Raw genomic sequence first — 144,179 nt, forward strand, 5'->3', positions numbered from 1 at the left:
AGTAAATAATTTAATGATTAAAATACCATTTAAAATAAATATATTCACTATTTTAATTTTTTTTTTTATACTAAAAAGTATTTTAAAGTTTTTTTTTACTATTATAAAATAAAAAGTTCAATTTTTTTTTTTAATCTTCTTCCTTCCTTATTTTAATAACTTTTTGAACATGACTTTTAGTAATAAGTTATATGAAATGCTACAAATTTGTTTATTAAGGATTTTTTTTAATGATTTGAATTAATTGAAAATTTATTAAAATAAGAAAAAGAAAAATAAAGAAAGTGGATGGATTGAGAGTTTTTATTTTAAGTACTCGATTAAAATAATAATGGATGGAGAGTTTTTATTTTAAGTACTCAATTAAAATGTTTTCATATGACCTAATTTTAGAAGTGGATTATATCAATACATAGTAGAGATTTATTTATTTATTTTTATATAAAAAGGGTTGAAAAGTATATTTACTTGTTTTAGATGAAAACAAATAACTAAAAATTATATAAATTATATTTGAGTTTAGTTTTAAAATATTTTTCTAGTTTTTATTTTTATTTATTTTTATTTTCTATATTGTCTCTTTTTGAAAATACGTTTAAGTTATGACAAATATAAAATTTGTGTCATTGTACAAAAGTATATTATACTAATTGTACAAGGGAAATGTGCTAAGTGTACAAGAGTGTATAAGGTTCCTAATAGGTTTTGTACGATTTTTAAACAACTTGAATTTGATATTAAGAGGATTATTAATAGTTTTTTTTTTCTTTTTTTTACCAAACTATTTCATTAAGACATTCCCTACAAAAATTAACATATAAGAAATAAAATTTTGAGTTATTTGAGTTATTGTACAAAGGTATTACACTAACTGAATAAGACAAATTTATTAATTGTACAAGGGTGTACAAGATTACTTTTTGTTATGGATTTCAAGTGATTTTGAAAAACTTTCCTATTTTTTTCCACTCAAAGATTTTTCCCCCACTCAAGAATTGTTTTGAATTTTATTTTTAAATTTCATCATCAAAATTTTGTAATTGCATATTTTGTTTTTATAGTTTTAACAATGTTCTTTCTTTTCACTATATATATATATATATATATATATTTTGTGACATTTTATCCAAATGAATCTATATTTAAAATTATAATCATATTTATCAAAATTTTTACTTAGATTATCTTTAATTCTTTTAATATATTTATACTCATTTATTTAAAAAATGAAAAACTAATTTTTTTTTTTGTAAACATGTTCTATTACCTTTCAAGTAAATAATTAGATAAGTTTGAAAGTCAATAAATAAAAAAATTAAATACCACTTTCAATAATTTTTAGATAAAATTTTATATAATATATTTTATTTGAAACTTAATTTTTAAAGTTTAACTAAAAAATTGTATTGACAATTTTTTTTGTTGTGGGTCAAAATACTTTACATTAATCTATTTAGATAAGAAAAATTATTAATATAATATTAGAACTTCATATCTTAGTTATTTCTTTTCAACAAATTTATCTTTTTAAAAATTTTAAAATAAAAACATTAAAAATTAAAAGGCTATATATATAATAAAGTGAAGTGATAGTTAATTTTAAAATTTTTTTAAATATGGTTAATGTAGAAAATATAAAAAATAATTAAAAATAAGAGAAAAATATAGATGAAAGGGTAATATAAATTTAAAATAAAAAATTAAAATTAAACTAAAAGATAAATACAAAAAGATAAAAAATATTTGAATGAAAAATCCCAAAATTTTTATCATTGCTTTTAATAAGAGCAAAAAGATTCAATATCTTTAAAAATGAAAAATAAAAAAATATTATTGCTTTTTATTTGACATAAAATAGAAATATATATTGGAATAAAAAGAAAAAAAAAGTTAGAAATGAGTAATATTTAATAGGGAATAGAAAAGGAAAAAAAACAAAAAAAATAAAAAATAAAATTCACACTCACTTGTAGGCATATAAGGGATAAGGGTATTTTAGGAATTAATGAAAGACAATATCCTTCATCTTAATTTTCATACTTTGTTTGAGTCTTGGGCTTAAATATGGGTGATTGGAGGACCAAATGTTAATTTTTGGACCCAGCTGGGCCAAAACACAATTCTCCCTATTTTTTTTTTCTTTTTTTCTTAACAAAAGAAATGAAAGGGATCTATTATTTTGCCTCATGAGCAAGCATTTCATTCTACAAGCATCATTGGAAAGAAATTGCAATGAATATTAGAAACTACTTAATTGATTTGTTTGGTAGAAAAGAAATTAAGAGGAAAAAGAAGAAACAAATTGAATTGAAAATAAAAAAATGATAAATATTTAAATTAAGGGTACATATTAAGTATGTTAATATGAAGGGACTATACCAACCCATGTAGTACACGTGTTGCAAGACTGTTACTCATTCACCAAACCTACATCTGGCGCGTACACTGGATTCCGAATTCCCTGGTGAAAGCCACCCTATAAATGGACGCTGACAAAGTCCCAGCCCCTACAGATCACAGCCTCCCCAAATCTGCTCACGAATGTGAGTTTCTTTGATTCTTTCCAGAGCTTTGATGTTCTTCATATGTTTATTTATCTACTTGTTTTTAGGATTTTTTGATTTGTGATTGGTCATTTCTTGAATTCATCAATTCCAGGTTTTCTCCTTCATTCCTGCACAGTTTGTTTCGGTTTCATCGCTTGATTTAGATTTTCCATTTTTGTTTTCTTTTGGTGATTTGATTGTGGGATTAGTGATCTGTTTTGTTGCTTGGAAAATGGTGGACAAGGAATAGAAAGGTGATGAATTTTTGGGATTTTTTTTTTTTTTTTGTTTGGGGTCTGCGAAAACTGGGGCCTGCACACTTGGCTGACCACCCAAATTTAATTTATTTGAATTGGCTGAATTGAGTTTTAATGTCATAAAGTATAAAGCAATGGAATCAAAGTATAAAGCTATAAAGCAAGGGGATCTAAATACACACGTGAATCAACCCCATTGATTGCACTTTTCGATAGATACCTCTTCAGTGCTGTAGTAGGAGCCTTATATATATATATTGGAAACGTGCTTTCCTTCCTTAAAAATGTGTAAAAACTGATATTTGATACTGCTGTCTGGATTTTAATGCTGGTGTGGTATGGGAGCTCAAGTGGTGTGGTAGTGGTTGTGGGTGGAACAGCTGGGCATTTTGTTGTATGCAATGATGATTTTGGCTATCATCCCACCATCCATGCTTCACAATTTGGCTGCAAATACAGTCTTGTATGTGCATTGCTAGGCTATACAATAATGATTTCGGGTATCATCTCGCTATCTATGCTTCACAATCTGGCTGCAAATACTGTCTTGTATGTCTATTGCATGGCAATTCAACAAATGTGGTTGGGAATATGCTACCTCTCCCTCCCATGATGGGAAGGTTCCTCATGTTCCATACTAGATTGCTAGCAAGGTCAGTGGCTATGGGGTTACCACATGTTGTCTTAATGTTTTTGTCGAGCCAATATTGTTTGTTTCTGTTATGTGTAGAGCCAAACATGAATTCATATTCCCCTTTTTTTATTTTTTTCGAAAGAAATTCCCCAATATTACTCTATTTTTAAATGGGGTGTGAAAGGATCACGGTGATGTTTTTGTTTAGTGGAAATTTATTTAATTCTAGAAAGAATTTTTTTAGATATGTGGACTTGCTTTGCTTGGACTAAGGTCCATTTGTTAGCTAGCTTTGTTGAACCTATGCTTCTGAACTCAAAGTCTTTTACCATGGAACTTCCATACCAACAAAGCAACATATCCTTTGTTGGAACCAGTGCTTGTGCATTCTTAGCTAAGTCACATTTTTGCGGTCTTCTTCTGCTCTTCCATATCTTTTCTTTTACTTTTTAAAAATTATTTCATAGCTGAAGCTGGTCTGATCAATTGTTCAGTTTTCCATTTGTTATAACTCCTCTGTTATTTAGTCTTTATTATGCAAGTGCAAAGAGTATAACTTCACAACCCTGCTAATTTGTTGTTATTTTGTCCTAGCTTGGACCATTAATCTGGATTATTCTTGGGTTGAATTAAGGCTTGGGTTTTCTTGCTTGAAATATATTTTCTCCTTCCCTATGTTGAGCTTTTATTCTTAATAAATTGCTTTGTTTCTTATTAAAAAAATGGATCAACATTTTGGCACACATTTATTTTTCATTGCCTATATTTCCTTTAGTGTCACAGTTTTAACATGGCTTCCAAGTACATCATTGGCTCTGTTGCTGCATCCTTTGCAATCGCATATATATGCGACCATTCTGTTTCTGATGGCAAGCTATTTGGAGGTGAGTTTTGGTAATTTTCTTGAAGTTTTTATTTGCAACTTAAAATGTTTTTGTGGTCTGATTGTGTGATTGATTTTTTAACCAGGTACAACTACCAAAACTGTTTCAGAGGAATGGTGGGAAGAAACTGATAAGAGGTCCAATGCTTGGCCTCGAACTGCAGGGCCTCCTGTTGCGTTGAACCCTATCAGACGCCAGAATTTCATTATCAAGGACCATTCTCGATCTTGAAGGTGCATGCTCAGCACATTAGTTGTTCATTTTGTTTTTGATCTTTGGACTTGTGAAGCCTCATCTTCCTAGGAGGAACCAACCTGCAAGCAATGCCCATAATTTTCCCACAATCCCAATTTCACCTCATCAGGGATGAATAACCATTGCTGTAGCAATTCTTTGGAAAATGCTCATTTTGTTTTTGGTCTGTTATTTGATGCATGGATTCAAATTTTCCTATTAGGAATTTTGACTAGATGAATTCATTTCTGAAATAAAACATGGGCGTTTCTAACTGAATAATACATTATTATTGAGTTGATCCCAGGGGCTAAGTTTCAATACCAAATGGGTTGGTCAATTAGGGGGAAGTCTGAACTTGAAGCCAACCCCAAGATGGTGAAGGTTTTAGCTTTCTTTACTTTCATTTTCAACTTTTGACTCCTCCAAGCAAAGCATCAAACCGAGAACAGAAAAACCAGAAAACTTCTTTCCCTTATTTCTTATTCTTCTTTTATTATTTACTCTTTTCTGAGGAATCAAATCTATTCTTTTTCTTTAGTAGGGTATTACATTATTGGTCAAGGAATCAATTTCTCCTTTTGCTTTTTTCTTTTGCTGGTGGGGAATGGGAATGAAGTTTTGCTCATTAATATCATTTGAACAAGATGGAGTAGTACACATCAGTAATCACCCCAGAACAAAATATAGATAGGTCACATTAGTTTGGTGCATGGTTTTAGCTTAAATGGTTAAAGCCACTTAGTCTGGTATGATACCATCAAAAGCAAAGTGATTTATTCATTGAACTCGCTCAAGTAAACGTTTCTTTACTTTAACTTTAGAACATCAAATTTTCATCTAAATATTAATAAAAAGAATTCATAGGGATGATTTGATGTATGACTAACACCTTTGCACCTTAATCTCAGTGAGGTCTAGAGCCTTGGAGTGAAGATATCAAAGGGGAATATGTGAAACTGGCAGGATAGGATAGGTAAAAGTTCTTGTATCAGGGCCCGTGTCCTAGGATCATAGTGAAAGCAGGTGGCCTTGGATGCTCTTTAAATAGTCCCAAATTGGGGTTCATTTTTACTCACAACCCACCAATCTCTCTCTCTGGCTACCCTTCTTTGATCTTGTATATCAAAGAGGAAACGCCAGAGTAATACTCAATTGCTGCAGAAGTTCTTCCTTCCCTTTTTCCTCTTCAACACATTGGAAGGACCTTTTGATTCAAAATTGATCCAACATACTCGAGAAAACATCTCTAGGTTCAAAATAGCTCAACAAGAATCATGCTTTTAGATGCAGTAGAAAGGCTAGGCTCAATCCATCCAAGAGGTTGGCACTCTTCAAGTTGTAGATCTGGTTTTGAGTAACAAAATCAGGTATGCAGCTTCTTTCCGCCTTTAGATCTCACTTGGCTTTTCATTTTAAGCTGGGTAAGAGGATGGAAGAGATCATGAAGACGCTAGACCAAGATATGTCCAAGGAGAGGTTCGAAGAAGCGGATTGGATCCTATTTCACCATTGGAATGGGGGGTTTTGGGAATCAATTCTTAGCTGAACTGGCAGACTAAGAAAGTGGGTAATGCAGATTTTCCAATCTCAAGTGTCTTTAAGCATGACTGTGCCCCATTCTGGGGTGTCCCAAGGCTGGTGAAAGTGTGGCATCAATTATGGGTACTATACCATGTGCCTGGTTATGCATACTGGAAAGAAGCCCCGCTATTAGCAAAGACACTCGGATACAGGAATGTATTTCTGACTTGCCATAAGACAGTCATAATCAATTACCATAACATGAGGATTATCCATTCCGTGTACCTCATTGATTAGTAGATTGTAAGTGTTGAGACACTCTGAATTATTTTTATTTTTTATTTTCTATTCGTGTGTGGGGTTTAGTTAATAGTGCAGTGAGAGAGAGTAACAGGTGAGATGAGGTGATCACCTCATAAAAGCTAAATTATTATTTATTCAATTTTTAAATAAAATCATACTCTTAATTAATTTTTTTTCATAATCAATTTGTATATTTTTATCATTAATTTTTTTTTTTTAGTTTATCTTTAGGTACAATTATTAATAATTAAATTATTTCTAATTTACAAATTGAAGTAGGGTTAAAGAAATAAAACAAATCATTTCTTTTCCATCACTGTTACACTAGCAAGCAAAAGAATTGGTTTTAGTTCAATTCTTTATCATACGAAACATGATGAAATAATTGAAATTCAATTTATTTCATTTTAAATTATATTAATTATTTTTTTCTAGAATTTGTTTTCAAACACAAAGGGAAAAAAAAAAAAACCCGTTACAAAAACCATCTAATTACTCCTATTGAACAAAAAAAAAGAAGCTAATATTATGTAATTATTTTATAATTAAGATTATAAGAGTAATAAAGGTGATTAAGGGTCTATTTGGTAACTATTTTTTTTGAACAATTTTCTATTCTCTAGAATATATATATATATATATATATATATAAACAACCAGAAGCTATTTTCTATTCTTTCTAATGATTGTTTTATAAAATAATATGTACAAGCATGTAAAATGATTAAAAATAAAATATTTGATATAAAAATTATTTTTAAAACATATTTAAAAAGATTAAAAACATTTCAAGTTTCAAAGTAAATTTTTATTCTACAAAACATTATAGAACAGTTTTAAAAAACTATTATCAAAAACTATTTTTTTAAAAATAGTTCACAAATAGGGTCTAAGTTTTTTGAAATATAAATGTATTATTATAAAAATATTTTATATATAGACAAAGAGAATAATAAAGATGTTGAAATGAAGGTATCGGTTTTGTAAATAAAATAATGTAAATTTGATACAATATTAATCAAATCATTTTGAGGTATAATTAATTAAGTAATTAATTTAAAATTTTAATATATTATTTAATATAAGTATATAAATTTAAAAAATAAATTATTTAACAAATATAGAAACTCGAAACCGACTTAAACCTGATTAAATTGATCATGGATTGAAAATTAAGTAATTTCTTAAAATTTATGAAATCCGAAACCAACTTAAAACTTGCTTGAATTGATCATAGACTGAAAATATTTAAAACCAGTTAATCTTAGGTTTAACTTGAGTTTGCTTTCATGGAGACCAAATTATCCAAGTTGCAAAATTAGATACTGAGACTTATGACGTATTAGAAATCAGCCCACTTACAGCCCAATAGTTTAAAAATTGGGCCGGCCTAGGCCCACCCCATCATCACTTTTATGGATTGCTTTTGCACCTGATCCAAATCTACGCAAATTCATTCATTCATTTTCCTCCAAACGCTGCGTTTCGATCGTCTCTGAATTCAATCAAGGTACTGCTCCAATCTCTATTCCCAGTTCAATCAATCGACTTCTAGGTTGAATACAATTGTTTGGATTGTGAGAAAATACTTCCAGGTTAGATGCAAAACGTGGTTTTATTTTATTTATTTATTTATTTATTTTTACATTTTTTTTTTGGTAACCAAGCAGAGGTCGGATATCACTCCTAGGGCTTTATAACATAGGAATGCTATTGCTGGAAGTTTTATGGTCTATGGGTTTGTGGTTTACTTTATATTATGATGTAAAGTGATAGGGGTTTGTGATTTTAATTTTGGGGTTCGAATTTGAATAATATATTAGGGTTTTCGGAAGTAACTTGATGCTACTTCAATGCCCACTGGATTTAACAGCACTATATGTTTAGAACTATGTAGTTTCAGTGTAATTTAACATTGAAAATTTCATTATTTATTTGGATTAAAAAAAAAAATGCAATTTACAGTTCAAGTGAAATAAGCTTTCTTTTTGTAGTGATAAGTGATATCAAGGGAAAAAATTTATGCTGAGATGTTGAACTGATGAGTTTGAATTTATTTGCATTATATTATAATGTAAAGGGATTGGAATTTGTGATTTTAATTTGGCTTCTGGATATTTGTATATATATTTTTTTTAATTAGAATGATTATTATTTTAGAAGGTAACTCTTTGTTGAGTATGAGTTTGATGCACTTATATTCAGTAGAACTCTTTGTCATAATGTTGTGTAGGTTAACTGAAATGAAATCCAAATTTTCATTATTTGTCCATGAAAAAAAGCAATTTACAGTTTCATGGAAATAAATTGTGGGGAGGGTTATCCTGAGAAGTTGAATTCATTGGTTTGGATATACTTGTATTATATTATAAGGTGATTGGAATTGGTAATTCAAAGTAAAGATTTTGGACTCTAGATATGCAGAGTGAACTAATTCTTTAACATACGATGTTGGTTTAAATTTTTTCTCCTTTAAGGAATTGCAAGTTGATTCCATGATGCCTATCTTGTTGAATCTTTCAAATAAGTGAACAATGAATTATAAAATCCTAAAATTTCGTCATTTATTTGGAAGACAAAGCAATTTATGGTCATAATGAAATAAATTCCTTTATGCGGAGGTAGTGAAATTGGGAAGAAAGGTTATGCTGAGATGTTCTATTTGGAAGTTTGGATTTACTTATATTATGATGCAAAAGGATTGGAATTTGTGTCTTAAAATACAGTTTTAAATGCTATAATGTATGTATGTTTCTCTTAAATTACAGTCGATGGATATTTTAGTAGATATTACAGTTTTCATTTCTTTAATTAAATGTAGGTTGATCCCAGATTCCTATCTAGTTGAATCTTGCAAATAAAACTTATTTTTTTCTCAAGGAGTGCAAAATCCCCTAAGAGCAGGCAAAATGTCTCGAAGAGGGTTGATGGAGCAGGATTTGAGCAAGCTGGATGTGACAACACTACATCCGCTCTTGCCCGAAGTTATTTCTCGTCAGGCTACTATAAATATTGGTAATTAGCTTGCAGAATGCGTGAACTACCTTAACACAGATTAGTCATCACTCATCATACTTACTTTAAGGATATATATTTCCAATATCTAGGTGGTGGTGAGCTGGCAATCCTAATCATTGATTGAAGCTAATAATTTCAGTTGATTTTATCTTTTCAGGCACAATTGGGCATGTGGCACATGGGAAGTCCACAGTTGTAAAAGCTATATCTGGTGTTCAGGTTATATTTTTCTTCTTGTTTGCATTTGAATATTTAATACTGCTTGTTATTAGTTTTCATTTCTTTAGAAGCCTTGAGTATAAATTTGTACTATCACATTCTTTTGCTAGTTTTCTTAGTTGAATGTTGAGTCTAACATGGTTGTCTACCAATGTAGAAGCAACCCAAAGGAGGGGTGTAAGCTCCTTTTGTCATCATTGCTCTTGTTGGATTAGACTTGATAAACAAATGAGAAAAAATAAAAATAAAATAAAATAAAAAAAGTCAATTTGATACCAACAGATTGAATTGGATCAGTAGAAGGAAGTGTATAGAAAATATTGATACAATAGGGAGGTAAATATGCTTGCAATATACATTTCGGATGACCAGTACATTGGATGGCCTCTGAGTCTGACAAGAGGAATGCCTCCTCTCAAATAAGGTGTTTGAAAATGGGGCCTACCCTTTATTTTGGATAAAAAAAAAAAATCATGTTTTAATGAGGTCCTTTTAACTTATAAAGTTCTGTTTGGGTTGAAAGTGAAGTGTGTGGGGATTTTGGATGAGTGGTTGATTGTTGGTGGAAAGCATTGCCTTCTCTCCCTGCTTTGGCGAGCTAAACTTCCTAGGATATGGAAATTTATTCCTTACTGCTGGGTTTTCATAGGGGAAGAAAGCATTGACTTAGGAGACAGTGGACCATAGTAATCCTCCAATTATTTTGTTAAGAATATCTATATGCTTAGATCTGAAAGGTGGCCCTTTATGATTTGTTTATCTACAGACTGTTCGTTTTAAAAACGAGCTGGAGCGAAATATTACTATCAAACTTGGATATGCAAATGCAAAGATATACAAATGCGAAGATGAACGGTGCCCTCGTCCCATGTGCTACAAGTAGGTTGATATTTAGTTGATACATCTATTTTTTACATTAATTTCAGTCATTTCGTTGTTATATTCAAAATGTTGTTGCAGGGCCTATGGAAGTGGAAAGGAAGATAGTCCACTCTGTGATGTACCTGGTTTTGAAAACTGCAGGATGAAGTTGCTGCGACACGTATCTTTTGTAGATTGCCCGGTAAGGTTTTAAAATGCTAATATCTAGAAAATGTTATCTTTTGTAAAATATGTATTATGCACTAGGATGTGTACCAAATCACACCAATAATTTTGTCGTAGTTGTACTTGGTTTTCAGTTGTGCAAGTTTTTCCTCCTCTAATAAAGCCCCTGAGGCCTCACTCTGGTGGCAAGGGTTGGGGCAGGAACTGGGGAAGTTCTAGCTTTGAGTCCATATACCAAAGGCAGAAAATTCACTTATCAGAAAAGGTTTTTTGTCCTTTAAAAAATAATTATCCTAACTTTTTTCATCCTTTAACAAAGATTCGCATTCCATGTGCAAGTATTATGTATATTGCATTCTGTAGTCTTAACCAGTGTCAAATTTGTGGCTTGAAGGCTGTTTCTTTACTGAACAGATTCAAACCCATCAGATTATTTGCATAGCTGGTAGGCTTAACATATTCTCTCTGTAGGCAATTCTAAAGAAAAAGGGTTGTGGACCTAAATTGTTCCTTTAGGTGGATATTTCAAATTTGAAGTTTTGTTCTATACAGATACTTAAATTAAGAATCAGTTGCCACATTTTGAGAGTTGAAAAAGATATTAAGAAAGTTATGGAAGCTTCTGATGATAGTATGATACCAAGCTCATTGATGTTGGTTGGATCTCTGTCATTTTGTATTTTAGAAGAACAAAAAATACAAAGATTCAATTTGTGAAGCATACACAGCAATAAATCACTACATCGTTTATTGGAGATTTGTTCAGTGATTGCATGACGTTGAAAGTACCATATATGCCTGGTAAATTTTGGAGCTTACTTGTTCCTGGATCACATGGTATTGGTTTTATGTAGTAGTTGCAGTTTTTATTAAGTCCACCTTGGTTGATGGTCTTTTATTTCCCTGTTTGCTATTTTTGTAGGCTGTTATGCAGTGTTATTGCATCATTGGACTAAAGACTTGACTTTAAGGTTCTGGATGTCCAGGCTTATATGCCTGGTTGAGAGTCCAGTAAAGTTTTTTTATGTTTTTCTTTTTCATTTTCCAATCTAGGGTCATGATATTCTGATGGCTACAATGCTTAATGGAGCAGCAATTATGGATGGGGCATTACTTCTTATAGCTGCCAATGAAAGCTGTCCACAGCCGCAAACTGCTGAGCATCTGGCTGCTGTTGAATTAATGCGTCTTCAGCATATTATAATCCTTCAAAATAAAGTTGATCTCATTCAGGAAAATGTAGCCATCAACCAGCATGAAGCAATTCAGAAATTTATTGAGGTGATTCTCTTAGATCACATTAAATGAAAGCATATGTTATGGCTTACCAATTTACACAGATGAATTGTATTGCTGAACTTATTCTCTACCAGGGAACTATTGCAGATGGTGCACCTGTAGTACCAATTTCTGCGCAGCTGAAGTATAATATTGATGTTGTGTGTGAGTATATCGTGAAAAAGATCCCCATTCCAGAGAGGGACTTTACTTCACCACCAAATATGATTGTTATTCGGTCATTTGATGTCAACAAGCCTGGGTTTGAGGTTGATGAGATAAGAGGTGGTGTTGCTGGTGGAAGCATTCTCAGGGTATGTTTCTCATTTATTACTTCAGAGGTTTGGTAGTAAGAACTATGTAAATGCTTCACATTGATGCTGTTGGTGCAAAATGCTTGATCTGCTTCCACATAAGAGATCTGGGATGCTTGTTGCATTCATTATAAGGTTGTAATCCTTTATTTTGTTTTGTTTTGAACTGAAATGAGCCAGAAGAAGTTTTTTCTTTCTAAGAGAATGCCTTGAGCCATCCAATCTGGTTTCTTTGTGCATTTCGGGTGGAAGAATGGGCACCTGAATGATGTTCAGAGGTGTATTTGTCTCAATTCTAAACTGTAAACTGGAAGAGTGCATTCCAGCTGAGAGCAAAAAAAAAAAGAAGAAATTCTTAGAAAGGAACTCTTTATTAGACATGTTTTGCAAGCCCTTTATTGTGCTTGTGATTTCTGTTCTTCTCACTGTAATCTATGAAAAATCAAATTCATGTAGTTGGAGATGGATTTCAAATAGCCTGGATAGTGATAATAAGCTACCTTCAATAAAAGCAGCTGTTACTTTCTGGAAATATCAGACTTCAGGAGTTAGGCATCTCAAATATCTTTTATTTGCAAATACCACATTTGACATTTTGTTCTTGGCAGGGTGTTTTGAAAGTAAATCAGTTTATTGAGGTTCGTCCTGGAATTGTTGTTAAAGATGAGAACGGAAACATCAAATGCACACCAATATATTCTAGGATAGTCTCATTGTATGCCGAACAAAACGAGCTGCAATTTGCTGTTCCAGGAGGTCTCATTGGAGTTGGTACAACCATGGACCCCACTTTAACACGTGCTGATCGACTGGTGGGGCAAGTTCTTGGGGAGGTTGGGTCACTCCCTGATGTTTTTGTTGAACTAGAGGTAACCAACTAAACCTGCAAGACTGATTAAACTCGGTATCTATTCCTATACGCACAGATAATGTCATACATAAAAGCAATTTTGTTTCTTCTATATAGTTGAGGTGGTATTTTTGGAAGTTTTCCTTATTTGTTCTTGCTTTCTTGCTTTTATGTGCTTGTATCAATTTTAGTCACTAGCTACCAAGAAATATACCTTGCAAATGCTAACCAAAGACCTCATTTTGCTTCTTCAAATGCTGTGGAAAAGAAAATAGAATACTTACATCCTCGCAAGCACCCATTCAATATTGAACATTCTGTTCTCCTATTCCACAGGTAAATTTCTTCCTTCTGAGACGGCTTATTGGTGTAAGGACTAAGGGCACAGAAAAGCAGGGAAAGGTTTCAAAACTAACTAAAGGGGAGATCCTCATGTTGAATATTGGGTCCATGTCCACTGGTGCTCGTGTCCTTGCTGTTAGGAATGATTTGGCAAAGTTGCAACTAACATCTCCTGTGTGCACCAGCAGAGGGGAGAAGATTGCACTGAGTCGGAGAGTTGAGAAGCATTGGCGTCTGATTGGATGGGCCCAAATTCAAGCTGGAACCACTCTTGATATCCCAGCCAACCCCATTTGAGTGAACTCAACCAAGAAGTAAACAGAAGCAGCAGAAAAGACAAGCAATACAGCCCTTTCGTCACCTTTTTTCCATTTTAAAGGTTTGTACCGGGGTATTTGTTTTCCTTCCCGTGGTATATTGATGGGTACTGCAGAAAATATTTCCAGAATATTTCTAGTAAGAAGAAATGTGGTCTTTTACAATAGAATGATTCAAGAGTTTTCTTGAAATTTGGACTATATGCAAGTTTTGTTGGTTTGTCAGTGCACTTGGCTACCTGTTCTCTTTTAACAATGGAAAATTATGATTTTCGGAGGAACTCGTACATATGTTGTACTTGAGAGAATTGGAATTCAGAGGCCAGTGTGACTAATTTTATCCTAATAGTTGGAATAGTTGTGGCATGAGAGGACGCCTGGGCTTGAATCTCATCTACATGGTGCATCGCTTGATTGCATGACAAGTTTGGTGTTTCTCAGGTATCTGTTGTACATGACAAAGTGACAAAGATAACACTTGAAAAAACAGAAATCTCAGGATTGGATTTAGGTAATTGCTTCCAAGGATGAAGACAGAACATCTGCCTACTATGGTGGAATCATCTCAGGTTATTGCTTTTCGCTATGGCTGCTTTTGTTCTTCATGGAACTTGACTTGTTTGAATTTTATGTTTAGGTAATTTTAAGGTTTTTTTAACAAAATGATTAAAATTATTGAAAATTTTTAGTAATTTTTCTTTCTATATTTTTATTTGTTTGAAAAGTTTTCTTTAAAAGTTTTTGATAATTTTTTTTTTATTTTTATAAAATCTAAACCTTTTTTAAAATGTTCTTAGTACTATGATTGCTTAATTTGATACATTTTCATTATTAATATTTAAAATTATTTAATTTTTAATAATAATAAATATCATAAATTACCTTAACTATAATATAATATTTTTCTCATTCCCGGCCAAAAAGTCTCTTGGGGCCGGTGCAAGGAAAGGAAATGAGGTATTAATTATCTGGCACAAAAATGCCTCTAATATTAAATGAATTGTTAAAATAAAATATCAAAATATCTTGATTTATCAAATTTTATTTAAATTATTTAATTAAAATGAACAAAATAATAATGATATAGAAAATAACCTCCACTTCTATAGAAACACGAAATTTACCTTTCTTTTATGGCAAAAAAAAAAAAAAAAAAACCCCTCCAACATTGATAAGCGTGAGCCACGGATCCAACAGGTTGTGCCTGGCCATCATCCAAGTCTATAACCATCGACCAAATTCACAAGAATTCTTGACCCATCAAGGCAAGGAAAAATTGAACTCCGGAAAGTGAAATATGAAAGTGATGCTGATAGAACCCCCCAATCATCAGGCAACCATCAACCCAAGGAAGTGGGAGATAGAAAAAAGCTTCAAGAAACGCATAAATGTGCGCGTTGGTGGGCTGTAGTAATCTCGAATCAATTCCAAGATGGATTTTGCTTTCATTATAAGTAGAGATGGTGCTCCAATCCATACAATCTCATATTCCCATTCTCATGTTAACTTGGTTTGGTCTGCTGCATGACATCAACTTTCATATGCTTTGATGCTATGTGTTGATTTAAAATTTGGTGCTACATGCATTGATATTTATATGTGAAGCCTGCTAGGGGCACTACCAATGACTAAAAGGAGAAAATAATTAAATAAACCTCAAAAATCAGTCATACAATTTGGCAATTTGGCAATTTGGCAATTAACATATAATAGAGAACAATTTATTGATTTGAACTAAAATCTGTACACAAACTAGGCCTACACTGAGATGAATGGGGAAATGAAGAAGAAGCTAGGCTTACAAGATAATGTATTAGAGTTACATAGGATATAATAGAGCTTTGTTTCTCAGTCTTCATCAATTGTCTAAACTAATCTCAGATAAACCCGCTATTAATTGTCTGCTCTGCCTGTGCAAACGGTCCTCATACCCACCCTCATATGATGGCTATAGACCACTTTAATGATCGCTCTATTATGTTTCATTCCATTCAGAGATTGAATCTCTCTTTGAATCTCCTCTCCAACAAAATTTTTTAAATCTATACCCCATTTGATTCCCTCCCTTTGGAAAGATCCTCAACTGAATATAATGACAACCTAAAACCCCAGAAAGGTTTCATCAAGATTCAAAATAACCGTCAAAAATTGAAAGACGATCAAATGCATCAAAGTTAGCCTTCAGACCCACAAACTGGCTTCCAAACTGTGCACAACCAGCATCTGGCCACCTGCATCCTCCCTCTCGGGTGTGCAATGGGCATAGAGTTTCACACACCCGACTAAGTGGATTGCTACAAATAGCATCCTCAGCTGCAACTGATATAGAAACAGAAAGATCTGATTTCTCATCATGTTGCACACTACCATCCGCTTCTCTTCTTGATGGGGAATGCATAGACTTCTGTGGATTCCTTTCAATGTCGACCAAATATCCACTGTCTGAAAAGTGAACCTTGCATCCCAATGACTCAACTGCTCGCTTTATGGCTACACTTTCCTTGCTGGCCCTCTTGGCCAAGTTCATGGCTGAGCTACTGAGTTGCTTCTCCTTTCTTAACTCTGCTGATAGTGACTCAATGGTAGTAGTGATTTCTTTAGCTTTCCTTTCTGCCACCTCTTTTTCCTGTAAGAAACAGTTAAAATCCAGAAACGCATTAAGCAACAATGTTCTAAAACATTCATAATACAAAAACTATCATTTTTTTTAATAGAGGAACAACAACTATCACTAACACTCCATCACTGCAATGCAACATATATAGATGGATAGATATAAGTATAACACATGATCTTCTAAGCCAAGCACATTCACCTTAAAAATTTTGCCTTAAATTTCACTAGTTTTTACAATCATGACTGAGCAGCTCATTTGGATGCAATATTGCATGATCGTGATGTTTGTTAAATGAGAAACCTCTCTACACCGTCAATGAGACAAGACTAAGAGGGCATTTGGTAAAATTTAATGCTTATTACAAAATGACTTAAATCGACTTTAAGTCAAATTATTATGAATTTGTCAACTTAAAACTTATTCTTTGATTTTTATTTTAATTACTAAAATTGTTTGCTTAAATTAATTTTAAATTTATTCTAAATCATTAAATTCATATATTTACCCTCATTATTTTTAACTAATATTTATCCTATTTTAACTTATATTTATTTTCATTAGTTTTAAGCAATAAATTTGTTTGTTAAACATCCATATTTAAAGTATTGTTATATAAGAAACCATGGAAAAATGTAATTAGGAAACATTATAGTTGTGTATTTTTGTAATTAAGGAGAGAATCAAGACAATATCGTAATCTAAGGGATTTGATAGAATCAGATTAGGAAAGTTTCTGTTTTTTGGTCTAGGAATATTTGTATAAATATGTGGAGATGTATAGATTGAAATCAAGGAAGAAATTTATTCTATTTACCTTCCAATTCTTCTTTTTCTTCTACATGGTACTAAAGCCCTAGGCTCGTGAATCTAGGAGAAGGAATTTTCTTTGGCCTTCATTTCTGAGTTTAGTGTTGACCTTCATTGTCGACCTTTAAAGGCTTCTTTTTGTTTGAATTGTGCCCTTTCTACAATAGCAAGTGTGTCGTAGCGAACGCGAGTCCTTTTCAGTGTCGCTACCCTCATCTCTACCTCGCCCCATCGTCGCCCCACTAAGGTTGCCCCACTAAGGTCGCCCCATCGCTCTCAATCTCCTTACACCAGCAAAGATCCACCATTGTCATCACTGATCAAGAAACAGAGCCCTCACCCTCGCTACAAACCAAGATTGTTAACACCTTACGTGTGCAACAGAAGACCTAGTGACTACAGGTCATTCCCATGTTGTTGATATCATTGAAAATCGTGGTTTGATGTCACTACTATATGATCGCCGAGAGAGCCAAACCTTCGTTACGCTGTTGTGGCTGCTTTCCCACGTTGTCGCCAGCATAAGCCTCTACGGGTGGCCTTCGCAAACCTAGATCGTGTCGTAATTGTCTTCAGGCCATCTTCGACACAGCTTGCATAACCTATAAAGATTGCAAAAAGGACCCTCACCATCGCGCCGTCGCTGCTATCCTCGTGCCTCGTCATCATCTCAACATCATTCTCCTCCACTGTGCGTCATCCTTTGCTTTTGCCTTTCTCAGTTATGTCGTCCCCATTGCCATCACCTCTCATCGTTGCTGTTGACTTTGCCTCACCTCGCAACAACACCTCTTATTGCCAACAACAGCTCCAACACAAGTGTTTAGGTTTGACTATTTAAAGCCTTATAGTAAAGTAAGAAGTAAAAACCTTTTTTTTTTGTCCAAATCAAAAACCACTTCTCAATTTGAAAGAATGACAACCAATTACAGTGGAGGGCAGCAGAAGAATATTGGACAAGCTCACTTGTCTCCTGTTCAACCAATTAAGGAAAGATCCTTGAAATCAAGCGGATTCAATTGGGAGGAGATTGAAAACTAAGAATTTTATTGGGAAATCTTGAGAAATCTTCAAGTACCTACTCATTGGCACTTTCAAGTAAGTCTCCTATTCCCATTGGATAAAAAGTCTCAGATGAAACCTTTGTCAACTCATAGGTTATAGATTCAGGTGCCACAGATCACATGACTCATTCATCATACCAATTTAACAACTATAACCCTTGTCCAAGCAATAAGAAAATAGCCACAACTGATAGTTCATTAACCACCGTTACTGGTGTAGGAGATATCCAAATTAGTCCTACACTCATACTTAGAAATGCACTTCACGTTCTTAAGTTGTCTACTAATCTTATCTCTATATAAAAACTTACAAAAGATTTAGGTTGCAATGTGATTTTTTACCCTACTCATTGTGTATTTTAGGACCAACATTTAGGGAAGATGATTGGACTTGCTAAGAAACGGAACAAGCTATACTACCTTGAGACACCAAACAAATCATTTGTATCTCTTCTTTCTAAGCACCATCTTTTTAAAGAAAAAATTTAGCGTCATCATTGTAGGCTTGGACATCCATTGTTTAGAGCTTTTAAGATCTTGTTTCCTTCTTTGTTTGGGCAATTAGATGTTGAGAGCTTTTATTGTGAAGCATGTGAACTAGCCAAACATAAGCGGTCAACCTTTTCAACTAGTAATAAAAGAAGTTCAAAGCCTTTCCATTTAATTCATAGTGATATTTGGGGTCCTCCCCTATCCCAAATATATCTAGGGCATGCTAGTTTGTGTCTTTCATTGATGATTGTTCTAGGGTCTCTTGGATCTTTTTACTTAAACACAAATCTGATGTGAGTATTGTTCTCCCAAATTCCCATAACATGATAAAAAACTAGTTTGGTGTCACGCTTAAGAGTTTTGATCTAACAATACCAAAGATTGTTTCAATTAAGTCCTAACTCCATACTTTCATTATGAAAGGTATAATTCATGAGTCATTGTGTGTAAATACCCTACAATAAAATGGAGTTGCTGAGAGGAAAAATGGTCACCTCGTTGATACAACACAAGCTTTTTTGTTCCAAAAACATGTGCCTAAATCTTATTAGGGGGAAGTTGTCCTAACTATCACACATCATAAGAGTTTTCTTACAAGTTTAAACAATATTCATATTCCTACCACTCTATCCGAGAGTTTATCTAACGAAAATTGGAAACAAGCCATGAATGCAAAAATGGAGGCCCTAGAAAAAAAATAACATTTGAGAGTTGGTAGATTTGCCTGTAGGAAAAAGACCAATGAGATGTAAGTGGGTCTATATTGTTAAGTATAGAGTAGATGGGACATTAGAGAGGTACAAGGCGAGATTGGTGGCTAAAGGATATACTCAGATATATGGCGTGGATTATCTAGAGACATTTGCCTCAGTTGCCAAGATGAACACAGTCGGAGTTTTGTTATCATTGAAAACAAACTATAACTAGGATCTACAACAGTTCATCGTTAAAAATGCATTTCTTCATGGAGACTTGGAAGAAGAAATTTATATGAAAGTTTCTCCTGGATTTGGAAGTGACCTAGCAGCTAAAAAAGTATGTAAACTTAAGAAAACTCTATATGGGCTAAAAAATCTCTAAGGGCGTGATTTGGAATGTTTGCCAAAGTGATGAAAAACATGGGATACAAACAAAGTCAGAGAGATCATACGTTGTTCATCAAACATTCAAATTTAGGGAGAGTTACAACTCTTCTGGTATATGTAGACGACATCATTGTGACGGGAAATGATGAAAAGAAGATACAAACTTTGAGGCAATGCTTAACCAAGGAGTTTGAGATTAAAGAGTTAAAGTTGTTCATTCTAAACAGGGAATTTTTATTTCTCAGTAAAAATGTGTAACGAACCTTCTCAAAGAAATAGGAAAGTTAGCGTATAAACCAACAAACACACCAATAGATCCTAATCATAAACTTGAAGGAGTTGAGGAAGATGTTGCAGTAGATAGAGAGATGTATCAATGTTTGGTAGAAAGGCTTATTTATCTCTCTCACACAAGACCGGATATAACATATATTGTGAGTATGATTAGCCAATTCATACACAATCCAAAAGAGGTTCATCTACAAGCTGCTAACCGAGTGCTACAATACCTTAAGGGGTCTCCAGGAAAGGGCATATTATTTAAACAAAACTCACTACTAGTACTTGAAGCATACACAGATGCAAATTATGTTGGATTTATGGTTGATAGAAAATCAACCACTAGGTATTGCACCTTTCTTGGTGGGAATTCCGAAACATGGAGAAGTAAGAAATTACCTATAAAAAAAAAAGGAGAAGTAAGAAACAAAGTTTGGTGCTGAGGTCTAGTGCAGAAGTAGAATTTCTCACAATGGCTCAAGGAGTGTGAACTACTATGGTTGAAGATCATTTTGGAAGATTTGAAGATTCAATGGAATGGCCCAATAAGATTTTACTACAACAAAAAATCTGCAATCAATATTGCACACAATCCAATACAACATGATCGAACGAAGCACATATAGATAGACAGACATTTTATTGAGGAGAAACTAGATAGTAGGTTGATCTATACTCCTTATGTATCTACTGACCGCCAACTTGCAGATTCACTCACCAAAGGTTTAAGTAGTACAACGTTTCAAGCAAGTGTATCCAAGCTGGCAATGAAAAACATATATTCACTAGCTTGAGGGGAAGTGTGGAAGAATGTAATTAGGAAATATTATAGCTGTGTATTTTTGTAATTAAGGAGAGAATCAAGACAATCTCGTAATCTAGGGGATTTGATAAAATTAGGTTAGGAAAGTTTCCATTTTTTGGTCTAGGAATAGTTGTATGTGGAGATGTACAGATTGAAATCAAGGAAGAAATGTATTCTATTTACCTTCCGATTCTTCTTCTTTTATAGAGACCCACAAAATATTTATTATAAAAAATTAGTAGGCATGGAATTACGGTTATAAAATACACTCTTACTAGATATGGGCAAATAAGGCAAAAAAATAAATTGAGATTAAGAATAAGTTAACTACTTTGACTTATTAAATTATTTTACCAAACATAATTAATCTATTTAATGACTTAAATTAAGTTTTTAAGTTATATCAAGAGTTGATTTACTAAACACGTCTTAAAATTATTTGAGCATTTTAATTAATCTAAAGCAAGTTTTTCCTTTTTAGTTATTTTTTTCAGTTGTGAGTTTTAAATGCAATCTACTGAACATGTCATTTGATGATCAACCCCTTTTAGATAATTCAAAGCGTAGATGATGTTAGTAATGTATTAACAAACACACTATGACACATTATTGGTTTATATATTAGTGAGGAAGGAATTAGAGATGGCTCTGGATCACATATCAAGATTTGGGGTGGCATCAGACATACCTAGTTTGATAATGCACAAATCAGGACCTGACAACAAGGTGAACAACCAAGATGTACCATATGTCTATGTTTACCAATATTTCAACCATGATTATAGATATTATAAAAATGTTAAATTGAATTTCATAGTAGGCTCATTAATTTCACACTCTAATGTCAAATACAGCCAAATGTCAGTGCATCCTATATTGGCTCAGGAAGTAAAATTTCAGTGCATCCTGAGAACAAGGTGAACAACCAAGATCCCTGATGATGAAGTTGAGGCAGAACATAGTTCACAAACAGAAAGGGCAAAACCACTCAGTTTTAAATTCAAATTTTCCAGCATATCATCAAGTCCAGAATACAAAGAGTGACTTCCTTTCCCTTTTAATGGTTTTGGGTTGATTGGGTTAGGCCCCCCACGAAGGGGTAGGTGTGGTTTATGATTTGAGATGAAGTTTGGTAAACAGAAAACAGACTAAAGATCTGTTACCTTTTTCAGTTCAGAGAACTTCTCGGCCATTTTCCTGCACTCAGCTTCAAGTTCCCCAGCTTGATCCTCAGAAGGACAAGCCCACCGAAGATGAAATTGGGGCCAGAGAGTTGGTGCTAGAGCTGCCGCAGGAGGTAATATTGCACTTTCATGTCTATTTGGATCAAAAAAGAGGTTATAGTGAACATGATACTTTCCCTCAGAAGCACGCAAATCAGCCAAATACTTCCACATGCATCCACAAGCGTCGGAAACACCACATTGCAGCCTTTCCTTTTCACTGACCATATAAAATATGGAATCAGAACAAAATTACCCCAAACAGTTTCATGATAAATCATTATTCATTGGTAAAGAGTTCAACTCTATTCTTGCATTTTTCATAATCTTTTTACTTACTGCCTGGAAGACGCAATAAATTTGGTTAATCATTCATTCATCCAAATGGTTCATAATCTAAATTTCGAATTTTGATTGAACAGAAAAAAAATTAAAATAAAAATAAAAATTAAAACAGAAATTTTACGTTGTTTTGCTGGGACATAGGAAGGATTGATTAATTACTTAAAAGTTTAAACTTTAAGTGCTTGATTTTTACATGTTATAAAAAAAATAATTAATTATTGCAAGAGATCTTTCAAAATTGAAAATGAAAGTGCCTTCTCTTATTACATCATCATCCAGTATATTATATATTTTTTTTGATAAATAACATGAAGTATATTATCAAAAGGCAAACAGCCACAAAGCATACAGAATGTATACAAGGAAGTCTAAACCTCTAAGAGCAAGATTTGAAACAAAAAACCTCACCAGCCCTTTAGTGGATGCCAACCACTCCAAAAAACCTATAAGTGAAGAGGACTCCTCTCTAATATACAATCTAGCCCAACTCCACAAGTTACATAAAAAAGAATTTTTGAGTTTCTGTACTGCTAAAGAACCCCCACCTAAAAGTTAATCTATTCATTTCCTTCCTAACCGTCCAAAAAATACACAACGGAATGGATTTCCAAATCCTTTTCCTTTTTTTGCCCACAAAAGGGTCCCTCTAGCTAATTAACACCTTTTTTACTGTTTATGGGAAAACCCATTGAATGCCAAACAAGACAAAGACAATCTCCCAAAGAACTCTGACCACTCTACAGTGTAAAAGCATATGATTTACAGTTTCTTCTTCACAGCCACACAAATAGCAACGATTTGGGAGCTGCCACCCTCTTTTTTGGAGTCTATTTAGGGTAAGAACCTTCCCCCAAGTAGCCTCCCAAGCAAAAAAAGCAACTTTGGTTGGGACTCTATCCACCCAAATGCAATTCTTCGGGAAAGAAATGTCATTAGGTGTAATCAGCAATCTGTACGCTTCCTTAACACCAAACTTTCCATTTCTCCCACCCTTCCAAGTAACTGAATCCTCCTCTAAAGTTAGCTTGTAGCCCCTCAAAACGGTTAACAAGTCTCCTACCAAATCCAACTCCCAATCATTAAATGCTCTAATGAATCTTAGATTTCATCCTCCTTATCCAAAATTCGGATCCCAAACTTCATCCACCGTTGCATTCCTATGGACAACCAAAGCATATAATTGGGGAAAACTTTGGGACAACGCTGCAAGGCCATACCATTGATCAATCCAAAATCTAATTTTAGTACCATTACCAACTGTGAACTCTATATTTTCCCAACACCAATTTGTTTCCTTCAAAATCTCCTTCCAAACCCCCACTCGAAACATCCCATTAGCCTCATTTGTCCTCCAACCAAAGCCCTCTTGCCCATACTTCACCGAAATCACCTTCTTCCAAGGTTTTCCTTTTCAAAGGCAAATCTCCATATTCATCTGCCAAGCAAGGCCTTATTCAAAAGTGCTAGCTTCCTTATGCCTAGCCCACCCTTCTCCTTATCTGCACACACCACCTCCCATTTAACTAAGTGGGCTTTCCTCTCCAAGTTTCCCCCTCCCCATAGAAAATTTCTTTGTAATTTTTCTAGTTTTCTTGCTACTACCTTGGGCATTCGAAATAGAGACATCTAGTAGATGGGCATACTAACCATCGTGCTCTTTATGAGAGTGATTCTTCCACCTTTGGAAATATATTGTCTTTTCCAAAGTGCTAGTCTCCTGTGCACTCTCTCTTCCACCCCATCCCACACAGAAAGTGATTTATGAGGAGCCCCTAAAGGCAGTCCCAAGTAAGTTGAGGGCAAAGACCCCACCCTACACCCTAACTCCATTGCTAGTTCCTCAACCTCTTCCACCTCACCAACTGGAAGGATTTCACTTTTAGCCAAGTTGATTCTTAAGCCTGACGCAGCTTCAAACCAAAACAATGTCCAGCTCAAATAAGTTAAATGCTCTTTCTTTGCCTCACAGAAAACAACTGTATCGTTAGCAAATAACAAATGAGATATATTCATTTCCGTCCTTCCTCTCCCCCGTATTCTGCACCTTGAGAGAAAGCCCCCATCAACAACCCTCTTTATGAGAACACTCAGCACTTCCATTCCCATAACAAAGAGGTAAGAAGATAAAGGGTCTCCTTGTCGTAGGCCCTTGGAGCTAGAAAAAAACCCTGTCGGCACCCCATTTGCCAAGACGGAAAACTTAGCTGTTGATATGCATCTCTACATCTATCCCATCCACTTTGACCCAAAACCCATCTTTTGCATAACCTTCATTAAGAAATCTCAATTGATACTGTCATAAGCTTTTTCAATATCCAGTTTACAGATTAGCCCTTTTTTTTTTCTTTTTTGCCAGGAATCAATCACCTTGTTTGCTATTAGTGCTGCATCCAAGATCTATCTACCCATCACAAAAGCATTTTGATCCAAGGAAACCACTTTTCCTATCACTTTCTTAATCCTGTTTGCCAACACCTTAGCCAACAATTTATACCATCCCCCTAACAAGCTTATAGGTCTAAAATCCCTAAGATCCTCAGCCCCTCCTTTCTTTGGGATTAGCACCAAAAAAGTGGTATTTAGGCTTTTGATAAAGGAACTTTGTTCATAAAATTCCTTAAGCATTTCCATGACCTCCTCCTTCACAAAGTCCCAACATGATTGCCAAAATGCCACTGTGAAGCCATCTGGGCCTGAGGCTTTATTTCCATTCATTTCCATCAAAGCAGATCGGACTTCTTCCTCAGAGAAAGGTAGTTCCAAACTCTCAGCTTCTTGGAGACTTAGGTGATCGAGTTGCAGCCCATCAATATCAGCTTTCCATTCTAAACTTTCTGATAACAACTGATGAAAGGCGTTAGCTATCCCTTCCCTCACATCTTGCTCCTCTGTCAACCACACCCCATTTATCTTAATTTTATCCAAAGAGTTATTTCTACGGTGGGCATTTGCCATACAATAAAAAAAATCTTGTGTTCCTATCCCCTTCCTTTAACCATATTTCCCTTGAAAGTTGTCTCCAATGAGTTTCTTCCAATAATATCCACTTCTTATAATTTTCCTTTGCTTCCTTTTTTGTCTATGTTTCCTTTTCTGCCAGACTCCTCTCACTTTCCACCAAATCCCAAAACTCTACATGTTAAGAGTTGATTTTTTATTAAATTCCAACCTCCCAAAAACATCCCTATTCCAAGATCTGATTTTTTGTTTTACCTCCGTCAGCTTTGCAACCAGTTTAAAACTAGCACTACCTCTTACAACAGTCCCCTGCCACCAGCTCCGTAGGAGATCCTTGAATCCTTCTACTTTAAGCCACATATTTTCAAATATGAAAGGAGAAGGTCTTCTTCTTAAACCACCACCCTCTAGCAAAATAGGGAAATGATCTGAGGTAGGTCTAGGCAGCCTGCTCTGAAGGACTCCGTTAAACTCATCAAGCCAATTTTGAGTCACTAAAAATCTGTCCAATCTAGCCCAAGACTGATTATTTTGTCACCCGTTCCAAGTGAACAATCCCCCTTGCATAGGTAAATCTACTAGCCCTAACTCATCAACTATCTAAGCAAATCTTCTCATCACTGTTGTTAACCTCCCTTGCCTACTCCTTTCCCTTTGAAATAAAATGATATTGAAATCACCCCCTAAACACCAGGGGTCTTCCCAAATTCCTTTGATCGCCCCTAGCACTTCCCACAAACATTCCTTTTCCTCTCTAATGAACGGTCCATATACCCCCGTGAATATCCAGACAAACCCATCTTCCACATTCCTAAACCTACAAGAGACTGAATATCGACCCACCTCCAAATATAGTACTTCCAATGTCCTTTTATCCCAACAAATCAAAATTCCTCCCACTGAGCCAGAAGCATCCAAAGTCCCCCATTCTAAAAATCTCCCAGTGCCCAAACTCCTCACCACACCATCAGTCATTGCATGAATTTTCGTCTCCTAAAGACAAAATAAATCCACCTTTTGATTTCTTATGAGAGCCTTTATTAATTTCCTTTTGGAGCTGTCATTTGCTCCACGCACATTTCAACTCAACAATCTGATCTTCATGGGACTTCCGAGAGCTGACAATCTAGTCTCTTTAACTCCCTTTCAAATTTTGATTTCTCTAATAAACCTTTACACTTGAATTCTCTCCCTTCTTTTTCTAATTTTGATAAAAAAAGCTAGAATATCCTTCTCCAACCCCTCTGTCAAAAAACCCAGAAAGTTGCTGAACCTTGTCAAGTTGTTTTCCTCCCAACGCCTGTCTTCCTGTGACTCAGATTGAACTGAACACAACTCTACTCTTCTTTCCTTATTGCTACCATTATTCGCCTCTATCAAATCCCAATAAGCAGTGGTTACACCCTCCGTAATCCCAAATGCAGTGACCATACGCAACGGAATCCCCCTTGAACTGCCTCACTTCCTGCCCCAGAAAAGTTGTAATACTCCCCCATCATTGGAGTCCGACCAAAAGAAAAAGAATGAGATGGAGAGGACCCAGAATCCCTTCATCCCTAAGAAACAAAATCATCCACATACCTCAAAGCATCTTCAACTAAAGCTTGATCGGTCTTCGACCTCTCCACTATCTGTTGCTCTTCTACCAACTGCTTCCTCATTCCTTCTGTCACCCAGAGTTTAATAAACTCTGGTTTTGAGTTGCCCCAATTTCTTAGGCCAGACCAGGCCGGAGAATGGGCCATAACATTTTGGGCTCTGTCCACTAGAGGAAGCTGAGAAGGGCCAGGGCTTGATTCCCCATCCAAGTCGTCTATCCCAATAGTCGTATTATTCTCCTCTTCACCAGCCCACCAAAAACCCTTTGAAGATGGCGGCCCATCTTCAGCCACTGCAACCCCTTTTAATTTTAAATCCGCTAATGGGCCTGACTTAGAAAGCCCACTTGCCAACTTAAAATCTTTTAAATCCACTAATGGGCCTGACTTAGAAAGCCCACTCACCAACTTAAGTCCTTCAAAGGGTCGGGCCACCGACCCATTTTGGCTCCGTCTTGAGTCCACTTTACACCCCGGCCCGCTCGCCTACCCACACGTCCCTTCGACTGGCCGCTGCAGAACCTTGAGCCTCACGTCACCCTCCTCTTCCACCATGCACGGGCCAACGCGTGCATTAACATCACCCCCGACCTCATCTCTTAAGTTGTTTGTCTTCCCTCGACTGTCGAACGATGCTTTTCTCAGTGACGGCCTAATCTACCACCATAGAATCAGGGAGTAATAGACCTGTGCGATCCAAATCTCCAACACGTTAGGTAGGTCTTCACCGTTCGTCTTCACCAAAATATGACCCCACTGTAACTCCTCCATTTTCTCCGTCTGGGAATCAACTGCTAAAAATCCACTGCACTCCTCCCCCACCCTTCTCAATATGATTGGATCCCATAAGAAGACTGGTAACCCCACGATTTTTACCCAAGCCATCTCCTCCAACCAAGCACCTAGTCTTAAGGCTCCAACTCTCCAAACGCAAATGAATCCCTCCAAACGATCTCTTCCCAGAATTGAGCACTCGCTTAGCTTTGACCAACGATTCAAATTCCAATAGCACCTTACCCTTTTCCATCTTTGCCAACCCTAGTTTACCTTTCAGCCCCCAAGCTTTTGCCATTAGAATCCCCAATTTTTCCAAATCTTCTCCTCTCGCTGAACTAGGGTTCCAACATCCGACGAGGCAATGCTCCAATTTTCTCAAATTTCTATTAATTTCCTTCTCTCTTACCTCCACCCTGACTAAATCTCTGCCTCTGCTTCTCGGCATCTTAACCACCTCCGCATAAGACTTTTCCAAAATAAGTTTCAACGGTAGCGTCTCTACCTGCTTTCTTTCCCTCCTTCCAATGACTACTCCCATACTCCGTAACATCTCCACCATAGTAAACCAACCTTCCCTTTCTCCTCTACCTTTCGGGATGAAGATACTGTAACTCTTCATCTCCTGATCCACAACACCTAACCGGAGAAAGCAACCCCCTTATTCTCATCTCGCACCAAGGAGTAAGATCTCCCATTTTCCTTCCATCCCCTTTCCCATCTTCCAACTTTCACTTCTTTAATGCACTGATTCAAGCTTTCCAGGAAGATCCCTAGACTTGTCAGTCCCAACCTAACCCAAGAAGAGATTTCTCTCTTTCTCTCCACTAAAGTAGCTTGCGGTTTTCCTTTCTTTTCCTCTACTTCGATCTCACACACCTTCGATTCCACTACAAATCTACGCCCCTTCAGTCTCCTCCGAATCTCCAATCGATTTTCTCTCTCTTCACGCTCACTCTCTCGCCCCATCTTTTCAAAGTCACTCTCAATATTGAAGATCGTAACTTCTCAAGTGTAATGCTGTTTTGGCCACCCAAGAACAAAAACCTTAACAAAGCCAAATATCACATTAAGCCTAGATAAGAACACCTTTTCTTTTCTCAGGTCCCAAGCATTCAAATCCTTTACTACTTCTCCATTTCATGTATTTTCTTGTCCCCCAAAAGAAAACCACAAAAAAATCCGAAAATAAAGCCAAGTCTTATCATCCAAATAGCTCAGGCTCACTGACCACAAGAAACTATAATCTGCACTCAACCAACCCTAATTCAATCATTTGTCTCAGTTCAGTGGATCTCTTCACCTTCTAAAGGTACACGTTCTAAAAGTTATCATCATCCAATATTTTTTGGCCCAAGCTAATTCACCTTTTGCTGCATTATCCACCCTAATGCCAGAGCAGGGCTTGTAGCAGAATGGGCCAGGTCCTCGAAAACCCTGAGAGATATCAAGTTGGCTTAATCTAATAACTACACCTCTGCTGGTTATAAAAGTGAAAATGGACTTGTGAATTTCAGCTTTTACTTCCAAAATACCATTGAAAAATTACAAAAATACCTAAATAACTTTCTGTTAATTTAATTTCCAAAATTAGAATACAAGTTATTGCTAAGATGTGTACCAAGCCCACTAAGCCAATACATTCCTGTGTGCTTGTATTAAAAATATGTTCTGTGGATTCAAGACACATGTCATTTGGAAATATGTCTATATGGCAGATGTGTTGAATTCCCACATCTTTAGGACATGAGACATACTTTATTTGTCTTAATGTATACATGGTCTTTTTCGTTTATCATCATGTAAACTGATGTGCACTTTGAGGTTCTACATTCATGTTAATATTTTAGCATATTTTTCTGCCATTCAAAAACATATATAATAGTGAACCTCTCCATATGACCTGCCATAATCCTGCTCGTTCTCATATAAACATCACCATTAGAGATTAAGCAAAGAGTTGGGTTGAGATTAGCCTAGGCTGAATTGGAAGCAGGCTTCAGTTACACTAGTAACATTTCCTTTCCTTTTACAGAACTCCACTAAGTGAACAACTCCATCTTCTTTACGTTCATAAATTTTCAGTGGAGTTTCCCAACCTTCAGTCATAATGCACTTGAAAGAATTGAAGCCTCTATTCCTTTCCTTTTTCCTTTCTCTTAATCATTTTTTAACAACTAGAATTTGTAATTAAAATTGTGGAGGATGTAAAAAAAGGGACTCTCAAGATTTTCGCCCAAGAAGAGCCTAGATTCTTGGCCTTACAGAAGTTCCCCTCTCCTGATCTATGCAGAACTTTAAATTTCCTATCGAACAAAGGTAGCCCAATGACATATCACCACACTTTGACCTTAAAGCCCATGATTAAGGGGGAGTGTTGTTGATAGATTGTAGCACTTGGCAATTGTTCATAACCAAGCAAACAGAAGGAATGAACATTCTGTTTTTGCTAGTTTGGTTGGGGAAGCCTGCTTGTTCTAGAGCCCATCTGGACTTGTCTTAGCCTTATTTCTCACCTTCAGTATCTCTCTTTTTTGGAGAGAAGTTTTTATTACCCATAGAAAAAATGACTTAGAGCTAAACCTTATTGATGAACACGATAAATGAAATGAGATAAACTAATTCAATCACATTTGAGCACCAGAAGTTAAAGTTCCAAGAAAGGCTATGTGCACACCCACAAGCATTACGACCCAACTCATAATAAGGTACACAATGCCTATAAGTTTAGCCTTGCTTACTTTTTTCATAAATTCCCTGTTAGTATCTTGGCATATTTTACTCTCAAACTTCCACCATCTCTGATCCTTTTCAAGGTTTTGTTATCTTCAACTTCCAATGCATTTCCAACATTTTATTTATTTGTTTTTAAACTTTTACAGCATTTCCATATGTAGGTATACTATAAGTTTACTTCCTTTCTAAGGTCAGAGTAGATTTTAAAATTTTCTACTCCTACAACCTATATTTTTGCTCTCTCTTTACCAAACTCTTGTAAGTCATTGCAAAACAGATAACCAAGCAAAGTAGTTGCACTCTAAAAACATAACTAGGAAGATCTCTCCAAGAACATAGTTTTTTACAAGCAATAGTATTACTTAACCAGCTCTAATTCAAGTATTAAGAGCAAATAAACATAAAATGCATTTCAAAGACCACAGATCTTGAACTTTTGTATCTAGTCCAGGGCTCAAAGAGAAAATACCTATTACACAAAAAATTCCCAAAGCGGCAGGAAAGCACACAGTCCAAGAAATCCACTAGGAAAGCCTGAATCATCAAACAATAAACCAGTCAGGAAGCAATTTCATGTTGAATATACAATGATAATCTGTTCTGTGAAATCAAAGAACAAGTTTTACTTGTACATACCGAGGAGAACTCAAAAGCAAAAGGATACATCCGCAACAGTTGTGATACACAATCGACCCACTGCAGAAAACATGATAAAAAAGAAAGAAAAAAAAAAAAACCTAGTTATCCCATTGTTAAAAACTTGCAATACATAATATGATACAATGATTCGATACAATTTTTTTTTTTTTATATGAAAATCAACATGTATTACAAGTCATATTTTTTCTTAAAAGTTATCTTACGATACACATTAACATGGTACAAGACGCATACACTTTAAGCTATTTTTCATAATTTTTAAGAAAATTCAAATTCAAATTTTCTTTTTTGGTTAAAATGAATTAAAATATTAATTGTTCAAATATAAAGAAAGGTTAAAAATTGATCATAAAAATGAAAGAGGTAAAATAATCCTATGGGAAGAGCTACATTCTTGTTGTCAAAGACCATACTAGAAGTTAAGCAAATTTATTTTTAAAATAAATATTAGAGAATTTTCATTTGAATGGTTTGACTATTGACATTAAAAATGATAGTAATTGGTAAATAAAAACTTATTATATTAGTTTTTTATTTTTCATTTTTTTTGGTGGGGAAGGAAGGGTGATGATCATGAAAAATTGGAACTTGGGAGATGACAAATAAATTCTTTTTTTTTTTTTTTTTTTTTTTTTTTTTTGAATAGAAACAAGCAACGTCATTTATCCTAAAACATGAATATAGGAAGGACAAGTTATCTTTCAAAGATGTAAAAAAGAGTTTCAAAGTAACAAGTGTGAAGCCTCACAAGGACTAACCAAACCTTACAAATAAAAACCAAAGTATAAAGAATAAAAACATAGCACACTCAAGGGGGGACGAAAGTCTCCAACAAAGAAAGCTAGATGTTTATCTCTTTGTTTGGCTAATTGATCTGCAACTTGGTTGGTTGAACGGGGAACCTAAGCGAGGAAGCAACCAAGCTCACTAACAACATCTATGATTTTGTGTATCCGATTATCAAATTTCCATGAGCTGCTTTCCTTATTAATCACCTAAGGTATAACATTAGCTGAATCACCCTCAACATTTAGTGAGAAAAGGCCTAAAGCTTTAGCCTGCAGTGAACACTCCAGCAAAGCCAACATCTCTGGCTCAATAGCTAACCCCACTCCTGCTCGCTTAGAGAAGACTCTCAACACTATACCAAAGTTTTTTTTTTTTTTTTTTTTGATAAACAAACCCACAGAAAATATATTAGATAAAGGGTGCTTGAAAGGCGACCCGAAGCATACAGGGAGTATACAAGAGCCACCTAAAGACAACGAACAAAAGAGACAAGCACTCACCGACCCTCAACAAGAACCCAACCAATCCACAAAGTTAATTAAAGAAAAGGGACCTACATCTAGACAAGACTTAGCCCAATAGAGGAGATTATAAATAAGGGAATTTTTCATTCTTTGAATCGACAAAACCTCATTATCAAAAACTATCATGTTTCCTTTCCTTCCAAACCGTCCAAAATAAACAGAGAGGAGCTGCCCGCCAAACCTTTCTATGCTTCTTGTCCTTAAAGGAAGCAAACCAACCTAAGAGAGTGTCTCTAACCGTAAGCGGAAGGACCCAATTAACACCAAACAAAGAAAACACGAGATCCCACAAAACCCTCGCCTTGTAACAATGAACAAGGATGTGATTTATCGTCTCCTCTTTAGCACAACACAAGAAGCACCATACCAAAGTGATCTCGAATTACGCCTCCAATAGCCATATAACAAGGTTACCCATGGAATGTCCATCAAAGTTTAACTTCACTGAACCCACTGGATATGGAGCCCAACCAATCAACACTCACTTCATCAAACTATTTGAGAAACAAACAATCTTTTAGTACAACATCAAGAGTAACAAATGGATATCTACAAAAGGCTTGGTGAATAAGGCCTAAAGGGAAAAGAAAGTAAATCAAGTCTTAAATGGCATCTATGGATCCTCATTTGTCCTTGAAAATCCTTACATTCCTTTCCAACCAAATAAACCATATCAAGGATAAAACATTCAACTGCCAAAGAATCTTTCCTTTTGGAAGGCTTCCAAAGTCCTTAAAGGAGATTCTCATCATTTCTACTATACCTGTAGAAGGGACCCATTCAAGATTGGCTAAACAAAATAATCTTTGCCACAAAACTATTGCAATGTGACAGTGAAGAAAGAGATGATCGGTTGATCCACTACTCTTCATACACATAATGCAATGACTTGGACTAAGAGCTTTATAAGGCCTCCTTAATTGAAGGATGCCGTTGATTTTTTTTTTTTTTTTTATAGGAAACGACAAAGGAATATATTGATAAAAAGAAGGTACAAATAGAAGGATGAGGAATCCTCCCAACAAAGAGAAACAAGACTACAAGTAATCAAATATAAGAAAGTACAAAAAGAGAAAAGTAGACACTCTAGTTACAGATGCCGTTGATTTTAATCCTCTTATTAGCCACAAGCCAAGTAAAGGCCTGACCTTTGGCAGAACTTTTGTGTTCTAGATTAAATTAGTAAGAGCAAAAGAGGTCAAGATAAGAGAGGGGGGAGCAGCTAAGAGAGCTTTGTAAAAAGAATTGACAATGAAAAGTCCTGAGAATGTCAATGACCAAACCCTCTCATCTATAAAGGAAAAAGATATGTACAAACTCAAGGAAGAGAAGAGGCTAATCATGACTAGAAGAGGATTGATCTGCAAGAGAGAATATAAGCATACTTCTTATCCTTATGGCATGGAACAAATTTGGAAATTGAAGCTTGAGAGGATTCTCACCCAACCAAGTATCCTCCTTGCGGTGAATTTTTTTATTGTCTCCCACCAAGTACTATTTGGAAAATCATATAAAGCTAAGAAATGGCATTCTAAGGGTAACAATGCAAGCACCTAACAATTGTATTGGCGTCCCAACCATTGGAGTAGAAACCATAAAAATTTAGAATGACCTTGTACAAAAAGGCATTGCTTTCTGTAGGAAGTCTCCACAACCACTTTCCACGAAGGGCTTTATTCCTCCAAGAGATTCTCCTGAACCCAATGCTCCATTCCTCGTTGGTTAATGCATGATGACACATAAACCCAATGCTCCAAGAAGGGCTTTATTTTTATTTTTTTTTATTTTTTTTATCAGAAACAAACAAATGTATTAATAGAAAAACAAAAGAAGGATGCGAGGTCCTCCTCATAAAAACAAACCTGATCAAAAGTAACTAAGCAAACAAAGAAGCAAACCTCCAAGAAGGGCTTTATTCCTCCAAGAGATTCTCCTAAACCCAATGCTCCATTCCTCGTTGGTTAACGCATGATGACACATAAACATATCCTATCTATCTATCTATCTATCTATCTAAGAAGGGCTTTATTTCCTCTAAGAGATTCGCCTAAACCCAATGCTCCATTCCTCATTGGTGTTAGCATGATGACACATAAACAAAAGATTCTCTTATGACACAAACATATCTATCTATCTATCTATCTATATATAAAAAACACATAGAAGTATATATGTATGGTTAGAATTTGGAACTAAAAATCAAATAAAAGTTCAAATGTTTATTTTTATGGATTTTGTGATGAACCAATACAAACTGATGTTTATTTTAGTGGATTTTGAGATGAACCAATATATTAAACTCATATATTTTAAATTAAACTTTTCAAAACTCTAGTATTCAATATTTTCATACGGTATGATGCAATTTAACTTTTTAAATATTTTCACATATTATTTTATATTTCCTGCTTCCAATAAACGTGGACATGTAAGTATATTTTTTCTATTTATTTTTTACCATCTAAAATACACCTACAATAAACGATTCATTTTACGAGTTAAAAACTATGAATAAACACCAGCTTTGCCTGTATATAGTAGACATACATGCTATCAAAGACTAACAATAACATTTGAGAATATTTTAGCTGTCTCAGCATCCAATAGGATCAAAATAAACAAAATATTTTTTAGTGAACCAAAGTTCTGGAAGGGTGTGATTTTCAAAAAACTCTCAAAAAGTAAAGACAATTGATGAAAACCTGCCACTTCAATGATTTCTAAAAATCATTTTAATACACACCTGCAAGAATATGGGAGAGTAGTTGTTAGAAGTTTGTGCATGTGAAGGAGGAGCTTGAGATGCAAGTGATCCAGATGGCTGGCGCATGGGTGATGATGAGAAACTCCCACTTGATGGCTGCCTGGATAATTCAAAGGGCATGTTAACACTTCCAGATACAGTTGGCATCCCCATGCGATCTGAAAATGGATGACCAAATGCAAGCCAGTCTTTTTCAACAAGTGCCTACATGAAAAATAAAACACTTTAAAATATAAAGGTGATATCCAAATAAGTGCCTGTGAAGTAATCATATGCAGTAAGGACACTTCATGTCAGCTTAGATGACATGTTTGATACAGGAACCTCCAAAGAAAATGAATTTTGAAGTTGCACACTAAGGTGTCAATGCCCAAAATTCATGTTTATGAGTTAAAAATGTTAAGGGAAAGGTAAAAAGGAAAGACAAAAGGAAAAAGAAAAAGCAGATCTAAAATGGTCAGTTGTATAAAAACATGGATATTATTAACAGAATTGTCATATTTGAATCTTAATTATACATCATATTCCAAGGCTTATTGCTGGAAACAGCCAAAAAAGAATATTCTTTTTTATTGTCTAAAGTTTAAAGCTTTAGTAACAGCTGAAGCTTAATCATAAATAATATAAGTAATAATAATGAAAGATTGACAAATAGTCCAATGAAGTTTCATCAATACCTGGAACCCTTTAAATGTCCGATAGTATGGATCAAGCATCAAATTGGCAAGTGAGACTAACTGAGTTGTTCTATCCCATCCATCACTACAGCAAACAATTTTGAATGCGGATATTAAATACCAAAGTAGCTGTTAATTATAATTAAAAGGGAGAAGATTTTCAGTTTTAAAAAAAGAACATGGTGAGAGGCAAACAAAAAAAACAGCACATACTGCAAGTTATATTAAACTGAAGGTTATAATGGAGGCAACAAAGAAAAAAAATACTAGACATGGATGGTAAAATATAATAAGAAATGGAACGTCTAACCAATCAAAGTGGATATACAGATAATCATTGTTATTTGATAGGATAATTGAACAATATGCTTCATCAATGTAGAAAATACAGTTTTTTTTTTTTGTTTCAGTTTGATCATATTAGTTAAAGACATAATTGGAAGGAAATTTGGATTCTTTGGTTTGTCTTGGCCTTCTCTGGAGTTAATTTTTTATTCCACCAATTTTAGATTGTCTTACTGAAAATTTATCTGTTTATGGATAATGAAAACAACTTTTGTCCTTTTAGATTGTTATTGGGAAAGGAAGAGCATGACTTTAGCCACAAAGCCATGTACGGTATTTTTAATTTATTTGTAACTTCAACTCCTGTTTATAAACTTATTGTTTTCCTAACTTAAATTTATATTCTAGTTAGGCAAATCTAAAATTTTCTATACTTTCTATTTCTTAATCTTAACCCCAACTTCAGAAGATTTTACTTTTAACTCTAGGCATGCTGCTCATCATGAACAAGATAAATATACTACCCAGAAATGAAAACTTAGCAAAAATGGAAAGGGAATCGAAACAGGAATCCAGCGTTTGACCATGACTTCCAATTGGGAAAAAGAAAATGCAATAAAGATTTTCAAAAAGAAAATTCAGAAAAAAAATAAATAAATACATAATCAAATAATTCACATTCATAATAACTTCAATTTTTATCACCAAGGCAACAAACTGTACAATTTTGTCTAGTTTTGTTAGACAGGGTAACTACACAAATGCAAGGCATCAAAGACAAGTAACCTGCAATGGACAAGCACTGAAGCTGATTCCAATTCAACACGTGCAGCAATCCAAGCAGAACCAGCCAAGACACTTTGAACATGTATTAACCAACCACTGTCTCCAAGCGTTGATACCGAAGCGGACATACTGCTGAGGTTGCCTCCGCCCCAACTCCATCCACCATGTCTCTGTCAATAACCAATGTATAAACACATGTTTGATCCCCGTACATACTTGATATTCATGCTAAAGTTCGGCAAAAAGGCCTCAAAAAATTTTCATCACTTTGTTCTCAGTCACATTTCCACCCCCAACCAGCAAAGGGGGGGAGGGGGGAGAGAGAGAGAGAGAGAGAGAGAGAAGGATTTTTTCATTTTAATGAAACAGAGGAGCAATCTGATGTGTCAACCACGGCACTAGCATAGCTAATATACATGAAAATACAAGCAAGCTATGCAGAACAGATATCATATATTCATCAGTTTGAGAGTAGCACTGTCAGGAGCACAGTGATCTTTTGAATCTTTGTATCATTAGTAATTGTCTGCTTAATGTTCTTTTGTTGAGCCTTGTTTATTAAAAGGATATAATAGGAAATACAATACATTATGATATGATTTAGTTTTATTTATAAATGATTATCAAGATGATGGGGAACATGATCAGAAATATCCTTTGAAGACTTCCTTTTTTTTTTGATAAACAAGAAGGGATTATATGTATATGCAAGAAGGCGAAACAAAGTACACACAATGTATACATTGTTGCCAAAAGAAACAGGCAAGCAAAAGAAAGAGACAAGAAACAAAAAACAAACCTCCTCTGCTTACTTTGAGCTAATCCAATCTACAAAGCCTATCAAGTTAAAAATTAAAATAAATTGTCCTAAACTGAAGGTGGTATGGCAATGTTAAAGCAGTCAAATCTTTAAAGAAATTGAAAAACTAACCAAGAATGAAGACATTCCATCAGATGAAGCAGTGCCATAAGTGTCTAAGTAGTCCCTGAGCCGAGCAAAACTCTCCCTCATTGCATGTATATTGTCTATCCCAAAGAAAACTATCTGATGAATGACCAAAAAACGAAAATCTTATCAAAAATAAATCACACATAAAAGAACAGATCATTAGCAAGTAAGGAATGTCACATTTTATGATCAAGAGAGGAGAATAGCTCAAACCATAGACAGACCTCAGACTGAAAATAATGAGAAGAGGACTCTGAGCCACCTCCCATTGCTCCGTTTGCTAAAGCATTTTTTCTAGGTCTTGCATCAGCGATATATAGCTTCCTAAAAAAGTGACACTTCATTAAATTAATCCCACAATATACATAGTACAAGTGCGCACACACATACATTTATATCATTTAAAAGACCATTTCATTCAGCCCACACTAACATAAGAAAAACAATCCAAAGGCAAATGAAAACAAGAAGAATAATAAAAAATAACAAGGCATGCTACAAAAAGAAGTAACCATGTAAAGGAAGAATTCCTAAATCTTGCTGAAGTTTATGTTAATTAGGTTAATACATAATTGTTTGAAGATATTTTGTTAAGGTAATTAAATATGTAATTAGTAGAAGATATTTTGTTACTAAGAATGAAATTCAATGATACAAGATTCAGAAGATGATAGAAAAACAAGTGCATTCGATTAAATTCTTTGGGAGCTATTATACAACGTAGAAACTAGCAACATGGGAAGATAATTATAATTCAAAGTAAAAATCACCAAAGAAAAGGCAGGAAAAAACTATAAAAATATATAAAATAACAACAGAAATGCCACTGCATAATCCAAGTATTGAACTAAAAGTGGGAGCAAAAGAACAGGTCTACCTCCGTGTCTCCCTTGCACCTGCAAGTTGAGTGCAAAGTGCTGCAACAATCTTTTCATCTGTATTGCTGCACACAATTGCATAGAGGTGGATCAAGATAGTTCAAACTAGATGCAATGAATAAAAATTTTTACAGGCTTCAGTTCCAAGCTAAGCAGGTAAGCTCAATTATACTTTTATCAAAGTGAGCGTTTACAATCTGCCGAGAAAGACAAGGAGGGGAGGAAGAAGAAAAAAAAACAGTAACTTTGCACTTAAAAACATGGTATTACCTCCTCATATTCATCATGAGACCAACTAGGGGCTGAGATGAGCGTGCAAGAACTGCTCCAGATACTATAAGCCATCACATGTTGAAGAGATTAGAAAACAAAGTGATGACAAAAAAACATATAAGAAAATAAAAATTAACTGCATACCTGGATGACACCATGAAACTACAGGCAATCGGCATTTTGCACGAAAGCTGGAAGCCTGGAGAATTTCTTCATCACTAGCATCAACAACCCTCAAAGTTATTAGGTACATAACTCCAAAGTAAAAAATGAAGTATTTCTTATAAAAACTTGAGATGATTCTAGAGCATAAAAAGAAAAATATGGAACACAACTTGCCTAATGGATCTTGGAACAATCAAGGCGAAGGGGTAAGTTGGGCACAATGTATAGTTGGAATTTATTCCACTTATTCTCCACAAATCATTAGACAACGTGAATGACCCATCTTCAATCGTATCCATTGATGCATGACAGGAGCCTTTTCCAAGAAGCCGAAAATACTCATCTAGTAACCGTACCATTGGATTGGTGTTCGTGAATTTGAAAGGTCCAGAAGCAAAAGCATAAAGATCCCATAATCTTGTAGGCCTTGTACACCTCAATAATGCATCAAATATTGTCCGTCTCTGTACAATTTATAGTTAACCACCTTAGTCGTACCAAACAAAAGAATCAAGTGGTAGCATCCATGTCAAAGAATATATACAACATTGTGTGAAATGCTAGCATAACTAGTTATCCTTTCAATCAAAAAATAAATACCACTGAAAACAAATAGCAACATAAAAGTATTGATGGAATCAGAAAACTCATTTTTACACCAAGAACCAATTTTTAACTTGATAATGGTATGTTTTGAAAATAAAAAATAAAAATCATAAAAGATGATTGGTAAAAATAATCATTTTGAAAATAAATCAATTTGAATTTTGTGTTGTAACTCCGAGTTGCATAGTGAGTTAGCCATGTGATTTGTATTTGAGCTAAAACTCAATTATTGTTTAAATGCTTGATACCAACTTGAGTATTGGACTCATCACGGCCATGACTGAGATGGATATGACTATGCCAATATGTACCAATATCGGCCGATACTTTGAACCATGCCATGGATTGAAGCATGATGCATCAAAGTTAGAGATTTGTATCACAACTGACCCTCAACATCAATCTCTATAAATTATATGAAATTCTATACTTGTACAATAAACTTCTGGTCAATGAGAATGTTTGAATATATATATATATATATATATTTTGATAGGAAACGACAAAGAGATATATTGATAAAAAGGAAGTACAAGAGAAGGATGAGGAATCCTTCCACCAAAGAAAAACAAAAGTACAAAGAATCAAATACAAGAAAATACTAAGTAAAAACAAGCAAACTCTCTAGGTTAGTCCAACCCATTGGAATTACACACCGCTAACCAATCAAGTTGTAACATGTTAAGGGGAATCCCCTTAAAAACCATGGAACAAACAGCCCAAAGAGAAGCAAGGAAATGAATAGAATCCCAAAGGTTCTCTGCATTCCTTGCTTTATCCTCAAAAATCCTTGCATTTCTTTCCCGCCACACTACCCAAATTAAAGCGACGCACGCAGCTTGCCATAAATGTTTGAATATATGGCATCACTTTTTTTCATGCTTGGATTGAAAGATACGGAAATAAAGGATTTCAAAAGCCATTGAAAACCCAATTGTATCAGTTAAAACAATTCTCAAGGAAACCAAATTCAATTTACTTGTTCAAATATTAGCAAAATAAGAGTTCAAAATTTTCTAAGGCTTCAAGACTGGCAAGTCTTGGATAGATAGATCATAATCCCATACTAGATATTTCTCTTTTTCCTCTATTATTGAGGAAAACTTTTCCCTATTCTTCATATATATATATATATATATATATATTTTTATATATTATATATATATATATATATATATGTGTGTGTGTGTGTGTGTGTGCACACGTGCGCATGTGCCTGCGTGTGTGTGTGCATGTGTGCTACACTTCACATATGAAAAAACAAATGTAAAGAATGCAAATCATAAAAGCATAAAAAATAAATGAAAAAATTAAGTATTTCAAGAGTTGAAATGACCTGCTTTGTTCGAGGGCGAAACCCAAAGACAATAATTCTCATATCTTTGCCTGCAAAATATTGGAGAAATCATTATACATATTTTTATGTTCCCACAAAAAAAAAAAAATAACCAATTAAATTATTATTTTAAAAATGTAAGCTTTATAATATGGGCTACTAGATCAACTAGGCAAAAGAATTCCATGATGAACTAGCCATTCTCAAAGTACCATTCCATAATTATGAGTAACAATGAAAGGTCACTCATACAACAAATAAGATGGGAGTCACTCCTATGCACAAAAGACATTCAAAATTTCTTTTGTGCATTTGATTTTTTTCAAGATTCTAAAGAAATAAAGAGCAAGGAGTGCTTATGTCTAGATTCTTAATCGGAAAAGGCCAAAACATGTGAGACAGTGAAGTGTTTGAATTGATGGGAAAGCAAGGTGGAGTAAAAGATGAGTAGGTGTTATGGAGAATGGCAATGGTCTATATGGGCAACTTACAGGCAGGAGTTTTCTTAGATTCAAAATGAATATCAAAGAATTCAGGAGAATAATATTTGATTTTGTCCTTATTTGTTGTAATATGAAGGCCCTTCTAAAGAATTTCAAGGAAGTAACTTCCAATAACCACCATATGAGGAAACGCTTTAAAATACAAAAGACAATCTTCCAAACATAACTTAAGTATCCCAAAGAAATTCAACCAATGTAAAAGAGGTGTAGCTGGAATGTTTATCTAATTGGAATGAGATGTCAAATAAGTTGAGAAACATATCCATTCAGAAAGTGATAATGCTATTTCAAATATGAGATCATACAGCAAAAAGTCATTTTAAGATGAGAAATTACAAATTATTCTTATATATATGCTAAGTTGAACCTTTTGTTAAAAATTGTATTAATACGTTAAATCAGGTTGGCAATTTTGTTCCATTTATGCACTAATTCTGGCACTACTCCCTTGGGTTTCTACCGTCGTGATTGAGTTCAAGCTACTCAAAGTTTGATTTCAGTTCAGGTAAGTACGTGTTTGGAGCATTACGACATTGTGCAATGATAACTAAAATTGGAATGAAATTGAAATTTTGAATGAAAATGTGTGAGAAAATAGAAAAAGGAGGGAAAACATAGAACATTCGAAAAACACCACCCAAGGGGCGTTCAAACGCTTCACCTGCGTTTAAATGCTGCTCTACCCATGGTTCAAATGCTTGGGCAGAAATTTGCAAGTTTAAATTTTTTTTGTAATTTTTTACTTTTTTTTTGGTAATTTTCATATTGTTTTTGAATTAATAATTTGGATCTCAAATTGATTGAAATACAAAAGAATCAAAATAAATTTTTAATCGGCACATAAAAAGCTTGAATTACCTTTTTTTTTATAGGTGAATAAGCTGGATATATTAAGGCGCTTACAAATAGGCACAATACAGTACACACAAAGTATACAGAAAAGGCCTAAAGGCAAGCAAGAGATGGGAACGAGAAAAACAAATACCCACCACCCTAACAACAACCAACCCTTAAGAAAGAAGGAACGACCGTAACTGGAAGTCCTAAACAACATAAAAAACTGCCCACTTAACCCCACCAAGGAGACCCCTTCTGAACACAGAAACCTGCTAAGCCCAACTGCAACCTCTTCCCTCAATCCGCAACACCCCTTCCTTTTCCGCTAACAGTGAATAAAGAGCTAGTGTAGTTAACCAAATACTCTAGCTTTCAAATTTCCCTCTCAAAACAAGACGAATTTTAATATACTTTTATTAAAACATGTTTTATTACATTTTAAATGAAAAATTAAATTAATTTATATAAAATATTTTATTTGAGATTTAATTTCTAAAATTTTATTAAAAATATGTGATAACAACTTCTTCTATTAACATTAATTTATTTTATCAAATTAATTTTAATTTATAAAATATTAGAACTTCCTTAATTTTTTATATTGTAGCAATTTTTTGGGGTAAAATTATATTTTTAATATTTTAAAATAAAAACATTTAAAATTAAATAAAATTGAAAGGATAAATATAAAAAAAAAAATTAAGAGTGAAGTGATAATAATTTTTAAAAATAGGATTAATGAGATAAATATGAAAAGTAAGAAATAGAAGAATAATATAAAATAAAATGATAATATAAATTTAAAATGAAAGATAAATTAAAAATGGATAATAAAAAATTTTTAAAAAACATCGGGAAAAAAAATGGCATCACCAAAAAATCAATGCTTTTTCTAAAAAATCGCCGATAAATCGTGAAAAAATTGGCAATTTTTAAAAAAATCAACAATAAAATTGCAAAAGATCAGCAATTTTTTAAAAAAATCGCCGATTTTTTTGGGGAAATTTTCGTTCATGCGCATGTGCTCCCCAATTCTGATTTTTCGATGAAATTTCGGTAAAAAACCGAAATATTGGCTATATATCGCCAATATTTCCAATTTTTTGCCAAAAAATCCCTCGATATATAATTGGTGGCCAATTTCGTTTCAGCCATCTCTGATATCCCAAATATCAACAATGTTTCAACGATATTTTCCAATTTTTTCATCATTGATTATACTATGAGTTCGTTTGGCAGTGATTTTAGGAAGCGTTTTTTGCCTAAAAAGTGTTTTTGAAAAAAAATTAGGTGTTTGCTGAAATTTAAGAAACACTTAAAAATATGAAAAAATCACTTGTAATATTGAAAAATCACTTATAGTGTTTTTCGAAGAAACACTTGATAGGTAATTCTCCTAAAAACACTTTTAGAAAAAAACACTTTCATTAAAAACACTTGTAAAAACACTGTCAAGCGCACTCTATTTATTGTAAGCTTTGCAACATTTTGGAGGTAAAGCAAGCACTTATCCTATCTCATCATGAGGTAGACTTCCAAGCATGGAGGTAAAGCAAGAATGCTTAACTGATTATTCTTATTTTTTATCAAAAAGGCTGCAACTTAGGAAAGTTCCACCCAACCCAACCCGATTTTTTTATGGGCTTGGGCAACTTAATTTATAATTTGGGTTAGGTTTGAGCAAAAAAAAAATGTCAACCAAAATTAAATTTAGGTTTGTCTTGAGTTAAGGGCTAGAACAACCCAAACCTAGCCCAAACCCGATTATATATTCATATAAAATTTATATTATAAACATATATGTATGTAAATATATATTTATTCAATATTATTGTACTAATATCCATTTCATTTATATTAAGATATATGCATTGTTGTGAATGTTAAGGAATGATATAAAGTTGAGGATTGATGCACTCTAAAGATTTTGATGATTTTGGTGTCATGAACAATTAATTTATCTTTCTTGGTATTACTTTTAGATGTACTCTTATTATTATGTGAAAAATCAGTTATGAACTTTTTAACTTACTTTGAGAAAAATATTAGAAAAATCACTCCTAATTGGGATGAGTTATTTAAATGATTGATTATGAATTGAAATTTCATCTTGAAATATCTAGGAAGTATAACTTTTGCTTTCAATTAATTCTTGACTTAGAAATTGCTTTAAAATATCACACAATCTTATTTGATGGTGTGTTTTTTTTCTTGTTTTTTTCCTTTTAAAGAGTTTTTGATTCATTTTGTTTGTCATAGCATAGGGTTGTATCTATTGGATTGATTAGGTAGATGAATGTTTACATATTGACTATTGATTTGCACAATTCTAGAATTTTAATTAGATGAATGCTACTAATAGTTCTGTTTTAAAATATAGATTGACTGATAAAATATTTAGGGAAATGGATGTTAAGCTTATTTAATATTTATTAACCTAACTAACTAAACATATATTTACTAACCCAAGCCTGACCCAATCTGAATCCAAGTTTAGAAAAATAAGTTTTGGTTGGGCTTGAGTTGAACTACTTGGTTTGCACCTCGGATTGTGCTAGGCTTAGGCAAATCAGTTTCATGTATAGGTCGAGTTTAGATTAACTGTCAACCTGACCCCTCCAAGTTGCACTCCTATTTGGAGTCGTATAGTCGTTATGTTTAGGAAAAGGATTTGTCATTCTTTGAATTTACTTAATTCATCGCAATAAAATGTGTTTCTAATTAAAAAAATTAACAATACAAACTAGGTAACCTACTTAATAATCAAGTTATGTTGTGCCAACAAGGCTAACTAGTTTCCCATAATAAATTTTGAATAACCTTGGCTGTAGCTCCTACCACCACCATTGGCATGATGTTGTCGTCATCAAGGTCCTGCCTTTCATCATCTTAATCATGTACCTCAGCAACTGCTCATTATGAAGGTCATAAGTTAGAAATCTCCCTTGACCTCCTATTCTCATCAGAAGGACTGAAAGCCTCTTCAAAGGACTGGTTCTCTGCGGTTCAGGAGAGACCATTGACACATTATTAATCAAATCCCTACCGATGCCATGGGATCAAAAACCCTAAACATAAAGGACAAGGAAATATGGGGAAGGGGGAGGCTAAGAGAGACGAAAGTCTGGAATGGTGGGAGACATAAATGACAAGCTGTGGGTTTGAGAGAAAAAGAGTTGTAGGCCGGTGAGAGTGGGAGATACAGCATGTGGTGGGTTTGAAAGAGACAAGGACTGATGGAGGTGACAGAAGCACTCAGGCAGCAATAGCCATGGTTTGTGTTTCTGAGAGGAGGCAGACAAGATTAACATACGTTTCAAACTTCCAAGTTTTTAATGTTTATTTAATTGATTAAATGCTTTCTTAATAGAAAAATCTTTTTATTATTTAAAATTTTAAAAATTATAAAATTATTTATGCTAAACAGGTCGTATACAAGGCAAAAAAGGTACCTAGATTGAACACCCTAATGCAAACATAACCCATTAAATAAACAGATTCTAGAAGTCAACTTGATTATAAGACCAACCTGATTATCCTAGTCACTAATAAGCAAAACAATACTTAAGAGTAACATAAAACAAACTCCAACAATATTCACTAATCAAATTACCCCTCAGAGTCATGATTTCAAATGTACGTATATTTCCGAAAAGAGGATAAACTTAAGTTTTGTTATAAACAAGCAAAATGTGAATAAACCGCAAAACAAGTAAAGCTTGCTGTTTTTTTTACATTAATAAATTTAGAAGTGGAAAAGAAATTGGCCCCCACAACCTCCAATTCTTTCCTTTTTTTCATTTTTATTTTTTAATGTAAAACAAAAGGTCTTTCTTATTTTTTAATATAATGAATTAGGATCATCGCTAACTTTAAGAAACCATATAGGGGAAGACGTAGGAAAAAAATACTGGACAACACACAGCCACTGACACTATTACATGCACCAGATAACACCACACCATAATTCAGCTGCCACTGCCACCTGTACAGACCAGCACCAACACCACAAACACGTGGACCATCACTTCTACCACAAAAATCGCTGGGAACATCACCATTGACACCACCGACAGCACCATTATCCATACCGTACCACTTAACACAACCACTTGCCACCACTATCACTGGCATCTTCTTAAGCAAAACTAGATCCCACACCATTAATTCCACAACAAAATACCATCACCTCCATTGAAGCAAACGCCTAAAAGTATTACAGCCACAACACAATTTTTTTTTTTAAAGCAGCAAAATATATTATTAATAAATGAAAATGTTATATGAAGGATGAGAAATCCTTCCCTAATAAGAAAAAGTTAAAACAAACTAAATGATCAGCACCAATCACCCTCCCAATTACCCCCACAAAAAAAAAAAAAAGAAAAAAAAAGAAACACACACACAGGAGATCTAGCCCTCCCCTTCCAAGCCAAGCCATCAGCCTCTTTTTTTTTTTTTTGAAGTAGCAAAATATATCATTAATAAATGAAAATGCTGTACGAAAATCCTTCCCTAATAAGAAAAAGTTCAAACAAGCTAAATGATCAGCACCAAACCCCCTCCCAATAACCCCCACAAAAAAAAACACAGACACACAGGAGATCTAGCCCTCTGCCTCCTAGCCAAGCCATCAGCCTCTGATTGGCTAACCTAATTCTAAATTTACCACCAACCACAACCTCAATATTTCTTTCTTGTCTTTGTTTCCTTTTTTGGCCTACCTCTATGCATTCCATGTTTGTACCCAAGTGAAGGTTCATCCATGCTAGTGCTTCCTTTATATATATAATTTAACTCATTATAATTCAAATCCCCAGATCAAACACATTTCCTATCATTCAGACACAATATTGATGATTACAAAAATCAAATGTTACACCCAGCTTAACAAAGAAATTAAATTAAAAACAAATACAGATTCACTTGAAAACATACCAATGACCTGGAGAAGTCTTTGTGATGGAGCCTTATCAAATTGACGAGGGGCTGAAGGTGGTTTCACAACCTATTTCCCACAGAGATATAATTATAATATGTAATACTCCAAGTTCAAAGAAACATATGCTGGAAGGTGAGCAGCAATTTTCAAATACCAAACAACTGAAAGATCTTAATAATTAACCACTGATCCAATCAAAAGAATAAGATTTAAATCGCTGAGATTACTTGTGGCCAGTAATAACTTGGTATCAATGTGAAACTGATGAAATGTAAATTCTATGTAAATCAGAAAGTTAAAAGGACCTTATATATTGCCTAGAAGACCATAATGACAGCAAGAGGCCAGAGTTAAGAAAAGCTGGAACATCCAAATAAAATAGGAAGTGGCTAATGACATAATTGTGTATGAATGGCAACATAGGACTAAGCTCACCTTTGGGAGAAAGTGCTTATGAAGTAAAAAAGTGCATTGGAGGTCAGTAAAAATGTGCATTGGAGGTCAGACATAGCTTTATTGGTCTTTGGTTGGAACTTAAAGAAAGACTCTGTGTTGAAAGCATATTTGGCAAGAAGCAGGTCAAAAGATGCGTGTACCAAAATGCAATGTCGGAACCCATTCTAGTCTTCTAAAAATTTTCAAAATCCCCACAATGCTTCTCATATTTTAGAAAAATTCCACCCTTTTTGGAACTTAATATCCCTAATCAGAGAGGTTTTGATTTTGTTGAATTGCAAGACATGGGTTTGCTAGGTTTATTTGCATACAGTCATTTGTTGAACTATGAAACATAGTTGTATAGGTTTAGTAGGATACAAACATATAGTAGGGGGGTTGTCTTTCTAACTTGGTTGCAAGCAAGGATAAAAATATTGGTAATCACAGATATATCGATACTTCGATTTTACGGATATATTGGAGATATATTGACGAATATTTTGACACAAAATATCGGTGGGCCTAAATTGATCAAAATTTATAAAAATGTAAATATATATATATATATATATATATATATATATATATATATATATATGATATAATTTATCATATTTGATAATAATTGTATCTGTCAATAAAAAATATAAATTTGATAAGTGTACATTGATTATTAAATTACATCAAATACCATTCGATAATAATATTGTGATATTCGATTATAATATGTTTAATTTTAAAATATATTTAATTCAATTGTATTAAATGATATAAAATAAATGATGATAAATGTATAATTTTTTAATATTTAATTAATATATCAATGATATTAAAAACACTATGAAGAAAATTATCATGATAATTTTTATATTTTTGCTAATCAATTAAATGAAATATTTTCATTTAATTATAAAATAATTATAATTAATTTGTTCTTTAAAGTATTATTTTAATATTTTGTTTATATGAATCTATGATAACGTTTAATATATATATATATATATATTTGGTGCACAATATTTATCAAGGGGCAAACTTGCCCCAGTGGTGTTGCTAGTGTTGGCGGAACCTTTTGTTAGGGGTTTGAATCCCCTCAACAGCAGCAGAAAAATAGCTCATTTTTTATCTTTGACCACGTTGACCTGTGTTGACCACCCCGTTGACCTACTGGATATATCGTTTCGAAGCCCGCCGATACATGATATTTTGGCGATATATTGCCAAAATATTTCGATATTTTAATCCTTGGTTGCAAGATGCTATTTGATAAGGATAATTAGCATACTTATTAAACACTTACATTATGTAGTACACATAAAATACATATCAATTCATGACATTTTTCATGAAATTATATGTTTATATGTATTACTGGAATGTATTGCATCTTAAGTGTGTGTGTGTTGTGTGTATGTAGACGCACATGATGCATAATACAACAGATACAAGAACAACAAATTTGAAACACGCACATTTGATAATTAGAAAATTTAAATTTGAACTTTTTTTTCTTTGAAAAATCACTATATTATTGTTTAAAAGTACTTTAAGATTAGAAATGGATGATTAAAAGGAAAGCATGACAAATAATTATCCTACCTGGAAACATTGTACACATATTACCAAAACATGCATAAAAATTGAAAATTATGTATAATGAATGTCCCAAAAATATTAAGGAGATGTTATTAAATGGAACATATGTTACTTGAATTAGTTCCACTATTTACCTTGAGGAGGAGGATGAATGAATACTGAAAACTTTTCATTATTATATTATTTCTCTTTTTTTTTTTTTTGTCTTTTTTGAATTCTCCCCCTTTGGAGAGATGATGAAAATCAAAATTCAAAAATATTTTGAATTTTACAAGTATATACATTACAATATTTCATACAAGTGTATAGTTATAAGTGAATATGATCATAGTTTCTTTTATAATATTTGGATGGGGACCTACAAAAAGTTCGAATTTTTTATATAATAATATTCTTTAGTGGATTAGTTGGTATTTGAAACTAAGAACTATGGTTGAAAAGTTCTTAAAGTTTGTTTTGCTGATTTTCTAACAATTTTTTTTTTTTATGTATTAATTATGAATAAAAAGTACATGAGAAGGATGAGGGTTCCTCCCATAGATTATAAAAAATTGATCAAAGTATGACTAAACTCCTCCACTATATAAGGAGACCTATACAAAAAGGTTTAGCCTACACAAGGATATGCATAGGTGTCATCTCCTCAATCCCGAACTAAGCTCCTCTCATTGCTATTCAAACCATTTTGATATACACACCCGATGCTAAATGAGCTGAATAATATGTAGAGGAGTGTCTTTAAAGGCATTGGTACAAGAGGCCCAGAAAAAGGAATAGAAGTGAAGTAGATCCCATGACATCTCCTTCATCCTTTACTTATCCTCAAAGATCTTGGCATTTCTCTGTCACCACACAATCCAAAGCAAAGTGAGACAAGCAATTTGCCAAAGGGTCTTGTCCCTTGTGGAACTCCCCAACCCCTTACATGAAATGATCATCATGTCGTATATGCTCTTAGGCGAAATCCAATCCATCCTAGCTTATTTGAATAGATTGTGCCATAGCCCTAAGATGCACCAATTAGAACAAAGGGAGTTGAAAGGTCTTCTCAACTATAGTATATCATAGGTGTTTACCTTCTTGTGCTCCACAAACCATGTAAAGGCCTTGACTTTGAATGGATCTATATATATATATAAAAAAAAATGGCCTTGACCTTACATGGAACTTTAGATTTCCATAAAAATCTCATTAGAGAGAAAGGAATTGGATCTGATATATTGAACAAAGTTGTAAAGAATGATTTTACTAAGAATAAGCATAAAAAGGATAAAGATCAAGCTCTCGCATCTGGGACAAATGAAGACAAGTGAATGGGGACAAGAGTGTTTCAAAGTTCTCAATTTCCAAATTAGTGAGGTTGTGATGAAATTTAAGATTCAAAGAAAAAGAACAACAATGAACAAGGATAGCAAATATAGTGATATTTTCAACTGTGACAACTCTATAAAGACCTAAAAATTGTGAGCACGATGGTCAATTTCCCCACCACAAAACTTCCAAAAAAGAAATTCTCACCCCGTCGCCCACCAAAAGCAAGTGTGTAGAAAAATCCTAGGACACTTGTCCAATGGTTCCAAGGACACGTGACCATCTAACCAAAATGTCAACGTCCCATCCATTAGGATGCATCCTATAAAAGCTCAAAACAACTTGATGCCAAAGGGTAAAAACATGGTTTAAAAGGAGCAAGGTGCAATTAAGGCACAAAGTCATCCTAGGGGCTAGGTGTTAGGCGCAACTAAGACATGTGTCATAATGAAGTGAGATGCACCCTAAGTAACACACATAATTTTATATAACACAATAAATTATAAAATGCAAAAATTTGTACTAAACACTTGTATCATCTATCCAAAATTTCAATTTAATCAAACAAAAATCATTAAAAAAACTCCAATTATGTAAACTTAGAATTCATAATCTATATCCAAATTACTAATTTTCAAAAAAAATAACACAAATATAAGAAATTGCTTTTTTTTTTTTTTTTTGATAAATAAAGCAATAGAGTATTTTAAACAAAGAGTGCCAAAACAACACTCCGAAGTACACAAAAAGTATACAACGAACACTTAAAAGCGCTAACAAAATAAGAAGGACCAACAAAAACTACGTCCCCGGTCCCCCTCAAAAGGAACCTAACCAAATCTACAAACTCTACAATAATAGGACCAAAATTTAAAAACAACCTAAACCAATCTCATAGATTACAAAGGAAAGAGTATTTTAGTCCTTGAACGGATTGTTCTGCATTCTCAAAAGCTCTTATATTTCTCTCCTTCCAAATGGTCCAAAATAAGCATAGAAGAGTTATCTGCACACCTTTTTTCACTTTTTACCCATAAAAGAACTATGTCATTCTAAGAGAGTGTCCCTAATCGAAGACGAAGCACCCAAAGCACGCCAAACAGGGAGAACAAAAAATTCCATAACACCCTTGTCTTGATTCAGTGAATCAGAATGTGATCAATGGTCTCTTCCTCTTCAAGACAAAGGAAACATCTATTTGCCAAAGACCACCCTTTCCTCTTTAAACAATCCAAAGTTAACGTCTTTGCCCAAGAAGCCTCCCAAGTAAAAAAGCCCACCTTCAGGGGAACCCAAGAGTTCCAAATCACACTAGCAAAAAAAGACACTATACTTTTTGTCTCCAAAGCCAAGTACAATGCCTTAACAAAGAACTTCCCATTTTTCAACCCTATTCAAATCACTTTATCTTTTTCTTCCTTGCACACACTTCACCCTTGTAAACTCAAAAGAAACCACTCACCCAATTCCACCTCCCAAATGTTTAGGGACCTAGAAAAACGAGGGGCCTAGCATCCCTCTTCAACCATCGAGTGTCAAACATCCGCCACCTTCAGTCAAAACAGGCATTTCAAGACCAAGACTTGAGGAAGATGATCGAACTTGCCAAGAAACAAAACGGGCTATTCTACCTTGAGACACCAACCAAGTCATCCGTATTCTTTCTTTCTAAGCACCACTTTTTCAATAAAGAAATGATCTGACTTCATCATCATAGACTTGGGCTTCCGTCATTTAGAACTCTTAAGATCTTGTTTCATTCCCTATTTAGGAAATTAAACATTGAGAGCTTTCATTGCGATGTATGTGAACTCGCCAAAGCCTTTTCATCTAATTCATAGTGATATTTAGGGTCCTTCCCCTGTCCCTAATATATCTAGGGCATGTTGGTTTGTGTCTTTCATCAATGACTATACAAGAGTCTCTTGGATCTTCCTACTTCAACACAAATATGATGTGAGTTTTGTTCTCCTAAATTTCCATAACATGATAAAAAACCAGTTTGGTGTCATTATCAAGAGGTTTTGGTCCGACAATGTCAGAGATTATTTCAATCAAGTCCTAACTCCATACTTTCAGCATGAGCAAATAATTCATGAGTCATCATGTGTAAACACCTCACAATAAAAAGTAGTTGCTGAGAGGGAAACTAGTCACCTCCTTGATATAACATAAGTTATTTTGTTCCAAAAACATGTGCCTAAATCTTATTGGGAAGGAGTCGTCCTAACTACTACACATCTCATAAATCGATTGCCTTTCAGAGTCTTAGGTTTCAAAAGTCCCATGAAAATACTCTCATTATTTCATTTTAATATGACAACCACAAATCATCTCATTTTTAAGATATTTGGGTATGTGTCCTTTGTGCATGTTCACAATCTAAATAGGGGAAAATCAAACCCAGCAACAGTCAAATATATTTTTATGGGATATTCTTCAACTCAAAAGGGATATAAGTGCGACCATCCACCATCCAAAAAAAATTTCTCTCAACTGATGTTACTTTCGATGAAAATGTCTTATTTTCCCACTCCTTATCTTCATGGAGAAAATTCCATTGAGGAAGAAAAGGATCAGGATTCTTGTTTCATTAATCCTTTTTTCATTGACTTTCCTAAGGTGTCTGATCTGATATTTGTACCCTCCATCTCTGAACCTAAATTGTCATCCATTAAGCCTGCTCCTAAGAATCAAATGACTGGCAAAGTGTACTCAAGGAAGAAAGTTGCAATCCTTAGACTTATACAAGTCCAATAATTTGAATTGGCTTCTGGAAATGAGGTAACAGTCCCTCATCCTCCCTTAGAAACCAAGTCAAAACTTCAGTCTAAAAAACTCATAAATCAAAACCTCCCCATTGCCATCAAGAAGGGAACTAGAAAATGCACTAAACGTCCTTTGTATCCACTTTCCTATCTTGTGTCATTCGAAAAGTTGTCTCCATCCCATAAGAATTTTTTTTGAAACCATAGGATTGATTTTTAGGAGTTTGAATTTAAAAATAAAACCAGAAGATAAGGCTTGATCAAGTCCTATTATTTAGGATTATTTAGTTTAGATAAGTCCTAGATTTTTAGGAGTTTGAATTTAAAATAAAACCAGAAGATAAGGCTTGATTGAATCCTATTATTCTGGACTATTTAGTTTAGATAAGTCCTAGTGTGTTTAAATTTGCTTTTATCTCTAGTTTGAATTAGAGAGAATATCGGATGATATTCTGTAGGATGGGATTGCTTCAACTATTTAAGTTCTCGATGTAAACCAAAAAAATTTTTAATAGAGTATCGTTCAATTTCTCTTCCAAATTCAATCATTTTCTTACAAATTTGAACAATATTCACATTCCTACCACTATATCTGAGGCTTTATCATGAATATGGGAGACAAGCCATAAATGCATAAATAGAGGCCCTGGAGAAGAATAAAACTTGGGAGTTGGTAAATTTGCTTGCAAGAAAAAGGCCAATGAGATGTAAATGGGTTTATATTGTTAAGTATAAAGTAGATGGGACATTAGAGAGGTACAAGGCAAAATTGGTGGCTAAAGGACACTCAAACATATAGTGTGGGTCATCTAGAGACATTGTTCCAATTGCCAAGATGAACACAATCAAAATTTTGTTATCATTGGTAACAAATTATAACTAGGATCTACAACAGTTCAACATCAAAAATGCATTTTTAAAAGAAGAGATTTATATGGAAGTCCTTCTTGGATTTGGAAGTAAACTAGCTCCTAAAAAGATGTGTAAACTGAAAAAAGCTCTATACACATTAAAACAGTCTTTAAGGGCGTGGTTTGGAAGGTTTGCTAAAGTGATGAAAAAAATGGTAAACAAACAAAGTCAAGGAGATCATACACTATTCATCAAGCATTCAAATTCAGGGGGAGTTACATCCCTTCTAATATATGTAGACGATATCATCATAACAGGAAATGATGAAAATGAGAGACAAACTTTAAGGCAATGCTTGAGCAAGGAATTTGAGGTTAAAGAGTTAGAAAGGTTGAAATACTTCCTACAAATTGAGGTTGCACATTCTAAGAAGGGAATTTTTTTTTTCTTAGTAGAAATATATAACAAACCTTCTCAAGGAAACAAGTTAGCATGCAAAATAGCAAGCACACCAATACATCCTAATCATAAGCTTAGAGAGGTTGAGAAAGATTTTGCGGTAGATAGAGAGTTGTATCAAAGTCTGGTAGGAAAATTCATTTTACATAAGACCAAATATAGCATATGTTGTGAGTGTAATTAATCAATTCATGCACAGTCTAAAAGAGATTCATCTACAAGTTGCTAACCGAGTGCTACAGTACCCTTAAGGGGTCTCCAAGAAAGAGTATTCCATTTAAACGAAGCTCAAGACTAGTACTTGAAGCATACACAAATGCAAGTTATGCTAAATCCGTGGTTAACAAAAGATCAACCACCAGGTATTACACCTTTCTTGGTGAGAATCTGGTGACATAGAGAAGTAAGAAACAAAGTTTGGTGGCAAGGTCTAATGCAGAAGCAGAATTACATGCAATGGCCCAAGGAGTTTGTGAACTAGTATGGTTGAAGATCATTTTGAAAAATTTGAAGATTAAATCGAATGACCCAATCAAACTTTACTGCGACAAAAAATCTGCAATCAGTATTGCATATAATCCAATGCAACATGATCTAACGAAACACATAAAGATAGCCAGACATTTTATTAAGAAGAATCTAGATAGTGGATTGATCTATACTCCTTATGTATCTACTGACCACCAACTTGCAAATATTACTCACAAAAGGTTTAAGCAGTAAAACATTTCAAGCAAGTATATCCAAGTTAGGAATGGAAAACATCTATTCACCAGCTTCAGAGAGTGTGGAAGAATGAAATTAGGAAAAACCATGATTTTGTAATTGAGAAGAGAATTAGGCAATCCTGTAATTAAAGGGATCTGGTGTAATTAGGTTAGGAAAGTTCCTAATTTTGGATACTCCCTTATAAAACCTTAACTATGATCTTGTACAAACTAGTGACCAAATTGATTGGGCCAATATTTGAGATTTTGAACTTCTTTTTTTTTTTTTTTTTTTTTTTTGGACAAGAGTAATAAACAGAGCATTGGTAATTTGGCTTATTACCCCATTATTATCAAACTTTGAAAACACCCCCAGTAGATCCTCCTTAATCACATCCTAACACTCCTAAAAACATTGCTATAGTGAATCCATTAAGCCAGAGGACCTTTTCCTTGCCTAACTGAAAAGGGGCATTTTTAACCTCCTCTTTTGAAAAGGGGTGCTCCAGAAAACTACTCACTGCAAGGGAAATAATGTCATTTCAAGGTAATAGTGGCCCCAACAAATAATTTTAGTTAAACATGCAAAATAATGCTTCAGCACCAACGGCACTTAAACACAGTCTTGAGACAGGAACTCAGCAGCTGGTATACAGCAGTAGATTCTGCTTCTCTACATCAACTGCCTAACCACATAAGCTAAAGCTATCCCAAATGATCCCTAAACTCTCTTTCTCATATGGTTCCATTAATGGTTCACAAAGAAAGGTGTTGTATGCAGTGTCATCAAAGGCGATTGCCTGGGCGCCTAGGCCATCAATCCAGGTGAGTCAGATAAAAGTCGCCTCTTGAAGACCCAAACAAGCCTTTGATTGTAATTTCATTCAATCTAACATAAAAGGAAATATTATATTATCAATCATAGTGACAATGAAATGGAGGGCTATCAATCTAATCTTGATGGAAGTGATAACAATTTTAATTTCAATGATGACTATGATAATGATGCCCAAAGCATCTCAAGGATGTTCGTTCCCTAATTTTGTTTTTTATTCTGATTTTTAAATGTCTAAAAAAGTAGAATATGCATGTAGATAGTATAGATACCTCTAAACAATACAATGTTTATCATGATATGGGGTATAATATTTAACACTTTGAATAATTATTACTATTTTATTAATTTTATAAGACATCATGAGGGATGAAAAATTAAAAGCATTGATTCTATTGTCTTACTATAGTCATGTTATCGTCTTGTTTTTCACCTTTTGCCTTAAGCTAAAAAGAGTCTTATCGTCTTGACATCGCCTTTTGCTTTTAACAACACTGGTTGTATGCAATAAGCTGGAATGTATGAGTGTCTTTCCCGCTTTTGGATGTTTAGGCATTTAGGGAAGCATGACATTGAAAAAGAATAATAAAAACAATGAGGATCATTTTTCACAGTTGCTTAGAATTTCTTTTCCCTATTGTACATCCTCTAAGGTGAGCAGAGTCATAAGAGGCAGATTTACGCCTCAAAGACAAACAAACCAGAGACCAGAGTGACAAAGCTGTACCAGCAGACTGTTAACAAAAGAATCTGAAGCCAAGGAGGATTTGAGGTTCAATTCTTAAAGCCAAGTATGGAGAGGGAGGGGGGGAGAGAGAGAGAGAGAGAGAACAGGATGACATGAGAAAGAGTTGAGTGATCAGGAGAGGAGCAGCAGCGAAGTCGCAATGACATGGTGGGGCAGGAATTCATGCATTTATTTGGATGCAAAAAAGGGCAGACAGGAAGGAAAGAGATGTAAAGAAGGTGAAGAATAGAATGAAAAAAGGGGCTCTGTTAGCAGACTTGATCTAAAATAAAATTGCATTTTCATTCTAATTTACTTTCAAACAAAAGAGAGGTGCTAAAAGGGATTTCAAACAGTATTCTAGAATTTCATGAAGACGCCACTATATATCCAAGATGTCAACCTCATAGTAAGGTGCAGATACATGTTTTTTGATGAGAAACAACAAATTGATATATTGAATTAGGAATTAAAAAGTACAATAGAAGGATGAGGAATTCTCCTACAAACAAAAACTAAGCATTAGGAATACCAAAAACCATAAATCATAAGGTAATTACAAAAGCAACCTCTCCTTACTAACCCACACCCTTGGAACTACACACCGCTAACCAATCAAGTTGAATCACATTAAGGGAGATGCCCTTAAAAGTTGTGATGCAAGAAGCCCAAAAAAAAGCAAGGAAATGAGTAGTATCCTAAAGACCTTATGAGGACCTTGCCTTGTCCTCAAAAATCCTAACGTTTCTTTCCCACCACACAACCCAAATTAAAGTAATACAAGCGGTTTGCGACAACACTAGGCCACTCTTGGAGCAATACAAGCAGTTTGCCACAAGGTGCAGATACATGAATAACTTCCACACTAGAGTAACAAATCAAATTAACTGGTAAAGGAAACTGCACATAAGCTTAAAATATAGAAAGTGATTAAAAACAAATTAAAAGCAAAACTTACTATTTTGCTGAACTTCTCAATTGTTGCCAGTGGTATCGTGCCAAGTGGAATGATATCTCTAGTTCCCTCGCGCTTGAAAAGGAAAATAAAAAACATAAATAAAGGTACATCATGGACAAATAAGGACATAAATAAACAGAAGTGGATACACTATATGAAGTACATTTAATGGGTCAGGTTATTAAACTATAATTTTTTTTGTAGGTAAGTATTTTTCTCTTTTTTTTCTAACCCCCACTGGGACTCGAACCTAGTGCCTCCCACAATTCCACCCAATCCCTTACCACTTGAGCCAGGACTCAAGGGCCAGATTGTCAAACTATAATAGAATGCCCTATATAATAAATTCTTAAATTGATGACATACATTTGGCAATAAAGAAATTAATTTATCCAAATCAAAATAGTACATGAAGCCATTAAGGAGAATTCTCAAGAAAAATAATTCAACTGTTTCTATCATGGATGATTAGCCATCTGAACTGGAAACAGGCCCACTACAAAGAAGCCATAAAAGTAGGATTGCTCTCATATCCAAAACTCAGCAGGTAGCCACCAGACATGGTTGAATTTCAATTAACAATGAATGCTCAAGCAGGGATCTAATGAGCTCACCTCGTTCAAGCTCTTAGGCTCAACTTCCTAAGTCCCATAACATTCAAAATGAAGCTTTGATGAAGCTTAACACAGCACAAACCCCTCCAAGGGTAAAACATATTTGTAGGCTTTTTGGCCATTTTCATTTATTTTTATATAACAAACTAACTTGTAGAAGAAACAGTTGAGACCAATCAACTTCCTATCTTTCTCAACATCCTTGCCCTAGTTGTCTTTGTCTTCTACAAGTCCTAACATCTCTAAAAATTAAATTCACATCAAGCCCACCTCCCTCTCCTGATTCAGTACCATTTAAATACTTGAAAACAAATCTTTGTTTGAAACCTATTAATTCTTCCTAAACTCATTCTAAAATCCTAGCACCTAAGGGCCATTTTTGGTCTGCAGGATAAGAACATGAAATAGGGTGCAAAAATCCTATTTCCATGTTTAGTTGAGAATTGAATAGGATAGGTAGTGAAATAACATATCATAAACCTTATTATCTTCTCTGCTCTGCTCTCCCCCATTGCTTCAAACATTTTCTTTCTCACAATAATCACTTTGTTACACATAAAATATTGATCCCAAAAAAAAAAAAAATTGAAGATGTTACATGTACAATATAATCTAAGTTAATATTATATATAATACATCTTAATATATAAAACAATTTTATATATTTATTATATATTATTTACCAATATTATGTAGTATATCTTTTATTTATCAAATTAAATTTAATATTATCTATAGAACTTTAAATATTTAATCATGCATAAAGAAATAAAAATAATTATTAAAAATAAATGAGGCAATGATATCCAAATGATGTTCAACATGAGATAGGTTTCATATTTTTTTCTAAATACCACATTACTAGAATGAGATATACTTCCTTTACAATATTAAACTCAAATCCAATCTATATCCTAAGACAAACCAAACACTAGCATAGAATATCATATTCAAATATGTATATCTTATCCTATCAAAAACTACTTATCCAGTGTAACAAACATAGCAAAAACACTATAAAAACCTATAAAAGAAACTAAAAGGAAAGAGAAGGGTTAGCATGTTTTCCAAGTTCTTTAGAATTTTTTTTTTTTTTCTTTTTTTGATAGGTAAAATATGGGTATATATTAACAGCACCTAAGTGAAGGGAACATTAAAGCACACAAAATGCATACAAAAGGCACCACTAGGAGAGCAAAAAGAAGAGAGAAGAACAAAAAATACAAGCTTGCTCTCCTTACATAGATCTAAGCCTATCACAGTTAAAAAATTATCAGCTATGTACGCTATAACCCATTCCAAAAAAGTACTCATAAAAGCAAATTTGATTGCTTGATCAAAATGTTCAACAACTCCTATTCCATTTTTTCTATAGAGTCCAAAACAAGCACAATAGGGTGACCCTTCAAGCCTCTTTTAGCGTCTCTTCCACGAAAGATCCATACCAATTAAGCAAAGTTCCTCTTACCGTAGAATGCAACACCCAAGCCACTCCAAAAAATTTAATTAATTAACTGCCACAAGATACTTCCTTTAAGGAAATGAAAAAGCATGTGGTTAGTCACATGTAGGAAAGGGCAGTGTATACACATAGCATACAAAATGCACCATGGCAGAAAAGCAAAGAAAACAAGAAAAACCATCCAAACCCACCACCTAACACCCAAAAAAAAACACTTACCCAGCCATATCTCAAGCCCACCCCCCCAACTTACCACCCCAATTAATGACTCATCTTGAAGTCCTAACTGAACAATAGCTTGATCCCCATTGCCTCCTCCACCTAGCTGATATAAATATAAAATTGTTTTGTTGAAAAGTTTTGGTTGTTTTAGCATGTTTGAACTCAAAAGTTTTTATAAAAAAAAAAATATACATTGTATCTCATATTTTTAATCTTAATTGAAAATGTTTGATCTATGAAACTACATTAATATTCCTTATTAGACTATGAATCTATTCCCTTCCATTGACAATTTTTCAGGTACTCTCAGTTCAAGCGAGAAGTAACGGATAAGCCGAGAAATTGTCTTTATTAGGATTTTGGTTTAAACTTTATTTTGGACTGTTGGAATTTGGCATTCAAAGTTAGGGTTTTTTAATTTAGGAAAGTATTTTAGGAATAAAGAAGGAGAGATCATTTAGGATGATTCAGTTTCCTAATTTTAGGAGAGAATCAAGCTAGATTGATTTTTTCTTATTCAATCAGTTGTGTATATATATGTGTATGGTGTGTACCTAAAGTATCAATAAAGGAATTCAGAAATTCTTCATGGTATCAGAGCCAGGTTTCTGAAACCCTAATCCCTTCTGGCCACCTCGTATTCAGGCCATCATTCATTCCGGCCAAATCTCTCTGGCCATCTCTCAATCCGACCATCTCTCATTCCGGTCATCAGTCCCTGTTCTCAGAGCCAAGGGAGAAAACGCTTTCCGATCGGTAATCGTCGTCAGAAAAACATTCACCGCCGGCAAACTTTTCCGGCGAACTTTTCCGGCGAACTTTTCCGGCGACGGTTTTTTTCACACCGCAAGGAGCGTCTGGAGGAGATCTACAACTTTTCCAAAAACACCGGAGCCAGAAAACCATCCACGCGCCGCCGCCCACGCGCGTTTTTCCGGCCGGCGACTGCATCTCACGCGCCGGCGCGTGAGGGCGCGTGAGCCACTTTCCGGCGACGCGCTTCCTACTCCAAGCTCGCCTGACGCCGACCAGCCACCCTACGTACCTGTTTCTTCCATCCAAGCCCTGCACGTGCCTCTTTTGGGGTCCTTTTGCCTCCGCGAGCCCTCCGATCAGCTTTTCCGACGTCCTCCGGCTATTTTTCCTCAACTCCAATCCCTGCACGTGCCTTGGGAAGTGTTCTTCTACCTTTCCGGTCCATGACGAAATACGGAATGGCATCATCACAAGTATCCAGCGTCACGTCACCAGAATTAGGAGGCAGATATGAAATTCCAAACCTTGGTGGTAGTGATTCCTCTCCTATTCTCATCACAGGACACAAATTAAATGGCCATAACTACTTACAGTGGTCACAATCTGTGTTGTTGTTCATTTGCGGTAAAGGAAAGGATGAGTACCTCACTGGAGAAGCAGTCATGCCAGAAACTACAGAACCGGGTTTCAGGAAGTGGAAGATTGAAAACAGCATGATCATGTCATGGCTTATCAATTCCATGAATAATGACATAGGTGAAAATTTCTTGCTGTTTAGGACTGCAAAGGACATATGGGATGCAGCCAAAGAAACTTACTCAAGTTCTGAAAATATTTCAGAACTTTTTCAGGTTGAATCAGCCCTACATGACTTCCGCCAAGGAGAGCAGACAGTTACTCAGTATTACAACACACTCACAAGGTATTGGCAGCACCTTGACTTATTCGAGACTCACTCATGGAAATGTCCTGATGATGCAGCAACATACAGGAAAATTGTGGAACAAAAGAGACTGTTCAAGTTTTTCCTAGGACTAAACAGGGAATTGGATGATGTTAGAGGCCGAATCATGGGCATTAAACCCCTGCCAAGTCTCAGGGAGGCTTTTTCAGAAGTTAGGCGTGAAGAAAGTAGAAAGAAAGTGATGATGGGATCCAAAGAACAACCTGCCCCAACATTGGATGCCTCTGCCCTTGCGACTCGGTCATTTAATAGTAGTGGTGGAGATCGTCAGAAACGGGATAGGCCTTGGTGTGATTATTGTAAGAAACCAGGCCATTATAAGGAGACTTGCTGGAAGCTTCATGGCAAACCAGCTGATTGGAAACCAAAGCCACGGTCTGACAGAGATGGCAGAGCACACGTGGCTGCCAACTCTGAGAGCACCTCTGTTCCCGAGCTGAGTCCATTCAACAAAGAGCAGATGGAGATGCTACAGAAACTATTAAGCCAGGTTGGCAGTGGCAGTACTACCGGTGTAGCCTTCACTGCTAATCGAGGAGGAATGAAGTCGTGGATAGTGGACACAGGTGCTTCTGATCACATGACAGGAGATGCTACCATTCTTCAAAATTACAAGCCAAGTAATGGTCATTCATCCGTCCATATTGCTGATGGTTCAAAGTCAAAAATTGCCGGGACAGGTTCTATAAAACTTACTAAAGACTTGTATCTTGACTCTGTTCTCCATGTTCCAAACTTGGATTGTAATCTTTTGTCCATTAGCAAATTGGCCCGTGATCTCCAATGTGTTACTAAATTTTATCCAAACTTGTGTGTTTTTCAGGACTTGAAATCGGGGAAGATGATTGGCAGTGCTGAACTGTGTTCCGGGCTCTACCTCCTCTCATGTGGTCAATTCTCAAACCAAGTTTCTCAAGCAAGTTGCGTACAGTCTCAGAGTATGTTAGAGTCTTTCAATTCTGTGTCAAATTCTAAGGTCAATAAAGATAGTGAGATTATAATGTTACACTATCGCCTTGGTCATCCTAGCTTTGTTTACCTTGCAAAATTGTTTCCCAAATTATTTATCAATAAAAATCCAGCATCTTATCACTGTGAAATTTGTCAGTTTGCAAAGCATACTCGAACAGTCTATCCTCAAATCCCATACAAACCTTCGACTGTTTTCTCTCTAGTACATAGTGATGTGTGGGGTCCCTCCCGGATAAAAAATATTTCTGGCACTCGATGGTTTGTGACATTCGTTGATGATCATACACGGGTAACATGGGTTTTCCTTATGAAAGAAAAGTCAGAGGTCGGGCACATTTTTCAAACCTTCCATCTTATGGTTCAAAATCAATTCAATTCCAAAATTCAAGTCCTCAAGTCAGATAATGCAAAGGAATACTTTACTAGTAGTCTCAGTACTTATCTTCAAAATCACGGCATTATCCACATAAGTTCTTGCGTTGACACCCCACAACAAAATGGGGTGGCTGAACGCAAGAATAGACATCTCTTGGAGGTTGCCCGGTGCCTTATGTTTTCCTCTAATGTTCCAAACTATTTCTGGGGGGAAGCTATTCTCACAGCTACTTATTTGATTAACCGTATGCCATCCAGAGTGCTTACCTTTCAATCCCCACGTCAACTTTTCTTAAAACAATTTCCTCACACCCGTGTAGCCTCTTCTGATTTACCACTCAAAGTATTTGGTTGCACGGCATTCATTCATGTGTATCCTCAAAATCGTAGCAAATTTGCTCCTCGAGCGAATAAGTGCATTTTCCTAGGGTATTCTCCAACCCAAAAAGGGTACAAATGCTATTCTCCAACCAACAAAAGATTTTACACCACCATGGACGTCTCTTTCTTTGAACATGTATTCTTCTATCCCAAATCTCATGTTCAGGGGGAGAGCATGAATGAACATCAAGTTTGGGAGTCTCTTCTTGAGGGTGTACCTTCTTTTCACTCAGAGTCACCAAATCCTTTTCAATTCGCGCCCACTGAGTTGTCCACACCCATACCGTCATCAGTCCAGCCATCTCCTATGACCATCCAGTCTCCCATGCCTATTCAACCTATAGCCCCACAACTTGCTAATGAGAACTTACAAGTTTACATCAGGAGGAGGAAAAGACAGGAATTAGAGCACGGATCACAGTCAACATGTGGTCAATATATTGACTCCAATTCAAGTCTTCCTGAGGAGAACATAGGTGAGGATAGGGCTGGAGAGGTGTTAATTCCCAGCATTGATGATTCTACTCTGCCGATTGCATTGAGGAAGGGTGTTAGGAGATGTACAGATCACCCAATTGGGAATTATGTTACATATGAAGGGCTATCACCATCTTACAGAGCATTTGCTACTTCTCTTGATGATACTCAGGTTCCCAACACAATACAAGAGGCATTAAAAATTTCAGAATGGAAGAAGGCAGTACAAGATGAGATTGATGCACTTGAGAAGAATGGGACGTGGACTATCACAGATTTGCCGGTTGGGAAGAGGCCCGTGGGGTGCAAGTGGATTTTCACCATAAAATACAAAGCAGATGGATCAGTCGAGAGATTCAAGGCTCGTTTGGTAGCTAGAGGGTTTACGCAATCCTATGGGATAGACTATCAGGAGACTTTTGCTCCTGTTGCAAAACTGAACACTATCAGGATTCTTCTCTCATTGGCTGTCAATCAAGATTGGTGCTTGCAACAACTGGACATAAAAAATGCGTTTCTAAATGGTGACCTAGAAGAGGAAGTCTACATGGAAATACCACCTGGTTTCGAAGGAAGTATGGCAAAGAATCAGGTTTGCAAACTCCAAAAATCCTTGTACGGCCTTAAACAATCTCCCCGAGCCTGGTTTGATAGATTCACAAAAGCAGTCCTGAAGCTGGGCTACAAACAAGGTCAGGCTGATCATACTCTATTTGTCAAGAAGTCTCATGCCGGGAAAATGGCCATATTGATAGTCTATGTTGATGATATTATTCTATCTGGGAATGATATGGAGGAATTACAGAATTTGAAGAAGTATTTGTCAGAGGAGTTTGAAGTTAAAGACCTTGGAAATTTGAAATATTTCCTTGGTATGGAAGTGGCTAGATCAAGGAAGGGAATTGTAGTCTCTCAAAGAAAATACATACTCGATCTTCTTAAGGAGACCGGTATGCTTGGATGCAAACCAATTGATACTCCTATGGATAGTCAGAAGAAACTTGGTATCGAGAAAGAAAGTACACCGGTAGATAGGGGGAGATATCAGCGGCTCGTCGGGCGCTTGATTTATCTCTCACACACTCGGCCAGATATTGGCTTTACAGTGAGTGCTGTAAGTCAATTCATGCACAGCCCCACTGAGGAACACATGGAAGCAGTCTACAGGATTCTTAGATATTTAAAAATGACACCAGGGAAAGGTCTATTCTTCAGAAAGACAGAGAACCGTGACACTGAAGTATACTCAGATGCGGATTGGGCAGGAAACATCATTGGCAGGCGGTCCACTTCTGGATATTGTTCTTTTGTTTGGGGAAATCTTGTTACCTGGAGGAGTAAGAAGCAATCCGTTGTAGCCAGAAGTAGTGCAGAAGCTGAGTACAGAGCTCTTGCACAGGGAATCTGTGAAGGGATTTGGATAAAAAGGGTTCTTAGTGAACTGGGGCAAACGAGTTCATCTCCAATTCTGATGATGTGTGATAATCAGGCAGCTATAAGCATAGCAAAGAACCCCGTGCATCATGACAGGACCAAGCACGTTGAGATTGACAGACACTTCATCACAGAGAAGGTGACTAGTGAGACGGTTAGATTGAACTATGTTCCTACCAAGCACCAAACCGCAGACATCCTCACCAAAGCTTTACCTAGGCCTAACTTTGAAGACTTAACTTGCAAGCTGGGATTATATGATATATATTCTCCAGCTTGAGGGGGAGTGTTGAAATTTGGCATTCAAAGTTAGGGTTTTTTAATTTAGGAAAGTATTTTAGGAATAAAGAAGGAGAGATCATTTAGGATGATTCAGTTTCCTAATTTTAGGAGAGAATCAAGCTAGATTGATTTTTTCTTATTCAATCAGTTGTGTATATATATGTGTATGGTGTGTACCTAAAGTATCAATAAAGGAATTCAGAAATTCTTCATGGACATTCTTTAGACATTAGAATTTAATTATTATTTGAGTTTAGAGTTATTTGAACAGTAGCACTTTAGTTGATGTATTAGTTTTAAAGTTGAGATTTAAGGATTATAGAATTTATTCATTTTACTACTCTAAACAGGAATTTAGTCATCGGCAACCATCCAATTACAAGAGAATTGTTTGAGTCAATTTACACTTTGAGTCTTCCGGATTGAGATGTGAAATGACCGTCACGCCCTTGGAGTAGGTCTTAGGACATGACAAACTAGCACTTGAACAATCATCTAACGAACCCTTGTCTCTTGTAAACAAACAAGGACCGACCTCTAGGATCTAATAAGAGACTTAATTATCTTTTGTTTCTCCTCGTCATTGGCCCCTCTACCATTACAAGAGAGAATCATTTACTTAATTGACAAACAAGAGCAAGCTCCCAACCGCTCTTCACACATGTCCACTCTTTTCCATTGGAGCAACCATAATTAAACGAGCATTCTAACTTACGAAGCTCCCCCTCAAAGAAAAAAGCACAGGAAGGCTTCCTCTTCTTACCCAAAGCTGAAATGTTTCTCGCTCTTTTAGCCTCCATCTTCCTCAAAAGAGAAACAATTTCCTTTTCGAAACACTCCATACACATAACTTTCAAGTATGATCTATAAAATTAAATTAAAAAAATAAAATAAAATGAAAAAATAAACACTTCCTCACTCTTTATGTTCCCCTATTTCTATCTAAAGATTTTTTTATTTTTTATGAGAAATTATTAACACGCATAACTTACTTTTATGTTCCTAGACTTTTGTCTTTTTTCTTTTGCTTTTTGTTGTTGTTGTTGTTGTTGTTTAGATGTGTATATATAAGTGAATTATTAATATATAGACACCTTATAACTTTGGGATTCAAAGTTTAGAATGATTCCAATAGTAGGGGGCATTGAACCCCATGCTTTCTAAGACAATTTTCTGATTGGAGTTGGATAGTGTAGAGTTACTCCTCATTCAAAAAGTGGTATGCACAAGGATGGTAAGGATGATGTCCTATTGTGCCAAGGATGGGATGCTTTCAATCAAATATTTCTATTAATCCTTAGAGACTAATAGGGTGGTTCTTTTCCTGCCAAGGTAGTTTGGGTTCAAGTAATCCTACCAAAGTCAATTTCTTTGCTTGGAAAAAAATTCTAACCATTGATTAGCTTTTGGAGGAGAGGATGGACATTAGCAAGTCAGTGTTAATTGTATCAAGATGAGAAACTAATTATATTCTCATCCATTATGGTAAGCTAAGGTCTTATGGCATCTGACCAGATTCTATAATTGAGAGGGTATTTTCAAAATAATTTCCAATGGAAATGATATGTGTGTGTGTGTGTGTGTGTGTGTGTGTGTGTGTGTGTGTGTAGATATCTAGCGCACTTGAGAAGTCAGCATCTAGAAAGTACTTGAACCCCCCTATAAACATTATAGTTGGGCTTGAACTTTTGCAAGAAAGATGGCTTGAACTTGACTTGTTATAAGATCAAAATTCATGTATGCAGCAGAACCTAACCTATATAGGATTCTCAACTCCAATATTTAAATTCCTTCCTTTTCCAGCTCAACAGCAGTTTCTAGTTTTCAGAACAACTTCCAATACAGTTATGCAATGTTCCATCTCTTCTTCTCCTCTAGCATGTTTTGTTGAGACATGCAATAGCAAAGATATAATTGGAATGCTGAAATTTAAACGCCAGCCTCAGAATGCAACGCACATTAAACATGTGATACACCCTAAATGTCAGGAAAATGAATTCAAGACACTAGAAAACTTACCAGAAAAAAAAGACGAAAATTGGTCACCAACAGGGTACCTGCCTCATCAGTATTAACCAGAACAACCCCTTGTCCCTGGAAGCAAAACCAAAAACAATCAATGAACTTCATCCATGACATAAGCATAACCAAATAATCAAATAAAAGGAATAAAGTAACTTTAAAATGGTACCCTAAATCATTAAATATTATACATGATGGGAAGTTACCCTCATTCTAGTAATTCCTCAATGTGATCAGAGGATGTATATTTTTGGGAAGGATTTCACATCCTTCTCATGTAACTCTAACACGGTATTAATGAATTTTTGTTTCAGATCAAAAAAAAAAAAAAAAAAAAATCTGATGGAAGATCCATCACTAGAAATTTTATAAAGAGAACTTCTCTTTCAGCTGCACATTTGTGCCAAGGAAACAGTTTTGCGTGGTTTCTCAATCCACCAGATAAACATTTTCTGATTCAGACCCAAATCTAAATATCCTCATCTCATATATTCTAGTAACTTCTCTTGCACTATTTGAAGCGAAAATTGTCTTATCTTTTTTTATAGGATAAAATTCCCTGGTGTTACCCTATCGGGAAAGTATTAGGCTCTACACTCACAATGCCCTTAGTATTTCTCATTGTCCATTGGAGGCTTTCTTACTGCATTTACTCCACTATGCACATGCATTTGGTGCCTCTAGTCTGTCAATCAGCCAGTTTTTGACAACATAAATGATGGGAGAAAAAAATGAAAAAAAAAAAAAAATCAAATAGAACAAAAGGATGGATCAAGGTTGTAAACCATAAGTTAAAATTTCTTTCATCTGGTTAATCAAAACTGTCAACCTTTCCATTAGCAAAGATGGAACATGAAGGAGTGATGAACTTGGTGTGTACCCTCATCAAATTCAATGTGTAGATTTGGTACCATAAGCTGGTGAATGAAGACTGATAAAGATTCTTATCCAAAAAAAGGGGGCAGGGACAAAATAAAGATTTAAAACAAAACAAGATCACAAACCTCGTTGATAGAAAGTATAGATGCACAGAGACAATTTCAGTACATAATTGTTTTGTGACAATTAAAGATGGCATCCTATTTTTTTATTTTTTTTATTTTTATCAGAAACAAACAAATGTATTAATAGAAAAACAAAAGAAGGATGAGAGGTCCTCCTCATGAAAAACAAACCTGATCAAAAGTAACTAAGCAACCTCCGCAAAACAAAGAAGGCTATACAAAAAGAACAAAAAGGCCTATACAAGTAAACCAACAGGAGCCCTTACAACCCAACCCTAACGTGTACAAATCGAGAGCCAACTAAGTTGAATTACACTCAAAGGGTAGGGTTTAAAAATGTATGTACAGTAAGCCCAAAAAGAAACAAAAAAAATGAAGCGAATCCCACAATGAATCCAACGTCCTTCAAGTGTTCTCGAAAATCCTAACATTCCTCTCTTTCCACACAATCCACAACAAAGAGAGACAAGTTATCCTCCAAAGAGCCCTTCCTCTAAATGAATTCCCAAAACACTTGCAGGATCTCACCATCATATCACAAATAGTGCCCGACAAAACCCACTCCATAGCTTGTGAAAAAATCCCTTGCCACAATCCCAAAGCACTCGAACAATGCAAGAAAAGATGATCAATTGTCCCACTACTACTCCTACATAGGATGCCCCAATCAAGACTAAGGGCTTTGAAAGGTCTTCCCAACTGGAGCAAGTCGTTAGTATTTACCTTCTTAAGTGCCACTAACCATGCAAAGGCCTTAGATGGAACTTTTGAATTTCATAGAAAATTAACTTGGTAAAAGGGGACTAAATCTGGAAAACAGGATAAAACTGGAAAAAACAACTTAACTGAGAAAACTCCTGATAAGGACAGTACCCAAGATCTTGTATCTGAAATATAAGGAGATAGATGAAAATTGGACGGTAAGGACATTAATCTTTCAAGATCCTCAATCTTTGTATCTGTTAAATTACGCCGAAAGGTAAGATCTCAAGACAACAAAGTGTTATTACCAAGGATAGTTGAAATAAGATAGTTTTTTGTAGTGGTAACTCTGAAAAGACTTGGAAATTGTACACACAAAGGTTGATCCCCCCACCACAAATCTTCCCAAAAACGAATTCTAAACCCATCACCTGCCACAAAATGAGTGTGTGTAGATAAACTTGAAGCAATTGTGCAATGGCCTTCCAAGGGCAACGATGTGACCACCTGACTCTATTGTTGGCGTCCCATCCATTAGGGTGTGTCCCATAGATATTCAAGATGACCTTATGCCAAAGGGTAGTACTTTCCTTAAGGTACCTCCAAAGTCATTTCCCTAATAAAGCTTGATTCCCCAAAGAAATTTTCCCCAACCCTAAACCACCAACTTCCTTTGGCTTACAAACTAAGTCCCAACTCACTAGATGATCCTTTTTCCCTTCCCCACAACTTGACCAAAGAAAATCTCTTTGAAGTTTCTCAATCCTTAAAGCTATAGAAACCAGGATCTTAAAAAGAGAAAGAAAGTAACTCAGGATATACGACAAAGAAGATTGAATGAGAGTGATTCGACCACCAAAGGATTAAAAAGTTTTTCTCCACCCATCCAACCTTCTAGAGACTCTATCTATCACGGGGTCTCAAAAGGAACTTGAATTTGGATTTCCCCCTAAAGGGAGACCCAAATATGATAAAGGCCACTTAGAAACTGCGCAATCAAGCAAAGAAGTCAACCTGATTGTTTGATCAAGTGTAATGTTGATTCCAAATAGAGTGCTCATATTTAGATTCATCCTTCTTTTTTTATTTTTTCTTTTTTGATAGGTAAACAAAAATATATTAAAAGCGCTTGCAAAACGACGCATTGGAGTACACACGAAGTATACAAGGACAGGCCACAAGGCAAGCAAGAGAGGAGAGAAGAAGTAGAAAACTTATCATCCTACACAATAAAGCCAACCCCCTTAAACCAATCCCCCCAAAAACCTCATACAACAAAAGAAACAAAACAACTCCCTCACAAGACAACTGTACAACCCCCGTTAATCCTCCCCTTTCCCCTGAAGGAGCACGGAGAGTTATTGTAACTAACAGCGCACTTAAGCTTTCGTAATTCCCTCTCGAGACAAGAAGCCAAAATCCTCTTTCCGCCTGAGATCTTAACCACATGCCCTTTTCTTTCCTTCAAATTCTTCAGAAAGGAACTAATCCCCGTCTCGAACCCCACAACTAGCATCACCACAAAGTCGCTGAATTAAACAAACTTACTAGGAAGGCGAACAAGATCCTCTCCCTCTAAATAGCCGACATGCTCCAGGGCCCTAAAGGATCCCAACTCCTCAGCCTTAATTCCCAACTCCTTACCCGAAGAGTTCTTTGAATCGCTTCCCACAACCTCCAACAGACAGCCATTTTTTTTTTTTTTTTGATTGGAAACGACAAAGGCATATATTGATAAAAAGGAAAGTACAAGAGAAGGATGAGGAATCCTCCCACCAAAGAAAAACAAGTCTACAATGAAACAAAAGCGAGAAAATACAAGGTAGATACAGGCAACTGCTATGAATTAGGCTACCCCAATGGAGTTGCACGCCGCTAACCAATCAAGGAGTATCACATTAAGGGGAATCCCCTTAAAAACCTTAGAACAAAAAGCCCATAAAGAAGCAAGGAAGTGAATCATGTCCCAAAGGTTCTCTGAATTCCTTGTTTTATCCTCAAAGATCCTTGCATTTCTTTCCCGCCACACCACCCATACTAAAGCGATGCACGCAGCTTGCCATAATACAATCCCTCTCTTAGAAGATCCAAACCCATTAAAATTGGTAGAAAGCATGTCTCGGATGCTCCTAGGAGGGACCCAATCTATCTTTGTTAACTGAAATAGTCTGTACCACAACCCCATCGTCAGAGGGCAATGAAGAAAAAGATGATCTACTGTTTCTCCCTGCTTCATGCACAACATACAAATGTCGGGACTAAGTGCTTTGTAGGGTCTTCTCAACTGTAGCATGTCATTAGTATTAACCTTCTTGTGAGCCACTAACCAGACAAAGGACTTAATTTTGAAGGGGACTTGAGAATTCCAGACTAATTTGGAAGGGAAATCTGAAGGCAAACCAGATCTTTGGGATAAGGCAAGAAAGAAAGATTTGACTGTGAAAAGTCCTGAAGAAGATAAAGACCAAGATCTCTTATCTGGAACCGAAGGTGATAAATGTAAAAGATCAAGAGACCGCATGAGACTCTCTAAATCTTCTATCTCGGAATCGGAAAGGTTACGGCGGAAGTTAAAGTTCCAAGAGAAGGGTCGAGTGGATCCGAGAATAGAAGAAATAGGAATATTTTTATCCAATACTACTCTAAGTAGTCTTGGATAACGGACCCCCATAGGTTGATCCCCCCACCACAAGTCTTCCCAGAATCGAATTCTTTCCCCATCTCCTACCAAGAACCGAGTAAACTTGGAAAAATCTTGGAAAACTTGTGCAATAACCTTCCAAGGACAACGATGTGACCATCTAACAACAGTGTTGGCGTCCCAACCATTAGAGTGTGATCCATAAATGCTTAAAATGACCTGATGCCACAGCGCTGAACCCTCCCTGGGATACCTCCACAACCATTTCCCTAAAAGAGCGGAATTCCGCAAGGAAATCCTTCCGAGACCCAAACCCCCTTTCGCCTTCGGATTACACATTACATCCCAACTGACTAGATGATCTCTTTTTCCTTCCCCAACCCCGGACCATAAAAAGTCTCTTTGCAACCTCTCAATTCTTACTGCCACGGAGGCGGGAATCTTAAACAATGAAAGGAAGTAACAAGGCATATGAGTGAGACAAGATTGAATGAGAGTTATCCTACCTCCAAACGATAAATATGCCTTTTGCCACCCATCTAATCTGCTCGAGATCCTCTCAATTACAGGATCCCAGAAACTACCCGACTTGGGATTCCCACCCAGAGGAAGACCCAGGTAGAGTATGGGCCACCCAGATGCCTTGCAATCAAGCAGCTCGGCCAACCTATGAAGATGATCCTGACCAAGGTTGATGCCATAAATATTACTTTTGTCAAGGTTAACCTTCAGCCCAGAAATATGCCCAAACACAAGCAAAACGCTCTTGAGAGTTAGCAAGTCCTCTTCTCGAGTACTAGAGAAGAAAATGGTGTCATCTGCAAATTGTAAATGGGACACCCTTGTTCTGTTCCTACCCACCCTGAAACCCTCTAGAGCATTTCTTTCCTCTGCTCTCAATAACATCCTGCTCAAAACATCTGCTACTATGGTGAACAAAAAAGGGGATAAAGGGTCTCCTTGTCTTAAACCTCTAGATGCCTTAACCCACCCTTTAGCGTTTCCATTCACTAGAATTGCAAAAGACACCGATGACAGACAACCTCTTATCCATTTCCTCCATCTAGGATTGAACCCTTTTTCCTCCATCACATGGTCCAAAAAATCCCAACTCACATGGTCATAAGCCTTTTCGAAGTCAATTTTAAAGACAACTCCTTCCTCCCCTGATCGTTTTTTCTCATCCACTATCTCATTGGCTATGAGGACTGCGTCCAAAATTTGTCTCCCTTGAACAAAAGCTCCTTGAGTGGAATGGATGGTTTCATGAAGTATCCCTCTTAAACGCCCTGCTAACACTTCGGCTATAATCTTGTAAAGACTTGTGATCAAACTAATGGGTCTATAGTCTGATATCTTCTTTGCTATACTTTTTTTAGGTAGCAGAACTATGAAGGACGCATTAGTGCTCTGATTAATTACCCCGCTCCTGTGAAACTCATCAAACACTTTCACTAAGTCCTCCTTAATCACATCCCAACAATCTTGAAACACTGCAATAGTAAAACCATCAGGCCCCGGTGCTTTATCCCTATCCATCTGAAAAATGGCCTTATAGATCTCTTCTTCAGTAAAAGGGGATTCCAACCTAGACGCACTCTCTCTAGATATAGGAGACCAATCTAAGCCTTCAACTCTCCAAGATTCTCCAGAAGGACTAGCATAGAGCTTTTCAAAATACCTTAAGATCTCCTCTTTGATGCTCACTGAATTATCCATCACCAAGCCTCTTTCATTCTCCAACACCTTGATAAATTTCCTATTTCTCCTACCATTAGCCACTTTATGGAAAAATTTTGAATTACAATCCCCTTCCTTAACCCATTTCACCCTAGCTTTTTGTCTCCAATGAATTTCTTCCCTCAAGATCAACTCCTCTAACTCCCCTTTCCTTACGGCTCTATGGATTAAAAGTTCAGGGGGAAGACCCCCTTCTTGCTCCATGTAGTCAAAGTTAGCTATATCTAACAAAATGCTTTTTTTCCTTTCAATTAGGTCACCAAAAGGATTCTTATTCCACTCTTTCAATTTGGCCTTAAGGAATTGGAGTTTCTTCATGAACTTGTGACCTTCCCACCCATCTCCTTGAAACTCCTTCCACCATCTTCCGAAACTCTCCTTAAAACTTGGATGATGTAACCACATATTCTCAAACCTGAATGGTGTTGGGCCCCACTTGAACGGGTTGGATTCCAAGACAATCGGCCAATGATCCGACGTCCATCTCGGAAGAACTTCTTGAAGAATTTGCGGGAATAATTGTTCCCACTCATTTGAGTAGAGGAAACGGTCTAATCTCTTGCAAACGGGATTCTCTTGCATGTTTGACCAAGTGAATGAAGCACTCCTTAAAGGAGGATCAATCAGCTCGTTTTCTCTTATAAAGTCATCCAAGTCCTTCATGCTTGGGGTCAATCTAGCGCCGCCTAATTTTTCTGAACATCTCCTTATGACATTGAAATCTCCACCCACACACCAACATGGGTACGAAAGTCCATAAATGTCTGAAAGCTCCACCCAAAAATCCTTCCTAAGAGCTGTGCTATTTGGGCCATAGACGGCTGATAACCAAAATTGTTCGCTTCCTTCCACAGCGAACTTGACTGAGACCGAAAAGGAACCTAATACCACCTCCTCGTTGTGCAACTTTTTAGAGTCCCACATAACCAAAATCCCCCCCGAAGCCCCACACGCCGGAAGGACTGCCCATTCCTTATTTCTGGATGTCCACACGCTACCCACAAACCTCCTGTCACACTCTGCCTTTTTTGTTTCCTGAATCATCACTATATCCAGTTTTTCTGATCTCAAAAAGTCTTTAACTACCCTTCTCTTTTTCCTTGAACCCAACCCCCTGATATTCCAACTGATTATCTTCATGGATTAAACATACAGACCCTAATCCTCCAAACCAGCTCCAGCTCATCTCACAAACCTTTGGTACATCTGCTTTTCCTCCTGGAATATACTTTTATATCCAGAGTCTTTAAGACATCGCGCACTTTTGCCATTTTTCTAGGAGAAATTCCTTCTATTTGAAACTCACCTGATGGGGAACCCGCACAGACACCCGGACTGACCATAGCCTGATTGGGAGATGGGTTTGTATTAGGCATCCCTGGGCTAACACTGTCGGTCACCTGGCAAGGATAATCAATCTGGTTCACCTCCAAACCGAGGTTAGGGAAACCAACACTAATTTGACCCACAGTACCATCGTCATCTTTTTTGAAAAGAAATTTTGAGTTCTCTCGGTTTTCCAAAGAAATCAGGGGCTGAATGTCTGAACTGGGAAGAGTGGGGGCAGCAGGACTCAAAAGGGGAGAAAAAGATCCAAAAGAAGGGGGGAAATGAGACGAGGGAGACTGAAAAGTTGAAGACGGGGTTACCTCCAGATTTTCCGCAGCCATTAATCCACAATTCCCCAAAATTCTTAGCCCTTTACCTTTGATTTTTGGCGTAGAAGGCAACACCATGACTGTTGCGCCGCGAGGATCGGACCCCACTAGGCCCAAAAATCCTTCCTTTTGTTCGTCGGAGTGGAAATTGTGCATGACCGCTTCGTTTTCTGATGTCGAAGCCCCTTCCCCACAGCGGAGCTTCCAAATCTTTGAATAGCGGCGAGAGACGAGAGGACTCGCGCTAAATCCTCTTTCCGCCAAGTAATCGGCCCCTAAAGCCGCAACTTCTAGTTGCTCTTCGATGCCGACCTTGTCCTTCTCGCTCAAAATGGTCTCGCTGCGACATCGAAGACCTTGTCGGCGCTCAGAGCTTGGAGGGAGAAGGGTAGACCACAGCTTCTTTGAACCGATCGACGTTTTCTTCTTCGCGGGACTACTGGTCTGAGCCTCAAGACCATATCCAAAAACTTTTCTCCCCTTTCCCGCTGCGGGTGAATCATCTCCATTTCCTGACGACGTCTCCACCTCCACTGTATCTTTTCCTCTTGGGCTCAGGCCCATCCCCGACGGGCCTTTATAACAGCAGTCCCCTTTTTCAACTTTTGATCCAAACTTATATGGATTCTGGGCCTTCCTCTCATAGGCCCGTTTGTCCTCAACAGCAGAGGCCTCGTCCCCTCCGGCCCTTTCCCCGCCCCCTTCCATCTTCTCAATAGTCCCATCGTCCTTTTTGTTTGAATTCGAATTGGGCGACGACTGTGTCTGCTCTCCTTTACTACGTGTCCCCTCTGCAACAGCCATAGCCATACCCCTTTCTTCCCCCTTCCTCGTTCTATTGTCCTCCTCGACACGGCATCTATCTCCAGCCGTTGATCTGAATTTCTCCACCCACCTTCCTCCACCTGTCCCCGAGTTAGATGCATAGGCCTCCCGAGCCGACTCGCCCTTTGCGCTACCTCCTCGACAGTCTTCTTCTCCGACCACTACGACGGCAACTGTAAACACCCAGTCGCCATCTGTCACCTCGAGTAGAGCTGGGAGGACTGACCTGTCTTTCATTGCTATTCTTACCCTCGCCTTGCTAAGATCGAACAATTTTAACGTGCGCCAATCAATTTCAGTCACTGTCCCCCATTGCTCCACTACTTTCTTCAGATGTATCTCAGTCCAGAGGTGAAATGGTAACCCCCGTAGTTCGATCCAGCCTCTTCTGAACTTCCCCTCAATTTCCGCATTTTCCTTTGGCGACCATCTTCTCATCTGTACTGAAATCCTTCCCTCAACCCGAAACTTCCTCAAGTCTTGGAGAAATATAGCTTCCTCTGTTGTTTCGACGAAGAAAACTCCTTTTCCGCCTGAGAATGGTACAATCGTGACTATGCCTTTCTTCCCTAATTTTCTCGCCACCACTCGGCCAACCTCAGCCCAGTTGACCCTATCCTCATTGCACTCACACACCACTGCACGCGCCCATCTCCCGATAGAAATAAGGCCGCCTTCTCTTGTTCCTTCGCCACTGACCACTTTCGCAAAAGACCTTTGCAAGGGACCCACCTGATTTTGTGGGAAACCTTCTCCTCTGTGTTGCCTTCCTTTCTCAGCTGTTTTCGACGAGGGGACCACCAACATTGAAGACAGCGCACTTCTAATATTCTCCCACCCTCTGCCCTCCTTGCCCTCTGGAATAATCAAGCAGCAATATCTTCTCTTGGTAGCAAACTCCGATATCCTTATGAACCTTCCATGGTCGTTGAACCCAACTTCCATCAAGTGGACACTACGTTTTCCTCTGATCTTTCTGTTAAAACCTAGATGACCCTCCCTTTCTATGGCATTCGTCAAATGTTTGATCATCCACCCCACTGCTTCCTTTTCAAAACCTAAGACGAAATCAGAGCCTCTACTGTGCTCTGTGATCGAACACCACGTTCCTTCTTGCTCGCCTTCATACTTAACCAAGAAGGTCTTCCTCTCCACGAAAACCTTCACCGACATCCTCCTTTTTTAAAGAAGAATATAATATTAGATCATCTTGTTAGATATTTGCTAAAAAATGTCTTTCCAACAGACAGCCATCCTGCTGTAACATCTGAAGTTGCCTCCCAAAATCCAATATCCCCAAGATAGGAGAGTTAGGAAACCTATTTGCCTCCTCCACTAGAGCTTCATCCTTGAACTTCACATGAGACCATGACGCTTGCAAGACTTTCTCATCTACCTCGTCTTCAATGCGCCTCTTGAACTCAAACTCTTAGGTCTCATCAAAAGGGACCCCCTTTGAGAAGCCCTAGCACCCCTGTCGCTCCCTTCGCCACCTCCAGAGAAGCATTGCCTACCCTTAAATCCTCCTCCCTTCCGAGGGGGAAGTGGGCAGTTCAGAGTGAAGGATGCGTACAGCTGGTTGGATAGGGCTAGGGCTGTCAATTTTCCAAAGAATAAGATTTGGGTGGGAAGAGTCCCAACTAAAATCATGTTTTTCGCGTGGGAAGCTACTTGGGGAAAGATCTTGACTCTTGATAGGATCCAAAGAAGAGGGTGGCAGCTCCCGAATAGGTGTTTTTTGTGTGCTTGTGAAGAGGAAAGTGTGGACCATTTACTTATTCATTGTACAGTGGCTAGAGTTCTTTGGGACTTGGTGTTGGGCTTAGTTGGGGTCAAGTGGGTGTTCCCTTATACTGTAAAGGAGGTTTTATATAGTTGGGGGGGTTCTTTTGTGGGGAAAAAAAAGAAAAAGTTCTGGAATTCCATTCCATTATTCATTTTTTGGATGGTTTGGAAGGAAAGGAATAGATTAGCCTTTAGGGGGGGGGTCTTAGTTATTCAGAGGTTCAAATTTTCGTTTGTTTGTAATATCTGGGGTTGGGCTAAATTGTACATGGAAGAGGAGCCGCATTCCCTTTTAGATTTCCTGGAGTGGATTGCCTCCAGATGAGGGATGGTTTGTTTTTTGGTCTTTTTGCCTGTTTTGGCTGGTGCTACTTTGTATACGTCCTGTATACGTTGAGGTTTTTGCCTCTTTATTGAATTGTGTTTGCCTATCAAAAAAAAAAAAATCCTCCTCCCTTCCCAAAAAGACCTCTTGCGTCTGACGCAAACTTAACGAGCCTACCACTTTGAGTCTCGAAGACTTTTGGCCTGCCGAAGCAAAAGGCCCAACAAGGCCTCCCGAGTCTTTAATGTCCTGATCCCCTCTCAAGTGGGCCTCTACAACAGGCCCAACAAAGTTTTGGGTCTAAGGAGGGTTGTGGTTGCCCAAAGAAAGAGGCCCAATCTCCAACCCACCCATACCACCTACAGCACTGCGCCCCACCACTTCAGTTGTACTCTTTTCCCTTTGTTCCTGCTCCTCCCTTACTTTTACAGCCTTTGACCAAATTAAAGTTGCTTCTTCCCCTAACTGAGAAACACTACCAAAACTCTGCAACACTGCACCACCTGTAGGATGTGCAGGCTACCTTTTTTCTCATACTCTCTCACAAGCGCGTGGACCACCCTCCACTTCTTCCCTATCCTCCCGACCATAATGCCCATTGCAACTACTGCTTGAAGAATCCATAGAAACCCAAGGTGGAGCTTCCCACCACAACTGAAAAAAAAAATTGAAGCATCCCACATCTATTTGCAGAGAACCGGGCAAGACTCTTTCGTCATTCTTGACCAAAATCCTCGCCCATTGAAGATGAGACAAGAGTGCAGTGTCCTCATCCATTGCAACAAAGCCCCCACAACAGTCCCCTAATTTTTTAAACACCTCCCGACCCCACAGGTGCAACGAAAGTCCCAGCACCCTCACCCAAAGTTCCTTTAGAGATCCCCCTTTACGAAGACACCCTACCTCAAAATGCCGTCTTTCAAGGTGTAGAAAATTCTCCTTGAACCTTCTAGCCCCTCTAACGAGCACCCTTTCTACCTCAAAGCTTTCATCAAAGTCAAACAAAAGCGATGCTCCAAAAGCTGAAATCTTCACCCCTCCTCTCAACAACCATAGACTTGACACATAGTTCTTCAACCAAGAAAAATCAAGAAGTTGGTTTGACGACTCCTCAAACCAACTACCAAACACTTCCTCGAATTTTCCTCCCTACAACTCACCTCACCCCCCTCCAATTAAAATCGAACGACATCTCCCACCACCCTTAGATCCTTCTTGACCACTTCTGCAAAGGACCCAACAGCAATCCCTCCCTTGGGGATACTCTTCACCTCAACAAAGGAGCCCAACTCCTTAACCTCTGAAAAGGGAATAATGCCTAAAGAACGAAGCTTCTCAGCTAGGACAACCCAACCCCCAAGACGACCCCTCCCTTCAGGAAAGATCAGTGAAAACCTTTTCACTTCCTCCGTCACAACAACATAGAACAAAAACCTCCCTGCCTCATTCGAACGCCTCTCCAACTTGAACTTTCTCCCACCCTTCTCCCAAGGCTTATGCCACCTTGCCAAGACTTCGTCTCTACAACAAAATTCCACCCCTTCCAAAAGACATTGAAAGCTCAAATCCTCAAACCTAATCTAAGATGCTCTTTCCTCAATGATACCTCTCAGCTTCCCTACTACCACCTCTATAGAAATATCAAAGGACTTAGATTCCACAGCAAACCAACATGACCCTCCACGCACCGACATACCTTCAACTTCGGCAGCCCCTCGACAACTCCTCCATCCTCACTTCATGGATGAGAAATATAATTCATCTTCAAATATGTTGATCTTGTAATACTTATTTAGGTTCATCCTTAGCCCTAGCAAACGCCCAAACACTAACAAAATTAGTTTCAACGAGAGCAGCTCTTCTAAGGAAGCTCTAGAAAAGAAAACAATGTCATCCACGAATTGTAGATGGCATCCCATTTGATAGAAAGTATTCTTGCTTTCACAAAATATCACAACTAATTGTTAGCACCGGTTCAGAGACCATTTAAGTAGGAATCTTTTTTATGATATCAAAATGGTATCCTAGTTGATACAGAGTATCATCACTTAACAAAATAAAACAAGTGATCATTATTGGTTCAAGAGAGAATTATCTACAACAAATAAAAAATTTTAAAAAAAAAAAAAAAAAAGCTTCACCTGAGCAAGGACAATCACATGGACTGGCAATGATTGCAATCAACTTGAGTGATTAGGCAAAGAGGCAATTTAATAGGCTAAATGGATTGGACAACCTCTTAGTGGACTTCTTCATAGGAGGTAAAAGGTTTATATCAAATCTTACAGGGAGATGAGATCTTCAACCAGTATGACTGTTATAGCTAGATTTCCAAATTGGCTATGGAATCCTCCCAAAAACATAAATTTTTAGCTCCTAAACCGCACAATATGAATATGGACTCCAATAAGGGCAATACATAACTAGGAAAAGCTAATAATGATGCATGACTCAAACGTGACTCTTACATATGGTCTTAATTAATGATCATATTAAATGACAATGATTGAGTTGATGATGAGAATTGCAACATATCCCAAAAGCACTCTGCACCTTCACCAGCCTTGCAAAAATTATGTGATTACTTCCCTCATCTTGCAATAAGATCTTACTGAAACATCATTATGATGTCCTTGCAAATTTTTAAAATTACCCTACATTCTATAAGCATGCACATATTTTGTGTGTCTAATAGAAGAGATCTATCAACAAACCTAAGATACAATAATGAAATTTCTAATAGTGAAGACGTGTTAAGAAATGCCACCAAGTTGTCTCATTGAGCATAAAATGCAAACACCAAGCACACAAGATAGAGCAAAGTTATCATGGGCACACCTCATTGTCTTGCTACTAGGTATACACACTCTATCAAACCGTTTGTTGAGGGGTGGTTAGCAACCTGAGGTTTGGGTCCCCATGGAGAGTCCTAAGGGTTTAGCCATGGAAGGTTCCTCGGTTATCACAAACATTAAAAAATTAAAAAATAAAGAACCTATCACAGTTGTAAAAATTTAAGTTTCCAAAAAATTAAAGATTTGATTTCACATGCCAATCAAACCTAACAGGAAGATGTTGTCCAACAAATTTTGAGTAGAGAAAATGTAAAAGTTCAAGAGATGCTTGTGCAAAACACAAGATAGGTTTGAGTTTAAAATGCAAGGAGGGGGATGTGTTGTGGTGTTTCACATAATAGCATGGCTCATGATGCATCAAAATATATCTACAAAGTTCAACTCTAGGAAGGGCCCATCAGATGTCATTCCCTTGATAGTCTTTTTCTTACATCCACTCCACATACTTCAATTGTACAGGGGATTCTACCATTCTAGTAGCCTAGCCTGTACATGGGCAATAAAGGAAAGCTTCAGCATGAAGAGATGGCTATGTATGAGAGGACTATAAAGCACTCTTTTGAGCCAACTTTCAGTAGGCCAGTTCAAGCTCTCTTTTGAATTTTTACTGGTACCCACCACGGAGATGAGCAGAGGGGAGTGCTATATGATCCATATGGTTATCGTCTTTTCCTTTCATAAATACCTCCATACATGCATTTTTATAGCTTTGACAAGAAGCTAGTCCATTCAATAGCTCTATAAAAATAAAATCATTTAACAGGTCTCCTCATGACTTAAATAGTAATGTAGCTACACTTAATGAACTAAATATCCTTTTTTAACTATTCTTACTTTCTATTTCATATAAATCATAAATGATACTAGTTTGGGATCAATTTGGAAATTATACTGGAATTGAAGCATTCTAATAGCATCCTCAGCAACCTTAACATGAAATTGAAGCATCCTAATAATTCATGATAACAATTCAACAAGTTCTATAACGTTCTTGGCAACCTTAGCATGAAATTGAAGCACCCTAATAATTCATGATAACAATTCATCCTAATAATTCATGATAACAATTCAACAAGTTTTATAACGTTCTTGGCAACCTTAACATGAAATTGAAGCATCCTAATAATTCATGACAACAATTCAACAAGTTATATAACATTCTTGGCAACCCTAACATTCAATCCAGCCAAGAACTCAGAAACACCCTTTTGCCGCAAACATTCTGTTTGCACAGAAGCAGAATTTCCAATTTCCAATTTCCGTGCAATTCAAGAAAAGGAAAGAAAAGAATGGAACAAAGCTTTCAGCGCCCAATTGTTTTCTCATGCTTCCCCCAATTTAAACCGAACTGCGACACAACAAATATGCCAAAAAGCAACAATTCAAACACTCTCCACAACTACGCACCTCAGCAACAATCTGCTCCGCCTCAAGCAAGCATTCCAAATTCCCAAGAGAAACCGACCTCGAAAACGGCTGCAAACAAACAAACAACCAACCAACAAAATCCAATCAAGAAAAGAAAAAAGAACGAAAGAAAAGAAAAGAAAAAGCCCTAGAAAATAGGGGAAACCTCAATCTTGGTCCATTCGATGGCGTCCCAGCCAGAAGCACCCTCCATAGGAGCGTCAGAATCGCGAAGAGAGGTGGATCGAGCGCGTGGCCTCGAGGAGGCCATTGAAGAAGTAAGGAGCTAGCCAGAGAAAGAAGCGAGAGATAGGATCATCGCGGTCGGAGTCACCTGCCGTAAAAGAAAAGAAAAAAAAAGGAAGACGATGAAACAAACTACTATTTTACTATTTGCGCCTTCCTTCCTAATCTCTGCTGCCTTGTCGCCGCATTCCAATTTCTTGAGAAACTGTAAAATCCAGACATTAAAATTTAAAATATAAAAAAATAAAAATAAAAAGGAAAAACCGAAATAACCGATACCCAATCTCATGTTTTCAACGCAAGTTCTTTGCGAGATGTTTTCCTCTCTTCGATGTTTATGTGATTACGGGCTTTACCTTTTTATTTTTTTAATATGTTTATTTTAAAATATTATTATATATATATATATATATATATATGCGTTTTTTCCTTTTGTCGTTTTGTGGGTGTCAAGTCACGTGGGGCTGTACGTGGCTTGCCTTTATAAATGAATAGTTTCAAGGAAGTTGCGTTCGGATAAGTTCATCATTACTCTAATATATTCAATTATGCAATATTAATTTAAAAATTATTATTATTATTAATATTCTAAAATTAAGGATAAAGTTTAACTTTTTAACTTGTAAAGTCAAGGTTTTTATTACATGCACACGTTATAAATAAATTATAACATTCTAGAATATTTTTATTTAAATTACAATTAATTGCATTTCAAATTATTCTTATAAATTAAATGACCTATTGTGGACCGTATTTTCCATGTGCATTCCCATGCCATAGCGCTTTTTATTAGTGAAAATTTGATTTTTAGAAAAAAAGACTGAGTCATTACTTTTTTTTAATGAGAAAACAAAAAATAAAAAAAAAATATTGTATAACTCTTTATTTGAAAAATGTATGTCTACAAAAATCGAGTCTAAATTCAGGATTAGGTTATCTATTAGGAAGGTATTATAGTGAGTCATAGCATCCCTCTAAACTCATATACCTATGGTCTCTATTAAATGAATTAAGGGAATTGTGACAATTAATTAATTAATCATCGATATCAAGATTAAAGTAACAAATCAATATAGAACAAAAAATGACAATAAAATCCAATTACAAGAATATACAAAATAAATAACAAGAGAATTATGCAAAATGATTTATTGAAATTAATAATAAATAAATAAATTTCAAAAGAGTTAATATTCAGGATTTTGTTAAATACAATTTTGAATTAATGATTTCAATTTATTTATTTACAAAAAAATTAAAATCATTTGTATTCGATTTTTTAAAAAAAAAAAAAAAAAAAGTTATTTACACTTATTTTATTAAATGAATTTATTAAAAAAATTTCAATTTGATAATAAAAATATTTTTACTTACTTTTACTAGAAAAAGAATGAATTTTTACAACTTTATTTACAAAAGTGTTTCGATTTATTTTCATTTAAAAAAAGTGATTTATACAAATTATTTAAAATATATATATATATATATATATATATATATATATATATATATATATATAACATTATTTGCTAAAGAATTTTTAATTAAAAAAATTATAGATTTATTTACAAAAATGTTAAAATTCAATCCCGTATAATAGGAAAGTGAATTTTTACAAAAGTGTCTTCATCCCTTTTTTGTTTATTAAAAATAATTTATCATTTGGTTTTGTTAAAAAAAAAAATTGATTGAAGAAGAGATTTTATCTTTATTTGATTTAAAGGTAAGTTCAATTTTATTAGAATTTTTAAAAAATAAAAAGTAAAAAAGATAAAAGAATTGTCTTAAATATTTGAATATTAAATAAATAAATAATAAAAACATACAATAGTTCATGCACACAACAAATTAATTCTGTCTAATGAATTCCAAGCATAAAAACAAAAATATTTACTGTTTAATTCTGTCTAATTTTTTGCAGAAATTTAAACATAAAAACATAGATATTTGAATCTGAAAATATTGTTTATTGAAAATATACCTTGATTACAGAGAGTTGTTGAATACAAGCTTGGACTAGAATTTTTAAAAGAGGAAATTACAAAGGCAAGAGAGAGAATTTTTATAACACTCTTGAGTTCTTCAGCTCTCGGTTTTTTCTTACTCTCCCAAGTTTTGCCTTGTGAGGAAATTGGTTTTGCTATTTATAGACGGTGAAGTCGGACTTGAGTCTTTTTGAGTCTTCATTCTTGATAAATTTTTGAAATTCGTCACCACGTGTTCGGGCCTAGTTTCTTGAAGTCTGCTGAAGGAGAAGAATTTCTTTTCCTTGTCAGATGTCTTCAAAATATAATCCTAACAATACTCAAGCTTTTGTTCCTAAAAAATTAAAATGGAATGAAATTACTCAAGGAGGTCAATGGGAATTAAAAGATTTAACCCATCCAAAACCAATTAAACCTTTAACAACTCCTTCAAAAATTATACAACATACAGATAGTACTATTCAAATAGAATTTAGTCTAGCTTCTAGATATTCATTTAATCAAGATTTTATGTCTGCAAGACCTTCTACTTCAAATCTCAGTTTAAATGGTGTCGATTTGACTCCGAAAATTCCTATTCTTGTATATCAGCAACAAAAATCCTCTCTTGTGTCAGCTACTCATTTGGATATGTATCTTAATCAAGTCAATATTATTCATAAGAAAAATTATAAAAAGACTCATTTTACTCCTAATGTAGAATGGATTAAATCAGATTATTTTGCCCCTTATAATAATACTAAAAGAGCTTATTTTCAAACACTTCCTCCTCAAGCTAGAAATGCATTAAGAAAACAATATGAAAAATATATGAATCAAAAGAAAATGGCAATTCCTTTTTTCTATTGGTTTTTTCTACTTAGAAAACAAAAAAAAAAAAAACAAATTATAACTTTAAGAAATGAATAAGGACATCAATTAGCAATAAAACACACAGAAAATGTTCAAAAAAGAATTTCAACAATAACCTCAGAATTAGGATCCCAACCACCCTTCAATAATCATCAATTTAATTTTGATAACAATTCAATTTTTGTCTCACCCTTCAAAATTCCAAGTACCAAAGATGAACAAAGTCTCATAATTTATAAAGATATTATACAAGTTCAACAACAATTAAATTATACAAATCATTCTCTTCAACATTTAAATCAACAAACAACAAAAATTTCTCAATTTTTGTTTTCTTCTGCCTCGGGAGAGAGGATAGGAGAAACATCATCAAAATCAAATTTTTCTTCAAACTTCTCTTCAACTTTATCATTATCATCATCATCTGTCAAGACTTTAGAACAACCTTTTATTATTCCTATAAATGCTACAAAATCAAATATTCAATTAGCAACACTAACATAAACAATGTTAAAAGAAATACAACTTAGATTAGATAAACTCAGTATTAATGGTATTAATCAAAATAAGAATCAAATTCAAACTATAACAAAAGGAAAATCAGAAATCAATAAAATAGAAGAACAATTCAAAATGTTTCCTAATTCAATAGTAAAACCCCCTGCAACAATCAATGTAATTTCTAATAATTTTGTAAGTAGAAAAAAATTATTATTCAAAACCCTATTTTTCTGATGTTCAATTAGAAGAAAGAAATTATCAATTAAATACTAGTTATGATGGTAGTAGTTTTTATGAATGGAATATAGATGGAATGAGTGAACATCAAATAATTAATTTACTTCATGAAATGATGATGCTGCTAATGCTTATAGAATCAAGACTAGTAATTCTGACTTTCATGCTGTCGGTGCCTTAGTCATAGGATTCACTAGTTTACTTAAAGGTTGGTGGGATCATTATTTGAGTCAAAATGATAGAGAATACATATTAAATGCAAAAAAGATAATAATCAAAGAAGAAGGAACATTAGTCCAATCTTATGAAGAAGATACTGTCAATACATTAATATTTGTAATAACAAAACATTTCATAGGAGATCTAGTCTATTTTCAAGAAAGAACTTCTGAAATCCTTAATAATCTTAGATGTCAAAAACTTCAAGATTTCAAATGGTATAAAGATATGTTTTTAGTCAAAGTTATGTCTAGACATGATTGTGGAAGTCATTATTGGAAAGAAAAATTTATATATTGTTTACCAACTTTGTTTGCAGAAAAAGTTAGACAAAAAATAAGAAATATTCATAATGGAAGAATTCCCTATGAATCATTAACATATGGAGAATTAATTACTTTCAACAATAATCAAGGTTAATTTAGCCCTTTGTACAAATCTCAAATTAAAGAGTCAAATGAAAAAAGAAAAACAAGATAGTAAAAAAGAATTACGAAAATTTTGTTCATATTATGGTTATGATACAATAATAGCTCCTTCAAGAAGAAAAAATAAACAAAGTAATATAAAATGTAAAAAAAACCCTCAACATAGTCAAAATTTCAAAAGAAGTTTGTAAAATTTAATCCTAATAAATCAAAATCTTCAAATAAATCAACTTTAAAAAAGAAAACACCCACATGTTATAAATGTGGAAAAGTAAGTCATTACTCAAAAGATTGTCAATTAGAAAACAAGATCAATTCATTAGAAATAAGTGATAAACTCAAAAATTTAATGATAGGATTAATGATTGATAAAGAAAATGAATAATCAAGTGAAAATTATGAATCAGAAGAAGATAATCAAATATTGATAACATAAGAAATATCAAGTGAAGAGTCAAGTCAAGAAGAAGAATCAGATGATCAAAAAATTGTGATGGTATTTGTGCATGCTCTTATAAATCAATAAATTTGATTTCAAAAAATCCAAAAACTCCTTTAAATATTCTTATTCATAATCATTTGCCTGTTATCAATTCAATATATTTTCAAATTTGGTATATTGAAGATAAACTCATTAGATCTCTTATTTATGTTTCAAAAGAGGTACTAAACTCTGAATTTTCTCTACAGATGGAGCAAGAACGGATTAAGTTTGGGAAATTTAATCTTTCAGTATTTCCTAAAAGTAATCTGTCATTTTGGATTCATAAAGATATAAAAGGTTTAGACAAATCACAAAAATGCATTTTAGACAACCTCTAGAATGCAAAAAGTGATATTCAAAAGTTGGAAGCTTTAAATGCTTTATCTTTTTATTTTAAACAGATAAATGATAATTTAGACAACTTTTCTAACCCTTCAAGTTCTGATATACACTGCATCCCAATGGATACAGATCTTGAAATTTTTAATTGCAGGAAAATTGTAGAAGAATTTAAAGCTACATTTTCAAAATCTTTTCAAAATGATTTTTCAATAATTTCAGATGAAAACCTAGAATTTCAAAATTCAAGGTTTTCATTTTTCAAGCAAAAGATTTTGAATCTTCCTCAAGACCTTTAGACATATAATCAGTCAAAAGGCTCAAGCTACAAGGGAAGCAAAGCAATAGCATATCATGCAATTTCTTGCTGACTGTAGCACTTTTGGAATTACTATTCAAGGGATGAGTTTCACTTGGATTTCTCATTATGACAACACTTATAATGATTGTCCAAAGATTGATCCCTTGTGTAAGGAAATTCCATTAGAAATGCATGACTATAAGTGTACTCTTACTTACGGTATTTACAAAGTCAACATTGACTTAGACAATTATAAGCCGATAGTCATCAAATTCCATAATGAGTCAATCGAGCTAACTCCTTCTCTCTTCATGGATTATGGAGTTCTTTATCAACTAATTTTCTCCCATCCTGATCAAACTAATGGACTTGGAAGAAAGTTAGCAATTTGTGTTTTAAATGCCTTCATAAGAGATTTCAAATTAGTTGAAATCATTATAGAAAACAAGCCTTCTGAATGGTCTAATGATGGAGGAGTTTACCCGGCTCAACATCTCATCTTTTTCAAAGCCAATCAAAGAAAATATCAATTGTTTGGTACAGAGATCCCTTGGCCCTGTACTAAATTCAGCATCAAAAAACAAATCAAACATTGGAGGTAAAAAATGATTGCAAGAAATTTTGATTCTGAGATTTATAGTTCTTCTAACTATAATCTCATTGTTGAAGACAATATTAAAAAAATCATCTCTGCAAATAATTTTCCAGAAGTCCCTCTTCTGTTCCAAACTTAATTTACTTATCTTGTTGATAAGTACAAAAAAGAGTATGTCATTGAAAAAGAAGCTCAACAAAGTTTTGAAAATATCTCTTAGAAATGCTCAGTTAAGAGATATCAAAAATCTTTTGTACATTTGTATCTTTGTACATTTGTCCCCTTGTATTTATCTAGTTAATATATATATATATATATATATATATATATTGAAAAGTATGTAAAGAATGAATTGTAAAAAAAAAAAAAAACAAAACAAAACAAAAAAATCAAAAGTCAAAAAGTCATGAATAGTAGTTTGTCTACTACTACCAAATGCAACCAATGTGGAGAAAGAGAGTAAGAGAATTTATTCTCTTCTGAAGACATCTGACAAGAAAAAGAAATTCTTCTCCTTTTGCAGACTTTAAGAAACAAGGCCCGAACACGTGGTGACGAATTTTAAAAATTTATCAAGAATGAAGACTCAAGTCCGACTTCATCGTCTATAAATAGCAAAAACAAATTCCTCACAAAGCAGAACTTGGGAGAGTGAGAAAAAACTGAGAGCTGAAGAACTCAAGAGTGTTATAAAAATTCTCTCTCTTGCCTTTGTAATTTATTGTTATTAAATGAATTTATTAAAAAATTTCAATTTGATAATAAAAATATTTTTACTTACTTTTAGTAGAAAAAGAATGAATTTTTACGACTTTATTTACAAAAGTATTTCAATTTATTTTCATTTAAAAAAAGTGGTTTATACAAATTATTTAAATATATATATATATATATATATATATATATATATATATATATATATATATATGCTAAAGAATTTTTAATTAAAATTTTTTTATAGATTTATTTACAAAAATGTTAAAATTCAATCCCATTTTATTAATAATAAAAAAATTATTTAATAGGAAAGTGATTTTGTTACAAAAGTGTCTTAATCCCTTTTTTGTTTATTAAAAATAATTTATCATTTGGTTTTGTTAAAAAAAAAAATTGATTGAAGAAGAGATTTTATCTTTATTTTATTTTAAAAGTAAGTTCAATTTTATTAGAATTTTAAAAAATAAAAAGTAAAAAAGATAAAAGAATTGTCATAAAGATTTGAATATTAAATAAATAAATAATAAAAAAGAGTTCATCCAATTCTAAAATCAATTTTTCATATTTTAATCATGAAAGTATCCTCAATTGATTTTCCAATTAGATTTTTGTTTTCTTTTAAAAGGAAACGGAAATCTACATTTGACAATTTTATTTGAAAAGAAATTGATTTATTTTTATCATTAAAAATAAACAAGTAAAAATAAGTAAATAAATAAATAAAGATGCCTATAAATTGCTTATAAAAATTAATAATAAAGAATTTAAAAAAAAATAAAAAATAAAAAATAAAAGAGAATTTTGTCTAAAAATATATATAATTTTATTTGCTTAACTTCAAAAAATAAAAATAAAAACTAAAAAGAAGGTTTTTTTGAATTTTATTTTTAAAAAATAGATTTACAAAAAAAACATAAAATTATGAGTTTATCCAAAAGATTAAATTTTTATAAACCTTTACTATAGACAAATTTTTATAACTTTATTTAAAAGGAAATTTTCCTTTAAAAAAAAATTGCACAAGTTTTATTAAAAAAAAAAAAATTCATAAAGAGAATATTATTCCAAACTTAATTTTATTTAAGGAAAATCTTTTCAAATTATTTGGAAAAAGAACCTTTACAAAATAAGTATTTATTTAAGGATGATTTTTTACTTGACTTTCATTGAAGAGGACTAATAATTAAAAATAATAATAATAAAAATAATAATTTTATCTAAAAAAAGATTTTACCTAACTTAAAAAAAATATATTTTTAAAAAACTTTATTTAAAGAGATAACTTTGCCTGAGATAATAACAATAATAATAATATAATAAAACTACAAGTTTAATGGTTGAATTTTTTTATTTACTCTTAATATAGATAGATTTTTGTAATTTTATTTACAAAACTAAATCAAATTAATTTATTTAAGAATAAATGTTAGAATTCCATGGATTCTTACATGGAATATTATGAAGAAGGAAAAACAACCCCCTCCTTTTCCATTATCTCTCTTCAGAATTCAGCATCAAATAGTGGAACAAATTCAATCAAGAGTTTGTGTGTCAACAAAAGATTTTGCAAGTAATTTCAAAGAAAATCTTCAAATTCAAAAGATTCAACAAGCTTTTCTCAAGGGTCAACTTAAGGAGAATTCCTAACTCTAAAAAGCAAATGTCAAGCTTTATTAACATTTGTTATAGATTTAGAACAATATCATCAAGGACTTATTCAAAATCTCAAACAGTTTGATGATAATCAAAATAATGAAGAAATTGAAAACATAACTTTATCATATGATTCATATGTACACCCCGAGTTCATCCTATATGGTGGACCTATGGTCAATCTAGATAAAAGATTTTAAGAATCTTTTGTACAATTGTATATTTGTACATTTGTCTCCTTGTAATTATCCAGTAATAAAAAATAAAATCAAATAAAACGCTTTGTTGAAAAAAAATAACAATAATAATCATATTAGGTACTATTCAAATAGTGACTAAATAGTAAAAGCACTATTCAAATAGTGACTAAAAGTACAAATCAACGTGGGAAAAGAAAATTTCATTTCCTACCTAAAGACGTCATCTCCTTTTGTTAGAAAACTTCATGCACATCAGAATAAATTGGGTCAATCGAAGTTTCACCTGTCCTAACACTTTATGATGAATTTCAAAATTTTCAAGCACATGGATTTCAACCAATTTCAAGTCCAACATTTTTTCTTATAAATAGAGGCTTAGAGTTCATCACAAGGCAGAGGCACAAGAGCGGGCAACCAAGAGTTAGAGAGTGTTCTCCAAAAATCTCTTCCTTTGTATTCATCGATTGTCAACAAGCTAGTCTGTAATCAAAACTTTCTTGTAATCAAGGTATAATTTTCAATACAAAAGTTTTATTTTGAAATCAATTTCTTTGTTCTTATGTTTAATTTTATGCTATAAATTAGACATAATTAAACATTAAATATTTTTGTTTTTCTACTTGAGTTCATAGATAGAATTAATCCTTTGTGTGCATGAACTTTTGTATGTCCTGAGTGTGAATGGTATCAGAGCCATGTTATGCTTAAGAATTGAGTGGTATTACGAATTGAAAACAATCTTTAATCACTAATTTAGTTCGAACTTAGTTTGAATTGAATTTCCTGTGAACAACTTGGTGAGCTTAGACAGTGGTGTTTTAAGGCAAAAGGAACGCTTATGCTGGTCCACTTGTGGTGGTCCCTATTCATGAAATTATTTGAATTAGTTAAGGATAAGATTGTGATTATTTTATGTGCCAGTGAATAATATTATAAAGGAATTAAGTAGAGCTAGTTCATCCAGATCTCTTAGGATAGGCAGTCTTGCATCATATGCATCAAATAATTTTGCATATAATTTAGTCAATTCTTCATATGAGTTAAACAGATATGCAAATTCATTAGTTGCATCATTATATAGTCATCACATATAATTTAATAATTCAAAATTAGATGAAGAAATGATTCAAATTCAAAATCAACTAATTTTTTTTTTAAAATGTGTCAAGTTTTGCTTAAACATTCCTCTTTTTGAAGAAGTGTCTGAATCAACTATTTTCCCTCATTCTGATAATCCTCATTTAAACATAAATATCATCAGAAGAAGATACATTAAAAGAAATCATTTTGTTGTTGATGTAGAATGTATTAAATTAGATTATTTTTCTCCTTATAATAATGCTAAAAGAAATTATTTTAAACAACTTCCTCATCAAGTTAGAAATTCTTTAAGAAAAGAATACGAAAAATATATGCAACAAGTTAGAATGACAATTCCTTTTTTCCATTGGTTTTTCAAATTTAGGAAACCCCTTAAAAGAATTACAACATTAACCTCAGGAAAAGCAATAGAAAATTCTCCACATAATAAAAAATTATTATTAGATCAACAAAACTTAAATCAAGCATAATCAAGAAACTTAAACCACGAAGAATCAAAAGAAGAGTAAAGTGAAACAAAATTTAATAAAATTTTGTTTCCTTTTACCCTGGGAGAGGTAGAGGAAACATCAACATCAACATCAAAGATAGAAAAAAATAGAAAATAAAGAAAAAAAAATCAAAACAATAAATATAATATCTTCAAAAGTAGATAAACAAGTATTTTTTTTTATGTTATAGACAAAATAAATGATGAGGAAATACAAAGAAATTATTTACAAAACTTAAAAAATTTAATTCTCACAGAAAATCCAAATAAAACTTAAGAAATCAGACCTGCATAATACTCAATGGATGAAATTTTTAATAGATTAAAAAAAATTCATATTTTTAGAGTAAAATCGACACTATTTAAATTCGTATTTGAAGTAGAAGGTCTTGCAAAAATAAATTCTTGAGTAAAAGAATATTTTGAAGTTGCTTTTTTATTTTAAATAGATAAATGATAACTTAGACAGTTTTTCTAACCCTTCAAGTTTTGATATGCATTGCCTCCCAATGGATACAGACTTTGAAAGTTTCAATTATAAGAAAATTCCCAAGGAGTCAAAAGCTACATTTTCAAAATCTCTTCTAAATAAATCTCCAAAACTTTTTGATGAAAACCTAGAATTCCAAAAATCAAGATTTCATTTTTTAAACAAAAGAATTTAAATCTCCCCCAAGACCTTAGACAGATAATAAGTCAAAAGACTCAAGTTACAAGAGAAGCTAAGTAAGAACATATAATGCAATTTCTTGTTGATTGTAGCACTTTTGGAGTTACTATTCAAGGGATGAGTTTCATTTGACATACTCATTATGGCAACACCAATATTGAATGTCCAAAGCTTGATCCCTTATGTAGAGAAATTCCATTAGAAAGGCATGACTGTAAGTGTGCTCTTATTTATAGTATTTGCAAGGCTAATATTGACTTAGACAGATATAGGCCCATAGTTATCAAATTAAATAATGAGTCAGTAGAACTAACCCTTACTCTCCTCATGGATTATGGGTTACTTTATCAACTAATTTTCTCCAATCCTAAGCAAACTGATGGATTTGGAAAGAAATTAGTAGTTTGTATATTAAATGTCTTCAAACAAGAATTCAAATCAGTCGAACTCATTATATAAAGTAAGCCTCATGAATGATTGAATGATGGAGGAGTCTATCCAACCCAACACCTAATCCTTCTCAAATCCAATCATATAAAACATCAATTGTTTGGTATAGAGGACCCTTGGCCCTGTACTAAAGTTAGCCTTAAAAAACAAATTCGACATTGAAGGTAAAAAATGATTGCAAGAGACCTTGATTATGAGATTTATAGTTCTTCTAACTATAATCTCATCACCGAGGATAGTATTAAAAAAATCATATCTGAAAATGCCTTTCTAGAAGTTCCTCTTCTATTCCAAACCTAATTTTTTTATCTTGTTGATAAATATAAAAATGATAACGTCATAAAAAAAAAAAGCTCAAAAAGTTTTAAAAAAATATCTCTTGGAAATGCTTAGTTGAAAAGATATTAAGAATCTTTTGTATATCTATATCTTTTTACTTTTGTCTCATTGTATTTATTTAGTAAAAAATAAATAAAAAATAAAAAACTTCATTGAAAAAAAAAATCATATTAGGTACTATTCAAATAGTGACTAATAGTAAAAACCAATGTAGGAAAAGAAAATTTCATTTCCTACCTAAAGGCGTTGTCTCCTACTGCCATAAGACTTCATGCACATCAGAAGAAATTGGTTTAATTAGAGTTCCAACTATCCCAACACTTTATGATGGATTTCAAAATTTTCAAGTACACAAATTTCAAACGATTTCAAGTCCAACATTTTTTCCTATAAATAGAGACTCAGAGTTCATCACAAGGCAAAGGCATAAGAGCGAGCGACCAAGAGTTAGAGAGTGTTCTCCAAAATTCTCTTTTTGGACCGGATAGTAGAGATCTTCTTTATAAAGGGGAGTGAGAGACCAACAACTAGAAGAATATTCTACAATGGTGGTTTTTTTTTTTTCCTTTTTGGGTTAGTTAGGAAGAAAGAAATGAAGACCATTGGCACGACGACACATGGAGGGACTTTTTGAGAGGTCGTTTCTTTAGAGTGGGATTCTATTGGCCGTTGGGGAAAGAGGGCTGAGGAAGAAAAGAAAAGGTTTTATAGAGAGGAAAGAAAAAAGTGAAAATGGGTGTGGACCCGCGTTTTTCATGTGCGTCCTCACTCATCGGTGAGACTCGTTTTTATTGGTGAAAAAATTGGTTTTGGAAAAGTCGAAGTCGCCAATTATTTTATTTTATTTTAAAAGGGAAAATAAAACAAGAAAGAAAACCCAAAAAAATTGACTCCATAGTTTTGGGAAAAATGTGTCTTTGAAACCCGAGTTTAGGTTCGGGGATTAGGTTACCTATTGGGAATGTACCTCTAAAAGGCAGCACCCCTTTAAGCCCTACAAAGGTCTCTATTGACTAAGTTGAGGGAAATGTGACAATTAATTAGTTGATTATAGATACATAGGTAGGCTAGATGATTTCAAAAATAGCATGCCAAACAAGAAATTCAATCATAATCATAAAAAAGATTTGGGATATGTACTTGGACTGCTTCTCAAGCACTATCACAGAAACATCAAAGTTAGTTCAAATAGTATATCACTCAGCATATGCTTTATAAAAAATAATCGAATAATGAAACGAGTATCAAGACATCCAGGCAATATCAAACATAAACACAGTTCACAATGACAAGCATATTCACATAATTTAGAAGGTGGGTGATAGAGGCATACATGGATAGCATAGATAGCTTATTATGCGCTTCCATAAGACATGGGGGTTAGATCAAAGATATAATAATGATTAGTAAAGGAAAGAATCCTAACCTGTTTGGTATTTAAACAACACAGCAAAAATGATCAAGAGTATACGCAATCATCAATTATCACATATATCTTGTATAATCCTAAAAATAAAGATAGATATGATTACAACAAGTAGCAAAGGTGGCAACAAAGATGAGTTTTGAAAAAATGATTTTATGTAGGGGTTTCACCAATTCCCCAATTGATATACACAAATCTAGCCTAGAATTATCCCATTTATTTGAAACCACAAGCTTGGATTCATGTCTTACTCAAAACCGTAGTTTTTATTGAAAACTGAGGAAGATGGAACCGATCAAAACATGGTTGAATATTATTTAAGAAAATGAGATTTTGATTCTAAGGACTCTAAATGAATTTTTTAAAATAGATTTTCCAAGGGATCTTTTGAGAAAATTATTTTATTTTGAAATTAAAGAAATTAATTTGAAGGCAACAAAACATAAGAAACAAAATACCAAGCAAAACAAAAGAAAACAAAATCACAATGTGAAAATTTTGACAACCAAGCAAACTAAACTGGTGAGAGTGGAGGTCAATCTTCATTATTTTCTAAGGACCTCTAAAAGTCAAATTTAACAAACAATCAACAAAGGAATAGACTAAATGACTTTAGATAAGATAAAACTAACAAGATATTAATGAAGAATTAACAAGGATCAATCAAGCACATACTGAGATGAGCAATCAAGAACTAACATAAGATGGATCAAAACTTAGTCAAAACAAAAATTAAAACATGATCTTTATCACATGGAATCCATTATATTAATAAACTAAAATTATGAAAACATATAAACTAAACAAAATTCCGACTTTTAAAACTAAAACAAAGAATCAAAACTATCAAAGCCAATCTAAGCAAATCTCTAATTTTTAAACTAAAACAAAGAATCAAAACTAAACAAGATTCTAAAATTTTAATGTAAAACAATGAAACGAAACCAAGGTAAATCAAATGCCAACTTTTTAACCCAAAAAAATGAATCGAAATTACACTAAACAAAATCCTAATTTTTTAATCCAAAGCAATGAATCAACACTAAAATATATAAGATTTAACTTATCTTTCCTAACGACATGTGGACTGGTTGTATGTGCCCGTTTTGATCTGGTCTATGCGTCATGTATCTTCAAAAATCAGGATCCTTCCTTTTCGAAGACGAAGTGGCAGCCTCCTCTGTTAAGACGAAGTAGTAGCTTGCCTTTAATCTTTAGAAAAAAAAAATCTCTACATGGCCTTTGCTTTCCCGTATTTCTACCATCTTGCATCTTCACACCAAACTGGAATGCAACTTTTGGCATTGCTTCCTTTTGCTCGTTATATGTTGTCCATTCCCCCTATGTTTCAAAGTCCCACCGATGTAGACGACACTTAGCTCGTCCACCCATGTCCATTTTTGACAAGTCATCTTCATCATCACTGTCCATAACCTCACGGTTGTACTTCTGATACCCAGGATAACATTCAGAGTAACTCTCTGATATGAAGTTGGGATCCTTCTCTCGAGCATCTTTCTCCCTCAGTTGCTACAACCTTTGATCATCCCACTTGAACACAGACCCCAAACCCCGATCATTCTCTTCTTGAGTCATGAAGCGTGGATCCCGAGGAATGCCCATACTTGCCTGCACATCATATGTTTGCATATTCTGCTGGAGATATTGTTCAGGATAAGCCATTTGCTCAGTATATTGGTATTCTTCCCAGTCTCCCTGGTAGCCAAAAACCAATGCTTGTGTTTGCATAGCATTATATCCATTCGTTTATTGCCATTCCTGAGGCTCAAAGGGCGGAACTGGACCATAAGCAGGTTCACTGAGATAGGAAATTCTTTCTTTGTTTCGAGGAAACTCCTCCATGTCCTCTGAGATAGGGCTTTGACTCATGTCTTTACTGGGAATATCATATTCAACACCATCCCCAACAAATATGCCATATTGTTCAGATCTAGCAACAGACGGACCATGTTTCTCTCTTGAATCAAAATAATTTTTCCTCGAGGATAAAGGTGGTGACAGGCTTTCCCTTTCAGTTTGATTCTTTGACATTCCACCATCAAGCTTTGATGGCTTCTTCTTTTCATCAAATTCATTACCAACAATTGATATATTTCCTTTGACATCTCTCTCATTCTTCTTCTTCTTGAGAACCTTCCCAGATGATCCCAGGCGAAAATATGACATGATTTTAGCAATTCAGTCCAGCACAGAACCATCAACACTAATAGTAACCATTTTCTCCGGCACTGGATAGTCAGCTTTACTTCTATGTAGAATGTCACTAGAAAATCCACCCTCCATGTTAAAAATAAATACCATTCTACCAGGAAGGAACATCTCGTTTGACTTGACAACAATATTGGGCTTGACAATCCATAGATACACTGACTTTGCAGTTGCAGTGTGAAATTACAATGGCTAGTCCTTGTTGGATAATCTGGATTTTCCATTAGCATCATCTCCTTTGCCATTCCTTCCACATGGAATATTTCTCGGAAACTCTTTGATCTAATTTCTATCATTCTTCTTGAATTAAACTTGGATTCGGAATCAATATATATTACATTCCTTCCACATGTAATATTGCTCGGAAACTCTTTGATCCAATTTCTATCATTCTTCTTGAACTAAAATTGGATTCGACATCAATATATAGTACACGACCATCTAAGCCTCCATAACTTGCAGACAGAGAAGCCAATAATGAGAGTTTAAGGCAAAATTGGGTTTTGCCAATTTCGAGAGAACCAACCAACTCAGTAAGAACACCAAATGGGATTCCACCCCATAAAGCCTCGTCCAACCCTTTGAGGCGTGTGGGAAGATGGCCAGCCTTATACTCATTCTGAACCCTCTACTCGATCAGTGACAAGGCAGTTTGCGTTGGTGGAGAGATGATTTCGCTGATATGTGCCACTGCCAATGTTACTCGCGCCATACCCACATCCAATAACTCCATCAATTCGGATTTGATTAGAGATAATGCTTCCTTGGCAGTAGTGATGTTGTGAGCAGCGAAGATGTTGGCTATTGATATGGAGAAACCCATCTCATTGATCAACTTGTTCGCCATCGTTTCTTCTTCCTTTGCGGATTTTCTTTTCCCTTTGAACCTGTAACTTCACAGCCCTAGAGAATTCTGATTCTGCTTTAAAGAATGATGGATCAGTGTAACACTTCAAACATGCCTCAACACCCTCCATTGATCCTCCAAAATTCGTCGTCAATAATCATTCCCTTTCCCACTGAATGCTCCTCTCGTTTTCTTAAAAAAAAAATTGTCTCTTGATAGAGAGAAGTCCCTTCCATGCTGCTCCCAAAACTCTCCTCGTCGCGGGATCAGAACGCTCCCTATATCCCTCCAAATGTCTCCATTCATTCATTACCTCTAAAACGCTGAATCATCATTTCTTCCAGAAAATGTTTAACCTTCCTTATCCATGACCTCTTTGTCATTCAAATATCAGTCCCCAGAATTCCATAGAAACTTGCTCAAAATCCTCCAGAATGGGCACCCAACTTCATCCCAAAATGTGCTCCAAATCCTTCATTTGACCAACCTTCATTCCTTCCCTAAAAGACAATGTGCGTTGTCATATCAATCTACTAATGCCTCTCAATTTCATTTTATTTTTGTAGGTCCTCTACATGGCAGCATGTATGGAGGTTTTTCTTGAAGGATACAATCTACCATCTCCATGGTGCCACCTGTAGTGTCTCGATTTCCAACAGTTGATTTCTCTCCAAAAGTCTCTCCTAATCCTTTTTCAAGACTTAGTGCCATTTCTTATAAAATCCTCCCATGTTTCTGATTGAATCCACTCACCCAGAAAACTCTTCCCTAAAAAAATCCTGGAAGAATCACCATAACTCTCCATTTTCCTTGCTCATTCTCACTCACTTTGCCATTCTGCCATATCAAGAATGGTAACTCGATGTCCTTCCTCTCTCATGGACTCCTCCATTGGGAACTTCTTCCAATTCAGAAAAACTTTTTTTTCACATGCCTTCTGTAAGCCTTACCAAAAGAGCACCAAAACTAAATCCTACACCTTTTCAAGTCAAAGCACAATTTGGTATCTTCCAAAAACCTTCATTTTCACATGCTAATCAAATTTAGTACTCTTACCATCTTAAAAATGACATCCTTAGTGTCATCTCATGCCCATGGACTTTCTTCTTTTCCCAATTGGTTTGGTTCCCCACAAAAGCACAAAATTATTAGATTAAATAAATGAATAAAAGTGGTGTTTTAGAAAATGATAAAAAATAATAATAATAATAAAAAAGAAAATAATAAATAATAAATAAAATAAATAAATAATAATAAAAAATCAAGTGTCACGTAAGCCATGTAAGAATGTCATGCAACCATGCAAACCACACAAAAATGCAATCCATACCAGCCGTGAAAACATTAAAAATTACTTGAAAGACGACTTAAGTGGGATAGAATGGACCTAGGGTACCTAAGTGGGCCTAAAGTGGTGTCCAATAGGCCAAGTGTATCTAAATAAGCCTAACAAGGAAGAAAAAAACCTAAGTCTAAATTAAGGCTGCCTAGAATCACAATGGGGTCAGATGAGTCCCTCAACCAAAGTCTCCCAAGTGGTGTCTAATGGGTCGCCAGAGAATTATTGTAAAGTACCAAACAAACATGTAATAGGACATGTGCTAGTAGGACAAAATGGAGGGTCTATAATGGGAAATGATTCAATTTTTTTTAGGGGAAGATGGTGAGAAAAGAGAGGGTCATGGGTTTACTAATTTCCTGGGGGTTTTAAATAAAGTGACTTAGAGGAGTCAATATTCAATATGGGGGAATTTTTGTTAGGTTTTGGAGAGGAGTATTCAAGAGGAGGTTAGCAGAGAAGGGAACAAAGAAAAATGAGAATTAGAGAAAATGAAGGCAAACTAAGCATTTTGGGTGTGCAAGAAACAGAATTGAGGAAGGAGATGGGGATTCTTATTTTGAGAGAAGATGAGTGAGAACATAAACAAGGGGCCTATAGAGAGTGTCTGAAGAGAACAGAGAGGATTGAGGAGGCTATGAGAAAAGCCATTTTTGAGATAAATGAGAGTATAGAGAGATGGTGAGCTAAGCTTAGATAGAGAGAGTGAGAGATGAGGAAGAGGAAAGTGAGATGAACAGAAGAGAACCATAACGGAGGACATGGAAGAGGAAAGAAGTTGGAGTCTTACTAGTTTTAGAGTAAAAGAAAGTATGAGAAGCTAACCAAACTTTGAGAAACCTAGGATGTCCACTGTACATTTCACCATTTTCTTCATCTTTGATTGTTGATCTTGAGTGTTATTTGATGATTTGGGTGTGAATATCATATGTCCATTCATTGCTTGTTGCATTTTAAGCAGTTGATAGCACTACAAGAAAAAAGGTCATTGTTGACATATATTATCTTGACTTAAGGTGATATGTGTCAATGTTGCTTATTTTAATGAACAACTATGACATATACAACTTGTTTAAACCAATAATGACATATATAAAATTTGTTGAATTCTTTCATGACTTATATAATAAAATCTTGACAGATAATTTATAAGTCAATGTATTCAAGGTACTTAAATAAAAGCAATAATGATAATAATTTGTTTGATATGTGTATATCTAATTTACTTACTAAGTATTATAAATTGAAGTGACAACAATCAATTTTGATTAAGGAAGTTAATATTTAATAAATTTTTTTAGTAATGTTAATATCAATTTTCATTATGAGTTTAATATATAAAAATTATTATTGGAAGATGAAATAAAGAATACTATTTTTAATTTATTGAAAAAGGACATGCGTGGTATTTTGGAATTTGTTATAAAGTCCTATAAAAAGAGAAAGGAAGGGACGGAAAGACATATTTCATACTTCAACAAGCCTTTACCATTTTCTTTACTGAAAACCCTAAATTTTCACTCTCCATTGAAAACCCTAACTTTTGGAAGACAAGAAAGAAGGGAGAGAGCCACCGTTCTTAGAGAGAAAGAAGAGAAGAGAAAAATGCAGGTTTTTTTTCATCTTGCCCAGATTTCATCAAAGGTCTGATCCCACTTCGTCCGTGGTCCGATCGAGCTAAAATTTGGAGGAAAGTTTCATGACTCATTCATCTTCAATCTGAACGGTGAGGATCGGATTTGGAGTTTTGGAAAGTCATTAGAAAGAAAGAGGAGAAGAGAGAAAAACGCAGGTTTTTCTCATCATACCCAGATTTCATCAAATGTCCGATCCCGCTTCGTCCGTGGTCAAATCGAGTTGAAATTTGGAGGAGAGGTTCGTGGCTCATATATCTTCAATATGAACGGTGGAGATTGGATTTGGAGTTTCAGAAAGTCATTAGAGAGAAAGAGGAGAAGAGAGAAAAACGTAGGTTTTTTACATCATGCCCAGATTTCATCAAAGGTACGATGCCACTTTGTCCATGGTCTGATCGAGCTGAAATTTGGAGGAGAGGTTCACAACTCATTAATCTTCAATTCGAACGGTGAAGATCGGATTTAGAGTTTTGGAAAGTCATCTTTCAGCCAAAAATAAAACCTTTGTTTTGGTGGGCTTTTCTCTCCGAACTGTTTTGATCATTAGCTTTGATCGAGGTCAATTCGTGGTCCGATTGAGTTGCAATTTTAGGAGCACATTTAGGACGCATTGATCTTCATTCTAACAGTGGAGATTGGATTTGGAGTTTGGAAAAAATCTTGACATATGTTGAATCCAACCTTGACAAAAGTGAAAGAAACATTGACATATGTCATAGTAACAAAGATTTGATCATTGGTAGAAATAGAAACAACCTTGACATATGTAAATGTCAAGATAGATTTAAACTTTTCTTGACACTGGCATAGATGACATATATAAATAGTAACATACCTTGACAGATATACCCTACCTTGATGGTGAAAAACTGTCAACGAAAGGCTTTTTTCTTGTAGTGTAGGCTAGATCTTGTTATATTTGTGTATGCATCTTTGTTTTTCTTTGAGATATATCCTGAATATTGTTCAGTTTTATTGTGAGAGGTATGAGAATCATGTTTCTATTCCTGTTTCATTCACCCATTCTTTCCCTACTGATGAAAACATGAAATGTGTGGTTATAGTTGGTTCATTTTGCTTCTTTTACTTGTACTCTATTTTCTTGTTGTTTTTTCTTTTTCCCTTTTTCTAGTGTTTACCTATGGAAAGCTGGGCATAATAAATATAAAGCATTGCGAGGTTTTGAGTGTTTGTGGAACAAAGGTGTTTATGGGACTGGGTGAAATAATACCAGAAGATTTCAACGATGTTTGTGAGGATAAATGTAAGTTTTTTGCATTCTTAGAATATTGGTGATTGTCTCTCGCGTTTGACATAGCTTGAAGGGTACCATAAGGTTATGTTGTAGGATTGTTTTGCTATTTCGGGCCTGATAAGCTATATACTAGGAGCAAAGATGAGATTGAGGACTTGGAACTCTTAATCTAGGCAGTGTACTAATGTGGTTAATCTTGGCGAAGAAGTTGGTTATATGATTAGTAAAGATTCATGGTTCTTTGTATGTATACCAAACGTTGTTAAGGCACGACACACTCTCAGCAAACCCATTGGGCAAATTTGTGCATTTGTTGTTGGTAATGATATGCTCTCTGCTGGTGCATAAGATGGAACAATATGGGCATGTCTCTAATGATCACCAAACTGCCACAACTCCAACCATCTCCATGCAAAAATACGACCTCCCAAACATTCAAACAAACCAATTGTTTCCAAATGGGATTTATGCATGGCTTTGTATCTACTTGCACCAAAAATTGAGGAACGGAATAACTCAACAAGCTTATCTTACATGAGGTAGAGGATTTAAAGGAACTTGTGGAGTGACTTCATGAATAGCCCAGTTTTTAATGTAGAGCATTAACTTCCTTCCATAGAGAATGCCCTCAATAATGAGAACTGTTCGACTGTGAATGCAGTTCATCATCATATGTTCATGGCATGCTTGATAAGCTCCAATCAGCAAACAAGGCCTCCCAATTTGATTCACCTTTCCAGCCATATAATGCTCTAAGTCTAGGCAAGTGAGTTACGGATAAAATGCCATTGAAACCAGATTTGGTGATCTGGACTATTTTTCCTGGAGGTTGTAGGAAACATGATGAAACCAAGTTGGCCAAGTTAACTGTGGTGACACCAAGAGAGCTCCAGAGAATAACTCATTGAAGAAACTGCTCATTCACATCCATCAATTAGGTTCAAAGAATGGGATATACAAAGCTTTAGTGTGTCTTTTGGTATTAGGACTTTTCCAAGGTTTGAATAGTTTGTGATGGTGTTCTTGACTCGATATCATGGCTAGCCTTAGAGGTGTCCATTGGGCCGGGCCGCCCATTTTGGCCCGTGGCTTGGCACGCTAAAAGGTCGGGTCAGGTCAGCATGACCCAATACTGTAGCAGGATGGGCTAGCACAACCTAAATGAGCGGGCTGTGCTGGGCTTAAAGAAACAGCCCGCTAGCCCATTGTGCCCCACTGTGTCGGCCCACCATGCAATTCTCACATTTTTTTTCTCCTTATTTTTTCATATAATTTGTTGAAATATTGAATAAAAGATATATTTTTTTATATTTCATTTCCTTTTATATTCCATTATTTTAAATTTATTGTTATTTTGATAAAAAATAAACAAATTGAACTATAATTTTTTTACTATTTTTTTTAAAAACTAACATTTTTATAAATTTAACAATTACAAACTCGATAAATATAAATGTAAAAAATAAAAATTATAATTATTAGAGGTGTATAAAAAATAAAAAATATAATTATTAGATATGTTTAAAGTAACAAAAAGAAATTTTATTTAATAATGAAAAAAACTTAAGAAAAAATTACTTAAAAAGTTTAAATTAAAACTTTTAACAAAGTGAGTGGCCCATGGGTCACTGGCCACTGGCACGACACGACCCAGCATGACATGACATGATTAGTCCTCGGGCTTATGGGTCGTGTCGGGCCAACTATTTGGTTTGCATGGGCCGACCCAACCCGACACGATTTTTAAGTGGGTCGTGCTAACTCGGCACGTTGGCTCATAATGGCCTGGTCAATATCAGGTCGTGTCGGCCTAGCACGGCCCATCGGACACCTCTAACTATCTTGTCGGGTCCCTTTTCTAGACAAATATTCTTGGTGATGGGGTAGCCACATAGGTCTTAAAAATTCCAAATAGTTTTTGAAAAATCTCATAGATATGGATGCCAAAGTTAAACAAATGATCAAGCTTACTCAGGAAGATGTAGATTCTTTTACAAGGAGGGCAGATGATGTACTACAAGAAATATACTAAGCTTGTGAAATTGGTTGAAGAGTTCTACTAAGCATATCGTGCTTTGATTGAGAGATATGATCATGCAATTGGGGCATTGCTCTGGGCCTATCAAACTATGGTAGAAGCATTTCCCAACCAAGTCCCAGCAAAGTCCCAACCCCATGCACCAACCATACTCTCTTGGGTCAACTTGCTAAACTTGGAATGTTTAGATAATTAGATGTTGATATCTGTCTTTTAGGTGATTTGTTGAGTGTTATGGACACATTGTTTGATTTGGGTAGCTTTATGGTGAACATCCTACATTAACTAAAATTTCCCCTTCCCAAGTTGGACACCATCTTTTTAAAAAGGAAACACTATAGGTAGAATAGGCGAGACTGAAATTGCAAAACTGGTGAAGTTTCCCCTTCCTAGCAACCACTTTTATTGATTGTTCCATACGTTTCGGTGGGTCTCTAGAGTCTAGAGGAAGTTGCAAAACTGGTGAAGCAAAGGGTGCTTAATGTCATATGATGCTTCAAATGAGCCTCCCCATGGGTTTATATAGAGCCCAAGAAGCTTCTGGAGACTCCTACACTTAGCCATTAGTGGGAAGAGTGTGGAAGGTTCTAGAGATGCCTAGAGAAGTCCACACATCTCTACACTATGGTGGAAAACATGAGAGGAGTCCAAGGCTTTCTAGAGAATTCTAGAGGTCTTTTGTACATAGACTTGTACATAGAATGGTGCAGGGTGTTCTAGAATCTTCTTGATTTGTAAGGAACCCTCCAAGGTTCCAAAGAGTTCCATTGATGCCTATAAATAGGTAAAAACCTCATTTGGCTAGGGCACCAAGCAAGTGAGTCCCCAAAAACACTTGTAAAGCTGCATTTGAGCAATAAAAGCTTTCATTATTTAAGTGTCGCCTATTACATCTTCTAAAGCTTTTGAGTCGTGAGCATCTTAGCCTAACAAGCTAAGCATTGGGAGTAAGGCTAATTTTGCAAGATCAAGTGTCTTGACTTGTCTAAGTGTCTCACGAGCTTAGGAAAAGACTAAGTCCGTGACAAGTGGTATCAGAGCGTGGCTATGAAGCAGGCATAGTAAAAGAGGCATGTCGGGCTCCAATGTTGAGGAGACTAGCGAGCAAACCCATGTGAAGGAGATCGAGCCTACTGCATAAGATAGGGGCAAGAAGGATAAATCTCTTGATGCCATAGCCAACATGGAGGCAAGGTTAGCCAAGGTGGAGCTAGCCATGGCAGACACCTAGGAAGGAGTGGACTTGATCGAGCAAGGCATGGAGAAAGGCTTAAAGGATCTAAGGGAGCAGATCCAAGACCTTCGTGAGGGGGTGCTAGGATCACAAGTTCAGTCTGTGTCACACAAGGAGTTCATGTCCTTCCAAGACAAGGTCATGAGCATGTTTGCTAGTGTAGAGTCAAGGGTAGAGGCCTTGGTTACGTGCATGGATGCCCGAGACCAGGAGGTTCGACAAGAGCTGACCATTTATAAGACTGTCGTATCAACGCGAGTCATGGCCACTCATGAGGCGCCAAGAGTGGAGGTGTCCAAGCCACATACGTTCAGTGGCAAGAAGGATGCCAAGGAATTGGACAATTTCTTATGGCACATGGAGCGCTACTTTGAGGTTATTGCACTGACGGATGAAGCCACTAAGGTACGCACCGCAACCCTTTACCTCATTGATAATGCTAATCTATAGTGGTGTCAGATGTTTGTCGATATAGAAAAAGGGATGTGCATCATAGACACATAGGATGCCTTTAAGCGAGAAATCAAGAGGCAATTCTACCCTTGAGGATGTGGTTTACCTAGCGAGAAAGAATATGAAACGTCTCAAGCACATAGGCTCGATCCATGAGTATGTCAAAGAGTTCTCTATGCTTATGCTTGAGATACCTAACATGTCCGAGGATGAGCTACTATTCAATTTCTTGGACAACTTGCAAAGCTGGGCCGAGCAAGAGTTGAGGAGACATGGTGTCCAAACCTAGCGATGACCATGGCAGTAGTAAAGTCCTTGGTGGAATATAAAAGGGGAGACTCTTCCAAGCCCAAGCCATAGTCCAAGGGTAAGCATGCTAAAGGTGGGGAAGACAAGGGATCAATGGGGTACACCCCTAAGGAATGATCGAGTAAGACTTCTAGTGGCAAAGAGGGTAAGGACGAAGACAAAAGAAAGGAGTTCACGCCCAGGACTAATTGCTTCCTATGCGATGGGCCACATTAGACGCGGGACTGCCCCAAGAGGAAAGCCCTAAATATTATGATAGAGGAAAATGAGAAGGAGGGTGATACTCATGTGGGATCGTTACAACACCTAAACGCTCTCAAGGCCAAGTCGGTGCCTAAGACGCCTTTAAGCAAAGGGCTAATGTATGTAGAGACCCTTGTAAATGGGAAGGCCACCAAAGCCCTGGTAGACACTGGTGCCACTCATAACTTTGTCTCGAAGGATGAGGCAAAGCTGCTAGAGCTCCAAGCATCTAAGGAAGAAGGTTGGCTTAAGGCAATTAATTCAGCTGTCAAGCCATCACACGGAGTAGCTTGTGGGGTGGCTATGCACATCAGCTCATGGGAAGGAATGGTCGACTTCACAGTGGCACCTATGGATGACTTCAAGATGGTACTGGGAATGGACTTCTTACAGAAGGTCAAGGCCGTGCAACTACCCTTCTTATGCTCAATAGCTATCTTAAAGGAGGAGAAGTCATGCATGGTCCTTACAGTCACCGAAGGTTCGCCCAAGACCCCTATGTTATCGGCCATGCAAGTAAAGAAGGGGTTAAAGAGGAAATATAACCTACCTCGCCATCCTTAAGGAATAAAGAGATGATGGGTTGGGAGAACCCATGCTTAAGGAAATCGAGAGAGTCTTTGATGAGTTCAAGAATGTGATTGCCTCCCAAATTGCCCAAGAGACTCTCTCCTAGAAGAGAAAAGGATCATAAGATTGAGTTGGAGCCAGGAGCTCAGCCCCCTACTATGAGGCCATATAGAATGGCATTGCTCGAGCTGGAGGAGCTAAAGAGACAACTTAAGGAGTTGTTGGACGCCGGGTTCATCCAACCATCCAAGGCTCCCTATGGCACTCCAGTCTTGTTTAAGAAGAAGCATGATAGGTCTTTACGAATGTGCATTGACTATCAGGCATTCAACAAAGTAACGGTAAAGAACAAGTACCCTATTTCGCTCATCGCCACTTGTTCGATCAACTTGGTAGGGCGTGATACTTCACAAAGCTAGACTTAAGGTCAGGCTACTACCAAGTAAGGATTGCGGAGGGGGACGAGCCAAAGACTACATGTGTGACCAGGTATGGCTCATATGAGTTCTTAGTGATGCCCTTCGGCCTCACCAATGCCCCAACAACGTTTTACACTCTCATGAATAAGATCTCCCAACCCTAGTTAGACAAGTTCGTGGTGGTATACTTGGATGACATAGTCATCTACAATAACACCTTGAAAAAGCATGTAGAGAATTTGAGGAAGGTCTTTAAGATCCTAATACAGAATGAGCTATATGTAAAGAAGGAGAAATGCTCATTTGCTAAGGAAGAAGTGAGCTTCCTAGGGCATCGCATCAAATATGGCAAGCTGATGATGGATGATAGCAAAGTGAAAGCCATCCAGGAATGGGATCCACCAACCAAGGTACCTCAACTAAGATATTTCCTTGGTTTAGTTAATTACTACTAGCGGTTCATCAAAAGTTATTTGGCAAGGGCAACTCCACTCACTAATCTTCTTAAGAAGAATAAGACATGAGAATGGGATGAAAGGTACCAACAAGCCTTTGAAGATCTAAAGAAGGTTGTGACTAAGGAGTTGGTGTTGGCATTACCCAGCCACACCAAGGTTTTTGAGGTACACACGGATGCCTCAGACGTCGCTATAGGGGGAGTCCTTATGCAAGATAGGCATTTGTTCGTCTTCGAGAGTCACAAGCTAAATGACATTGAGAGGCGCTACACGGTTCAAGAAAAGGAGATGACTGCCATCGTCCATTGCTTGCGTACTTAGAGACACTATCTTCTAGGGTCTCACTTTATAGTGAAGATCGACAATGTTGCCATTAGCTACTTCCAAACACAAAAGAAGCTAAGTCCTAAGCAAGCTAGGTGGCAAGACTTCCTGGCCGAGTTCGACTATACGCTGGAGTATAAGCTAGGAAGTGCTAATCATGTGGCTGACGCCCTAATCCGTAAGGCAGAACTAGCATCCATGACGAGCTAGCCCCAAAGAGACATAATAGAGCTTCTAAGTGAGGGGCTGCAACATGATCTAGTGGCTAAGAGCCTCATCGCCCTGGCTCATGAAGGGAAAACTAAGTGGTTTTGGGTGGAGTACGACTTACTCTATTCTAAGGGGAGACGACTCTATGTGCCTAAGTGGGGGAACATAAGGAGAAATCTAATTAAGGAGTGCCATGACACAAAGTGGGTTGGGCATCTTGGGTAACGATGCACGAGGGCACTACTTGAGTCAGCTTACTATTGACCTTAAATATGGGATGAAGTCGAGGCCTATGTGAGGACTTATCTTGTGTGCCAACAAGACAAGGTGGAACAACGACAACCTAGAGGCATGTTAAAACCACTACCCATAGCAGAGCGCCCATGGGATAACGTCACCATGGACTTCATCATCAGGTTACCTAAGTAGGAGGACAATGGCTCTATCATAGTGGTAGTGGACAGGTTCTCTAAGTATACGACCTTCATAGCAACCCCTATTGATTGCATTGCAGAAGAGACGACAAATCTATTCTTAAAGCACGTGGTCAAGTATTGGGGGTTGCTTAAGTACATTATCAGTGATCGCGATCTGCGTTTCACTGGGAAGTTTTGGACGAAGCTTTTCAAGCTTATGGGGTCAGAGCTTCACTTCTTCACAAGCTTTCACCCATAGACCGATGATCAAACTGAGAGGGTGAACGCCTTGCTAGAGCTATACTTGAGGCACTTCGTGAGTGCTAACCAGAAGGATTGGGCTAAGTTGCTAGATATAGCCCAGTTCTCATACAATTTGCAAAGGAGTGAGACAACCAATAAGATACCGTTCGAGCTAGCCATAAGGCAGCAACCCTTAACTCCTCACACACTAACGATAGGCTATATGGGGAGAAGTCCAGTGACTTTCAAGTTCGCGAAAGGATGACACAAGTAAGATGACATAGCACGCTCATACTTGGACAAGGCCACTAAGAAGATGAAGAAGTGAGCTGACAAGAAGCGACATCACACAAAGTATAAGGTTGGAGACATGGTGCTTGTCAAGCTCCTTCCTTAACAATTCAAGTCATTAAGGTCGGTGCATAAGGGCCTTGTGAGGAGGTATGAAGGACCCTTCCCCATACTTGGGAAGGTCGGCAAGGTGTCCTATAAAGTTGAGTTACCACCAAGGTTGAAGATTCATCCCATCTTCCTCGAAAGCTACTTGAAACCATATCACGAAGACAAGGATGATCCAAGCTGAGGGTTTTCTAAGAGGGCACCTACAGTGGTTATGACCTCCTATTACAAGGAGGTAGAACACATCATTGCAGGCCGAGTCATCAAGAGACGAGGTGTGCTTCCTACTATGGAGTACTTAGTGAAATGAAAAGGACTACCAGAGAGCGAGGCTAGCTGGGAGCCAGCAGATGCACTATTGCAGTTCTAGGAGCAAATTGAGTAGTTCCGAGCAGAAGGCACGACGAGGACGTCTACGACTTAGGTAGGGGAAAGTGTCACAGGATGCTTCAAATGAGCCTCCCCATGGGTTTATATAGAGCCCAGGAAGTTCTGGAAACTCCTACACTTAGCCATTGGTGGAAAGAGTGTGGAAAGTTCTAGAGATGCCTAGAGAAGTCCACACATCTCTACATTATGATGGAAGGCATGAAAGGAGTCCAGGGCTTTCTAGAGAATTCTAGAGGTCTCTTGTACATAGACTTGTACATAGAATGGTGTAGGGTGTTCTAGAATCTTTTTGATTTGTAAGAAATCCTCCAAGGTTCCAGAGAGTTCCATTGGTGCCTATAAATAGGTAAGAGTCTCATTTGACCAGGGCACAAAGCAAGTAAGTCCCCAAAAACACTTGTAAAGCTTCCTTTGAGCAATAAAAGCTTCCATTCTTTAAGTGTTGCCTACTACGCCTTCTAAAGCTTTCGAGTCGTGAGCATCTTAGCCTAGCAAGCTAAGCATTGGGAGTAAGGCTGATTTAACAAGATCAAGTGTCTTGACTTGTCTAAGTGTCGCATGAGCTTAGGAAATTAAGTCCATGACACTAAGCCTCAGGATTTCATATTCTTTGTTGGATATGTTGGATGATAGTCAAATCAATTGAGAGAGAGGATTGGATTATACTATTAGTATGTGGCTACATATAGCCCAAATGTGATCAATATGGTTTCAACAGGATCTTCCTCTGGTCTATGAGAGAAGGTTTCATCGTCAAAGGGGTAGTCATTATTCTAGACTGAGAGAGAAACTCAAACAAGATATGTGGTTACCTTTGAGCTTACTGAATTTAAGAAGTTGATCCACTTGAGATTGCCCAACCTTGGGTTCTCATGTGACACAAGTAGAGGAGACAGAATGAAAGATTGGACTCAAGAGAACAAGCCTCATTCCTGCCAACATCTCTCTACCCAAGACTTACTCCCACAGGGTCAGACATGGCTACCCTTTAGTGTACCACCTTGAAGTACACATGCCTTCGTCCTCTTAATTGTTTATATTTTGCTTTCAACATTTGATTTTCAAACTCTAGTTTTCAAATAATTTTTGAAAATCTAGTTTTCAAATAATTTAACTCCATAAATCTTCATCATTTCTTAGAAATTTAGGTCTACAAAAATCTGTTTTAAAAAATTTTGATGCCATTTTCTCTCCGACAAGCGTTTTTCATTTTTTTTTTTGTCCTTGTTTTTTTTTTTAATATTTTTAAATAAGCATGAATGCAATTCTATAATTCCAAAAAAAAACATGAAATTTGTAGAATTAATTCATTCAAAAATAAATTAGGCTTTGGTGGGTGCACAACATCCGTGATATTTTCTTAAAAAATAATTTGAGTGAAGTGCATAATTGTTATCGATGGTTTCTTAATCTTTTTTATGACACATGTGATGTATTTTGTATTCATTATTGTGCACTAACCGGGTTTCATGATAACACAGTATTACTTGCTACTAAGGTACAATCTCACTCCCACTTTGTTTATTCTCCATGCTTGACTTGTTTTCATTGTATAACTATTCCTTGGTATCCATTGATTTCCTTATTAATTACCACGCTCACTTCACCTTTATTAGTAGAGACCTCGTTATAAGGCTTCGAAGGGTACTATGGTCTTTCACCATACCTTCCCGATAAGTAACCTGACACCCGGACTCGTCTCTATTTCCATAGACCATCTTTTTCAAATAAGGAATCATACTTAGAGTTTTCTTTCTTATTTTGTTTTCCTTTTAAAAATAAAACAAAAATTATCGGCGACTTCAAGTCCTTTTTAAAAAATAAAATTTTCACAAATAAAAAACGAGTTCGTCATCGAGCAAAATGTAGGGTCCACACTCTTGCTTTGTATTCATCTGTCATCAACAAACCAATTTGTAATTAAAACTCTCTTGTAATCAAGGTATAATTTTCAATACAAAAGTATTATTTTGAAATCAATTTCTTTGTTTTTATGTTCAATTTTCTGTTATAAATTAGACAGAATTAGACATTAAATATTTCTGTTTTCTACTTGAGTTCATAGATAGAATTCATCTTTTGTGTGCATGAACTTTTGAAATTTACTCTTAATAAAGATAGATTTTTGTAATTTTATTTACAAAAATAAATCAACTCAATTTATTTAAGAATAAATGTTAACAACTTTTATACGAAAAATGGACTTTTATTTATTAAAAAAAACTTTATTTAATTTAATAAAATTTATTTATTTTCATAAAAAAAAATAGTTTGATTTTTAATTTATTTCAAACAAGAAGGTTTTGAAATCATTTTTTTTTTAAATTCAAGATGCATTACCCATGAATTTAGTTTATTAAAGAAAATCAACTTTAACACTTTATTTAAACAAGAGACAAAATAAATAAATAAAATAAAAAATTATTTACTATAAAATTTTCAAAACAAGAAAAAAAATCATATAGTGAATCAATGAGCAAATAATCCTTATTCATTTAAATAACCTATGACTAATATCATTGTTCTTTTAATAACAAAATAAATAAATATTAAACAAAAATTATAAACGGAATAATATTGGAATATTTATAACAGTAATATGTCTACAGGACAATGAATACCAAAAAACCATCCAATTATAAACTCAAAATAAATAGAAACAAATGCATATATGTATAGAAACACATACAAATATGTAAATAAAGAAAAAAAAAATAGGGAAGAATACACATTTACCCTTTTACAATGCAATCACTCTATGGCTCTCCAATAACCTTCCAAACAGGTCTCCAAAATACACAAGAACTTTCAACCCTCACATAGAAAAAAAAATCCAAAAAGAAGAGAAAATTCTGAGAGTTGTCCTCTTCCATCTTTTCCTTGTTGCAGTGATTTTTTTTTTTTTTTTAATATCAAATTAGGTTCCACCAACTTTTTGCTCATGCCCATACCTTGCTTCAACCACTCCCAATTGCTCTCATTTTGCTCTTTCTACTTTTAGAGCAGTGACAAAACACAACCTAATAGCAAGAAAACCCGATATGAATTAACTTCAATAGCCCAAATCAATAAATACAAAGCAACACAAATAAAAAAGCCCAAATAGAATGAATACATCAAACACGATTCCAATTAAATGAAATTCAAGCCCAAATTCATAAATGAATATTGTAGAAATTAAATAACATAACATAAAATATAAGTAAAAATACATGAAATAAAATAAAATAAAAACGTACCTATCTCCCAAAACTGTGGATAGAAATGTAGCAACAGTGGGAGATTGGTAGCCATAGGAGCAACAATGGAGATAGAGGCGCACCTATGGTGATGCACAAAAGGAAATAAAAGAAAAAAGGAAGAAAATGAATAATAAATAAATAAATAAATAAATAAAAGATAGGAGAGAGATGCGGGATGAAGTGGTTGGAGAGAGGTCGACGATTATAGGGCTTCCAGTGACTAGTTGTTGTTGGTGACGACGCGCAGGGCTGCTGATAACTGGTTGTCGTTGGCGATGACGCGTGGACTGATGCTCTCGACATTGGAGATGGAGCTGTTGTGGACAAGAAAGAAGAAGGGAAAAGAAATAAAACAAAATAAGAAGAAAAGAAAGAGGAAAGAAAGAAAGAAATGGGAAGGAAAGAAAAAGAATGGGAAAAAAATAAAGGAGCAGTGAATGGAGAAGAGAACATGAGAGAAAGGAAGAAGAGAAGAAAAATGGGAGATAAAATGGGAAGGTGGGCCAGTAGCTGTAGAGGGGAGTGAGAAGTTAGGGATATTTTTTTTTTATTTTTTTTTAAGAAAATAGATAGTGGGGACGGGGTCTTGAGATGAATGGCTAGTATTGGTTCTCCAAAATAAGAAATAGGCTTGGATTTTTGGCCCAAAATGCAAAACAAAAAAAAGCCTAAAAACATTAACAAATAGGCTCTAAAAATAATTAAATAATAATGAATAAAAATTAATGATAAAATAAAATAAAGTAAGGGTATGAGGCAAATTTAGAGTCTACACCTATTAAAGAATTTAAATTATTAATCACATGTTAATTAATAATCTATTTACCCAATGTGAAACTCAAAAAATATAATTGTATGTAGAAGAGAAATTATAACTCATAACATATCAATTTTGATATGTTGTTTTTTAGTAATCAGATCTATTTTTAAAATACTATTTTTAAAATTTCAAATTATTTTTAAAACTAGTTAAACTCATTCATTAATTCAATACATAGTGTCACTTGATTTTAAGTCCATTTTTTAGTTAAAAAAATATAAAAATATATGTGGACCCCGCATTTCGGCTCATATGCTTCCACTCGATGGTGAGCTCGATTTTTGTTTTGAAAATGATTTTATTTATTAAAAAAAATGACTTGGAGTCGTCACTTATTTTTGTTTTATTTTTAAAGGGTAAACAAAATAAGAAAGAAAACCTTAAGTGTGACTCCTTATTTTGGAAAAGATGGTATGTGAAAAACCAAATCGGGCTCGAGGGTTAGGTTACTTATCGGGAGGGTAAGGTAAAAATTGTAGCAACCCTCTAAGTCCCTAAAAATCTCTCTATAATCAGCTGAAAACCTCACATCTCCAGCTTGCTCCTACTCTTATCTCTCTTGCACGCTCAAACCTCTCTATTGCTTCCACCCCAAGCTCCAAAAAAATCCCCGAGCCAAAAGAATCCCCCCAAACGTAATACTCTCTATCCCTCATTCCGTTTTTCCTCTCAAACTAACCCAGAAAACCAGTCTCCTTCCGTCCCTAGCCCAACTTGCCTCTCAAGCTAACTTCTCCCCAAAAAACCAATCTGCTACCTTGCTCCATTGCTTTCTCCTCAAGCTTCAAAGAATACCACTCAAAATATCTCTCGTTACCCCCTACCCCAACTGGCTACACTCCCTCTAACCTAGCAACAAAAGCTCCCCTCCTAATGGCCTCCTACGGCCTTTCATAACAGACCCGCTCCTCCTGAATATTTTCTCTAGGTGTCTCACTCTCATAGCTCCTCAAAAAGCACCATCTTATTCTATAATAGCAAACAAGAGGCAGCACATGGCTCATTGAGAGCCTTCCACCTAGTAAAACAAAAACCTGTAGAAATGCAAGAGAATGAGCCCCAAATGGGGGTTTACAAATATGTCCCTCTTCGATAGAGCTCAAAAGTGTAAAGAATATGAACAGGAAGTGAAAAAAAAGTGTGAATAGTGAGTAGAATGAAGTGAACTCTACCGAAGAACCAAGGAGACCCCCATAGGGACACTCTAGAGTACAGAAAAGACTACGCCCAAAGAAGACTGCCCTATGTGAACTACATGAGCATGCCAAGCATAGGGTGACCAACAACATGACCGAAAAATATGTCGTGAACTCGAAGGGCCATGTCATATGCAGTGAAAAGGGAAATCTAGAAGAATAATGATCAATAGGCGATAAGCAATAGGGTAACGAGGTGAGGAAAATGAGGACAAGTGCAAAACTATGAAGGTCAGATGTGCAATGCCAGTGGATATGAATACCAAGAACTGTGACTCTGAATGATACAGCTGAGGAGAAATGACTCTGAGCGTAAAAAACATGGAAAGACGGTGATTCAAGGTGCCTGAATGGATATGTACGATGGCTCTAAACGCCAAAACTAAAAAAAGATGGTGACTCAAAATCGAACAAGACTCAACTATGCAGGCACAACTCTGAGGCAAACAAGACTCAACTCAATATGACAAAACAATGATCAATCGATATAGGTGTCGTCCCGACTCAAACTAAACACAAATGGATAGGAATATGGCCGATCGATATGGATGCGGCCCCAAAACGCAAACTCAAATTGGAAAGATGATGGTCGATCGATATAGGTACGTTCTCGACTCAAACTGAACACAAAATGATAGGAAGATGGCCGATTGATATTGGTGCGGCCCCAAAAACTCAAACTAAAACTGGCAAGATGATGGCCGATCGATATAGGTGCGGTCCCGACTCAAACTGAACAAAAAATGATAGGAAGATGACCTATCGATATAGGTGCAGCCTCGAAAACTCAAACTAAACTCAAACTGACAGGATGAATGACCGATCGATATAGGTGTGGTCCCAACTCAAACTCAAACAAACAAACGATGAATGACCGATCTATATGGGTGCGGCCTTGACTCAAACTCAAAAAGATAAGATGATGACCGATCGATATAAGTGCGGTCCCAGCTCAAACTGAACACAAAATGATAAGAAGATGGTCGATCGATATGGGTGCGGCCCCGAAAACTCAAACTCAAAACTCAAACAGACATGGAAATGATCGATCGATATAAGTGCGGTCCCAACTCGAACTGAACACAAACTTATAGGAAGATGAACGATCGATATAGGTGCGGCCCCGACTCAAACTGACATGGAAATGATAGGATGAACGATCGATAGATATAGGTTTGGTCCTGAAACTCAAACTGACACGAAAAATGACTGATCGATATAGGTGCGGTCTCAGCTCTAAAACTCAAACTCAAACTCAAACTGATAGGGTAATGACCGATCGATATAGGTGCGACCCCAACTCAAAAACTCAAACTTAAACTGATAGGAAGATAGTTGATCGATATAGGTACGACCCCAACTCAAACTGACACGACGAATGACCGATCAATATAGGTGCGGTCCCAACTCGAAATCTCAAACTCAAATTGATACGGTAATGACCGATCGATATAGGTGTAACCCCGAAAACTCAAAGTGAAATTAACAAGACGATAAATGACTAATCGATATAGGTACAGTCCTGACTTAGACTCAAACAGACATGAAAATGACCGATCAATATAGGTACAGTCCCGACTCAAACTGAACACAAAATGATAGGAATATGGCCGATCGATATGCGTGCGGTCCCAAAACTCAAATTGAACTCAAACAAACATGAAAATGATAGGAAGATGGTCGATCGATATAGGTGCAGCCTCGACTCAAATTGAACACGGAAAGTAATAGGAAGATGGACGATCGATATAGGTGCGGCCCCGAAACTCTAACTGAAACTAACGGGATAAAAGATCTGATCAAGTGGCCCAAAACTAGAGGATAACTAAGATAATGATGTAAGCAAACTTGGTCGGAGAGGATGATTCATGCCTAATTGGTGTCTTAGCTGATTCATGTCCAGCTGGTGCTCCTTGATGGCGGGAGTAATCAACAAAATTTATAACCTATTACACCATGAACTAGGGTAGCAAAGAAAAAGCTACTATAGCATAGTGGCTCTAGGATCATTCACTGGGAAGGGTTTCCAAGCTGAAAATGATACCAATTCAAAGTGAATTGGTGCTGTTTCATTTTAAGGTTAGCTTAAGAAATAAAACACAAACTTTGGTCGAAAAAGGTTTGGACTTAGATTAACAACATAGCAAGTGATGGAAATTACTTAAAAAGAAAAACATTCCTTGGAGATTCAGGTTTACAGGGGAGGTTCCTCATGCAAAAGCATAGCTCCGGTCAGTTGGTTCATTTCCTCTCATTAGAGAATTAACATAAAGTCAATTCTCTAACAGGTGCTGCACAAATGCATCCCTCAATTGGATTTCAGCTTTAATTCTCTCACTGATGCAACTTGCAATGGTTCGAGCCTCTCATTTAGCCTTTACCAATCAAGGTGATCTTTAACCTTGGACTTCCTTTCACAAGCTCGCAAGAGATAACTAATGGATGTCTCCTTAGAGTCCAAAAGCTTACCAAGTGTTGGCAATTCTAGAAAATCCTACCTTCAAGTCACCTCCTAGAGGCTTGCAAGGGGTAAACTAGTGCATCTCCATGGTTTGAGATCACTTGCCTTACCAAGTGTTGGCCCAGGTGACTCCAAGGCGTTTTAAGTTAACTAAAAACATAGAAACCATTCAAGGGACACATTTTCTCTTCATTCATAGCTGAAACCACAAAGCTTCTGATTCTTGCACTTGGAACCTTTCCCGGCAACCTTAACTCCAAGGAACTAAAGGTTTAGTTACTCATTCTCTGGGGAAAGCTCCTCAGAGAGTGCATAACTTAGTAAATAAAAAATACAATCAAAGTGAGAAAGTAAGGCAGAGCTCAAGCTCTGTATTTTACTTCCTTTGAAACTTTTACAAAAGGTTCATCACCCTCAGAACAGGCTCCTCGGGCTCTATTTATATCAAAATTACATTGATAGCTATTACATGGATATTTAGCCAAATTCCTAACTTAAAAGCTAAGGAATCCTATAATTGGTGGGATACAAGGAGAATTTGGGGATTTAGGCAACAAAAATCTGAAGAAAAATATCTCCAAGTGTCGATTACAAATATTGGGAAGCACTAAGGACCATTTCGCAGGTGAAAAAGAGGTCTGCGAAATTTCGCAGACAAACAAAAAGGGCTGCGAAATTACTTCGCAGCAAAAGGCTGATTTCGCACCGCTGCGAAGTTGGCTTTCATCTTGTGGTGTTTGGCTTCCATCGCGGCGTGAAACTTCAGGGGAAATCCATAGCACTGTGCAAAAAGGCTGCGAAATCATTCCGCAACAAAAGGGTGATTTCGCAACACTTTGCTGAATCCTTCCTCCTACTTGGAGCAATTGTCTTTCAAAGGCTGTAACTTCCTCATTTCAGCTCCAAATCGTACACGGTTTGAAGCATTGGATTGTTGACTTCCTAAGCTTTCAAATGACATATAGCATGCATAAATTGGACTTCAGGAAGTTCTCCAAAAGTGGCTGAAATGACTGTCATCAAGAATGCTTCATGGCTGGATTCTCTTTGCTTCCCCTCCTTGCATTTCAACTTTGCTTATGACAAAAGTGCTTCAAAGCTTTGGTTCTTCATGCCTCTAAGCTTCCCATTGCTTTGCCAAGGATTCCAAATAACTCTCCTCAATCTCATATTGCTTTGGTGATCAAAAAGCTATCAAAACACCAAAACTTAAGGCAATTTGATTAGAATTGATTGCAAGAGGCCTTAACATGTTAATTGGGTTAAAAGGCACTAACTACTACTCATAAGTGTTTAAAAGGATTAATTACAAGCTATCAAATAGCACTTTTTGATAGCTTGTAATTATAGAAGGTAATGTGTTACGGTGGGATGTGTAGGATAAAAGAAGGTAATGATCAAGTTCTAGTAATATAGAAGGCATGAGAGTATCTAGGGTGAAATATCTGAGTACGAAATGAAAGGTATGTAAGTATCCGAGATCATCCAAGTATGCCGAGAAAACTAGACCCAAGGCGTCAATAGCTCCATAATCCATCGAAAGCAGCAATCTCAAACAAGAAGTCAAATCTCGATGTCAAAACATCCAACTAGGTGGCTATGCCCCAGTATGCAATGAAGACAACATGATATAATCCAATGATCTCCATATCACTCGTCGGATGCTCCAACGTCAAGAGTCAATCTGATCTCCCTCCAAAAGATGGACATGCCCTAGTGTAAAGGATCCAAATAGGGTGGCTATGCTCTAATGAAAAATGTTCTCCATCTTGGTTATGCCCCAATGTAAAGTAGTGTATCCGAGTCAACAACTGCTGAGGAAGACCATGCCTAGTATGGGTCAACAAATTGATCAATCTCTACTCTTGATGCCAAAACGGAAACATCTCAATATAATCCATATGAATCAGAATCCTCGGGCTCTATGATTGTGAATGAGGTGGCTATGCCCCAGTATAAACCACTTGAAGTGACTATGCTCCAATGAAAAATCAAAGTCCATCACCAATGAGAGGGCTATGCCTCAAAATAAATCGTCATCTCAAAAATCAACCATCAATGAGTAAAGTGTGTCCCAATGCAAAGTATTGAGTAGAGTGACTGTATCTCTAATAAAAGCGCTCTCTAAAAAGTCTATGCCCCAATCTAAGGTCATCCTACAACTCCTAATCCATCATAATCCAAGTAAAGAAGCAAACTGACTATGCCTCAGTGCAAGGCATCATCTCAAAAGAAAATTTCATCGATGAGCAGGGTATGCCCCAGTGTAGATAACGTCACCTCTGAAAATCTATCACTGATAAGGGGGGTATGCTCCAGTGTAATCCATATCATAGCTCCTCATCCATCATGCTTTAAGAAATGATCTCCAACAAAGCTTGAGTATTGCCCACGTGTGAGCTGTCAAACATAATGTGAAGTAATGGTCTCAAAGTGGTCTTCAGACATAGGATGTAACGTAGGCTAAGGTAATAGGGTCAAAGAAATGAAAGGAAACTAGGCTCAAAGATCCCAATGATATAATCCCCATAGCCCTCGTGCATGAGATGCAATGCGTAGAAAACGTCATAAGTACCACACCTAGGGGTCCTCATAAGAAAAGTGATGATAAATGAATGGTCACATCAAATAAGAAAGAATAAAGTGTGGATGCTGAACCCATGTCAAACATCAAGCAGGATGAGAAAAGAATGAAATAAGATGAGGTAGAGTGAAATGGAGGGATAAAATAAGGATAGAAGAAAACAAAAAGATAGAAAAGTGAGTGATGGTGGTCAACGTGCATCAAAGCATAGAAAGTAGTCACATTTGAAATAGATGGAATGATGGATAGAGCAATGATCCAGAGATACTAAAGAGAGGTTGCTCGCTTCTCTCACAAAAATCGAATGGGCGACTCATACTCTCACCCAAAATATACCAAGATAGAATCTCAAAAAGAAGCTCTCATACGAACTCTCTCTAACACATGAACTCAATGAAGCAAACTAACACGTCCATACATATGGCCAATGGAGAATGATAAAATGAACAATGCGCTATCTATTATTATTTATTTATTTATTTATTTTTGCGCATACTCTGATCAATAATGAATGATCTCCCATGAAATATATAGTCAAATAAATAAACTCTCCCCATGTACTGATGTAACATGAATCCTCACTAATAAGACAACCTCTCAAAATGAGATCTCTAAACCACTGCTCATAATCTAACGAGGGGAAAGAACGTGACAATCCGCTATGCAGTGGCGTGTGAAAAACCACCACTCAAGGTGAAACAAGGATAATGTTGAGTAAGCAATGATGAAAGAAAATACAGAGAACGAATATCACAAGTGGTGATATGTGATATCGGAAAATAGTGATGAAATGATGTCCAAGTGGAAAATATCACAATGAAGAATGAGGAATAAGGCCTAAATATGTATGTCAGGTCTAGGACTCATGACGTATCCAATCATAGCACGCAAGCACTACAGGGTCTCCAACCCGGTGTAATAGGTAAATAAGGTGATGAAAGAAAAGGCTACGATGCTCGTGCGAGGCTCAAAGGGCTAGCAGCGGGTAACTCTATATGTGAGGATGATATGGTAAATAAGCTCATGAAATGATGGCCACCCATCCTTTGACCACAACCTCAAACATCATGCTTTCAAGATTTCACATGGCCAATACTAAAGACTGGCATCCGTCCAACATAGTCATGTCAACTCCTCTAAAATCGTATGAAAGCCCCCCACTGATGCTCTGTGATAACCATCAATGTCCTCCGAAAATCACCTCACTATATCATCATAAGCCACTCACCATCGTCTCATAAAATCAGCATCTCTAATCATCCCGACTCTCTGAAGTCATGTGCAATGGCTCAAATCTAGATGCTCCATGATAACCCCTCTGTCTCAACAATATCATCAAGCAGTCAAACCACTCTCTCATCGTGATCCATCTATCATCGTGTAAAGCTCACCTCAGGTCAAACCATCTCAAATACTACCTGGTCAGATCAAGGAAATGATGGAAAGGAAAGGCAATGGTACTGTAGCATGCTAAGGCAAACAAGGGTAGTAAAGTCGTGTAATGATACCAAGGGGTGGTGTCATGTCAAGCTCAAATGGGTAGGTCATCAAGTCTATAGAGTTGGGGTATGGATATGGATATGGTACTACTCTGATCAGAAGGTGAAATGGGTCACAGTCTCGAACTCCCTAGATCGGTCTCCTAATCCTAGGTCAATAGGCTCAATATCCTCCATGATAGGTCAAGCTAAAGTGATCGGGATGTATAAGTGAAAAGATGTCTCATATCGAAAGCATAGCACACATCAACACAAGATATGTAAAGCACACTCACGAGAAAAATGCCACATACTCAGATAAAAGATCATATCACTAAATGAACCAATGAGTACATCATGTGTGAAACGAAAAATGACTACAAATGATTGGACTCTCAATATGAACTATAAACAACGACTCTGAACCAAAACCAAACTGTACTCAACAAAGCAAAAATGACTCTGACGAACTAAAAACAAGACTCAACAAAATGAAAACGACTCTGATGACGACCATAATCAGAATGCAAAGGTGCTTTGAAGTGAATTGCTGCAAAGTGATGTATCCATGTCGATTGAACTAAGTCCTCAACCCGAAATATCTCAAAATACCATGCGACCATCAATACCATCAACATCCAAATCGATCTACTGAAGACTAGGAGGATAAGGAACTACATGTGTAGAATGTGTAGGCAGAGGATTGGTGGTCACACTTGGCCCAGCCAAGTTGACCAACCCTGAATCGATCAAGTCTTGTATCACATGATGGAGTGCCGAACAACGCTCAGTATCGTGCCCCTGAATCTGATGGTACAAGCAGTGCTCATGTGAGAGAAAATGAGGAGGAATAGGATGTGGCAAGGGGCGTGGCACCAAAGGAACAATCAATCCAGCGTCTTTGAGCTTCTCGAAAGCTCTAGTCAAAGTCATGCCCAATGGAGTGAACTGTCTCACGGGCCTCTGTGCAAATGGTCAAGGTGGTGGATGAATAGTGGCTCTCGGATGTGGTGGTCGTGGCTGCATGCTGGTCTGAGCAATGTAAGGCTCCTGAACATAAACCAGCTGATACTAATACTACGAATGAGAGAAATGAGCTTTGACTGTAGGAAGCCTGTAAGGTGAGTGATGTGCGGGCCGCTGATGCTGATAGCTAATAGTGCCAACCTCTCTAGATCTACTAAATGATCCAATCGGCTTTTTTCCCTTACTGTCAGGGAAAGGAGCAGTATTTATCCATAATCCTCTAGCGATGGCCTCCTCAACATTGAAAGCTGCATGAACTAGGCTCTTAAGATCCTAAAATGGAATGCCCACAAGACGCCTAACAAACCTCGGCTGTAGGTTCCGAAGAACCATATCAATCTGAGCCTGCTCCTTAGGCCGGTCTATCATACCAGCCATCTTTGCCCTCCAACAACTGACAAAAAAAAAAAAATAGACTCATCTAACCTCTGTCTAGTGGCCTCTAACTCTCGTCTGGATACATCTATGTCTGCATTAAAAACAAATTAAGTCAGGAACTCGTGAGCCACATCCTCCCAGGTGCGAAGTCTCGAAGGCTCAACTGAAGCGAACCATCTTTGAGTTGCCCCACTAAGTGACATAGGGAAGAGAGCCACCAACTGTGCATTATCTATCCCATGTGCTCTCATGACTGTGCTGTATAGTCTCAAATGGATCTTGGGACAACCAATCCCACTATAACGCTCAATGTCTGGCATGTGAAACTTAGTGGGCAAGCTAGCCACCGGTATACCATCTATATCATCACAAGTCAAACCTTCATCCTGCAATTTGACCTGTCCCATCCTAGACTCAAGTCTCTCGACCCTAGCCTCCTGCTCGACCAATCTAGTATAATCAGTAGTAGGAACCACGGAAGGTGGCACTATGATAGTAGGTGGCGGAATGGTCTCATAATGATCTGCCAGATGGAATGGAGGACCAAGTGAAGTCCCAGGTGAAAGAGCCTGTGCCGTATGAGATGCATGAGAACTGTCTCATCAGTGACCATGCCAACTGGATGAGGATCTTGGCGGGAACTCTCTATCTGATCCAAGTGTCTACTGACTCCTGCCATGAACTCCTGAATAGAAGCAAGTGTGGAAGCTAGCTCGTCCAACATCTCAACTGAACTATCTGAACTCTGATGTGAATCTGCTTTGATCAATTGACCTCTAACTCTCCTCCAAGAATGTGACTCCAAACTCAACCGACTCCTAAACTGACTCCCTACAATGCAAACAAAATGGATGAAGGCCACGAGATAGAACTCTAAAAGATGACAATACAACATACAAATACATGGTCCTGAGGTGGTAATCCAAAATTTGGATGTATGATGAGAACTTTGGAGTCACAAAGGTGTCCACTGTGAGATGGCTACAAATGTGACTAGAGAATTCCCATCAATAATCCAAGATGAAAGAGGTGTGAGAAACACACTATCACGAGATCGATACTCCATCTATACCCACATATCCTTGAATCAACCTTCAAACTCGAGCTCCATAAGAGAAAAAAATGATTAAGGTGATAAAAGCGAATCTCGAAAAAAAGTGTGAAAGTAAAAACGTGACTTTCACATTTTCGTAATAAAAATATGAGCATCGAGTCAAAAATCGGATCCAGGATCAAACAAAAGATGGGGTACTGAGCCCGTGATAAGTGTACAGTATAAAAAAATGATCAATGGACATATCTTAAAGCATCCAACAAGTGACAACAAAGTGAAGGGGTGTGCCAAGCCAAGAGATGGAACGAAAGCCCAGGGAGAAAACATACTAAACTCATCGAGTGAAAAGAACAAACTAAGGCGACAAGACAAAATGTGATCCAATCAATACTCAAACTCATATCGATCTCTGAGCACTCTCAAATGGAAACTCGAAAGGGAAAACACTAAACCTAGGTGATGACTAAAGCGGCTCTGAAGGCTCTCAGATGCACCCACGTGTGAGGAAGGAATCCTAATCAAAGGATCTAATCTCATCCTACCAGGTCAAGGTGACCCTAAAATGATATGGGTGGACTTTAAAAGATCCCTAGAAGAAGCGATCATACCCTTCGGCGGTACGCAACCCTCTGCAGGCCTTCGAAGAGATGGGATGCTTCCATGCAAAGTGGTCATCACCTCCACACATGCACTACCTCGCATCCCAGGGGGCTCCTATGGTGAAAGCTCTCCTGATGGCTGGCGTATCTCACAATTTTGATCACTCATCGACGATCTAAGGTGCACAATGACTTGTGTGGGTGCATCTGAAAATCCTATGAAACTAAAAAGAAAACACACCGGCCACACAAATATCCTGAAATCTAGCTCTAGGCTATACAAGTCTTCAAAGTTCGGACTCCAATCAACATCAATATGTCAACCACCTCTAGAATGCTCCCAAACATAGATATAGTCCATCACTAGACCCTATTCCTAATCACTAGCTCGGTCAAAGAGCAAACAAATCAACAAGTCTCATATCAAATACAAGACCTCAAAAAACAAGGTCGACCGAGACTAAGGACTTGGAGATAAGGGGATAGATGTACAGCCCACACAGACAAACAACTCATGCAATCACACGGAATGAGAGGAGTCATGCAACAGACAGTCATGCAAAACAGGTATAAATCATCCAAATCTATACACAAGCTAATTGAGAAGAATATCTGACAATAATAGCATGCTCCATGATAATCAAGATAATATACAACCAAGAGAATCAATCATGTCAAAGTGAATAAGATAAGCAACAAGAATAATGTACATGCCAAGGTGAGCAGAGTGATCATACAACAAGGAGAGTCAATATGTGAGGATAAGTGAAAACATCAATCAATATAATCAACATACTAATGCCTCAAACGAATACAACAACCAAACATGCATCTGATGATATCAAGACTTCTCAATGTGCAATCAAGAGATAGGTACTCACTGATCGCCAAATCAAATGCCATATTTGCTTCATCCTAAGTTCAAGCTTAACCCTCTAATGATCCCCAGTGGATTCGCCATTTTGTGGACCCCATATTTTGGCTCATACGCTTCCACTCGATGGCGAGCTCGATTTTTGTTTTGAAAATGATTTTATTTATTAAAAAAAATAACTTTGAGTCACCACTTATTTTTGTTTTATTTTTAAAGGGTAAACAAAAAAAGAAAAAAAAAACCCTAAGTGTGACTCCTTATTTCGGAAAATGTGGTATGTGAAAAACGAGATCAGGTTCAGGGGTCAGGTTACTTATCGGGAAGGTACGGTAAAAATTGTAGCATCCCTCTAAGTCCCTAAAAATCTCTCTATAATCAGCTGAAAACCTCAACTCTCCAGCTTGCTCATACTCTCATCTCTCTTAGCACGCTCAAACCTCTCTGTTGCTTCCACCCCAAGCTCCAAAAAAATCCTCGAGCCAAAAGAATCCCCCCAAACATAATACTCTTTATCTTTCCTTCCGTTTTTCCTCTCAAACTAACCCAGAAAACCAGTTTCCTTTCGTCCCTAGCCCAACTTGCCTCTCAAGCTAACTTCCCCCCCAGAAAACCAATCTGCTACCTTGCTCCATTGCTTTCTCCTCAAGCTTTAAAGAATACCACTCAAAATATCTCTCGTTACCCCCTACCCCAGTTGGCTACACTCCCTCTAACCTAGTAACAAAAGCCTCCATCCTAACAACCTCCTACAGCCTTTCATAACTGACTCGCTCCTCTTGAATATTCTCTCCAGGTGTCTCACTCTCATAGCTCCTCAAAAAGGATCATTTGATTTTATAGCAGCCAAACGGGAGGCAACACATGACTCCTTAAGAGGCCTCCACCAGGCTCCTTGAGAGCCCTCCACCTAGCAAAACAAAAACCTGTAGAAATGCAAGAGAATGAGCCCCAAATGGGGGTCTACAATATAACTATAAGTAGAATTAATGGGTTTATTATTTGAGTTTCAAATTATTTTTTTTAAATTATTAGACTTGTTAATTAATCCAAAGCATTAGTCATGTTTAATTTGAAGTTTATTTGTTTGGTGAAAAAAAAAATAGAGTCACACTAAACTAATTTTTGTCCATAAATTTATTATATTAATGGGTTTACTATTTAAGTTTTAAGTTCTTTTAAAAAAATACTAAACTCATTAGTGAATGAAACACATTAAGTCCGGTTTAATTTGAAGTTCACTTTCCTAGTGAAAAAAAAAAAAGAAAAAAGAAAATAGTGATTTTATATATATAAAAATAAAAAGTAAAGCCATTCTATACCAATTTTTATTCATAAATTTCTAGTATTAATTAAAACATTATTTAAGTTTTAAGTTATTTTTAAAAATTACTAGATTCATTAATTAATCCAACATATTAAATCTTGCTTAATTTGGAATTTATTTGCTTAATGAAATTTTTTTGAAAATATATGTTATATCTAAAGAAGAAACTAACCAAGTCATTTAAAATAAATTTTGATCTATAACTTTCAAATGTTATTGAATTTTATGACTTTTTAGTACTAATTAAATTGATTTTTGAATTATAATTTATTTATGAAAATAATAAATTTTTTGTATGAAGTGTAATTTAATTTGGAATTTATTTGTTCAATGAAAAATTTTAGGGAAGTTCAAAGAAATTTATAAAACCACCTGTAATTTAAAGGAAGAATATAATTGAAGATTTTTAGTATTGATAGTTGATAGTAGAGAGAATAAAAATGATAGAATATTCAATTTTATTTGTTTTTTTATGATTTTTTTTTAATTCTTTTTGTTTCCCATTTATTTTTTTTATAAAAATGGGGTAAAAACAAATTTTATTTATTATTTAAAACTTTTCTTTATTTCATTTTATTTTTAAAAATTGGAAATAAAGACTAACAACCAAACAATTTTATAAATTTTTAAAAATAATTTTTTTGTTTTTAAAAATAGAAAACCCATTTTTAATCACGCTCCAATGTTTTAAACGGTTTTTTTTTTTAAAGTTATTATCTTTCTAAAGTAAGTCTCAAAGAGTTCAATCATTTTATATGGAAGTTAGTATCATTTTCTCTTTTAAAAACCTAGAAAGTAATTTTTTATTTCTAAGTTAATAATATCGATGATTAAAGTATTTAAAATTCATAAAAAAAATATTATGTCATTTTATTTCTAAGTTAATAATATCGACGATTCGTATTTGATTTTATAGAGATAGCATCAATTTGCCAGCCAATCAAACATGATCTAAAATTATAGTATACAATATTATGACCTGAAAAAGGAAAGCCCAAAATGTACATAGAAAGCCCACTTATGTTAACTAGCTTTTTAACCCATCCCCGACAGCCTGAAAAAATACAAGTCCAAAATGTACAGAAATGTAGAGAAACAAAAATGAGGTTCTCGTATCTATGAACAAGAAGCTTCATTTACAACAACAATTGAAGCATTTATTAGCCATGTATTAACAGTACATGTCAAATTGGAAGAACATACATAAGAGAACCTTCCACATTCTCTGTCTATAACAAGCTCCTCTAAATCAAATGCACTCCCTTGCTGATATTTTTTTGCTGCTTGTCTTGTGATTGAAGTTGGGAGAGCTGACTGTTGGTGTTTCCATGGAATAAAATAGAAACAACAAATTGGGTAAGGCTCCATATTCACGAACTTCTCCTTCTCAATTGATCAATCAAAGTTCCAACTTCTGACTCCATGTAACAGTTGCAGCATCTCAGGTAGAAGGGGTTAAAGACCACAACTACCTAGAAAGAGGAATATACATAGAAAAAAGGGAGGAGAATATGCGTATGAAAGCATGCATCGATCCACCAGAGGCCATATCTATATGCATCAACTAATTCTTCCTGCTTGATCCATCAAGGTGCCAACTTGGTCTCCACATAAGGCTCTTGAAATGTTCCCCGGCTCAAGCAGGTTAAAGATCACAACTACAAATATCATTGAAATGTATATAACTTTAGGCAAAAGAAACAAGGAAAAAAAATCTTAAGGGTTTAATATACCAACAGTAAACCAGAAACAAGATTAGCCGATTAAACCAACCAGGAATTCCATTCTCTTCACAATATGTTATCGCCATCATGTCCATGGAGGAAATGCCTCTGGAAGCCACCTCTCTGAAGGAGAGGTGATCCAGCACCACATTGTCATTAGCAGAATGGCAATCATAGATACCGTTTACATTTGTACCTTTAAGGACTGCATCCGCATTAACTAGCAAAATAGAAAAACAAGTATACCAGGTTAATATTTCCTTCCAAAGATCGCTAAATTTATTGTTAAATATGAAAATGAAAATGTTAGGATGGTAGGATGTCAGAAGATTTCCGCCACCTACATTAGTTCTCATTTCACTAAGTTCCAATTAGGTTCTATCTTATCTCAATATGTACAGGTCCAGATGTCGCCTGAGTGTGTGAGGGCAAAATGAGGATTTCAAATAGAGGATAAAATCTTCATAATAATCTTAAGCTAATTAAAAATGGAAATTCTCATGCTAAAAACAAGACATTATAGTCTTACTCTCAGAAGCTCTCAGAGCTGCTGCTGTATCAGTGGTGAAGAGAGGATTTCCAGTGCCTGCACCAATGCCGCCAAATATGACTACTCTTCCTTTCTCAAGATGCCTAATGGCCCGTTGCCTGCTATATGGTTCTGCAACCTCTGGTGTTGGAAATGCACTTTGCACACGCGTCTGAACACCTAACTTCTCTAAAGCTGATTGAAGCAATATGGAGTTCATAACAGTTGCCATCATGCTGATAAAAAATCAAGTTACCACATGATGAGCACAGATGATACCGCCAAAGATTATGAGAAGCTAAGTATTTCATCTATAAATTTTATGATATAAATGGATGTTTTAAGGACTGGTCACAAACCACCAAGGATTCATGAAGAAACAAATCATCTGACAAGGATACGCTGACATCAAATACCCAACACTCATAAAATCGTTGCTTTTTATCTCATGGAAGGTACAGGATGACAGTTTTCTTTCTTTTTTTCCTTCTTTTTTCTTTTAGTGATAAAGGTAAAACAAGGATGTTATGCTGTAATAGCCACTACAACTTACAATTTTTCTAATTTTGCCAATGTTTTGTTATCAAAACAAAAGAATATAATAATGGATTTCAGAGAAATAAGTATCATATAACAATTGGAAAAAAATCTCAGAAATTAACATGAAAAACAAGATACTGGTCACTTAACAATAAATTTTGTTAGTAAAAGCTATGCTTTTTTTTTTTTTATCAGAAACGAAGAAATTTATATTAAAAGAAGAAAAGATACAAGAGAAAGAGAAGAAAACAAGAGAAGGATGAGAGGTCCTTCCCACAAAAACAAAAACTGAATAAAAGAGAAAACACCCAACTTTAGAAAACTAAAAACAAATAAAAACCCCAACACTTTCAAACTTTTGAAGCGCAAACCACAATCCAGTTGAGTTGTAAAACACTAAGAGGAACTCTGCTAAAAGCTGCAGTACAAGAGGCCCAAAGAGAGGAATTGAAAAGAAGCAAGCCCCATAACATCTCTTCCATTCTCCCCTTATCCTAAAAAATCTTATTGTTTCTCTCTTGCCACACCATCCATAACAAAGTAAGGCAAGCGATTTGCCAAAGTGTCTTGCCTCTTAATGAATTCCCCAAACCTTTAAAAGCAATAACCATCATGTCCACAATACTCCTTGGAGGGACCCAAGCCAAACCTGTTAGATTGAACAGCTCGTGCCAGAGTCCAATAGAGTCCAATGGTAACAAGACAATGAAGAAAAAGGTGGTCGATCGATTCTCCATTTCCTTTGCAAAGAATGCACCATTGAGGACAGAGGGATTTGTAGGGTCTTCTCAATTGCAACTTGTCATTGGTGTTTACCTTCCCATGTACTACTAACCAAGCGAGGGCCTTAACCTTTGAGGGGGCTTTTGAACTCCACAAAAACTTGGCCGGAAGGAACAAGGTAGGATTTGAGAATTTTGACAAAGTTAAGAAAAAAGATTTCACTGAAAACAAGTTTGATGATGACAAAGACCAAGCTCTTAAATCTGCTAAAGAAGGAGAGCAAAGCACTGAACTAAGGAAGGATATTAATCTCTAAAGGAGATCAATTTCTGTATCAATAAGATTGCGACGAAAATTAAAATTCCAAGACAGTGGAAAGGAATTCCAAGGACATTTGAGACAGTGAGGTTTTTCACAGAAATAACTCTATAAAAACCAGCAAATCGAGAGCACAAAGTTTGGTTAACCCACCAAAGATCTTCCCAAAAACGAATTCTCTCCCCATTCCCCACCACTAGGCAGACAAAAGGGGATTCCTGGAAAACTTGAGCAATAGCCTTCCAAGGACATCTGTGTGACCATCTAACCACCATGTTGGCGTCCCATCCATTAGGATGTGTCCCATAAATACTCACAATAACCTTATGCCAAAGACCATTTCTTTCTCTAAGGAACCTTTAGAGCCATTTCCCTAAGAGAGCAATATTTCTCAAAGAAGTCTTCTCGAAACCTAAACCTCCCAACTCCTTTGGCCTACAAACAACATCCCATCTGATAAAATGATCTTTCTTCCCTTCCCCCACCCCATACCAAAGAAAATCCCTTTGCAGCTTCTCAATCTTTGAGGCTATTGATACTGGGATTTTGAAGAGGGAGAGGAAGTAGCTAGGGATGTGAGACAAACTTGACTGAATTAAAGTAATCCTCCCTCCCAAAGACAAAAAGGCCTTTTTCCAACCATCCAACCTCCTCGAAGTTCTCTCAACCACTAGATCCTAAAAGCCTATTGTCTTTGGGTTCCCTCCCAATGGAAGACCTAAATAAGACAAAGGTCACTCTGACACTTTGCAACCAAAAACCAAGGCTAAACTAGACAACAACTCCTGCCTTGTATTAATACTTGAAATGATGCTTTTTTCTAAGTTGATTTTTAATCCTTATACTTGCCCAAAAACCAAAAGGATAATCTTGAGGTTTTGAAGATGTTCCAAAGAGGCTTTAGAGAAAAAGAAGGGGTCATCTACAAACTGTAGCAAAGACACTCTAGTCCTATCCCTCCCCACAAAGAAACCCTCAGTTAGCCCAGTTTCCTCTGCTCTGATCATCAACCTACTTAAAACATTAGCTACTAAAGTAAAAAGGAAAGGAGAAAGGGGGTCTCCTTGTCTCAAACCTCTAGAGGCCTTAACCCAACCCTTTACATTCCCATTAACTAAGATTGCAAAACTTGATGAAGACAAACAACCCCTTGTCCAAGATCTCCATTTCGGGTTGAACCCCTTCCTTTCTAGCACATGATCTAAAAAGCCCTTATCCACATGATCATAGGCCTTCTCAAAATCAATTTTGAAAACCACTCCTTCCTCCCTTGACCTTCTTTTCTCATCCACCACTTCATTGGCTATCAACATAGCATCCAGAATGTGTCTCCCTTCAACAAAGGCTCCTTGAGAGCCAAAGATTGTTTCATGGAGGACTTTGTGTAAACACCCTGATAAGACCTTAGCAATTATCTTATATAAACTTGTAACCAAGCTAATAGGTCTATATTATGAAATTTTAAAAGTTTAGCTTTTCTTAGGCACCAGAGCAATGAAGGTCGCATTTGTACTTTGATTTATTATCCCATTGGTGTGGAACTCTAGAAACACCCTCATGAGGTCCTCTTTGATCACATCCCAACAATCTTGACATACTGCAATAGTAAAACCATTAGGACCAGGGGTCTTTTCCTTATTCAATTGGAAAACTGCCAATCGTACCTCCTCTTTAGTAAAAGGTCTGTCCAGCCAAGTCGCACTCTCTCCAGAAATAGGGACCCAATCTAACCCTTCAACCCTCCAAGAAGCACCTTCGGGTTTGGAATAGAGTTTCCCAAAGAAATTTACAATCTCCTCAGAGATAACCTCAATGTTGCTTAAAGTCACCCCCCTCTCAAAGATCAAAGACTTAATGAACTTCCTGCTTCGCCTTCCATTGGCCATTCTATGAAAGAACTTAGAATTGCAATCCCCTTCTTTTATCCACTTGACCCTAGATTTTTGTCTCCAATGAACCTCTTCCTTTAATAACAAATCCTCTAACTCCCTTCTTCTTAAGGTCATTTATGATAACAAATCAAGATTCAAATTCCTTGTTCAATTAGATCAATTCTACCTAAGTCCGAAAGAATGAGATTTTTCCTTTCTCTTAAATCTCCAAAGGCCACTTTATTCCAGTCTTTCAACTTTGATTTAACAAACTTTAATTTCCTCATGAACTTGTGACCTTCCCAACCTTCAACCGTACACTCTTGCCACCAATCTCTAAAATTCTCCTTAAACTCAGGATGGAGCAACCACATATTCTCAAACCTGAAAGGAGTCGGAGTCGGACCCCATTTTAAAGGATTAGTTTCCAAACAAATTGGGCTATGATCTGAGGTCCATTTCAGAAGTGCCTCTTGAAGACTTTGAGAGAAAAAAGAATCCCACTCAGAAGAAAACAAAAACCTATCCAACCTCTTGCAAATAGGATCAACTTGCATGTTTGACCAAGTAAAAGCCACATTTCTTAGAGGGGGATCCAACAAACCATTCTCCCTTATAAACTCGTCAAAACACCTCATGTTGAATGTTAACCTAGAATCACCCAGTTTCTCAGAGATCCTCCTAATTACATTAAAATCCCCTCCTACACACCACATTGGGAAAGTCAGACCATACAGGTCTTGAAGCTCCAACCAAAAATCCCTCCTCCACAAAGGCTTATTCGGGCCATACACTGAAATTAACCAAAAAGTTCCTCACCAGAATTAAGCTTCACAATTACAGAGAAAGACCCGTATACTTTAACTTATTTGAATCCTACATAATCACAATCCCCCCTGAAGCCCCATGCTTCTACCTTTCCAAACACTACTCACAAACCTCCTATCCCAAATTTCTCTCTTTGTTTCCTGAAGCATCACAACATCTGGATTTTGAGAACTTAAAAAATTCCTGACAATCCTCATTTTCTTCTTGGAACCTAACCCTCTTGTATTCCAACTTAAGATCTTCATGTAAACAAAAAAAACCCAGCACAAACTGCAACCAAACCTAAGCCTCTCCCTGAATTCCACAAACAATTTTTCTCTTCCTTCTGAAATAGACCTTGTCCGCATAAAGAGTACTCCTACTCTCTACTTCCGCACCTTTTCCATTATCTTTGACAATTCTAATCTTCAAACTCTCCAAAACCAACTGAACCTTGACCATCTTCCTAGGCATGAGGCCCTTAATCTGAAAACCTTCCAACGGGAGGGTGAGAGGTTCTGGCTCTGGGGATGAAACCCTTCCTGAGATTCAAAGCTCCTCTGGGCTACTAAGTGGTTCCCTAAGGAAAGAGCAGTCTTTAAAATTTTGGTTAGAGGCTTCTAAGGGGAACGCCACACCTTCCAAAGAGGACACGCCAACAAGACGACTAAACTCATCACCAGGAAAATTTGAAAAGGGAACAACCTGAGAAACAAAGTTTGACTCCAGCGGAATCAAAGAAATGGGTTGGCATCGAAAAGAGTGAAAAGCAGAAACAGAGGAGACGGGAAGAGATTTTGGAACAAAAGCCCTAACCAAAGGATGGCCCTTCTCAAAGGAAGCTTAGAAAGGAAGACACATCTTGTTTGCCAAACTGCAATGCGAAAGCCCTTCGTCTCCCTCTGTCTCCACGGTGAAATCTTTGGAAATTTCTGGAACAGAAGAAGAAACGCCCTGATTAAAGACTGAACTGCCTCGAAAAATGTTTAGATTTGCTTCAGCTAAAACACCCCCATCTAGTTTACGTTTCGGTGCAAAAGGCGACACCTTTAGGCTCGGAGGCCAGCTTCTTGCTTTGCGCCTTGCAGAGACTGAGGGGCCTTTTAACTTTGACGACTCTTGAGAGTGTACAATCGACAGAACCTCCTTTGCGGAAGATTTTGAGCACTGGAGCTTTGACGACAAAAGCGCTACAGGGCCGCCCTTAGAAGACCTTGCTTTTGTTTCGTGGGTTGGACTAGCAAGAGGCCCAAAATTTTTCGCCCCAAACTAGGCCCTAACAGATCGGGCTTTTAACAAAGCATCTAGCTTTGTGGGCCCGATATTGCTTCCCACCACTGGGCCCAAGAGACTCCCTCCCCAGCCTTTCTCCGTTTTGGAAGCCAAATTTGAACTTGAAAAACAAGAACGGGAACGAGGAAGAGGCCTCCAACTGTAGCACTCATTATCCCTAGTAATAGCACATAGCCCCTCAGCATCCTTTGGCCTCTGAGAGACGCAACCTCCCGCAGACATCAACTCGTCCTTGCTATGAGTTGACTCAGACCTGAAAAGGTTGTCTTCTTCAACTTCTCCGATGACTGAAACTGCGACCGTGAATGACCAGGCCCCATCTTCCACCTCTAGCAGCGCAGGTAGCACGACATTTGGAAGCATCTCCACCCACAACTTTACCTTTGACAAGTCTACAAGCTTCAAAGAGTCCCGTGCCACCTTTGTTACCTTCTCCCACTTCTTCAAAATGTATCTCAACTGATCCTCGTCCCACAAATTAAAAAGGCCTCTTAGTTCTAACCAACCCCTTCTAAATTTTCCGAGTACAACCGTATTTATGCTTTTCAACAATCATATTGATAATAATGTATAGCCTCAGGCAATTAACACTAACAACTGCCTTGAGGTACAAATGCAAAATAATAAGGAAAGAAAGAGCACAATAACCCATGTGTCATATTGTTGCAAAATGAAACCCCATAGTATTTCCTTTTATACCACAAAATGTCAATGAAAATTCTCCAAATATGTAAAAGCCATGAGATCATGTATTTTTTTTTTTTTTGAAGGAAACATACATGCACTTGCATACAAATATACAATATGTGTGTGTGTGTGTGTGTGTGTGTGTGTGTGTGTGTGTGTGTACCCTGGACCTCCCACAACCACACATAGGAAAATCAAGGAAAAGGTGGACAATCTAATGTGACCCCAAGGACTGCCCTTATAATATGGGTTTATTAGCTTGCCTCAATGACCTACAATCACTTAATCATCATGAACATATCTCAATGCCTCTTACTCTCTCTCTCTCTCTCTCTCTCTCTCTCTCCCTCCCATGGCCTCCTTACAAGCTTCGATTTAATAATATCAAACACAGAACTTGGAGGAATGAGCCAGACCCTAGAGAAAAATATCACAATGTCCATTAATTGGTGGGATCATTACCCAATTTGGTATGCTGTAGGTCTATCTAGACCAGTAGCAGATACCCATGAGTCCCCACAAAAGAAGTTACGACCTCCAACAACAATTGCCACCTGTGAAATCATGTAAAAATAATCATCTTAAGATGCAAATGAAAACAACTAGAAACAAGTAGTGCTGTAAGAGACAACAGTACAAGCAACACCTCTACACCAAGGCGGCAAGCTGTTGTCACCTCCCTAGCAATCTGCATTGCCACCTAACATTAGAAAAAGGCATCTCAGCTTGTAGAATCCTCCCCAGATTATCATACAGTAGAATGCAATACAGAAGGTTGGGTTGAAATATTAATTAATAATCCACCTATAACAAACCTGAGTAATAGAATAAATTATTTAATAGGGAAAACTGGCACCTTCGGATCAATGTTCTGACAGTTTCCAGCTAACGCAGCACCACTAATTTTAAACACCACCCTCCGCCATTTTGGATTTGACAATGTTTTGGGTTTCATGTTGTTTGCAAAAGTAACGGTGCTAGGTGCATATCTGCCAAGTCATAATACATCAAACATTTGATCAGAGGATACCAAGGTCTTTTAACACCATCATACGATTCATACCAACAATAGATCCACAATTGGAAAATTAAAAAATATTAGTCATTTTATTGTCAAGTGAATATCAAGGAAACAAGTGGCAGTTAACCATTAAAACATAATTCTTTTCATGAAAAATCAATTAATTAGAAATGAAAAATCATCATAAGAAGTAGCACCCACAGCTTTAAGTATTATTATGAAAAGACATGTGAAAACACAAACAATATCTAAAAAACCCAAATATAAAATTGAAATAACAGGTCAAGGTACAAATTGATCAATCAACATGAAACAAACATGTTACAAAGCCTCCTGGAAGGGAGGGTATCTTCCACTACGTGCTTCAATATGGAGTAGGGTTGTCGTCTACTACTGATCATGCCACAAAATATTGGGTTAAATTCCAAAACAAGTGCAAACTATAGATATTCTGAACAGTATAGTATAATTACAGACAAGCCCAATAAATATTAAAGAATCCAGATAAAGTCCAAGGTGATCCATCCGACAATCTACCATATTCCATTGCATATGTTAATCCTTTCACAGGTTAGGAAAAAAGGGAATTAAAACTGACATAATAGGGACTTCTGCAAACATGCACACAACTTGACAACTAAGTTTTGGAATTCTTGGGCTTTGACAAGAGTAAGCTTGTTTTGTGTGAGAAGCAGCTTGGAGAGGGATTCATACTTTGGATAAGTTGAAGAGGAAAGAGGGTGGTCATTGGTGAACAGATGTTTTCTTTGCAAAGGCGAGGAGGAATCCTGTGAACACATTCTTCTTCATTGCTCCAAAGCAAGTTTGTTATGGCAGTTGGTATTCTCCTTGTTTGGAGTGGTTTGGATGGTGCATTCCTCAGTCAAAGAAATGCTCCTAGGTTGGCATGGTCATTTTGTTGGAAAGAAGAGAAAGAAAGCATGGAATGTCACTCCTCTTAGCCCATTTTGGACTGTTTGGCAAGAGAGAAATAAAAGGGTTTTCGAAAATGTTGAGCTTTCAGATCAAGTGTTAAAGTTCTCTTTTTTGTGTAATTTTTTAATTTGGACCAAAGGAGGTCTAAGGGTTGATTCCTTGTCTATGATTGATTTCATCGATTAGTTAGGATGCTTGTAAGGGGAGGGTTTTCTTGTTTCTACTTGGTGCTCCATTGTATACTTCCTGTGTACTTAGTGTTGCCTTTTTTGGCTTTTCAATTTAATTCAATTTTACCTATCAAAAAAAAAAACTTGATACCTAAAACTGGGGTTGAAAAAAACATGCCTAAACAATTTTGCACATGTTTACATAATTGGAACAACACTAATATTGCTCAAGTTTCCTGTTCCTAGGTGTAGAATTTTTACTTTTATTTTTCAATTTCATTTTCCTCCTAAATAGGGATTGCTAGTGGAGTGCTAACATCATCATGTTCCATGCGACCAAGAAAGTCACTTTACCTAATTGGTACAAATAAGGAAAGGAAGAAGAAGAGAGGAACATTGTTTTCCTCAATATTTTAAAAACTAGACTGGATCGGCCAATTCGTCTGATCAGACTGTCAACCAAATCTTAATCCTATTTGATTTACTTAATTAGGTGGGGATTGAGTTGAACCGGTCCACCTAGTAGTCCAACGGCTAAATCGGTATGCCAGCCTGACTAGCTTATTAGTTTTTTTTTTTTTTTTTTGATAGGTAAAGGAAAATTTCATTAAAAGCCAAAGAGGCTAAAGAGTATACACGGAGTATACCAGGGAACAAAAGAACAAAAAACAAGGCAACAAGCCTGTCCCTTATTTGGTACCTAACCAGTCCCTGACTAGCTTATTAGTTGGAAACTTTCTTTTCTCTTTTTTTTTTTTTTTTCAAAACTTACATAATTGGCCCAACATTCACAAGCACAATAAAAAGTCCAAACCCAACTTTTAATGTGCCCATGAGTTGACCAATGAGTTACCCTAGAAACAAAAGGGGTAGGATGACATTTAAAATGTTCCTCTGTTGGTTGCAATTTGCAAATCTGTTAAATCTAGGGTAATCTAATACTTCTCCATATACTTCTTCTGTGATTTATTATGAACTAATGCCTTCTGGAAACAGTTTCAACCATAAATTTGGAGAATTGAGGAACCCTAATTCAAGCATTTATTTATTTATTTATTTATTAAGAAGGCACAGGATTCTTGACGGAAGGAAATTTTATTGGTTTACAAAATCAAAACATCCATAGACATGGATTTTTCAAAATTGTGGAAGTGCTTCCCTTCATAATAAAAGCCATCAGTCTTGTAGGGAAGAAGAATTCTATAACATACAAGAATTATGCAGCTTGTTAGGGTGTTCGGATGCTCTTTCTTGTGAAAATCTAGATTGGCAAGTCAAGAAGCTGATAGATTGGCTGAAAGAGAAGGTCTTCTCTAGTTGGTTTCAAGGGGATCACATGACCCCTTGAGTTTTGGTGGACTGATTCTTGGGTTTTCTGCAGGGAGTTTCCTTTCTTTCTTCTATTCACTTTTTCCTGATAGGCAAATGATATAGAAATAAATAAAAGTGCAGTTAGGCACACCATACAGATAAGAAGTATACAGGGAACACTAATGAGCGGAAAAGAAAAGGCAACAAAAAATAAAGGGCTTCCAAATCTAGCACTAACCCAACCCATCAACAAAATAAAAAACCGACATTTCAAACCTCTAGCAAATCCTAGATCAATCAAAAAGACTTTTTAGGAAAAACCCTTACATTGCTTGGTCAGCGCACTCCTCCTCTCTGAAGATTTTGTTACAGCATTGACTCTCAAGTGCACCCAAACAAACCAATAGGGATCAATCTCCACACCCTTTTGTGCTGCTTACACCCTTACCATGCCAAATCAAACCCAGTCTCAAATGGTTCTTGGAAACACCAACTACGGCTCAGAAAAGAAAGTAGGAGGTTCCAAAGGATCCAAACCTTCAAAGAGTGGATAAGGATGGAGTTTGCTGACTCTTCACCATCTTAGAAGGAGTATCATGTTTCTCTTTTATATACTCAATTATAGTTTCTTCTCATGTAGATTTATATCCTAGCATTAGGAAGCAGCCACATGCATCCATATAGATGCCCATTAGCAGGGAACATACCCTTTCTTGATAGGGGCTTCGATTAACATGGAATTCACACCAGAGTCCAAGGTGGAAAGGTGTATCAAGCAGGTTCACAGATTCACCACAGCTTCCACTCAAGCACCCATTTTAGGCCCACAAAGTTGAGGGAGGTTTGCAAGCCACATGATCAACACACTTCAGAATTATACTTTCAAAAACCATAGTGTAGGCACATTGCACAAGCCACCAAATAGTTGAGCTTAAAATGTCAAATATTAAGACTAAACAAACAACCATAGACTTAAAAGAAAATAACAACAATCATGATACATTTACAGTTAACAGTCAGATATATACCATTCAGCATATGTGTGTCCCTGATACCTAAGCATATAAGCCAAGGCACCACCAGGGTCATCTCACTTTCATTCAGCAAACTGCAGAGTTACTTCATATTGTAATTTCATAAAAAAAATAAAAATAAAAAAAGGGCATAATTCAGCACCCAATTTACCTTAAAACAAGAGAGAATATAAGTAATGGACTATCCTATCAAAATATATATATATAAGTAATGGACTAAAAAAGAGGCCTTGTACCTCTTTGATTGCCTGAGCATATAAGACGAAGCTCCACCAGACCTATCCTCATCTGAACCAGTCTTAAACGATGGAGAATTCCCAACAATGGCCTCAATCTTCTTGAACCAATGCCAGTGACTCACCGGCAAACCCCCACTATTCATCCTCTGCAATTCTACCTTGTACCTCTTCTTTAAGTTATCGATCTTGTTTTTGCATTGTTCCACACTCTTACATGATTTTTGCTTATCACACCTCTCACTAACAATCTCTGCAACCTCCTCCCAATCCCTACCCCGAAGATTCCCCCGATTCAGCTGCGTAAACTTCTCCGTATAGGCCTCCAGGAGACACGAAATGGCTGAGTCGCTCCACTCCTCCCGGTCTTTCCGGTAATCCACCCGGTACTCCCCGCTGCCGGACTCAGAGGCACCGCTGGGCTTTAATTTCTTGTAGTAGTAAGGATTCCGCTTACCATTCGGAGTTGAGGCACCGGACTTGGCCGGATCGGACTCCTCGGCGGCAGCGACAACGGCAAAGGGGTTGACGTCGTGGGCCTGAGAGTAGAAAGCGGCGCCTCCGGAATCGGCGTCGGCGTCGGAATCTCCGGCCCCGGAGACTTTCTCGGTGCTGGCACTGGGAAACACCTGGTGCTGCTGCTGCTGGTGATGATGATGGTGGTGGTGCGTGAGCGCGTGGTGGGGGCCATCATCTTCAATTAGAGGGAAGTCGTCATTGCATGATGCCATGACAGAGGGATTAAAGCTAAGGTTAAGACTAGGGTTAGGGTTAGGGTTAGGGTTTCAAACCAGAGAAGGAGAGAGAGGGAGAAGTGAGGATTAGACGACGTTAAGCTCTGGTGACGGATCGTTTGGCCTTTGCGTTATAAATCTAGACGGTGTTTATTTGCCGTGACCGTATCGTTACGAAATGTAACGCTTCCGTCAAGCCTTTTGAAACGCGTCGTTATGCATGTTCCAAACGGCTAATTCGGTTTGAAACTTGGCAATTAGGCTAAGCATGAAGCTCCACGTCATTAACGGGACTCTCAAGTAATTTTACGTAAATATTAATGACAAGTCAATAATTTTAAGATTTCAAAATATATGAGCTGCGGAAGGTTCACAGATCACAGATGTCAAAATATATTGCCCATAAATCCTCATATATCTGAATATATTAACCATAGATATATCCAATATCTGTGGATCCCGATGTGAAATTTAGGGAAATATATTTATGAACCAATATTTTATTGATTTTTCAATTTTTTTTTTTTGTATTTCAATGATATTTTCGAATATTTATTGATATTTCATATTTTACCGCTTTTTTTATTAAATAAATTAATTCAAAGTATTTAGTTTTTACATTTAATTTAATTTATTATTAAAAATACAAAAACATAATTTTTAATAGGTCTTTTTTACATAATTTATATATTCATTAAATATAAAAATTTAAAAATTATACATATATTATTTTTTATTTGATATTATTAAATACATTTAAATTAAAATGGATCATAATTTTAATATTAATTATATTTTAAAATTAGACATGTTATCTAATATTATTTTAAAATAATATATAATGCAACTTAATAATAAATGTATATTTATAAAATTTTATCAAGATATTATTATTAAATATAAAAAATTATATACATATCAATTTAAAAAAAAAACTTTAAAATGAATATTTTTACATCTTATATAATATTTTAGAGTTTTTTTTTTTAATATTTTCATAGTTTTCATTAATTTTTATATTTTATGTTAAAATATTCATCGATATATGTAAAATCAAAGTAACTAATGATATATTCGTGATTACTAATATTTTCATTATTACTCATAAGTAATTGTTTTTAATTAAAAAATAAAAGTACAAGATAAAAACTAAGTTGTATTTAAATTATAACTTAATTAAATATTAAGATTTTTTTAATAAAATTAACTTTAAATATATTTTAAATTATCAAATTAATATATTTATATTCATAAATAATAATTAGGGTAAAAGAGATTGAGTAATTGTAGAGGTCATGAAATAATAAAAGAGTTCATAAAGATAATTAGGACTAATGAAAAAAAAAATAGTAAAATAAAGATATGATTTAAAAATGAGTTAATTGTTTTTACTTTGTTATTGATTTTAAATCATATTATTAAATTATTTTACCAGATATATTTAATTTGCTTAATGAATTAAATTAAATGATAAAAAATTTTAAGTGTTATAAATATTAAAAACATTTCCTAAAACCATTGTCAAATAAGCTCTTAGGCTATTTCACTTAAACATTTTTGTCCTAAAAAATTCTTAATCAAGATTGATGTGTAAAGATAATATAAGTACTTTTATATTAAATTTGGATTTGAATGACTAGTTAAAAGGAGAAACTAACCCTATCTCCAACCATATGCTAAAACTAAAATTGAGTAGTACTATTGCATTGTATGAGTAATTTGGACACTACAACTAACCCTATCTCCAACCATATGCTGAAACTAAAATGGAGTAGTCCTATTGTGCTGTATTACCTGACTTGATGATGCTTATTAGAAACCTAGTTTAAGCCATAATTTGATTGATTTTGCCGAAATAAAAGCTTTTATGTTCGGGTAATTTTAT

The 144,179-nt window shown here is 35.9% G+C and overlaps 5 protein-coding genes and 1 pseudogene across 9 annotated transcripts in view; 3 read left to right on the forward strand and 3 right to left on the reverse strand.

The window, feature by feature from the left end:
- The window catches only part of LOC117927976, a 6,066-nt gene extending 1,232 nt beyond the window's left edge, over positions 1–4,834 (forward strand). Inside the window, exons 1-3 of one of the 2 annotated variants that reach the window (XM_034847717.1) lie at positions 2,417–2,543; positions 4,213–4,321; positions 4,407–4,834. In XM_034847717.1, the coding sequence (XP_034703608.1) occupies positions 4,228–4,321; positions 4,407–4,552 (240 nt within the window). In that variant the 5' untranslated portion in view covers positions 2,417–2,543; positions 4,213–4,227 and the 3' untranslated portion in view covers positions 4,553–4,834. Of the gene's footprint in view, positions 1–2,416; positions 2,544–4,212; positions 4,322–4,406 lie in introns of those variants that run through there. The other variant, XM_034847718.1, reaches the window with a different exon arrangement.
- Positions 4,835–7,818: 2,984 nt separating this feature from the next.
- LOC117928844 (eukaryotic translation initiation factor 2 subunit gamma-like) lies at positions 7,819–14,048 on the forward strand. Of its 4 annotated transcripts, none has more exons than XM_034848892.1 (9): positions 7,819–7,892; positions 9,204–9,397; positions 9,558–9,619; positions 10,386–10,498; positions 10,580–10,682; positions 11,720–11,947; positions 12,040–12,258; positions 12,867–13,127; positions 13,445–14,048. In XM_034848892.1, the coding sequence occupies exons 2-9, from the start codon at positions 9,292–9,294 to the stop codon at positions 13,745–13,747; spliced, it is 1,395 nt and encodes a 464-aa protein (XP_034704783.1). In that variant the 5' UTR covers positions 7,819–7,892; positions 9,204–9,291; the 3' UTR covers positions 13,748–14,048. The 4 variants fall into 4 exon arrangements, with proteins under 4 accessions (XP_034704783.1, XP_034704785.1, XP_034704784.1 ...); XM_034848894.1 differs by having other exon boundaries at positions 7,830–7,892; positions 9,263–9,397; XM_034848893.1 differs by having other exon boundaries at positions 7,889–7,977.
- Positions 14,049–15,458: 1,410 nt separating this feature from the next.
- Positions 15,459–83,693, reverse strand: LOC117928698 (phosphatidylinositol-3-phosphatase myotubularin-1-like). The gene is made up of 20 exons (XM_034848680.1): positions 83,604–83,693; positions 83,245–83,529; positions 83,079–83,147; positions 68,134–68,208; positions 58,176–58,247; positions 47,521–47,590; positions 41,243–41,292; positions 39,475–39,764; positions 39,280–39,353; positions 39,133–39,196; positions 38,862–38,927; positions 38,209–38,308; positions 37,967–38,080; positions 37,036–37,205; positions 35,965–36,049; positions 35,267–35,491; positions 31,187–31,246; positions 31,020–31,084; positions 22,080–22,359; positions 15,459–16,393 (listed from the first exon to the last, which is right to left on the reverse strand). The coding sequence occupies exons 2-20, from the start codon at positions 83,347–83,349 to the stop codon at positions 15,890–15,892; spliced, it is 2,538 nt and encodes an 845-aa protein (XP_034704571.1). The 5' UTR covers positions 83,350–83,529; positions 83,604–83,693; the 3' UTR covers positions 15,459–15,889.
- Positions 83,694–97,451: 13,758 nt separating this feature from the next.
- On the reverse strand, positions 97,452–99,387 carry LOC117928399 (annotated as a pseudogene).
- Positions 99,388–108,012: 8,625 nt separating this feature from the next.
- On the forward strand, positions 108,013–109,663 carry LOC117928400. Its single transcript, XM_034848289.1, has 4 exons — positions 108,013–108,411; positions 108,558–108,806; positions 109,049–109,294; positions 109,454–109,663. Exons 1-4 carry the CDS (start codon positions 108,013–108,015, stop codon positions 109,661–109,663), a joined length of 1,104 nt encoding a protein of 367 aa, XP_034704180.1.
- A 20,092-nt stretch (positions 109,664–129,755) lies between these two features.
- On the reverse strand, positions 129,756–142,491 carry LOC117928873. The gene is made up of 7 exons (XM_034848948.1): positions 141,561–142,491; positions 137,709–137,841; positions 137,499–137,552; positions 137,315–137,406; positions 130,614–130,849; positions 130,134–130,304; positions 129,756–130,018 (listed from the first exon to the last, which is right to left on the reverse strand). Exons 1-7 carry the CDS (start codon positions 142,289–142,291, stop codon positions 129,921–129,923), a joined length of 1,515 nt encoding a protein of 504 aa, XP_034704839.1. The 5' UTR covers positions 142,292–142,491; the 3' UTR covers positions 129,756–129,920.
- Between the last annotated feature and the right edge of the window lie 1,688 nt (positions 142,492–144,179).

The sequence above is a fragment of the Vitis riparia genome, chromosome 13, assembly GCF_004353265.1.
Source record: "Vitis riparia cultivar Riparia Gloire de Montpellier isolate 1030 chromosome 13, EGFV_Vit.rip_1.0, whole genome shotgun sequence".
Classification (NCBI taxonomy): Eukaryota; Viridiplantae; Streptophyta; class Magnoliopsida; order Vitales; family Vitaceae; genus Vitis; species Vitis riparia.

Coding starts and splice junctions, on each gene's coding strand:
- LOC117928873 (XM_034848948.1), bottom strand. CDS start 142,291: ATGGCATCATGCAATGACGACTTCCCTCTAATTGAAGATGATGGCCCC. Junction 137,842..141,560: donor ATGCTCAGGCAATCAAAGAG/GTACAAGGCCTC, acceptor ATGACTTGGCAG/ATATGCACCTAGCACCGTTA. Junction 137,553..137,708: donor GTCAGAACATTGATCCGAAG/GTGCCAGTTTTC, acceptor TTCTAATGTTAG/GTGGCAATGCAGATTGCTAG.
- LOC117928698 (XM_034848680.1), bottom strand. CDS start 83,349: ATGGCCTCCTCGAGGCCACGCGCTCGATCCACCTCTCTTCGCGATTCT. Junction 38,309..38,861: donor GGTGCAAGGGAGACACGGAG/GTAGACCTGTTC, acceptor TCACTTTTTTAG/GAAGCTATATATCGCTGATG. Junction 31,247..35,266: donor ACTCTCCCATATTCTTGCAG/GTGTGTATTAAA, acceptor TGTTTTCTGCAG/TGGGTCGATTGTGTATCACA.
- LOC117928400 (XM_034848289.1), top strand. CDS start 108,013: ATGTATGTAGAGACCCTTGTAAATGGGAAGGCCACCAAAGCCCTGGTA. Junction 108,412..108,557: donor CTATGTTATCGGCCATGCAA/GTAAAGAAGGGG, acceptor AAATTGCCCAAG/AGACTCTCTCCTAGAAGAGA. Junction 108,807..109,048: donor AGGCATTCAACAAAGTAACG/GTAAAGAACAAG, acceptor TCCCAACCCTAG/TTAGACAAGTTCGTGGTGGT.
- LOC117928844 (XM_034848892.1), top strand. CDS start 9,292: ATGTCTCGAAGAGGGTTGATGGAGCAGGATTTGAGCAAGCTGGATGTG. Junction 9,620..10,385: donor AAGCTATATCTGGTGTTCAG/GTTATATTTTTC, acceptor GTTTATCTACAG/ACTGTTCGTTTTAAAAACGA. Junction 12,259..12,866: donor CTGGTGGAAGCATTCTCAGG/GTATGTTTCTCA, acceptor TGTTCTTGGCAG/GGTGTTTTGAAAGTAAATCA.